A 132,164-nucleotide genomic window follows, 5' to 3' on the forward strand; every position below is an offset into this window, starting at 1 on the left:
GCCTGGCCTGGAGTTTGGGATCACAATGAGGCTACATGTGTTGTTGGCTCAATCCCCAAAAGACACTTTAGTTTTCCAATGCAGTTTATCTCTTGGTCTAAGGGCATAATATTGATTGTAGCCTTTGGAGGGGGTAGAAACAAGTGAAGCTTTCAGTTTTGTGTTTCTGACCATGTTTAGGCTTTCCTGGGGACAAAATATTCTTTAGGCTTTTTGACACCATTGACCAGGCACACAAAGCAGTCAATATATTTCCAGCATAAACACAGAATACTAGTTTTTGATACACAGTGTGTCTTGTATATATTTAACAGATAGATGGTTTGGAATACCTGGGAGCTATGAGGGTCAGTTTTGGTCAACATCAGGGGTGGTTAATCAAAAGGACTTCATGAGGGCCGTGAGAATTATGGTGAAATTTGATAGATGGAAGTAATGCAATTAGGTTATTAATTAGTTATGCTGGAGTTAATCAAAAGAGAGATAATCCTAGGTGAGCCTAACTTTTAGAAGATAACGTTTGGCCAGGCACGGTGGCTCACACCTGTAATCCCAGCACTTTAGGAGGCCAGGGCAGGAGGATTGCTTGAGCCCAGGAGCTCAAGACCAGCATGGGCAAAATAGAGAGACTCCATCTCTACAAAAAAATATTTAAAAATTAGCAGGGTGTGGCAGTGTGTGCCTCTAGTCCCAGCTACTAAGAGGCTGAGGTGGGAGGATTTCTTGAGCCTGGTAGGTCAAGGCAGCAGTGAGCTGTGATTGTACTACTGCACTCCAGCCTGGACAACAGAGTGAGACTCTGTCTCAAAAAAATAAAAATAAAAAAAGAAGAAGGTAACTTTCTTGAAGGTGAAGACTCAGAGAGACTCTGCTGGCATACAAGAAATCAGACAGTCCTTGAGAAGAGGTATGGGGAGCTGCAGGAGCCACTTGGTAAGAAGCTGAGGGTGACCTCTCAGAGTCGAAAGCAGTCCCTGACTGAGAGTTAGCAAGTGTTAGCAATGACCTTGGTCACTGTCTTAGTCTGAATGTGCTGCTATGACAAAATACCTTAGTCTGGGCAATCTATAAACAACAGAAATTTATTTCTCACAGTTCTGGAGGTTGTGACAGCGAAGATCAAGGTGCCTGCTGACTCAGTGTCTGCTGAGAGCCCACTCTTCATAGATGGCCCCTTCTCTTTGCAAAAGGGCAAAAAGGGCAAACAAGCTCTCTGTGGACTCTTTTATAAGGGCACTAATTCCTCCCTCATGACCTACTCACATCCGAAAGGCCCCGCCTTTTAATAACACGACTTTGGGAGTTAGAGTTTCAACATACACATTTGGGAGGGGGGAACACATAAATTTAGACAATAGCAATCAATGTACTGCAAGGAAATGAACTGTGCCAACTACCCGCGAACCTGGAAGAGGGCCCTGAGCCTCAGATGAGGTCATGGCCCCAGCTTGCAACTCCTTGTCTGAGCTGGTGAGACCCAGAGCAGAGGGCCCAGGTAACCCACCCCTGCACTCCTGACCCACAGAAACTGTGAGAGAACACATTCGTTTTAAGCCACTATGTTTGTAATAATCTGTCATGCAGCAATAGAAAAGCAATGTACTACACTTCAGCAAATTGTTGCAGTCAAACAGAAAAGTTTCCAAAGTTAGTTACCACTGTGCCCCCAAAACAGTGAATATTGAATAAGCCTTGACAGTAGGTGGAGGTTTGGATGACCATGTTTGAGAAAGGAGGGTGATGAGGGGCAAGCGTCCTGTTGAGAAAGAGGAAGTTATGTGCTGCTTTGTGAGAGGGCATGGTTAGTGATGTGCATGTGGCTGCATGAGAAAGGCCTCAAGCCCTGTGTTCTTTTAGGACCATTTAGGAATATTGGAGAGATGTTTCAAGACCCAGTGGTAGGAGATTGAGGCACCAGTGGTGGAAGCAGTCTCGGGTGAAGTGAAAACTGACGACCTCTGCAAGGCCACACTCATTGGGTCAGGAGGGTTTTTCTCCACTAAGGAAGATAAAATCTTGTCCACAGATCAACCATGGATCCTGACAATGCAGCAGTCAGTAAGAAGGGCTCCTGCACCCACTGAGTAACGAGGCAGTGTTTCTCCCTCAGACTCACCCGAGGTGCTGCCCTCCGAGCGGACGCCTCCTCCCTCAGACTCACCCGGGGCGCTGTCCTCCGAGCGGACGCCTCCTCCCTCAGACTCACCCGGGGCGCTGTCCTCCGAGCGGGCGCCTCCTCCCTCAGACTCACCCGGGGCGCTGTCCTCCGAGCGGGCGCCTCCTCCCTCAGACTCACCCGGGGCGCTGTCCTCCGAGCGGGCGCCTCCTCCCTCAGACTCACCCGGGGCGCTGTCCTCCGAGCGGGCGCCTCCTCCCTCAGACTCACCCGGGGCGCTGTCCTCCGAGCGGGCGCCTCCTCCCTCAGACTCACCCGGGGCGCTGTCCTCCGAGCGGGCGCCTCCTCCCTCAGACTCACCCGGGGCGCTGTCCTCCGAGCGGGCGCCTCCTCCCTCAGACTCACCCGGGGCGCTGTCCTCCGAGCGGGCGCCTCCTCCCTCAGACTCACCCGGGGCGCTGTCCTCCGAGCGGGCGCCTCCTCCCTCAGACTCACCCGGGGCGCTGTCCTCCGAGCGGGCGCCTCCTCCCTCAGACTCACCCGGGGCGCTGTCCTCCGAGCGGGCGCCTCCTCCCTCAGACTCACCCGGGGCGCTGTCCTCCGAGCGGGCGCCTCCTCCCTCAGACTCACCCGGGGCGCTGTCCTCCGAGCGGGCGCCTCCTCCCTCAGACTCACCCGGGGCGCTGTCCTCCGAGCGGGCGCCTCCTCCCTCAGACTCACCCGGGGCGCTGTCCTCCGAGCGGGCGCCTCCTCCCTCAGACTCACCCGGGGCGCTGTCCTCCGAGCGGGCGCCTCCTCCCTCAGACTCACCCGGGGCGCTGTCCTCCGAGCGGGCGCCTCCTCCCTCAGACTCACCCGGGGCGCTGTCCTCCGAGCGGGCGCCTCCTCCCTCAGACTCACCCGGGGCGCTGTCCTCCGAGCGGGCGCCTCCTCCCTCAGACTCACCCGGGGCGCTGTCCTCCGAGCGGGCGCCTCCTCCCTCAGACTCACCCGGGGCGCTGTCCTCCGAGCGGGCGCCTCCTCCCTCAGACTCACCCGGGGCGCTGTCCTCCGAGCGGGCGCCTCCTCCCTCAGACTCACCCGGGGCGCTGTCCTCCGAGCGGGCGCCTCCTCCCTCAGACTCACCCGGGGCGCTGTCCTCCGAGCGGGCGCCTCCTCCCTCAGACTCACCCGGGGCGCTGTCCTCCGAGCGGGCGCCTCCTCCCTCAGACTCACCCGGGGCGCTGTCCTCCGAGCGGGCGCCTCCTCCCTCAGACTCACCCGGGGCGCTGTCCTCCGAGCGGGCGCCTCCTCCCTCAGACTCACCCGGGGCGCTGTCCTCCGAGCGGGCGCCTCCTCCCTCAGACTCACCCGGGGCGCTGTCCTCCGAGCGGGCGCCTCCTCCCTCAGACTCACCCGGGGCGCTGTCCTCCGAGCGGGCGCCTCCTCCCTCAGACTCACCCGGGGCGCTGTCCTCCGAGCGGGCGCCTCCTCCCTCAGACTCACCCGGGGCGCTGTCCTCCGAGCGGGCGCCTCCTCCCTCAGACTCACCCGGGGCGCTGTCCTCCGAGCGGGCGCCTCCTCCCTCAGACTCACCCGGGGCGCTGTCCTCCGAGCGGGCGCCTCCTCCCTCAGACTCACCCGGGGCGCTGTCCTCCGAGCGGGCGCCTCCTCCCTCAGACTCACCCGGGGCGCTGTCCTCCGAGCGGGCGCCTCCTCCCTCAGACTCACCCGGGGCGCTGTCCTCCGAGCGGGCGCCTCCTCCCTCAGACTCACCCGGGGCGCTGTCCTCCGAGCGGGCGCCTCCTCCCTCAGACTCACCCGGGGCGCTGTCCTCCGAGCGGGCGCCTCCTCCCTCAGACTCACCCGGGGCGCTGTCCTCCGAGCGGGCGCCTCCTCCCTCAGACTCACCCGGGGCGCTGTCCTCCCAGCGGGCGCCTCCTCCCTCAGACTCACCCGGGGCGCTGTCCTCCCAGCGGGCGCCTCCTCCCTCAGACTCACCCGGGGCGCTGTCCTCCCAGCGGGCGCCTCCTCCCTCAGACTCACCCGGGGCGCTGTCCTCCCAGCGGGCGCCTCCTCCCTCAGACTCACCCGGGGCGCTGTCCTCCCAGCGGGCGCCTCCTCCCTCAGACTCACCCGGGGCGCTGTCCTCCCAGCGGGCGCCTCCTCCCTCAGACTCACCCGGGGCGCTGTCCTCCCAGCGGGCGCCTCCTCCCTCAGACTCACCCGGGGCGCTGTCCTCCCAGCGGGCGCCTCCTCCCTCAGACTCACCCGGGGCGCTGTCCTCCCAGCGGGCGCCTCCTCCCTCAGACTCACCCGGGGCGCTGTCCTCCCAGCGGGCGCCTCCTCCCTCAGACTCACCCGGGGCGCTGTCCTCCCAGCGGGCGCCTCCTCCCTCAGACTCACCCGGGGCGCTGTCCTCCCAGCGGGCGCCTCCTCCCTCAGACTCACCCGGGGCGCTGTCCTCCCAGCGGGCGCCTCCTCCCTCAGACTCACCCGGGGCGCTGTCCTCCCAGCGGGCGCCTCCTCCCTCAGACTCACCCGGGGCGCTGTCCTCCCAGCGGGCGCCTCCTCCCTCAGACTCACCCGGGGCGCTGTCCTCCCAGCGGGCGCCTCCTCCCTCAGACTCACCCGGGGCGCTGTCCTCCCAGCGGGCGCCTCCTCCCTCAGACTCACCCGGGGCGCTGTCCTCCCAGCGGGCGCCTCCTCCCTCAGACTCACCCGGGGCGCTGTCCTCCCAGCGGGCGCCTCCTCCCTCAGACTCACCCGGGGCGCTGTCCTCCCAGCGGGCGCCTCCTCCCTCAGACTCACCCGGGGCGCTGTCCTCCCAGCGGGCGCCTCCTCCCTCAGACTCACCCGGGGCGCTGTCCTCCCAGCGGGCGCCTCCTCCCTCAGACTCACCCGGGGCGCTGTCCTCCCAGCGGGCGCCTCCTCCCTCAGACTCACCCGGGGCGCTGTCCTCCCAGCGGGCGCCTCCTCCCTCAGACTCACCCGGGGCGCTGTCCTCCCAGCGGGCGCCTCCTCCCTCAGACTCACCCGGGGCGCTGTCCTCCCAGCGGGCGCCTCCTCCCTCAGACTCACCCGGGGCGCTGTCCTCCCAGCGGGCGCCTCCTCCCTCAGGCTCACCCGGGGCGCTGTCCTCCCAGCGGGCGCCTCCTCCCTCAGGCTCACCCGGGGCGCTGTCCTCCGAGCGGGCGCCTCCTCCCTCAGGCTCACCCGGGGCGCTGTCCTCCGAGCGGGCGCCTCCTCCCTCAGGCTCACCCGGGGCGCTGTCCTCCGAGCGGGCGCCTCCTCCCTCAGGCTCACCCGGGGCGCTGTCCTCCGAGCGGACGTTTCCTCCCTCAGGCTCACCCGGGGCGCTGTCCTCCGAGCGGACGCCTCCTCCCTCAGGCTCACCCGGGGCGCTGTCCTCCGAGCGGGCGCCTCCTCCCTCAGGCTCACCCGGGGCGCTGTCCTCCGAGCGGGCGCCTCCTCCCTCAGGCTCACCCGGGGCGCTGTCCTCCGAGCGGGCGCCTCCTCCCTCAGGCTCACCCGGGGCGCTGTCCTCCGAGCGGGCGCCTCCTCCCTCAGGCTCACCCGGGGCGCTGTCCTCCCAGCGGGCGCCTCCTCCCTCAGGCTCACCCGGGGCGCTGTCCTCCCAGCGGGCGCCTCCTCCCTCAGGCTCACCCGGGGCGCTGTCCTCCGAGCGGGCGCCTCCTCCCTCAGGCTCACCCGGGGCGCTGTCCTCCGAGCGGACGTTTCCTCCCTCAGGCTCACCCGGGGCGCTGTCCTCCGAGCGGGCGCCTCCTCCCTCAGGCTCACCCGGGGCGCTGTCCTCCGAGCGGGCGCCTCCTCCCTCAGGCTCACCCGGGGCGCTGTCCTCCGAGCGGGCGCCTCCTCCCTCAGGCTCACCCGGGGCGCTGTCCTCCGAGCGGGCGCCTCCTCCCTCAGGCTCACCCGGGGCGCTGTCCTCCGAGCGGGCGCCTCCTCCCTCAGGCTCACCCGGGGCGCTGTCCTCCGAGCGGGCGCCTCCTCCCTCAGGCTCACCCGGGGCGCTGTCCTCCGAGCGGACGTTTCCTCCCTCAGGCTCACCCGGGGCGCTGTCCTCCGAGCGGGCGCCTCCTCCCTCAGGCTCACCCGGGGCGCTGTCCTCCGAGCGGACGTTTCCTCCCTCAGGCTCACCCGGGGCGCTGTCCTCCGAGCGGGCGCCTCCTCCCTCAGGCTCACCCGGGGCGCTGTCCTCCGAGCGGGCGCCTCCTCCCTCAGGCTCACCCGGGGCGCTGTCCTCCGAGCGGACGTTTCCTCCCTCAGGCTCACCCGGGGCGCTGTCCTCCGAGCGGGCGCTTCCTCCCTCAGGCTCACCCGGGGCGCTGTCCTCCGAGCGGGCGCCTCCTCCCTCAGGCTCACCCGGGGCGCTGTCCTCCGAGCGGGCGCCTCCTCCCTCAGACTCACCCGGGGCGCTGTCCTCCGAGCGGACGTTTCCTCCCTCAGGCTCACCCGGGGCGCTGCCCTCCGAGCGGGCGCCTCCTCCCTCAGACTCACCCGGGGCGCTGTCCTCCGAGCGGGCGCCTCCTCCCTCAGACTCACCCGGGGCGCTGTCCTCCGAGCGGGCGCCTCCTCCCTCAGACTCACCCGGGGCGCTGTCCTCCGAGCGGGCGCCTCCTCCCTCAGACTCACCCGGGGCGCTGTCCTCCGAGCGGACGTTTCCTCCCTCAGGCTCACCCGGGGCGCTGTCCTCCGAGCGGGCGCCTCCTCCCTCAGGCTCACCCGGGGCGCTGTCCTCCGAGCGGGCGCTTCCTCCCTCAGGCTCACCCGGGGCGCTGTCCTCCGAGCGGGCGCTTCCTCCCTCAGACTCACCCGGGGCGCTGTCCTCCGAGCGGGCCCTTCCTCCCTCAGACTCACCCGGGGCGCTGTCCTCCCAGCGGGCGCTTCCTCCCTCAGACTCACCCGGGGCGCTGTCCTCCGAGCGGGCGCTTCCTCCCTCAGACTCACCCGGGGCGCTGTCCTCCCAGCGGGCGCTTCCTCCCTCAGACTCACCCGGGGCGCTGTCCTCCGAGCGGGCGCTTCCTCCCTCAGACTCACCCGGGGCGCTGTCCTCCCAGCGGGCGCCTCCTCCCTCAGACTCACCCGGGGCGCTGTCCTCCGAGCGGGCGCCTCCTCCCTCAGACTCACCCGGGGCGCTGTCCTCCGAGCGGGCGCCTCCTCCCTCAGGCTCACCCGGGGCGCTGTCCTCCGAGCGGACGTTTCCTCCCTCAGGCTCACCCGGGGCGCTGTCCTCCGAGCGGACGTTTCCTCCCTCAGGCTCACCCGGGGCGCTGTCCTCCGAGCGGACGTTTCCTCCCTCAGGCTCACCCGGGGCGCTGTCCTCCGAGCGGGCGCTTCCTCCCTCAGGCTCACCCGGGGCGCTGTCCTCCGAGCGGACGTTTCCTCCCTCAGGCTCACCCGGGGCGCTGTCCTCCGAGCGGGCGCCTCCTCCCTCAGGCTCACCCGGGGCGCTGTCCTCCGAGCGGGCGCCTCCTCCCTCAGACTCACCCGGGGCGCTGTCCTCCGAGCGGACGTTTCCTCCCTCAGGCTCACCCGGGGCGCTGTCCTCCGAGCGGGCGCCTCCTCCCTCAGACTCACCCGGGGCGCTGTCCTCCGAGCGGGCGCCTCCTCCCTCAGACTCACCCGGGGCGCTGTCCTCCGAGCGGGCGCTTCCTCCCTCAGACTCACCCGGGGCGCTGTCCTCCGAGCGGACGTTTCCTCCCTCAGGCTCACCCGGGGCGCTGTCCTCCGAGCGGGCGCTTCCTCCCTCAGACTCACCCGGGGCGCTGTCCTCCGAGCGGGCGCCTCCTCCCTCAGACTCACCCGGGGCGCTGTCCTCCGAGCGGGCGCCTCCTCCCTCAGACTCACCCGGGGCGCTGTCCTCCGAGCGGGCGCCTCCTCCCTCAGGCTCACCCGGGGCGCTGTCCTCCGAGCGGACGTTTCCTCCCTCAGGCTCACCCGGGGCGCTGTCCTCCGAGCGGACGTTTCCTCCCTCAGGCTCACCCGGGGCGCTGTCCTCCCAGCGGGCGCTTCCTCCCTCAGGCTCACCCGGGGCGCTGTCCTCCGAGCGGGCGCTTCCTCCCTCAGGCTCACCCGGGGCGCTGTCCTCCGAGCGGGCGCTTCCTCCCTCAGACTCACCCGGGGCGCTGTCCTCCGAGCGGGCGCTTCCTCCCTCAGACTCACCCGGGGCGCTGTCCTCCGAGCGGGCGCTTCCTCCCTCAGACTCACCCGGGGCGCTGTCCTCCGAGCGGGCGCCTCCTCCCTCAGGCTCACCCGGGGCGCTGTCCTCCGAGCGGGCGCCTCCTCCCTCAGACTCACCCGGGGCGCTGTCCTCCGAGCGGACGTTTCCTCCCTCAGGCTCACCCGGGGCGCTGTCCTCCGAGCGGACGTTTCCTCCCTCAGGCTCACCCGGGGCGCTGTCCTCCGAGCGGGCGCCTCCTCCCTCAGGCTCACCCGGGGCGCTGTCCTCCGAGCGGACGTTTCCTCCCTCAGGCTCACCCGGGGCGCTGTCCTCCGAGCGGGCGCCTCCTCCCTCAGGCTCACCCGGGGCGCTGTCCTCCGAGCGGGCGCCTCCTCCCTCAGACTCACCCGGGGCGCTGTCCTCCCAGCGGGCGCCTCCTCCCTCAGACTCACCCGGGGCGCTGTCCTCCGAGCGGGCGCCTCCTCCCTCAGACTCACCCGGGGCGCTGTCCTCCGAGCGGGCGCCTCCTCCCTCAGACTCACCCGGGGCGCTGTCCTCCGAGCGGGCGCCTCCTCCCTCAGACTCACCCGGGGCGCTGTCCTCCGAGCGGGCGCCTCCTCCCTCAGACTCACCCGGGGCGCTGTCCTCCGAGCGGGCGCCTCCTCCCTCAGACTCACCCGGGGCGCTGTCCTCCGAGCGGACGTTTCCTCCCTCAGGCTCACCCGGGGCGCTGTCCTCCGAGCGGGCGCCTCCTCCCTCAGGCTCACCCGGGGCGCTGTCCTCCGAGCGGACGTTTCCTCCCTCAGGCTCACCCGGGGCGCTGTCCTCCGAGCGGGCGCCTCCTCCCTCAGACTCACCCGGGGCGCTGTCCTCCGAGCGGGCGCCTCCTCCCTCAGACTCACCCGGGGCGCTGTCCTCCGAGCGGGCGCCTCCTCCCTCAGACTCACCCGGGGCGCTGTCCTCCGAGCGGGCGCCTCCTCCCTCAGGCTCACCCGGGGCGCTGTCCTCCGAGCGGGCGCCTCCTCCCTCAGGCTCACCCGGGGCGCTGTCCTCCGAGCGGGCGCCTCCTCCCTCAGACTCACCCGGGGCGCTGTCCTCCGAGCGGACGTTTCCTCCCTCAGACTCACCCGGGGCGCTGTCCTCCGAGCGGACGTTTCCTCCCTCAGGCTCACCCGGGGCGCTGTCCTCCGAGCGGGCGCCTCCTCCCTCAGGCTCACCCGGGGCGCTGTCCTCCGAGCGGGCGCTTCCTCCCTCAGACTCACCCGGGGCGCTGTCCTCCGAGCGGACGTTTCCTCCCTCAGGCTCACCCGGGGCGCTGTCCTCCGAGCGGACGTTTCCTCCCTCAGGCTCACCCGGGGCGCTGTCCTCCGAGCGGACGTTTCCTCCCTCAGGCTCACCCGGGGCGCTGTCCTCCGAGCGGGCGCCTCCTCCCTCAGGCTCACCCGGGGCGCTGTCCTCCGAGCGGACGTTTCCTCCCTCAGGCTCACCCGGGGCGCTGTCCTCCGAGCGGGCGCTTCCTCCCTCAGGCTCACCCGGGGCGCTGTCCTCCGAGCGGGCGCTTCCTCCCTCAGACTCACCCGGGGCGCTGTCCTCCGAGCGGACGTTTCCTCCCTCAGGCTCACCCGGGGCGCTGTCCTCTGAGCAGACGCTTCTTCCTCTGCCACAGACTTGAGTAGCATCTGCAGTGTCCCTCTGCCTGACTTGCAGCTCGGGTGTGTCCCGTGCTCAAAATTCCTCTTGCCAGCTGCATGGACTCCCTCACCTTCCCCCTGACCGTTGTCTTATTGAAAACCTCTTCCTGAACTGACCCCATCGAAGCCTTACCACTAATTTCTGCTGGTTTTGATCTAAATAGAGTCAACCTCAAACACTATCCACAACTGCTCTGATTTCACCAAACTGAATTCTTATTAATGTGACTGAATAGGACCCTTTTCAAAAGAACACGTTTTTTAGGAATTGACTGAAAACAATGAATGGGTGGACAGCTTTCATGTGGTTTGAACTTAGGAGAATCTGAAGTGGTAGAACATTGACTAAATTATTAAAATTACATACTGAGGACATACAACAAGCAAAGTGCTATATCACATACTATGGAGACTCAGAAAGTGGAAGGTGTGGTTCATCTTCATCTCATCTTATTTGGTAGATAAAATAGAACATAAGAAATTAACAACACAAACCACACATAATAATTTAATATGGCCAAACAGCAGGCTGATTACCAATGAATGATAAGAATAAAAACTTCGATACAAGTTCTACGAGGACCAAATCACTGTGAGCTCTTTGGATCAGGAAACTTCCTGGAGAAGAAGAAAAGAAATTCAAATAAAATTTTTTTTTAAAGAGACACAGTCTCACTATGTTGCTCAGGCTGAAGGTGAACTCCTAGGCTCAAGCAGTCCTCCTGCCTCAGCCTCCTAAGTAGCCTGGGGTGGTAGGTGTGTGCCTTTGTGCCTGGTAAGAAGTAAATTTTTGATCTGGATTTTAAAGGCAATGCTATGGGCTGAATATTGCCTCCACCCCCAAAGTTAGATGTTGAAGTCCTAACCCCTAGTATGCCAAATGTGACTGACTGTATTTTGTATATTTTAAGATAAAATCTGCTATGGTTTGAATTTGTCTCTTCAAAAATTTAAGTGTTGCCAATGTTATCGTATTAAGAGGTGGGGCTTTTAAGAGGTGATTAGGCCGTGAGGGCTCCTTCCTCATGAATGGAATGAGGTGCCTTCATAAAAGGGCTTGATGAAGGAAGCTTGTCCCTTTTTGTCCTGCTGCCTTCTGCCTGATGAAGGGAGTTTGTCCCTTTTTGTCCTTCTGCCTTCTGCCTGATGAAGGCAGTTTGTCCCTTTTTGTCCTTCTGCCTTCTGCCATGTGAGGACACAGCATTCCTCCCCTCTGGAGGTCATGGCATTCAAGGCACCATCTTGGAAGCAGAGATAGGACCCTTACCAGAAAATGAACCTGCCTGTGCCTTGATCTTGGCCCAGTGTCCAGACTGCTAAAAATAAGTTTCTGGTTTGTTTTTTTTTTTTAACAAATTATCCAGTCTGTGGTATTCTGTTATAGCAGCACAAACAAAGACAGGGTCTATAAAGGGATAATTAGGTTAAAATGAGGTCATTAGGGCGGGCCCTATCTAATATGACTGGTGTCCTCATGAAAAGCATAAATTAAGACAGACACACAGAGAGGAAAGACCCTATGAGGATACAGGGTGAAGATGGCCATGTACAAGCCAAAGAGAGGCCTCAAAAGAGATGAACCTTGTGGACACATCGGCCTTGGATTATAGCCCTCAGAATTGTGAGAACAACTTCTGTTGTGCCAGCCACACAGTCTGTGGTATACTCCATTATAGCAGCCCTAGCAAAGCAATATGGGAAATACCTGGTGACATTTACTCTTTTGAATATAGAGAATTAACTGATTCTATAAGGGAAAGAGGAGATAAAGGGAGCAACAGAAGAGACTGGATAAAAACAAGAAGATGAATTTCAGGAAATAGTGGAGATAGCAATAAGAGGATAAGAAAAAGTGCACCAGGGATCCCCAACATGAACTTTTGCTGAGGAAAGAAAATCAAGATTACTTACTCCAACAGGGATACCTTTGTCTTGAGACAGTGGAGAGAACTTCATGGGCTCAATGAGAAAAAGGCAAGGAAGAAGCAGGAGAGAACTTTAGGGAAGTGAATGGAATGAAACTAAAAGGAAGTGAGAAGCACTATGGAGATACCTCAGCTACTTAAGACAGAATACAGGAAGGGGAAGTAACATGAATCCCAAGACTAAAGAAAGTAAAACATGAAGAATGTGAGGGAGTAAAAGGAGTTTGAAGGAAAACTGGAGGAGCTAAAAACGAACCATACACATATGGGCCAAGTGTTATATAAGCGAGAAACAGGTCACTGAGATAGCATTAGATCATTCGAGCTTGGAGTCACAGTTTACAGGGATCAGAAAAAAAAAAAGGAAATAGGGTTTAATTTTAAGATAAGAAACAGGCTGGGCACGGTGGCTCACACCTGTAATCCCAGCACTTTGGGAGGCTGAGGTGGGCAGATCATGAGGTCAGGAGTTCGAGACCAGCCTGACCGACATGGTAAAACCCCATCTCTACTAAAAATACAAAAATTAGCTGGGCATGGTGGCATGTGCCTGTAATCCCAGCTACTCATAAGGCTGAGGCAGGAGAATCATTTGAACCCGGGAGGCGGAGGTTGCAGTGAGCCGAGATCATGCCACTGCACTCCAGCCTGGGTGACAGAGCAAGACTCCATCTCAAAAAATAAAAATAAAAATAAAATAAGAAACAAAGTTATATGGGAAGACTGGACTTGGACATCAACTTTTTAAACCTTTCCTGGATCCTGTGAGCCAATAAATTCCTCTTTTTGTCTAAGTTAGTTCAAGTTAGGTTACTGCCCTTTAAAATCAACCAACCAAAGTAATAAAAACTGTCAATGGAGGAGGAGTGAGACATTTCTTTTTGGCTATGTTGAATAGATGAGATATAATTTACCCAAAGTGTAGTTTACAGACAAGCCAGTCACCACACAGCCCATTTCTGGGGGTAACTGCAGAGCCTACAGGTCCTACTAAGAAGGTCGCCATGTTCTATGCCACGTTCTCTACCCGCTTCCAGAACCCCTCAGCCCCCAGCTCTCCCAGCTCAGCTGACTAGAATCAGGAATGTGCTCATGATCCAAAGGCCATCAATTTTTCTATGGGTTTATGGCCCACAAGGAGGTTTAGCATAGAATCTCTGTTTCAATAGGGATAATACTGAGTCAAACAGACATTATTGCCTAGAAATTTCATGTGGAACTGACAAATTGTGAATAAGCTGAAGTTATGAGTTATCAGAAAGGAGGAGTGAGCAGTTATGAACAAGCAGAAGCTATAGGTAAGCCAAAATCAAACGGTATTTATAGGAGAGTTGAAAAATTAGTAGAAATGGGAATGGTAGCAGTACAGTTGGAGGGATGCTGAGTCACTGCATTTATGGGATCCCTGAACTTGCCAAAGCGGCAAGAAGATGACTCAGATTGGTGACTCTTCCACTGGATGCTTCTAGTTCCTGAGTGACTTCCAGAGTCCAAGAGGCCCAGCTCGACGGCTTTTCTTGATATGCCAGAAGGTTCTTAAAGTCCTTATTTCCATAAATACCGTCACGATACCCCTGCTCCCATCACCCAGATGAACCGCTGTTCTTTGTAGTGAAATGGTCTTAACAAACATCTCAATAATAACATTGGCTAACACTTATTTAACATGTATTATGTGCTGAGCACTGAGATATTAATTTTACACATTGTACCTCACTTAATTTTCTCAACAATCCTATGAGGCAGGTACATATTATTCTTATCAATTTATGGATGGCGAAACCTAACTTAGAGAGGTTACCTTGCTTGTCCAAGTCACATCTTCTGTGGGGGAGCTAAGTCTGAAGCAGATCTGTGTAACTCTAGAGTCCAAACATGTAATTATATTTAACTTCTCTCAAGTTACTCAGTTCCCTTGGGATCATTTCGGGTGTAGATAGTGTAAGTAATTTAACTTTAAGTCATAAAACAAGAAATGTAGCAACCAGAACTAAAAGGGGAAAAAAGACTCATCATGAATATCACGTGTTATAAAATAATCATGTGTCTTGCTGAAACTTCATAAAAGAGAAGTTCTAGAAAGTTATCCCAAAGCAAGGAGTGGTGAATGGGAATTTATTACTAATTTTAGATACATAATATGTGCCAGATGTATTGTCCCATTTGAACAAATGGCTAAGGAAAATATGTATTCTTTGTAGTTTAATAGTGGCCTCAATTTTCCTAATTTGCTTCATAAAGTCTTACGCTCTTGACAGGGAATTCTCCTGCAAAGGGGTTTTTAGAAATCAACCATGGATGTAGAGAAGAGACTACTTTGCATAAAAAAAAGAGAAGTGAAACTGTAGAGTTTAAAAAAAAAAATGTGGCCAGGGACGGTGGCGCATGCCTATAATCCCAGCACTTTGGGAGGCTGAGACAGGCGGATCACCTGAGGTCAAGAGTTCAAGACTAGCCTGGCCAACATGGTGAAACCCGTTCTCTACGAAACATACAAAAATTAGCTGTGTGTGGTGGCGTGCGCCTGTAGTCCCAGCTACTCAGGAGGCTGAGGCAGGAGAATTGTTTGAACCCAGGAGGTGGAGGTTTCAGTGAGCTGAGATTGCACCACTGCACTCCAGCCTGAGCAACAGAGCGAGACTCATCTCAAAATAAATAAATAAAATAAAAAATGTATGTGTAAGAAAAATAAACTGTGAGATATGAAGTGTAAAATTTCAACTCTTCTAATTATGCTGAATTAATAACTAAAATTTATTTTTCAAAAACTGGAAAATTTAGCAGAGATGTAGCTATTTAAAAATGAATAATAATGTTGAATATGTGTTTGCTCCATGAGGGCATAGATTTTTGTATTTCCTTCACTACTGGATCCTTAGAAGCTGGAACAGACTCTGTTATATAGTAGATGTTCAATAAAAATCTGTTAAATAGAACAAATAAATGACTGAACTCAGAAAACTGAGATTATTCTCTGAATTGTATCTCTAAATGATATACGAGCAAGTCATTTAGCATATTTGGATGCAAGTTTTATTTATTTATTTGTGAGATTTTTGTGTTATAAAAGATACTGCAAGGAGATGGAATTTGTTCTACTAGACATAAAACCGAACAGCATGGTACTGGTTTAGGAACAGGCAATAAGTCAAAGGAACAGACTAGAAAATGTAGAGATAGACTTTGTATACACACACACACACACACACACACTCACACTTATTTAAACAACATCAGTATATAATATAAAATGAATTGTTTAGGACATCAGGCCATTGATTAAGATAAATAATATTAATTCCCTTTCAAGCCATATACAAAGCTAAATTCCAGATAGATCAAGGACTTGAACATGTTTTAATAAAAAAGCAAAGTATAGTCGGGCATGGTGGCTCATGTTTGTAATCCCAGCACCTTGGGAGGCCAAGGTGGGTGGATTTCTTGAGGTCAGGAGTTCGAGACCAGCCTGGCAAACAAGGCAAAACCCCATCTCTACTAAAAATACAAAAATTAGCCGGGCATGGTGGCACACACCTGTAATCCCAGCTACTACTCAGGAGGCTGAGGAATGAGAATCACTTGAACTTGGGAGGTGGAGGTTGCAGTGAGCTGAGATTGCACCACTGCACTGCAGCCTGGGTGACAGAGCGAGACTCTGTCTCAAAAAAAAAAGCAAAGTATAAAACTACTAGGAACAAAATTCACAAATTCATAGAAATGTTTTTTATAACCTTACCGTGGTGTATCCTTTGTAAGAGTAATGCCAGGCTAGGCCCAGTGGCACACACCTGTAATCCCAGCACTTTGGGAGGTTGAGGCAGGTAGATCGCTTGAGCCTAGGAGTTGGAGACCAGCCTGGGCAACATAGTGAGACCCTGTCTCTATGAAAAATAATAATAATAATAACTGGGTGTGGTGGTACATACCTGTGGTCCTAGCTACTTGGGAGGCTGAGGTAGGAGGATTCTTTGAGTCCAGGAGGCAGACGCTGCAGTGAGCCATGACTGCACCACTGCACTCTTATCTGGGTGACAAAAAGAGAACATGTCTCAAAACAATATTTTAAAAAAGAGTAACACCAAAGCCAAAACTAGAAATAAAACAGATTACAGTATGAACAATTATGTGCATTAGAGTGCAGGAGAAAATAAAAAGTGTTATGGAATTAAGAGGAAAACTTGGACGACTGAAGATGGTACCATACATCCAGGCTAATGATGTTACTTTAAAATATTTCTTATGCCTGTCACAGTGGCTCACGCCTGTAATCCCAGCATTTTGGGAGGCTGAGGTGGGACAATTGCTTGAGCCCAGGTGTTCAAGACCAGCCTGAGCAACACAGTGAGAACCTGTCTCTATGAAAAATAAAAAATTAACCAGGCGTGGTGCCATATGCACCTGTGGCCCCAGCTGCTCAGGAGGTTGAAGTGGGAGAGTCACTTGAACCCAGGAGGTTGAGGCTGCAGTGATCGCACCACTGTACTCCAGCATGGGCAACCGAGGGAGACCCTGTCTCAAAAATAAAATAAATAGAATATTTCTTAAATTATGAAACTTTTATCGCATTACCAAAACTTTAGGGAAATAGAAAATAGAAAAAACATCCCCTGAGTACAACACAATGACTATCATTTTTGTTTATTCCCTTGCAATATTTTTCATAGGCATTTTTTTGTTAAGATATTTCACATGCCATAAAATTCACTCCTTTAGAGTGTACACTTTAGTGGATTTTAGTATATTCACAAAGATGTGTAAGCATCACCACTCTTTTAATTCCAAAATGTTTTCATCCCCCACCCCAGAAAACATGACGGCAACCCATTAGCAGTTACTGTTCACCCCCACTCCCTCAGCCAAAATCTACTTTCTGTCTCTGTTTGTCATAGGCATGTTTTAAACCCATTTGAATTATAGAAGCCTTCTTTGTTTCATTTAAGTGTCTATCAGAAACAAGCTTTCCATAAGTGAACAGTCTTCAACCTTTTGCACAGAAAATCAACTCTAAAATGTTTGCAGAGGGCAAAATATAAAAGAAAGAAAAACAGAGAGAAAAAGGGTCATTCCAGGATACCTATTAAAAGATGAAAATGTACACAATTTATAAGCAAGTATACAACACAGGTCAAGAAGTGAATAGGGATTCTTTGATTCTTTCACTTTCTTAGTTTAAAAAAAAAAAAAAAAAAGAAGAAGTAAATAGGGCCAGGAGCGGTGGTTCACGCCTGTAATCCTAGCACTTTGGGAGCCAAGGCAGGTGGATCACCTGAGGTCAGGAGTTCAAGACCAGCCTGGCCAATACGGTGAAACCTCATCTCTACTAAAAATACAAAAAATTAGCCAGGCATGGTGGTGGGCGCCTGTAATCCCAGCTACTCGGGAGGCTGTGGCAGGAGAATCCCTTGAACCCAGGAGGTGGAGGTTGCAGTGAGCCAAGATCGTGCCATTGCACTCCAGCCTGGGCAACAAGAGCAAAACTCCATCTCCAAGAAAAAAAAAAAGTGAAACAGCACTAGGTCAGATTATTGAAGAAAGGAATCTTTTCTTGGGTCTGATGGTTTTACTATTGTGTTATCCTCAAAAAAAATTTTTTGACCAAGGCAGTACATGCACATATTTACAAAAAAGTCAACAATGCTGAAGAGCTTATTGTAAGAGGTAAGAAAGCTTTGCCAGTCCATCCCGCCCCCAACCCACCCCGTTGCCTTCCACTCAAGCCCTAGAACAAGTCTGACTTTTTAACGGCTACAGTTTTAAAAATTCTTCTGGGTGGTTACTTCCCTATCTCTAAATAATACAGTTATATCACCACTTCTTTATTTATCAGACAGACAGGCTTTATCTGTGGACTTCCTTCCTATTCTGATAGATGAGAACTTAGTTCACTTACACCCTCCTCCCTCCCAATATGGATGTCTCATTATTTTTAGTTCCTCTATTGTAATTTTAGGTAACTTATTTACTTGAATTCCTCTTTGTAATTTTCTTAATATATGAATATTTGCTTCCTGTTCTGCTAACTGTAACTTGTATCTCTCAAGTCCCCACTTTGTGTGGATCTTCTTCCCTTCTACTTCCAAAATTCTGTCTGCATGTTGTTTTCTATAAGATTTCAATAGACTAAGTGAAAAAGTTCAAAGGACCAGCACAATGGAATATGAAGTTTTAACAAATGACATTCAAAAAACTGTGAAGTGGTTCACGCACATAAGCAAGAAACTAATATAGGAACACACATCCATCCATCATTCAGCTTTTTCAAATCTTAACATTATCACATATTTGCTTCCCTTTAAAAAGAGAAAGCATTGTCAGTCCACTGAGACCCCATGTACTATTGATTGTACTTCTCTTTTACCTCAATGTTCATCATTATATCAAAATCGCTCTTATTAACTCAGCATTTACCATTCTACCACTTGATTTTTTACTTTTGACACATACTTTGGCATCCATAAACATTATATATTAGGCTGGGCATGATGGCTCACTCCTGTAATCCTAGCATTTTGGGAGGCTGAGGTGGGTGGATAGCTTGTGGTCAGGAGTTTGAGACCAGCCTGGGCAACATGGTGAGACCCTATCTCTACCAAAAATACAAAAACTAGCTGGACATGGTGGTGCACACCTGTAATCCCAGCTACTCGGGAGGCTGAGGCAGGAAAATCACTTGAACTCGGGAAGTGGAAGCTGCAGTGAGCCGAGATCGTGCCACTGCACTCAAGCCTGGGTGACAGAGCGCGACTCTGTCTCAAAAAAAAAAAAAAAAAAAAAAAATATATATATATATATATAATATACAATTTTGTATGTCACACTTAAAATTTAACATTTTTATTGACACAATTTCATTCATTAGACTTACCATTCCAAATATCATTTGATAGTGTGCCTATCATCCTAATTGCTTACTATTATAAATGATGCTGCTATAAGTACATTGGGTATTCTTAGCATAAATGGGGGAAGGGAATGCTAAGAAAAATTAGCAAATAAATTTTTAAAAGAAAAAAAGATAAATGTGGGATATTTAGAATTTACCTTTGGATTCAATGGAACTGGGTTCTGTCTCTTATACATTAATTATGTTTTAGCCTAACCTAATAGCTATGAAGTTCTGCTCACAGAATTAAAAAAAATCTGGAGACATTTATAAATGAGAAAAAGCATAGATGATAATAAAAAATATATGTGTACCTACAATTAATCAATGTTCATCACAGTTTTTTTTTTTTTTTTTTTTTTTTTAGAGGCAGGGTCTTGCTCTGTCACCCAGGCTGGAGTGCAGTGCTGCGATCATGGCTCACTGCAGCCTTGAACTCCTGGGCTCTGGCAATCCTCCTGCCTGAGCCTTCTGAGTAGCTGAGACTATAGATATGGGCCACCACACCTGGCTAATTTTTAATTTTTTTTAGTAGAGATGAAGTCTTGCTATGTTGACCAGGCTTGTGGGAGTTCAGTCAGGCTGGTGGAAAAAATTTTAAAGATAGTTATAAGAAACAGACACAAACCTTCTTGTAAGGCTGGAGAGGGTTTACATTGCTTCAGTAACAGATTTGGCTGAAAGCAGCCTAATCCTCTCTACCTTTAGCTGATAGGAAAAATGAAAATAACAAGGGAATGTGAGGAAGTTTATCTAAATAGCTTGCTTACTCATGTGGTCCTAAAACCAAACTTTGATCAACCTCAGGTGCATAATTGCTCTCTACTCAGGGGGTGAGCAATGTTAATTACCCTCTAGTGGTGTTTACTCGAGACCTTTGTCATTTAATCTGTATTAAATAAATGTGAACTTTGCTAGCTTATTGAGGTGATGCTCCAGATGCAGAGCAGAGCCCCTTAGCCAGACTGACAGGCAAAATATCTGTGTCAGTGTATGTCTCTCATCCATGACTGGTTCAGGGTCTGCGGGCTGGATTCCTGCACAGGCTGGTCTTGAACTCCTGGGCTCAAGCAATCCTCCCGCCTGAGCCTTCTGAGTAGCTGAGACTACAGATATGGGCCACCACACCTGGCTATTTTTAAAATTTTTTAGTAGAGATGAAGTCTTGCTGTGTTGCCCAGGCTGGTCTTAAACTCCTGGGCTCAAGAGCTCCTCCTGCCTTGGCCTCCCAAAGTGCTGGGAGTACAGGCATGAGTTATGGTGCCCAGATGGACATTTTTTTAAAAATAAAGGAATACTCCTGAAACGCTGAAGTCTTCTTTGTACCTCTCTGTGATAACATGAATAGCCTCTTAATGACACCAAGGAGCAAGACAAGTTAGTCCCAAAGTAGCTCACATAGATGGTGATAAAGGAATGAGGGGTGGGTGTGATCCATGCAAAAAACCCTTACTCTTTAATGGGTTGCTGTTTCCAACACAATTGCAACAGTACCCTACGTTGCTATAATGCATTATAGTTTTCAAAGTGCTTTTGTGGCCTCCATAATAGAGAGGTTGTGAGGTAAGCTTCAACCACGGCTGCCCCACTACCCAAGAGTGGACACACAATGATGAATAGGGCAATTTCTGCCTCTTAGTTTCTTAGCTAGGGAGGGGCACTTACTGGAACAGCACAGAAAACAGTCTTTGGCCCAGTTGGGGAATCTTTATCAGGTTATGCTACTGCAAGCTTTCCTCCCGTTAAATGTGAGAGGAATAAAACCCTGTTCCTTGGATCAGTGTGACTCTGAAACAGCTGGAGGAGAGACAGCTTTAGGCAGGTTGAAACAGAGAGCTCCAGCATATGTACTTTTTTTTTTTTTTTTTTTTGAGACGGAGTCTTGCTCTGTCACCCAGGCTGGAGTGCAGGCTCGATCTCGGCTCACTGCAAGCTCTGCCTCCCGGGTTCACGCCATTGTCCCGCCTCAGCCTCCCGAGTAGCTGGGACTACAGGCTCCTGCCACCACGCCCGGCTGATTTTTTTGTATTTTTAGTAGAGACGGGGTTTCACCATGTTAGCCGGGATGGTCTCGATCTCCTGACCTCATGATCCGCCCGCCTCGGCCTCCCAAAGTGCTGGGATTACAGGCGTGAGCCACTGCGCCCAGTCTTAGCATATGTACTATTAAGAGAAAAGACTCCTAAGGGCTAACAAGAGAGCAATGCTGGGCATGGAGCATCTCCTCCAACTAAAGAAAGCAGCACTTTCTAAAGCGCAAGCCGATTTGAAAGTTGCTGAATCAAATGGAGCTTTGAAAATAGAAACAGGGGCTACATATAATACGATAATACTGGGCTTGCTCAGCTCCCACTTTTCCAGGGATCCAGGTGCACATTGCCGGGTCCCAGGCTGGTTGATGCTGGCAAACTATAAGACAAGCATGGAGAAGAAAATACATGGTGAAAAGTAAAGATGGAAGTCTTAAAAAAGAAGAAAGAAAGATATTTTTGGAATTAAAGTCAAAGGAGTGTGTGTGTATGTATGCATATACATACATATATATAATAATAACTGTACAGTAAGGTGACCCCAGTTTCAGCTTATTCAGGGGAAATCACCAATTATATCTACAATGTATAACAGAAGAGGCATGGCTTCAAGCCCTTGAACATTTAAGCTAGAGAAGCAAGAATAGTCACAAAAGAAAGCCCAGTATTTCTTTTTATTTTATTTTATTTTAATTATTATTATACTTTAAGTTCTAGGGTACTTGTGCACCATGTGCAGATTTGTTACATAGGTATACATGTGCCATATTGGTGTGCTGCACTCATTAACATTTACATTAGGTATATCTCCCAATGCTGTCCCTCCCCCCTCCCCCCACCCCACAACAGGCCCGGGTGTGTGATGTTTCCCTTCCTGTGTCCAAGTGTTCTCATTGTTCAATTCCCACCTATGAGTGAGAACATGCAGTGTTTAGTTTTCTGTCCTTTCGATAGTTTGCTCAGAATGATGGTTTCCAGCTTCATCCATATCCCTACAAAGGACATGAATTCATCATTTTTTCTGGCTGCATAGTATTCCATGGTGTATATGCCACATTGTCTTAATCCAGTCTATCATTGATGGACATTTGGGTGGTTCGAAGTCTTTGCTATTGTGAATAGTGCCGCAATAAACATACGTGTGCATGTGTCTTTATAGCAGCATGATTTATAGTCATTTGGGTATATACCCAGTAATGGGATGGCTGGGCCAAATGGTATTTCTAGCTCTAGATCCTTGAGGAATCGCCACACTGTCTTCTACAATGGTTGAACTAGTTAACAGTCCCACCAACAGTGTAAAAGTGTTTGTATTTCTCCACATCCTCTCCAGCACCTGTTGTTTCCTGACTTTTTAATGATCGCCATTCTAACTGGTGTGAGATGGTATCTCATTGTGGTTTTGATTTGCATTTCTCTGATGGCCAGTGATGATGAGCATTTTTTCATGTGCCTGTTGGCTGCATAAATGTCTTCTTTTGAGAAGTGTCTGTTCATATCCTTTGCCCACTTTTTGATGGGGTTGTTCAATTTTTTCTTGTAAATTTAAGTTCTTTGTAGATTCTGGATATTAGCCCTTTGTCAGATGGGTAGATTGCAAAAATTTTCTCCCATTCTGTAGGTTGCGTGTTCACTCTGACGGTAGTTTCTTTTGCTGTGCAGAAGCTCTTTAGTTTAATTAGATCCCATTTGTCAATTTTGGCTTTTGTTGCCATTGCTTTTGGTGTTTTAGACATGAAGTCATTGCCCATGCCTATGGCCTCAATGGTATTGCCTAGGTTTTCTTCTTGGGTTTTTATGGTTTTAGGTCTAACATTTAAGTCTTTAATCCATCTTGAATTAATTTTTGTATAAGGTGTAAGGAAAGGATCCAGTTTCAGATTTCTACATATGGCTAGCCAATTTTCCCAGCATCATTTATTAAATAGGGAATCCTTTCTCCATTTCTTGTTTTTGTCAGGTTTGTCAAAGATCAGATGGTTGTAGATGTGTGGTGTTATTTCTGAGGGCTCTGTTCTGTTCCATTGGTCAATGTATCTGTTTTGGTACCAGTACCATGCTGTTTTGGTTACTGCAGCCTTGTAGTATAGTTTGAAGTCAGGTAGCATGATGCCTCCAGCTTTGTTCTTTTGAGAAAGCCCAGTATTTCTAATATATACATATCCCTGACACACATATGCATACATATATGTATGTATGCATACATTCACCCACATATATACACATATGTATACATATATATACACACATTTGTGAAATAAACATTTATGTTTAAACTGAAAAAATCAGCCAGGCACAGTGGCTCATGCCTGTAATCCCAACAATTTGAGAGGCTGAGGCAGGCAAACAGCTTGTTCTCAGTTCAAGACTAGCCTGGGCAACATGACAAAACCCCATCTCTACAAAAACTATAAAAAAATTAGCCAGGCATGGTGGCATGTGCTTGTAATCCCAGCTATTTGGGAGGCTGAGATGAGAGGATCACTTGAGCCCCGGAGGCAGAAGTTGCAGTGAGGCAACATCATGCCACTGTACTCCAGCCTGGGTGACAGAGCGAGACCCTGCCTCAAAAGAAAATAGAAGAATAAGGACAAACCCGAGCTTTCAGAAAACTCCATAACTTATTTCATTTTCACATAATAACTGCTGGCTAGATCCAACATGAAGACCCTAATTAGCATCTGTATTCCCCATTGTGTGACACTTTCTCTTTACCCCCTAGCTAGAACTGACCATACCCCCTCTGATAACCACAGAGGATTTTCATCTTGGCTGACATTTTAGCATGAACCACCATCATAATGTGTTAATATTTCATTTGTCCTTTCCCACTAGGCTTTGAAGTCTTTAGGATAAGAACCATGTTCTTACCTTCCCATCTCTGGCACCTGATGTGGTATTTGGCCAATGTAGGTACTCAGCACATCCTCACTGAGTCAGCACATCCACTGCCAGTCACAGAGAGATGGGTTGTGCTGTTGAAGCAACTTCTTCCTACCATCTCGTGCAGCCCTTGCAGCTTGTTCTCTTCTTTAAGCAGACAATCAACACTATGGTATCTAATTCACAGGGGTTTTCTTATATTTTCTCCCATGGGGGACTAACTAACATCCCTTTTCCTCCAAAGCTAAGATACAAATTCTTCCAATATGTTGTTAAAAAACAAAAAAGACTATTAGGGACCTAAGATTGTGACTGAAAGGAAAAGTTTTACTGCCAAGTGGGGAATCTGGCACAAATAGAGGCAACAGTCTAGGAGACCCTCAGGGATGAGGGTCTTTAAAACAGAAACACCGTAACTGTCTCTATCCCACATTATGAAAGTAAAATGTCTGGGTGATGTTGATTGGCCGGCGAGGTCTGGGTTTGTTGTTACATAATTCTGGGGCTCATTGGGCTGGTCACTTTGCACTATTGGGGCCATCTTGGGATTATGGTATCCAGGTGGACCTCAGGCAATCTGCCTGCCTCAGCCTCCCAAAGTGCTGGGGTTGCAGGCATGAGCCACCGCACCAGGCCTCACTTCTCTATTTCTATGGAGATCGCATCCTACCCTTGTCTCCTAAGCGGTGGGTGACTACTCTCTTTGGCAGTGCTCCTTTGATGAGACAAGGGAGAGAAATGAAACTCCTTCAATGCCTACTATATAGCAGGAACCCTACCGCACTCAGAAACTTACAAACAACATTAAGTGGATATCACCATTTACAGAGGACACCACAGAGCTATTAAATGGTAAATTTAGGGTTCAAAGCCAAGTCTAGTCTGGCTTTCAAACTTTGGGTGATAGCCCTGGATGACCTTCAACAGCCTCAATAGGCCACAGTGGCTCTCCCACTACCAATGAGTGACCGGGCAGCTGGCTATGACACAGGAGGCCAGATATGTATCCCAACCTAGACTTCTAGGTCTTACAAGTCCTGGTTAGTTCACTAAGTGAAGGACTAGCAATTTGCCAGAGTCAAGAGAACTGCCCAACAGCATAAAATGCTCTCTAGTCAGGAGAAAAGAGAAAGGAAACAATAAAGAGAAAACTGTGAAAGTTTGAAGTATTGAGGTTACAAGAAACTAATTAACTATGTTAACCAAATATTGGTTTTGATAGTGGAAAAAGCAGTATGTAAAAAACACATGGTATAGAAAATGCCTTTTATGCTAGACTGTACTGAAATTTAAATGAGGTAATGCACCTGAAAGTGCATTACTTTTTTTTTTTTGAGATGGAGTCTCACTCTGTTGTTCAGGCTGGAGTGCAATGGCACGATCTCGGCTTACTGCAACCTCTGCCTCCTGGGTTCAAGCGATTCTCCTGTCTCAGCTTCCCCAGTAGCTGGGATTACAGGCACACACCACCACACCCAGCTAATTTTTTGTATTTTTAGTAGAGACAGGGTTTCACCATGTTGGCCAGGCCAGTCTTGAACTCCTGACCTGAGGTGATCCACCTGCCTCGGTCTCCCAAAGTGCTGGGATTACAGGCGTGAGCCACTGAACTTGGCCAAGTGCACTACTTTTAAAAGTTAAAGTATTACGCAGCCATGAGGGAATATTTGTGCAAGAAGAAAGCTTTTACAAGAAAAACTTGAAACATTGGTATTTTTGCCTCCTTTTTAACAACTAGAGTCGTTTTGGGAGTTGTTTCTTGTCGAAGAAACAACCCATGTTTATTTTCCCAGTATGGCAGGACCATGTAGGAAAGCAAAATTACCCCTCAGGAGAGGAAATTCTCTGACACTCTATAAGGCTCCATAACCCTCCTCTGAACTGTGGCCAACAAGATTGGGTAGCACTTTTTAAGGTAGTTTAAGAAAAATAGGCTGTGCATGGTGGCTTATGCCTGTAATCCTAGCACTTTGGGAGGCCGAGGCGAGTGGATCACCTGAAGTCAGGAGTTTGAGACCAGCCTGACCAATATGGTGAAACCCCATCTCTACTGAAAATACAAAAATTAGCCGGGCATGGTGGCGGGCACCTGTAGTCCCAGCTACTCAGGAGGCTGAGGCAGGAGAATTGCTTGAACCTGGGAGGCGGAGGTTGCAGTGAGCCGAGACTGTGCCACTGCACTCCAGCCTGGGTGACAGAGCAGGAATCCATCTCAAAAAAAAAAAAAAAAAAAAAAAGAAAGAAAAATATATAGTGAGCACAATAAAGCTGTATAATCTAAATCAAACATGACTTGCATGCCTGGAGACTTTGCACTAGAAAAATATTTCTACCTAAAAAATCAAATTTTATTTTCTTTCTTACAAATATTCAATCTGCTTTCATCTCAGTTCTTCCTACCTTGTCAAACCTCTCCCCACATTTCCTATTCTTTTTCTCTCCAGCCTGATGTCTCTCATTATACTGCTTAAGAGAAATGTTATGTTACTATTCTTTTCTCCCAGAACTGTTTCTCTGGTTCTTTAAGGTGTCTGAGTACACACTGTGCCTTCTTCCTTTTAGCCCTCCCTTCTCCTTGTTCCCTGAGCCCTACCTTTACGACCTTAGAACTTCAAGTTCCCACTACAATTTTAAATATAGACTATTTTGCTTTTCCTCCTACTAGGGAGCTTAAATTGCCTCTAATTACACTGTTTTCCCGAGTCCTTCCTCTCCTTTGCAATTTAGATATAGCACAGAAGCACATTTTGCTTGACTGTCCTCTCAACTGTCATGCTGTTTTGATGTGGTTCTGTTGTCCAAGAGTCTTGGTTAAATAATAGCCCAGCACCCCACCTGTGTTTAAAAGAAACTGCTTCACAGGCAAATCAAAAAGCCCATGGATCTGAAGTCACAATGGGCGTTGCTATTCAAACAGCACCAGATTGCTATTCAACGCTTGGTTGAAAAATAAATTTCAGTTTCATTCACCTAATATATTTCCTTCTATTTTGTAGGATGATATGCTCTTACTTCAATTTGGACTTCTTCACAATTGAACGTTAACATAGCCTTATAGATTAGCCTGTTTTCATTGGTCCAGAGTATTCTCCAAATAAAGCAGGGTCTGTGCATTTTAAGCAACTCCCCTGAACAATTTCATGGGCATTCTCAAATTTGAGAACTACCTGAAAAGCTGTGTTGGAGAAAAGAACAACCAATGAATGTGGCAGGACAGAATATTGAACATCAACTTCCCTTTTCCTCTTCTCCCATCTGTTCTCTTCCATTATCCCTACCCGTCCGCTCAGTCTCGTTATTCAGGCAACAGTTATTTTGCCTTTATTTCCTCAAGAAAGGAACAAAAGTAAACAGAATTGCTTTCTGATTTTTTTTTTTTTTTGCATTTTAAAATGGACTTTGAAACCATAAGCAAAGAGGTGTTTAAGAGTCTTTCCAAAGCCAAAAATGAAGGTTTTGAAATTTCAAAGTCACTGCCTTGAAGAGACTCGAGGTTTGGAGTGTGTACAGTATGTCAGAGCTGGACTTTTCTCCTTCCTGAGACTAGATAACGGTCTGAATCCAAGACAGTTTTCATGATTTCAGAGGAAGTGGTCAAGTGGTCTGTGAGGTAGACCTTCTGCTTAAGAGCAGTCAGGAGGCCGGGTGCCGTGGCTCACGCCTGTAATCCCAGCACTTTGGGCGACCGAGGTGGGCGGATCACCTGAGGTCAGGAGTTCAAGACAAGCCTGACCAACATGCAGAAACCCTGTCTCTACTAAAAATACAAAAAATTAGCCGGGCACAGTGGCACATGCACTCCAGCCTGGGCAACAAGAGTGAAACTCCGTCTCAAAAAAAACAAAAAAAAGAGAAGAAAAGAAAAGAAAAGGAGCAGTCAGGATGTGTGCCTCCAAAGCTGAGGTAGACAGAAAGATACCAGAGTTCTAGAGGCCTGCCAGGCACAGCAGCAGCAGCAGAAGGAAGGTGTGGGGGAGAACAGGGCAGCCAGGCGTGTGCCACCTCCCAGACACAATTATTGGGAATGGAGGGCAAGTGGTGATGGGAGAAAATCTTGACTTAATTGATGTCAAGATTAAAGAAATGCCACCTGGTGGCATTTAAGTTCACACATAGGTAAAGAAAGTTATGCATTTACTGTGAAAGTCATCCCACTATTTAATAGAAACAGGAGATCTGGATTCTGATCAAGAGTCTCTTTTGCCAACTGTGGCACCACTGAGCAGTGGCTCAGCTTTTGTGAATCCTGGGTTCTTCATTATTAAAATGGGGACATTAGCGTTGGGTTGAGTATAAGAAATGGACATTTTTGCAGGTCAAAAATGGTTGAATATTTGCATTTTCATATGATTCAACCGAATACTTACTTCACAGGCATAAGGAAAAAAACAGAATAACATACTAACAACTGTCCCTGGAGTAAGTACGTAACAATACATGATTGATAAAGAAGACATGTGAAAGATATTTGTAAGTACATGATTTATAGAAAGATATGAAAGTATGTAAACGCTTGTGGTCTAATGGTCACAGAATAATCTGAGCTTAATATCCCTGCTCCCTACCATACAGAAGGCAAAATGCCTATTAGGGGTTTTCTCTCTTCACCCTCTCCTTCTTTTTCCTCCTCCTCTTGACTCCTCCTCATCCTCCTCTTTCTTCTTCCCCTTATTAATGTCTAAAAAGGGGCTGAGCATGGTGGCTCATGCCTGTAATCCTAGCACTCTGGGAGGCTGCGGCAGGTGGATCACCTGAGGCCAGGAGTTTGAAACCAGCCTGGTCAACATGGCAAAACTCCATCCCTACTAAAAATACAAAAATTACCCAGGTGTGGTGGCAGGCACCTGTAATTCCAACTACCCGGGAGGCTGAGGCAGGAGAATCGCTTGAACCCGGGAGGCAGAGGTTGCAGTGAGCCAAGATTGTGCCACTGTACTCCATCCTGGGTGACAGAGGGAGACTCTGTCTCAAGATAAATAATAATAATAATAATAATTTCTAAAAAGGTAATACAGTTTCATAGTTCAAAAACCAAAAGGTATAAAAGGAAATACAGTAAAAAATTTCCTATCATATCGCTGTCTAGAGTACTATTCCTTATATATTTTCCTGATTTTTGAGTATTTTAAAATGTGAGTGTTGGATATGAGTGTTGGATTTAAAAAGTTTTATGATAATTTGTGTATATTTGTGTGTGTGTGTGTGTGTGTGTGTGTATAGTAGTCCAAGACTATCAGTTTATGAATAATAAGAGGAGACCCATGGAAAACCAGTCCCTTTGACCGAGTTCACTCAGATAATCAGCAGCAGGGCTTGGACATTAATTACACTTATCCAACATCCTTTGAGGTCTCACATGACAAATTACAAATATGGAGTGTAAATGTAACCCACTTTGCTAGGCAAAAAAAGCCCTGTTTTTTTAAAAAATATATATTTTTGGCTTATGGGCAACAGAAGCCAGGGAGACGTACAGTCAAACCTCATTTCTCATGGCTTTCACATCTGCAAATTCTCCTGCTCATTAAAAGTTATTTGTAACCCCCGAATCAATACCCACAGCACTTTTGTGATCATTGGCAGACATGTGCAGAAAAGAAAAAAAAATCGAGTTGTTGATTGCACGCATTCCCAGCTGAATTTCAACAAAGCAACACTCTGCCTTCCCACTTCAGCTTTCTTACTATATGTGTGTCCTTTTTCTGTTTATTTAGTACCATGTTTTTCACACTTTTGTTCTTTTTGGTGGTGATTTTGCTGTTTAAAATGGCCAACAAGTGTAGTGCTAAGTGCTGCGTAGGGTTCTTAAGCACGAGAAGGCTATGAGGTACCTTATGGAGAAAATATGTGTGTTGGATCAGTTTCACTCAAGCATGAGTTATGGTGCTATTAGCTGTGAGTTCAATGTTAACAAATCAACAATATATGCTAAAGTGTCTTTAAACAGAAACACACATAAAACAAGGTTATATGTTTGGTTGGCAAAAATGTTATAACCAGAAGCTTGCAGAAACCTAACCCTGTACTTCCCTTAAGAGCAATGGTTCATTATTCACTAATTCAATGTTTACAGCAACTTTATAAACTATAACTACCATGAAAAATGAGAATTGACTATGTTTTAGATCATAATACCTGAAGTGAAGTTTTCCATCATGGTTTTTAGTTCTTAGAGTCCATTTAAGTTTTTTAAAAATATGATAGCTATCCTAACACATCCCACATTCTTGAGATTAAAAAATTAATCTTTTATTTGGTATAGAAAAGGCTCCTGCGTGCATTTTTGGAGGGGCTGGACCGCTGAGGAAGTCATGGTTGGCTCAAGTGGTTTAAATGTATTGCTAATTTCATAGCCTCTGAACCACTTATGAAACAATACTGATGATATGTCAGTAGCTATGTTTGCAGCTCCTTCAGGAATGCTTATATCTTTTACTGCTGGTAAAGAAGAAATTTATAGTAATAGATTTTTTTTTTTTTTTTAGATAGAGTCTCACTCTGTCGCCTGGGCTGGATTGCAGCGGCTTGATCACGGTTTACTGCAGCCTGGATCTCCCAGACTCTCCTACTGTAGCCTCCCCAGTAACTAGAGCCCCCACACAGGCATCACCACACCCAGCTCATTTTTTTATGTTTTATAGAGACAGGGTCTTACTATGTTTTCCAGGCTGGTCTCAAACTTCTGGGCTCAAGCAATCCTCCTACTTTGGCCTCCCAAAGTGCTGAAATTACAGGCATGAACCACTGCACCTGGTTTATGGTCATCTTAAGTAGAGACTTATGAGTGTGTATCATTGTATCACCAATCTGAGACTCAATTTTATCTTTCTGTTAATAGACAATGCAGTTTTTCTGTTAATTACAATGAAAATCAAGGGTTGCTTAGCAAGTTTTTACTCATAACTCCAAGTTTTGTGACTTACAGTGAGAAATGGGTATAATTCTTTGTGATTTGTTAAAATGCAGTATTTCGAGGAGGGATAACATATAAAATTTAACAGTTTCCTATCATTATTTTTATCCTTTTGAACCACTGTATACTACAGATAGACAAAGGCAGCTTTGGCCACTTACTCCTCAGTGTGACTAAGTTGACCAGATGTTTTCCAGACCACAGGTTCTGTCAAGAGACAGTGTGGAGAGAAATGGGTAGGCAGGTATGGAAAGAAGAGTCAGAAACAGATAGTGAGCTAATCTCTACAAATGGCTTGTTATGGGCTGAGCTGTGTTCCCCTCCCCGCAAAAAGATACGTTGGAGTCACAATCCCCAGTACCTCAGAATGTGGCCTTATTTGGAGATTCGATATTTACAGGGTAAGCAAGTTAAAATGAGATCACTATAGTGGGTCCTAATTCAGTACGACTGGTATCCTTACAAAAAAGGGGAAATTTAACCACAGATACAAACACACACATAGGGAGAGTGCTAGTGAAGGTGAAGTCAGAGATTGGAATGATGTAGCAGAAGCCTAGGAATGCCAAAGATTGCCAGCAAACCACCAGAAGCTGGGAGAGCCACATGGAACAGATTCTCCTTCACAGTCCCCTGAAAGAACCAACTCTCCTGACACCTCGATTTCAGACTTCTAGCCTCCAGAGCTGGGGTCAATGAGCTTCTCTCATTAAGCCATCATCCAGTGTGTGGTACTTTGTTACAGCAGTCTTAGCAAATGCATGGTTCCTCACTGGAACCATGCATTTCCATGCATTTATTTCATTTAAATAATAAAACGGATCCCCTTTGTGGCTTGTAGTTCTGTTCCATTTCAAAAATCCAGAAAAAAGATTTGTTCAGAAGCTAGACACGATGAACTGGATCTTGCCCAAGGTCATAAAATCACAAAACCCTTTACAGAGCACGAAAGTCTGATTTTTCAAAGCTTGTCTCAAAAGATGGGTCACTCCTTAGTCATTTAGGCCACTGACAACTGCCCTGGACTCTTTATTTATTTATTTATTTATTTAATTTTTTTGAGACAGAGTCTTGCTTTGTCGCCCAGGCTGGAGTGCAGTGGCGTCATCTGAGCTCACTGCAAGCCCTGCCTCCCGGGTTGACGCCATTCTCCTGCCTCAGCCTCCCAAGTAGCTGGGACTACAGGCACCCGCCACCACGCCCGGCTAATTTTTTGTATTTTGTTTAGTAGAGACGGGGTTTCACCATGTTAGCCAGGATGGTCTCGATGTCCTGACCTTGTGATCCACCCGCCTTGGCCTCCCAAAGTGCTGGGATTACAGGCGTGAGCCACCGCGCCTGGCCTGGACTCTTACATATAATAAGCTTGACTTATTATACAACTTATAATTGATGCTTTCACGTCATGGGAAGATCAAATTAATGCAGAGAGTGACTACATTTCTGGTGGGAGAGCAGCAGGGGTCTTGAGAGGAACAGCAGTGTTGACTGTTTCGCTACCTACTCTGGGTGCTGATTACATCTTTCTTTTGTGCAGGCAAATCCACTTGGAGCTATTTTGGGCTCACTGTGGGCATCATTCTTTGTATACTCTGCTCCTTTCCCCCGTAGTTTCTCTATTGATGGGGGATTACTAAAGAATGAAGAAAAGAACAAAATGAAAGTGGCTTTTGAAAAATTTTAAATGACTGTCACTATGTAACATATTCATTATTTCATGTCTCCACTGGACATTTTGGAGATGTGAGCCTTGCAATACCTACATGAATGCTTCTATGATTGTGATTATTGTTTTGCTCTTCGCCTAACAACTTGCCAAGTATTGTCAACCTCAGTGTGTGAGATGGGGTCCACTCAAACATCAGGGCCGAAGTCAGGTAGTTCAGTTAAGTGAATTTAATACCAGGAACTAGTTACGAAGGAGCTGGAAGGGCTGGAAAGCCAAACTGGAGAAGAAGGGGAACCCCAGAGTAACAATAGCAGGAAGCCTCTACCGTCTACCTCTAGAACTGGGGAGGAGCTGAGTTAACAGAGTCCTGGACCCATTGCTGGGGAAGAAGAACCCCAGTTGCAGAGGAAAAGTGGCCATTGTGAAGAAAGTGATGGTGGAGAAGTCGTCTGAATCAAAGGGGAGAGGATATGTTGGCTCCTTTATCTTTTTATCTTTCATTGTCCTAATTCCTTCTGGGCATGGTTAAATGAGCCCAGGAAATGCAGTTGGCAGGAATCAGCTTCCTGTGACATAGACAGAGTAAGAGAAGGACAAAAATAATGAATCTGAGAGCAAGCAGGCAAATGACCAGCACATTAAGCCTAGCATACAGTATGTTATACGGGATTTGGGGTAGCAAAAGATGAAGGCAGGTCAGAGAAGCCACAACTAGGGGATGGGCAAGGTCAGTGAGGTATTGTATACAGGAAGAGGGTCATAAACAGGAGTGGAGTCAATACAGGAGACTAACATAGACACATCATAAATATTAGTAGAGAAGCATAAAATAGTCTCCTGGAGATCAGGGAAACAGGAAATTATAGATTTTCAGGATAATTCAGCCATATCCAGGAAACACACACAGTGAAGTAACAAAGAGTCAAGAGGCTTAGAGTGGTACAATTCATTATGCACATGTAGGAATTCATTCCAAATAATAGGCTGAAATGTAGACATGAGAATCCAAAAAAGATGTTTTCTTAGTTTTTGCCAATATCTTAGCTACGTTTTTTTTTGTTCAACAAAGTAAGTTAACATTCATATCTGCTTGGAAATTGTATTTAGGCCAGGTGCAGTGTCTCACGCCTGTAATCCCAGCACTTGGGGTGGCTGAGGCAGGAGGATCCCTTGAGCCCAGGAGTTAGAGGCTGCAGTGAGCGACAACTACACCACTGCATTCCAGTCTGGGCGACAGAACAAAAACCTATTAAAAAAAGAAAAAAAAAAGGTTGGGCGCGGTGGCTCACGCCTGTAATCCCAGCACTTTGGGAGGTCGAGGTGGGCGGATCACGAGTCAAGAGATGGAGACCATCTTGGTCAACATGGTGAAACCCCATATCTACTAAAAATTCAAAAATTAGCTGGGCATGGTGGCATGCACCTGTAGTCCCACCTATTCAGGAGGCTGAGGCAGGAGAATCGCTTGAACCCGGGAAGCGGAGGTTGCAGTGAGCTGAGATCGCACCACTGCACTCCAGCGTGTGGAGACTCTGTCTCAAAAAGAAAAAAAAGGAAAAGAAACTATTGAAATAGCTGATATTAGTTTGCTTACTTGTCGTTACTCTTTTTCATGATGGATTATAAAGAAAAGTTATAACTATTTGAATTTTCTGCTGATTTGAAATCTCTATAAACAGTACATTCCTTTTTGGTACTCAGAGGGCACTTATCTGCAAGAAAGGCAAAGAAAATGGAAAAGTTAATGAAAGAGGAATCATCCAATCCACGAACAGAATGAAACCACATACACAGTGAAGAAACTTGTCTTACATTTTCTTCCTGATATTACTTATCATTCATGGTAGTGACTACTTTGGGGCTTGAGTAAAGCTTCTCTAATTTATTCCATGTAGCATCATATGTGAAAAAGACAAATAGATACTTTAGACATGATAATAACACTTTATTTTTTATTTATTTGTTTATTTTGAGACAGAGTTTTGCTTTTGTTGCCCAGGCTGGAGTGCAATGGTGCGATCTCGGCTCACTGCAACCTCTGCCTCCGGGGTTCAAGCGATTCTCCTGACTCAGCCTCCCAAGTAGCTGGGATTACAGGCACGCATCACCACACTCAGCTAATTTTTTGTAATTTTAGTAGAGACAGGGTTTCTCCGTGTTGGCCGGGCTGGCCTCAAACTCCTGACCTCAGGTGATCCACCCGCCTTGGTCTCCCAAAGTGCTGGGATTATAGGTGTGAGCCACCATGCCTGGCCCATAATACCTTATTTAAAAATAATCTGTCTGGATCCATACAACTTGTCTGAATAACTAAATTGAAAATTATTCCTTGTTTTAAAGTAATTCAACTGAAAATTTTTTAATTTTTTTGTTAATCAAGCACTTTTTGGTGGAATCTAAATTAACACATGTAGGAGATGGCTGTTTCACTAATTACACAGGCATCTTGCAGTAATTAATGTCTGGGAGGAAGGAATGTCTTTTGCTTACTCTCTTCTTCTTCACAAAAATGTGAATTTTGGAAAGTAATAATGGAAGCATGTAGAATTATAGAAATACAAATGTATATAATTATCACAAAAAAATGAGGCCAAAGGACTATTCAGATATAATTAGGCTATGGTAGCTGTAATTATCTAGGAAATTAATAAAATTCATTCACCTAGAAATTATTAGTGAGCATCAAATATGTGTCAGCACTAGGCTAGGGTCTGAGAACATACAGATAAATCATAGTTCTGGCTTCAGGGAGTTATATAGATTAGAGATAAAACCTAACTACAGGGGCTGGGCACGGTAGCTCACACCTGTAATCCCACCACTTTGGGAGGCCGAGGCGGGTGGATCGCCTGAGGTCAAGGAGTTTGAGACCAGCCTGGCCAACATGATAAAATCCTGTCACTACTAAAAATACAAAAGTTAGCCGGGAGGTAGTATGTGCACCTGTAATCCCAGCTACTCGGGAGGCTGAGGCAGGAGAATCTCTTGAGCCTGCGGTGGAGGTTGTGGTGAGCTGAGATCACGACACTGCACTCCAGTCTGGGCAAGAGAGTGAGACCCTGTCTCAAAACACAAAACAAAACAAACAAAAAAAAACCAAACCTAACTACAGGGCTATGAGAGATGACTACTGGCAAGGAGCCACAGGTAGAACAAAGGGGACGTGTCCCCAGGCAAAGGGTAGTCAGCAAGCCTGCAACCTCAGGGTTCCCGGATCTGAGCCTCTGGCTCTTGGCTAAGCAAGCCCCAAGCCTTGGCCTCCTGCCATGGCAAGCTCCAGCCTGGTCTCCCACCTTGAGCTAACATTCATATGTTGTATACACAGCCACGCTTCCTGCTTACCTGTCACTTCCAGTTCTCGAAGGCACCCTTTTCAAATTAAAATCCACCCCTTTTCACATCAAACAGCTCATCTGGTCCTGTAGATTACATTTCTCAGAAATGCCTCTGAACATTCGCCTCCTCTCCACCCCCACTGCCTCTGCTACAGTGCAGGTGCTCACCATTTCTGATTTGTTCTGTCACACACTCTCTTATCAGGTCTCCCCATCTCCTGTTTTGACATGCTGTAAAGCAATTTGCCACTGGAAAAAAGGGCTCTTTTTTTTTTTGAGACGGAGTCTCGCTCTGCTGCCCAGGCTGGAGTGCAATGGCATGATCTCGGCTCACTGCAACCTCTGCCTCCCAAGTTCAAGTGATTCTCCTGCCTCAGCCTCCCTAAAGTCTGGGATTACAGGTGCACGCCACCAAGCCCGGCTAATTTTTGTATTTTTAGTAGACGTGGGGTTTCACCATATTGGCCAAGCTGGTCTCGAACTCCTGACCTCAGGTGATCCACCCGCCTCGGCCTCCCAAAGTGCTGGGATTTCAGGTGTGAGGCATCGTGTCCGGCCTCTCTCTCCAAAGTATGTTATTATTTTTCCCAAGACCCTTTGATGGATCCTCATTTCCTACACACAGTGGTTCTCAAACTTGGATGTACTCCAGAATTACACAGGAAATTTTTCATTTTTTTAGACAAGGCCTTGCTATGTTTCTCAGGTTGGTCTCAAACTCTTGACCTCGTGTGATCCTCTGGCCGCAGTCTCCCAAGTAGCTGAGATTATAGGTGCGTGCCACTGAGCCCAGCTGGAAATTTTTTTAAAACACAGATTCCTCCGAATCAAAATTTCTAGAAGTGAGGTCTGAGCAATCTGTATTTTTAACAAGTTATCCAGATGGCTCTTTACTGTCAGTCTGGTTCCAGCTGAGGGAGTTTTAGAATTACAAGGCAAAGTCCAAACTTAGCACACAAAGTCATTCACATCAACTCTTCCCCTGTACACACCCTATGTCGTAGCCAGAGTTGTAACCCATTTCTTAAACACCCAGGGTTCTTTTAAGTCTCTGTGTCATTGCATGTTATTTTCTCTAGAATTGCCTTTAACCTCCTTTCCACCCTGGAAAGCATTCCCTAAGCCATCTTTGAAGCTTTCTTTGATCTCTAACTTAGAGTCCTCCTCTCCTTCTAAAGCCCTGTGTTAATCACTTGCCATGGTGTACTTTAATTTTTACTTGTCTGTTTCTCTTTACGGTACTTTGACTTCAAAGGGTGGGACTGCAAATTAGTCATCTCCTTAGAGTCCAGCCTTGTTCCTAGTTCCTAACTGGCACTTAATATAAACGAATGAATGAATGGACAAATGAAGAGAATGCTAGTTATGATAAAGAATTGGCTGTGTATGAGACTACTTCTCTTTATGAACTAAATAATTATATGCCTTTCAATAAAATACTATTACATGTAGCTAGCACAAGCTCATCAGCATTTGAGATGATATGGAAACCAAAATAAACAAATGCTACCACAAAAACATAATGACTGCTTTCCCCAGTGCAGGACTGATGGAATCACCAAACATTGAGATTAATGTAATGTTTGGCAGATGTCCAGTGTTTTTATTTTTCATTTGCCTTTGTGTTCATTTATGGACTAACAATATAATAAACACACACATACTCACAGTACATCTTTTTTTTTTTTTGCAAAGCCCAGTTTTCTTCATCGCATATCTTCGTTTTCTTCAAGTATCCCCTTACTTAATGTTGGTAGTATTTTTTTTAATGAAATATAAATCCCTAACCACTAAGCAAGAAATGAGACTCTTAATTGCATTAGTTTACAGTGCAATGTGAGTGTAAATAGTGTAAATTGAATTTTTAATGGACTTTTTTTTTCCCCCTGTTTTTGCTTGCCTTACATTCATTATCCCTCTCTGGGTAATAAACATTTATTTTTCCCTTTGTAACCACTCCTCCCCATCTGTCCATGTGGTTCTTTTTAGTGGAGCTGGTGGTAGGGATGTGGCATGAGATTCAAGCTTGGCCACCTGGAGTCACTGTGTTGTGCTCCAGAAGGACACCTGATCCAAGTCAGCCAATAAGAGTGAGCCCCAGGATTTTTGCTTGGACCACTGAGGAAAAGTGTACTCTGCCCTGTGGTGGATCAACCATTAGGATATAAGCCATTGTTGTCGCTGTGTGAGTCAAGCTACCTGAGAATGAGGACAACACAGTGGCAAGCAACACCAAGAGAGAAAAAGAGGCAGATTCTGATGACATTTTTGAGCCTTTGCATCCAGCTATGCCTGAATCCAATTTATCCCCTGGAATTTACACTTACTTGAGCTCCACCCACTTGAAAGAAAACATTTCTTTTTATTCTTAGCCTGATTTGAATTTGGCCTCTCTCATTTACTACCCAAAGTGTCTTGACCACTAGAATATTATGCCAGACTTTATAGCATCATTGAATTTGCCATTTTCCAGAAGAGTTGTGTGAATTTTCAATGTAGCTTTTACCTTCTATGAGTATCTAGAGATATATTTAAGTAGAAGTACTCCACTAGTTTGTTGTGAGATCTTAAGTCACTTAATTTCTCTGTACCCTAGTTCCCTCATTTGCTAGACTAGGGAGCTATAATATTCCTTCTGCAAAATTCTTATTTTGTGAAATATTCTAGAATGTCTAACTGATACACTGCTAGAAAAACTGACTGCTATTTAAGAACAGTTGACTGCTATTTAAGGATCATAATTCTCTAGGCATAAGTGCTGTGATGGCACAGCGTGTGCATCAGGGGCTGGGGGGTGGGGTGGAGCAGAAAGTAGGAGGAGAAAGTTTGATAAACTTCCTTTTGGATAAATTGAAAACAGTCAAATAATTTATAATTTATTATATTATCATTATTAGCTTCTTCTGTAATTAGGAGACTTGTTCCAAAATGTGAGAATTGTCACAAATTGTCAAATTCATCAAAGGAAGAAAATGGATGTCTCACAAAAAAAGTATTCTCGGTCCAATTTCTTCTCGTCACACTGGAACAAACTGAACAGTTTTACACTGAGATGAGAAGCCTGGACATTTTTCAAATATGTTTTGAAGAGAATGGCAATGCCTGAGACAGAAGTAGGAAAAAGCAATGAATATTTAAAAATCTGAGCTGGTGTAAAACTAGAAATAGTTTTAATAAGAACAATGTGATGTGCTACACTAAGTGAAATGTATACACTGGGCCACATTATAATCTAAAATAAGAATGTACTTTTATTCATCTTTTATTTAAACAATAATCAAGGTGGCGGGCGCGGTGGCTCATGCCTGTAATCCCAGCACTTTGGGAGGCCAAGGTGGGTGGATCATGAGGTCAGGAGTTCAAGACCAGCCTGGACAACGTGGTGAAACCCCGTCTCTACTAAAAATACAAAAATTAGCTGGGTGGGGTGGCATATGCCTGTAATACCAGCTGCTCGGGGGGCTGAGGCAGGAGAATCGCTTGAACTTGGGAAGTGGAGGTTGCAGTCAGCCAAGATTGTGCCATTGTGCTCCAGCCTGGGTGACAGAGCAAGAGACTCTGTCTCAAAAGGAAAAAAGAAAAAAAAAAAATCAAGGTACCATTTGTACCATTTCCTGGATTTTCTCCTAAGTGGCAAGGTCACATGTTTATACATTAGACTCCCAGTTTAACACACAGCAGACAATAACTTTTTTTTTTTTCTTTGAGATAGAGTCTCGCTCTGTCACCCAGGCTGGAGCGCAATGGCACAATCTTGGCTGACTGCAACCTCCGCTTCCTAAGTTCAAGCGATTCTCCTGCCTCAGCCTCCCGAGTAGCTGGGATTACAGGCATATGCCACCATGCCCAGCTAATTTTTGTATTTTTAGTGGAGATGGGGTTTCACCACATTGTCCAGGCTGGTCTCGAACTCCTGACCTCCTAATCCAGCCACCTCAGCCTCCCGAAGTGCTGGTCCACCCTTCCTTCTCTCCCTTCCATCCTTCTCCCTTTTATTCCATTTTTCTAAATATTAGACCATAGTACAAATCAAAAGTCACAAACTGATAGGCTGCAATGTAGATACAGCTGGGAAAATGTTTTGTTTGCAGAACACTGGGGAAATTTAACATGAAAAACTGGAAGATCTCAATCCACATGGCCACATGGTAATATTATTAATGTTGCAGGGGCTTTCCAATTCAACATGCCCTCTGCATCCCTACTATTTATACTGCCACTCATCCACCTTTCTATATTACTGGCCTATCACCTATACACGTTTGAGTTTATATTCTTCTGGCTTTGCTTAGCAACTTACCTTTTATATTTAACATTACAACATGGTATTATCAATTAGTATTCGATTCAGTTGCATATAACCAAAAATGCCAAATTATACTGGCTTAAACACTAAGGATTTATTTTTCTGTCATATAAAACAAGTCTGGAGGTGGGTAGTCCAGGGCTAATATGACACTCCAGTGTCACAGGGTACCTGGGCTCCTTCTATTTATCTTTTTTTTTTTTTTTTTTTTTGAGACGGAGTCTTGCTCTGTAGCCCAGGCTGGAGTGCAGTGGTGTGATCTGGGCTCACTGCAAGCTTCGCCTCCCGGGTTCACGCCATTCTCCTGCCTCAGCCTCCGGAGTAGCTGGGACTACAGGCGCCCGCCACCACGCCCGGCTAATTTTTTGTTATTTTTAGTAGAGACGAGGTTTACACCGTGTTAGCCAGGATGGTCTCGATCTCCTGACCTCGTGATCCACTCATCTCGGCCTCCCAAAGTGCTGGGATTAGAGGCGTGAGCCACTGCGCCTGGCCCTATTTATCTTTTATAGGACATGGCTTCCAGTCTCAAGTTCAGTTTGTCACCCATAATGGCCAAAGAGCAGTAGTCACCTTACCTGTTTCAGGCAGGAAGAAGGGTGGAGGGCAAGAAACAAAATGGTGCTCCTCCTGATTGAGTCAGCATTCTTTAAAGATGTTTTCCAGATGTTCCACCCAGCCACGTATTTTTTTTTTTTTTTTTTTTTTGAGAGAGACAGGGTCTTGCTCTTGTCACCCAGGCTGGAGTACAGTGGCATGATCACGGCTCACTGAGGCCTCAATCTCCCAGGCTCAAGCGATCCTTCCATTTTAGCCTCCCAAGTAGCTGGAAGTAGCTGGGACCACAGGCACATGCCACCATACCCTGCTAATTTTTTCATTTTGTGTAGAGACAAGGTGTCACTATGTTCTCCAGGCTGGTCTGCAGTTTCCAACTCCTGAGTGCAAGTGATCCTCCTGCTTTGGCCTCCCAAAGGGCTGGGATTACAGGTGTGAGCCGCTGTGCTTGGCCAAGCTACTTCTACTTATATCTCATTGGTCATAACTTGATCACACAGCCACATCCAGCTACAATGGAGATTGAGAAATGTAGTCTTTTGGCTGGGTACACAGCATCTGAATAAAATCCAGGCATTGTTACTAAGGAAGAAGGAGTAAGTGTCAATCTCTGCTCCATAACTCTCTAGGTTAATACACACAGATGGAAGAGATTGCTAGTTGCCCCTCAAGATCCAGCCTTGCCTTCTGGGCTAAGAAAGCCCCTGAGATTTACCTGGCCATAGTGGCACTGGGAACAAACAATGTATTTCTAAATCTTCTGATTTTAAAATCTTTCAGAATCACGATCTCTCCGACATCAGTATTTTTATGTCTTTAGAATTCAACAAAATGAAATTCCTAAGTCTAATATATGTGAATATTAAGTTTTAGCAGATACTGCTACATAACTTTCCAGAAGGGTGTGGCAATTCACATCTCCACCAGTGATCAGCATGTTCATTTTCCATACAGCTCTGGATATTTTGTCTATTTTAAAATATCTTCTTCTAATCTATAATTTAAAAATGTAACTTAGTAGGAATTTAATTGTTCATGTAACCAAATCTTCCCATTAACGGCTATGGGTTTCTTCTTTTACTTCAGAAAGTCCTCCCCACCTTGAGAGTATATAAACATTTTTTTCTAAATTCCCTTCTAATTTCTTATAATTTATAGTTTTATTTTTGTTATTTGATTCATTTATTCTCTCAACAGATATTTATTGAGCACTTATTATATGTCAGGCTCTCTTCAAACTCTGGTGGGAGTATTTTCTAACTGGGAGAGACAACCCTAGTTGATAAGAAACAAACAAACCAATAAGTAAATAAGACATTTCCCCCAGATAATTAATACTTGGTGACGGGGGAAGACAGTGAGACAGGCTACTTTACACTGGCAGGTCAGGAAAGGCTTCTCTGAGGAGGCAAGTGATTCAGGATTAATTGATGACTGGTGGAGAAGTCCGGGGAGTGGATGCAGGTGGGAACAGCCTGGTGGGTGTGAACAGCAACAAGAAGGTTAATGTGGCTTCATGGAACAGGGTGAAGATGAGACAAGCTGAACACTGAGGTGGGCACCAGAACATGGAGGGCTTTGTAGGTCCCAATAAGGAGTATGGATTTTATTGTATACTGGAGATTTGTCATCCATCTAAAATCTGTTTTTATATATAAGAGAAGGTGTATATGTTTGCGCAAGTGTGTGTGTGTGTGTGTGTGTGTGTGTTTGGGGGGGGCGGGGTGGGGGCAGACAGGGCGTAACTTTTCTTTAAATTAGAGTCAAAATTTAATTAAACTATTCATTCTTTACAGGCAGTGAGGGGATTAGGATCTTATTCCACAGAATCTCACCTCATTTCAAATGTTGTACAGATATTATCTGAGATATATTTTCAGGCCGGGTGCGGTGGCTCACGCCTGTAATCTCAGCACTTTGGGAAGCCGAGGCGGGTGGATCATTTGAGGTCAGGAGTTCAAGACCATCCTGGCCAACATGGTGAAACCCCATCTCTACTAAAAATACAAAAATTAGCCGGGTGTGGTGGTACATGTCTATAATCCCAGCTACTTGAGAGGCTGAGGCAGGAGAATCGCTTGAATCCAGGAGGTGGAGCTTGCAGTGAGCCGAGAACACGCCACTGCACTCCAGCCTGGGCGACAGGGCAAGACTCTGTCTCAAAAAAAAAAAAGAAAAAAGAAATATATTTTCAATGAAATCAAGCATATAATGACTATTTTTATCCCAGTATCTTGGCTTCTTCAGGCTGCTATAACAAAGCATCCCTAGTGGAGCATCCCTAATCTGAAAATCCAAAATCCAAAATGTTCCAAAATCTGAAACCTTCTGAACACTGACATGACACCACAAATGGAAAATTCTACATGTAAATACACGTAAATACAAACTTTGTTTCATGCACAAATTAAAAATATTGTATAAAATTACCTTCAGGCTATGTGTATAAGGCATATATGAAATATAAATGAATTTTGTGTTTACCCATGGGTCTCATCCCCAAGATGTTTCATTTTGTATATGTGCATATTCCCAAATCTGAAAAAATCCAAAATCTTAAATATCTGTAGTCCTAAGCATTTTAGATAAGGGATATTCAATCCCTTATCCATAAACAATTTATTTATAAACGACACAAATTTAGGCTTTGTAAAAAATAGAAATTTGGCCGGGTGTGGTGGCTCACGCTTGTAATCCCAGCACTTTGGGAGGCCGAGGCAGGCACATCACTTGAGCTCAGGAGTTTGAGACCAGCCTGGTCAACATGGTAAAACCTTGTCTCTACCAAAAATACAAAAATTAGCAGGGCTTCGTGGCATGCGCCTGTTGTCCCAGCTACTCGGGAGGCTGAGGCAGGAGAATTGCTTGAACCCGGAAGGCAGAGGTTGCAGTGAGCCAAGATTGAGCCACTGCATTCCAGCCTGGGCAACAAGTGAGACTCCACCTCAAAAAACAAACAATCAAACACAATATAAATTTATTTCTCATAGTTCTGCAAGCTGAGAAGTCCAAGATCAAGATGTGAGCAGATCCACCTTTGGTGAAGGGCTGCTTTCCATTTGATAGATGGCTGTCTTCTTGTGTCCTCACATGGTGGAAAGGGTGAGGCAGTTTTTTGAGGTCTCTTTTAAAAGAGAACTAATCCCATTCATGTGGGGGTCTGCCCTCATGACCTAATCACTTTCCAAAGGCCCCACTTCCTAATACCATCACCCTGGGGGTTAAACTTTCAACACACGAATTGGTTGGAGAGTGAGAGAACATAGACATTCAGTCTGTAGCCCCCAGGGATGTAGCCACTGAATAAAATAATCTAGAACTTCATCTAGAGGCAGTTTATAAGTCACATAAGAAAACCAGTTTTACTTATAGTCACATAAAACTTTTGATAAAAAACAACCCTAGTTGATAAGCCATTTGTTTACTGGACTTGGCTCTGAAGAAATGACTTTTGGCTAATCCTCAAAATGAAATCTACTTACAGAGGGCAAGATCTGCCACCAGTGAAGACGTTGAAAACAATGTGCTGTAGGCTTTGAAGGCAAGTCTAAAGAAGAGCTTCTAAAAGTATTTTGCACAACGGTAGCGTTAAAAGAGTAGGCACATGGGCCCCGAGATAACATCTGTGAAGAGGAGGACCAGGGTGTGTTTCCTTTTGTATGTTTAAGTAATAAGTCAGTGATTACTTTATAATTAAACCATATTCCTCTTGGTCTGTCCATAATAAGGTCACTCTGTAATTTATAATAGGCTTCTCACCAAATTCAAGCTTTACAACAACCCTATAGGTTAAATATTCCCGTGAATTTTATAGATGAAGAAACAGAGTAAGTGAAAGAGTTCATACTCAATTCAAGTCTCTTGAGTCTAAAATCAGTGCTCTCTCTACATAAGAAGTTAGTTGCTAAGATCACACAACTTGAGAAGGGAGAAGACAGTTTTCACAGTCCCTCCCCTCTGACCAGTAGGCTGCTTGGGGTACTTTTACAACTTACCTGCTCTGAATTAAGGCTCTCTGTGAATCTGATTCATCTGCCAATTTGCAAACAGTCAGCCCTGTAGTACGTACCTAAGTTGATTTTTAAAATACTATTTCTCATCTTAAAATAATGGAAATTGAGTGACATAAATTTCCTGGACACTTTTTAAGATCCAAAGACAATTTGCTAATTTGTCGTTACAATCAAAGAGCCCCCCAAAAGGCGTAAGAACTGGATTTTGATTTGGACTCTGTTCCTTAGTTTCTTTAACATATTGGGGGCCGGGAGTGGTGGCTCACACCTGTAATCCCAGCACTTTGGGAGGCCGAGGCGGGCAGATCACGAGGTCAGGAGATTGAGACCATCCTGGCTAACACAGTGAAACCCCGTCTCTACAAAAAAAAAAAAAAAAAAAAAAATTAGCCGGGTATGGTGGCGGGCGCCTGTAGTCCCAGCTACTCGGGAGGCTGAGGTAGGAGAATGGCATGAACCCAGGAGGCAGAGCTTGCAGTGAGCCGAGATCGCACTACACTGCACTCCAGCCTGGGCGACAGAGCAAGATTCCATCTCAAAAAAAAAAAGAAAAAGATATTGGGAAAACTCACTTAAACTCTATGGGCTTCTGTACCACTAAGGCTTCTCAAATTTGATGCAAGTAATGAGAACTTGCTGTGGCTAACTTAAGCCACAGGAGAAGGATACTGCAAGACTCACAAATGCTTGAAAGTTTCGGAACAGGTTTGGAAATGGGTAAGAACCAAGGACCGGGTTGACCTGAACTGAAAGGAAATTGAGGTGCTATTAGGGACAAATATGAAATGAAGGATGAACTGTCTCTGACATCCTTTGCTTCTGTGTTTGGAGATGAGTAAGCAGGGAGGGGGTGCATATGCAAACAGGGTGGTCAGAAATGCTTTGGCCGGATGTGTGACTGAAGGCTATGTGCAGCTGAAGAAGGCTGGGCCACCACAGTAGCAGAGAGGCTGACCAATTTGGCATGCAGCAAGCAGGAAGTAGAAGGGATCTTAAGCAAGCAAAGTGTTTGGGTAGACAAGATTATGAGGAATGAGCACCAATGACATTTCCAACAAGCACTGAAAGCTTCCAAATGCTTCTAACAGTTACTGCCTTTACAAACACAGGACAGTCTTGACTATGTGAGACTGTGACAGTTTCCTCATGCCTATGAAATGAGAGATAGTACTTAGCACTGACATGAGCTTCATATTTGAAGGCAGCAAACTACTGAACCACATGTAGCTTCCGAAACCAAAAGATGCAAACTGGCAGGCCACAGGTCAGATATGACATGAAGAAAAAAATTAGTTACTATCTTAGCCTAGTTTGTGCTGCTTACAGAATATCAGAGACTGGGTAATTTATAGAGAACACAAATTATTTTTCATAGTTTTAGAGGCTGGGAAGTCCAAGATCAAAGGGCCATCACCTGGTGAAGGCGTCCCTGCTGTGTCAAAACATGGTGGAAGGCATCACGTGGGCAAAAGAGAGAGAGGGAAGCGGGGGCAAACTCCTTTTTATCAGGCACCCCGTCCTGTGATTCCTTCATGAAGACAGTGTCCTCCTGGCCTAATCACCTCTTAAAGCTCCCACCTCTCAGCACTGTTGCACTGGAAATTATATTTCTCACACAGGAACTTTGGGGAACACATTCAAACCATTACAGTGACCAAAGATAAAAATGCAGATTTCAGATTTCTCTTGCGGAAGAAAAAAGGCTCTGGCAATACCAGGGCTGTATTTCCACATGGCAACAGTTGTCTGTTGCCCTCTGTTGGGTTGTGGGCTCTCACATTGCCATACCCTCCTCACGGCCCCCTTCACTCATGACAGTACCTGCCTAGACCTCGAAGCACTAGTTTCCAACCCTGCTTGAGTTAACTACTTCCATGACAACTGTGCAAGGCCAGAGTGTGGGCAGCTACCTTGAGGGCCACCGGCATGGGCTGCCCAAGTGACCGAGGGCACTAACCTCTGCTCTCGAAACTTCTTTGGTAGGATCTCTTCACTCCTGACTTACTACTTGTAACTGCTGGAAACAACCATTTATTCTACCCCTACTAAACCACATCTGTCTTTTCTGTCAGAGCCAATCTTCAAGCATATGCTTCCTCAAAAGACTTTAATTACCAGGTAGTAGAAGCGGCAGCAAAGAGTCCCCATCTAGCATCTTCTAAAATGTAGTGGAGAAACCAACGACAACGAATCCGAGACAACCAGTTGTTTGACTTCTCTGAAAACAACCTCTAAAAAAAGCCTTCTCTCGTGAATAGCTGCAGACATGCTGGGCACTAATTGATGATGATGCCCTTTAGTGAGTCTCCTCTGCACATACCTGATTCCATTTGGATGCTGGCCCTCACATACTTCTATCGGCGAACTCCGGAACACAGAATATCATACAATGTATGATTCAATCTGGACTCGCCGGAGCCATTCTCTACAAAGCAGACACAACTTTTTCTTGCCTAAATCCTTTCAAGTTGCTTTATTTTTATTTTTAAACTAATTACCATAAATCTAATTTATCAAGCTGCTTTTAAGATAAACTTTAAAATGCTTAGAGCAGTCTACAAATTCTTGCACTGTTTCACTCTTCCTTATCTCTCAGGCTTCATCTCCCATTGCATCTTCTCTGTCTCTTTCATATGGATCTTCTTTCAATTTGTGGAAGAAGCCAAGCTTGTTCCTGCCTCAGGTCCTTGACACTTGCTGTTCACTCTCCTGGGAGACTCTTCCCCCCATCTCAGCTTTTAAACACCAGCTGGTCAGACTCCTTACCCGCCTTCCACCTTCCTCTCATTCTCCCACTCCTTGCCTTCATTTCTCAGAGTCCTCCGCTCTCTTCTTTCTATTGCTCTTAACACAATTTGTCTGTTTTCCGCTAATCTGTAAACTCTACAAGAGAACTTAACTATTTTGCATCCCACCGAATATTCGGAGTCAGCACAGACCCCGTCATAATAGAGTAGGTAAGCAATGCTTACCTGTCAAATGAATGAATGAAACACCCGATTCATCCCCCAAGCCAGCTTAATACCACATTAGATGATCTTATGGACTGAATAAGACATCCTTCCTTTTAAAGAATATTTTTATTTTAGCTTCACATCAGCAAACCCCGAACGGTTCATCCTAAGATAAGCCTGGTAGAGAGGAAAGATATTAACCTTCTAGGGTCCTAAAGTGGAACTAGGAACTTATTAGATATGCAAATTCTCAGGCATTATTTCAGATAGCCCAGTCAGAGAATTCTGGGGGTGTGGCCGAGCAATCTGTTTTAACAAACCTTTCAGGTAATTCTGATACACACTAAAGTTTGAAAGGTTTCCTTAAGGCTTTCCAGTTTTCTTTTCTTTTTTGGAGGGATGGGGGGGGGGGGTCTCCCCATGTGGCCCAGGCTGGTCTCGAACTCCTAGCCTCAAGCTATCCTATCCTCCCACCTCGGCCTTCCAAAGCATTGAAATTACAGGCATGACCCACTGCGGCCCGCCTCCGTTTTTAACTTAAAAAATTTTTCTTTGGGGGGGAGCCTTAATCCTTTCTATTATCCTGCTAGTAGAATCTTACTACTCCTGAGGGTAATCTTTGTCATAATCCAAAAGCCTTGAATAAAGGCCTATTTGTATAGTTATGCAGAATATATTCCTGGGAGGTTTGCCTTCCTTAGGAGCACAGGTCGGCCCTGGGAGGTGGGGGTTGGGGGGCAGGGCTACATTCTAAAGTCCTGTAACAACGCACAAGTACAACTGAATAAAACTCGGAACAAAGGCATCAGGGCCACGGTGCAAGTCTTTGTTCATCCGTTCCCCGACTGCTCACCCTGTCTGATACCGCTCTTTTCCACCCAGAAAAGCAGCCACTCAAGTTTTAAGAATGGATGTATGCCGCGGACGTTTTCGATTAGGCCGTTTTCTCCCAGGCACTGGAGGATATTCGTGGCTGCAGGAGGCGCTTCCACCCTTTCCTCAACCTAGCAAAGAAGTAACTGAAACTAACCCAAGGGTTACAACCGAAAAGCCCCTTCCAGCTTCAGAAGCAGAACTGGAAGCTCGGATAGACTTCTCCGCCTCTACACTCCTGGAAAACCCGCAGTGGATTTCACTAACTTCAGGATCGGAGCCCAGGCAGGCGAACGTACCTTATTGCGCATGCTCGCTAGCCCCTCCCGCTCGGAGCGGAAGGGGGAGCGCTGAGGGCCTGGGCCTGGCCTGGCCGGGGCGTCGGCACCGGCGGCCATCTTGGCTTCCCGGGGAAAGGCGGCGTGAGGGGAAGAAGTTGTAGGGTGGGGGCAGGAGTGAGGAGGAGGGAAGAGAGAGGGGGAGGAGGCCGCGGCGGGGCAGGGCGGGGACTGCCTGCCTGCCTGGGTTGCGGAAGTGATAGCCGCTGACCGAGCCTGCTGCTTTCTTGCTACTGCTTCGGCTTCCCGGCTACCCCCCGGACGGTGAAGGCGGCCCAGCTGTGGATGGTCAGATAGCCCTTGTCTCCCGCCGCCAATCTCTGGCCCCTAGCAGCACGGAGCACACGGCGGCAGCAGCAGCAGCAGGCGAGGAGGAAGATGGCGGGACGGCTGCCGGCCTGTGTGGTGGACTGTGGCACGGGGTAAGGGGGCTTACGGGCGGGGGTGGGGAAACTGAGGCGGAGGAAGGAAAATGGCGGGGGAGGGAGGAGGCCGGGAAATGAATGGTGCGGCGAGGTGCCGCCGCCGGCTGTCAGTCCTAGACCCGCCGGCCAGCGAGGGGTGGGGCCCGGAGCCAGGGCCTCGCGGGTCCCCTCGTTTCTCCCTCCTAGGACTGGGGCGGGGGCGCGGGCCCGAGATTCAACCCCCAACCCTCCCAGCGGCTTTCTCCGCGCGACCCCTCCCGGCCCTTCCCCCACTACGGTGGGCAGTGCCGCCCAAAGAGCGCTGGGGACGGTCGTCTTGGGGGTGGTCCCCGGGCCCGACCCATCCGGCTTTCCTTTCCCTCCGCGCCCGTTTTTGCCAGTCGGTTTGGGGACCCAGGGGCCGAGCTCGGGGACTGGCCTGGCAGGGGAGCTAGAAAAGAGAAGCGCGCCTGGTAGGTTTTGCAAGATCGCTGTGACAACATTCTGCCCAGGGTGTGGGTGGGGAAAGGGAAGAATCGGACTCTGCAAATGGGAACCTACAGTGGGGCTTTCATTTGACCACCCACCTTCTCCTTTCGACTCCTGGTCATTTCCATCTCCCTCTGCGTTTTAACCGGTGAACCAAGTCACATTTTAATTCGAGGGAGAAACATGTCATGTGTTACTTCTGGAGCCTGAAAAAAGTCCCCCAGTGAGCAAGCGCGCTGCAACTTCCTTAGTTTTGTCAAAGCCGCTTCCTGCTTTCAGTCTTTTATACCCTTATAAGGTAGTTTTTAGTTTCCAACCTGAGCACATCTTACTAGAACTTTTAAAATTAAGCAGGTTTTAAAGAGACTGAATTACCGGTGCTTGGTGTCCATTTATATGACTTAAAAAAATGTACTTATGTTTCATGGAGTGGGGGAAAGGAAGCACCCTGGAAAATAAACTAATTTAAGTTGTATTCGTTCATTCTGTGATGGTATCTTGAAGGAAGCAGGAAGGTATAGAGGTATATAGGAATGTGTTTAAGTTGCAAATAGTTACTCGTAGATACGTAGGGTAGTTTGCGAAAACGTAGAATGGCTTTAAAGTGTGGTCGTTCATTTTGTATTAATAGACATTTTAGAGAGTTGTACCACACTCATAACTGCATAGAGAATAGACTACCCTTATTTTTATGTAGAATCACTGCTTCACGATGACATATAGGAAAGTGTTTTTTTTTTTCTGTGCTGATTACATCTCTCCAATTCCCAGAACACTCCCAGTTTTTTTTTTTTTTTTTTGAGGGGGAAGTCAGTGAGGGGTGGACTGTCAGGCTTTTTTTTTTATTATTAATTATAATTATTGATTTCATTATTGTTACTTAAAAGATTGTGTGTCCTTCACTCTTTATGTGAAATTTCTTTAATCTTCATTCTCATAACTAGCTAGTGTGGCAGTTTCTAAAATCCCAGTTAGGTAGAGAGAAACCACCAACTTCTTAATATTCTCCTAGGAAAACACTAGCCTTGGAACTTCTATGTATTTTTTTGATGAACACTTTATTTAAAAGTTTTTCCTTAATTCAGTCTCATTTCTCTGAACCAATAATTTTTTTTATTTCTCCCTTCTTAGTCTAATTGGTGAGTATTTTTATGTCTAGGTTCAGTTTTAAAATTAGATTTGGCCTGAGTCAGTAGGATAGGACTTTTCAAATGTGTTTTGTTAAAGTGACGAATATTGCTACATAATTAATGCTTTAGAAATTACTGAGTTTTCAAAAAAAAAATAGTGTAAATAATTGTGGCCCTGAGAAATAATATGGTAACATCTCAAGTAGTATGTTACTTTTCTAATCTCCATTTTCCCCCTTTTGAAATAGTTTCGAATTAGTATACAAGATGTCTCATTGAGGTAAACTGTCCTTAAGTGACCTCCTTTCCTAAAGGGCAACCTTGAATTTAAAACATGCTGAATGACCAGTAGGATCGGGAAGAGGGGTTCAATTTCACCTAGGCTATTTCTGTTTTAAAATTACGATTATCACAATAGTATATTTTTAAGTTATTACATTGGTTTCTCCAATAAGGAGAGGTTATTAACTGCACGTTGATGATTTGAATGGAACTGATTAGGAGTCCCCTTGCCACCTCACTCTCTTTTACCATTTGTCACAATCTGAAATTCCCCCTTTAGAGTTTCAGTTATTTTGGTTCTCAAAAGGCTTTTTGGTCTTACAAGTTTCCAGTGGTGCCTCCTGGGAAGTTACACCTTCAGCTTTATTTGCACATGGAGGATAAGTCCTTGAGGTTGAGGACCCTGAGATAAACATCTCTAAGTATGGCCTTAACAGGGAGCTTTTACATTTCAAAATTCTGTGGTCCCCGAATGCAAATTGTGCACCTCTAATTTGTCTAATTTTTTTTATGCTTTAGAGAATGCATTCAGCTCTTAGGTCTCTAAATTACAATTACTCACTTAGTTTAAGTAAAAAGTTATAACCTGAATCAGGTTGCTCGTTTCATTCATTATATAAATTAGGGGAAAGGTGGCTGAAAAAAAAGTGGCCATCTGTAAAACTTGATCGTCTTAGATAGGAAAGCTGTTAAGAGTTAGGAAACTTGAAACTTAATCCCAAAACTTTTAGGGATCGTCCAGCAAAACTCAACATATGAATCACCTAGATTCAGGTCATAAAAGAGAATACTTATTTTGAAAACAATTTGAAAAGAAATCATTCACATTGATACCCTTATCTACACACTTTTTTGGTCTGTATTGGAAAGCATGGTAAAATACAATTGGGGCACATAGATTCCCATTGGTGGCTTGAAAACTAAATAACAGAACTCAAACCTGCTGTTACTGGTGAGAAAAGCATTTTCTTTAAAAGGCATTCACAAACATTTTTTAAAAAAACATTGTAACACTTGTACGATCATCCTAAGGTTTTTTTTTTTTTCTGGGCGGTGGAAGGGATCGTTTTTTAAATGTGTTTTTTGCTTTTTTTGGTTTGTTTGTTTGTTTGTTTGTTTTGAGATGGAGTCTTGCCCTGTCGCCGGGCTGGAGTGCAGTGCCACGATCTCGGCTCACTGCAACCTCCACCTCCCAGGTTCAAGCTATTCTCCTGCCTCAGCCTCCCGAGTAGCTGGGACTACAGGCACATGCCACCACATCCAGTTAATTTTTCTATTTTTAGTAGAGATGGGGTTTCACCATGTTGACCAGGATGGTCTCCATCTCCTGACCTCGTGATCCACCCGCCTCAACCTCCCAAAGTGCTGGGATTACAGGTGTGAGCCACTGCGCCCAGCCTTAAATGTTTTTTTTTAAATGCATGTTTTTACTCAAGTTTCTCCATCATTCAAGCCAAATGAGGGCGCTCCTTATTAACTCCTTGTTATATCGTAGCTTGGTTACAGAGCTGCATTGTGAATTTCCTTTTCCCTTTTATGTCTTTTTTTTTCCCCTGGTAAATAAAATATTGGTAAATTAGTTCCACTGATTATGATAGCAGAGGTTAATATAGCCCTATGGTCAAAGTCTTGGATATATTCATATCTGGAGCGGATTAAGGAATTTTGCTAACTGACTTCAACTTCTTAGCAATCTTAAAATGTAAGCTTAAATATCTTGTAGGAGTCAGTGAAAGAGGAGCATGTTCATCTTGTGGCCACAATTCAGCAATTAGTGCAGATAAGAATGATCTTGTTTGAAGAGCCGTGGGGAAAAGCTGGGTAAATGAAGGAAGGTGTATGTGGGAAGTTCATGTTTCTTCCATGAATTCTGTGCGTATTGTTTAATAATAATGCTGTTTCTTTTTTTTTTTTTTTTGAGATGGAGTTTTGTTCTCATCGCCCAGGCTGGAGTGCAGTGGCATGATCTTGGCTCACTGCAACCTCTTTCTGCCTCCTGGGTTCAGGTGATTTTCTGCCTCAGCCTCCCAAGTAGCTGGGATTATAGGCGCCCACTACCACGCCCAGCTAAATTTTGTATTTTTAGTAGAGACAGAGTTTCACCATGTTGGCCAGGCTGTTGAACTCCTGACCTCAGGTGATCCACCCACCTCATCCTCCCAGAGTGCTGGGATTACAGACGTGAGCCACTGCACCGGCTTAATAATGCTATTTCTTTAGCCATCTCCAAAGGCAGAAATATTCACAATAGCTTCTTAACCAAAAAGCACTCATTGAAATTCTTATTCCTTGATGAGTCATGCTTTGCATGCTGTTTGAAGTAAGTACAACAGACATGCTCCTAGTGAGAAGTCAGACTCTTACTTAGACTTAGCGGAAAACTCTCCCTCCTTTCCTGCCTGCCAATTTTGTGTTGAAATATTGACTTTGGATTGCAAATACTATATTGCGGTGAACGAACTTTCAGGCTTATTGTAAAACACAGTTCAGAATTTTAGGCACAGAACGGAAAGGTCCTGTGGAGGACCTGCTGGCCATGCTTTCTGTGACAGCTATTTTTTAACCTAATTTTATAAGTGAAAAAACAGAATGAGAGAATTTAAATTACCTTTTTGATGCCGTCTACCTGGCAGGTGGTTCGATCTGCTATTTGGACCTGAGTTCTTCTTTATTTAAGTCCTGTGTTCTTTCTGTTAACACTCCGGGGACTCCTGACTGCCTTTTCAGAACTTTATGTGTTGCTTCATTGTTGTTAGTAAAGTTAACTGTATTTCTGTTTAAAGAACTCTTACAAAAAAAAATCTCAGCCTTATGAATTTGATTCACCTGATTAGAGAAAACCCTCTGTGTAATCTTTACTTGGTTTAGGTCCCCCCCCCCACCCCCCCGCCGATATGTGAATGCCTAGACTATTTCCTTGTTACTTTGCTTAAATTTAATCTCTAGAAAAAAATTACTCTGTAGGTTGTGTTTCTCAGGAAATAATAATAGCTAGCATTTATCGAGAATTGTATGTCAGCCCCTGTGCTAAATGCTTTATATTATCTCATTAACTTTCACAACAACCTGGAAAGTATTATCTTTGTTTTATAGGCTAGAAAATTTAGTCTTAAGAGAGGTTAAGCTACTTACCCAAGATACTGTAGCAAGTAAGTATGGCAGAGCCACTACACTAGATCTTCCTTCCGTAGAAGATGAACGTTTGACATGGCTTGGTGCATAGTAGGAATTCAAATCTTTGTTGTATGAATGAATGAACAAGAATTAGGAGTATGGTTTTTAAAAAAACTATGCATCAGAAGCACCCCATACCCAGTGACTCAGAATCTCAAGGGTTGGACTATGAATATTCATTTACATAGGCTTCCTAGATGATTCTTCAGCAGCCCATTCAAGGGCTAACTTTGCAGAAATTCTGAAACCTGGTATTGGTGGTGGAGTTGGAGCAGAAGAGATAAGTTAGGAAAAGATTGTTTTTTTCCTTTCTTTTTACGTTTCTTCTGGCAGTTATATTTTGTGTTATTTTATTTACGGGTAGCAAAGGCTTTGTAGTTATCTGTTGTTGAGTTCAAGCTCTATCACTTAATAGCTATATGACTTTATACACTTCAACCTCTGCAGGTCTTATTTCTTCCCACCTGTAATTTGGAGATGATAGTGTATACCTTATAGGTTTTTTTTGTTTGTTTTTGAGACTGGGTCTCTGTTGCCCAAACTGGAGTTCAATGGCAAGATCATGGCTCACTGCATCCTCAAACTCCTATGTTCAAGCTGTCTTCCTGCCTCAGTCCCCCGAGTAGCTGGGACTACAGGCACATGCCACCATGTGTGGCTACTTTTAAAAATTTTTTGTAGAGATGGGGTCTCACCGTGTTGCCTCAGGCTGGTCTCAAACTTCTAGCACAAGTAATCCTCTTGCCCTGACCTCTTAAAGTGTTGAGATTACAGGAGTGAGCGACCATGCCCAGTTTTGTTTTGTTTTGTTCTGTTTTTTGATAATGCTTGAAAATGGTTCAGCACAGTGCCTGGCACACAGTAAGGGCACAATATATTTTAAATATAATAATTGGTTGGCTTTCTTTTTTTTTTTGAGTTTAAGTTCTTAAAGAAAGGAATACAGTGTGTTATGCTTATTTTCTTATCTCCTGCAGGCCTTGGCCTGCCTACCACACACAGTTCTCTGCACAGTCAAAATGTTTTTGCTGATTTGAGAGATTGAAGGAGGTATAGCTGGGACTTGGCAGTTGATTCCAGTGGATTGTAAATAGGCATCAATGAATAGTTTAAGATTGTAAGCCTGAGTGATTGGGACAATAAGGGAGTTAGTTTTAAGAAACTGAGTAAAATTGGAATTTGTTGTTGAATTTGGAATGATGATTTATAATTGGAAACATTCTAGAGGAAATTAGAAATACAGGACCTTTGGGAATGAAGGTGGATATTTGGGAATCATAATTTGTTAACTGAAGCTAATAAGATGAGAGCATTCAGAGAGAAAAGAACGGAAAGATTGACTATCAGTTTCCCTTCTTTAAAAAAATTGTGGATATGTGATCTAGCTTCTTGAGCATCACAGTGACTGATTGGCTCGTGGTAATTGATTGCTATGCTGACAATCTTATCTCCACCTATGTCATTCAGTTTTCTAAGAGGCAAAATCCTTAATCAGGAGGAGAGTTTAGCTCTAGCTAAATTTCCCTTGTCCAGCATGCTCCTGCTCCCCCAACTTGTGGAAACAGCTAAAGGATTGGACTAGGAGCAGAAGTTTGGAATGGTTAAAATGTAGCAACATGTGTTTCCTGAAACAAAATTCCACTATAATAAAAAAGCATTTGAATGCTCCCCTGTAATTCTGTTGGAGCTTGTCGCCTTTTTTATGACACAACCATAATCAGTGATAGACAGTAGCATAAAGAAGCAAGAGCAAAGCAATTAAGTAATAATAGCACTACAAAAATGTGTGCTGTAGCTTACCAAGCACAACATTTATGAATTATTAGGAGATAAGGTGCTGTTATTGGATTGTTTTAAATTTAGTTCTTTGAAATAGGATAGTGACTAATATTAGTTTGTGTGCTGATTTTATAACTTTATATGGGCCTTTATATCAGGAAACAACGTAACCTACATAATTGACTAATACCAGAGCAAAAAAAAGAAAAAAAATTCTAGTTTTTTTAAAGGACGATTTTGCAGAATTTTAATAATAATTTTGTTTCAGAATTTTCAAAATTCTTTCCAAACTGTCGATTTAAACTCAAGCCATTCTTACATACTCCTTGGAACCAGGAAAGGAATAGCTTGAATTTGTGTGGCCAGATGTATTTTTTTTTTGTTTTTTGAGGCAGAGTGTTGCTCTGTCACCCAGGCTAGAGTGCAGTGGCGTGATCTTGGCTCGCTGAAACCTCTGTCTCCAGGGTTCAAGCTATTCTTCTGCCTCAGCCTCCCGAGTAGCTGGAATTATAGGCACCTGCCACGACGCCTGGCTAATTTTTGTGTTTTTAGTAGAGACCGGGTTTCACCATATTGGCCAGGGTGATATTGAACTCCTGAGCTCAAGTGATCCACCCGTCTCGGCCAGATGTATTCTTTCAGCTTTCCTTCTGCTCCCCAACCCTAATACATACCTGAGAAGAATATTCATCTGTTCGGATACTCAACATGCCATCTTTTCCTCCTGCCGAAGGACACTGCCGAAACGTTTTATTTTTAAACATTTTGTCCTTGCTTTAAGACTTTGTGTCATTTGTGAAAATGCAATGCTCTTGGGAAGGGTTTCTGTGCTTTTCAGTATTTAGTGTAAAGGAGAGGTTACAATGAGGAGGAGAATTAGGGTGCAGAAGACCTTGTAGTTTAGGGTTGGCTTAATCTACTGTAAACATGTAAACCATGTTTTTAGTATTAGTGTATGACAGGACACAAGTGTTTGCCTAGTTATAGAGATTATTTTAGTTAAATCTAGTGTGCTTCTGCTATAAGCATTTTTAAAATTCAGTTACTCAAGGGTACAAATATAGCATTTAATGTGTATTTGTGAAACTTGCTTTAGTGAATTAAGGGAAATGCCTAATGACTCACACAGAATTATAGAGCTGAAAAGGGATTTTGAGAGATAATTTAATCCAGTCTTCATTTACAAATGAAACAGAGGCTCAGAGTTGAGAAATGTCTTTTGGGAGTGTTCCTAATTATTAATTGATAGTATTGTTGAGTTCTCTTAAATTTTCTTGTTGAGTTCACATTTATGAGTTAATAGTTGAAATTAAGTAATTGGAATAACATAATGTATTTTATTTATAGTTAAAGTAGTTTTGGTTGAGGCCTGCATCAGAATTCTTCAGTGTTTCGTTGTAATGCAGAGGCATACTGTATGGCACACATGAGAAACTAATTTTATGGTTCCCAATAATAATGTTTTAAACCAAGTTTAGAGATATTTTAAAAGTTGTGCTCTGTAGGTGCCAGGACAGATGACTTTCATAAAATGAATGCTCTTTTTAAAAAAATTTTTCTTTATGGTTTCAGAGATTTATATCTTTGGATTTTAATTATTAAAGATGTATTAAATGGGATGTGTACCAATCAGCCATTTCAAGGCCCTTTGCACGTTTTGTTTTGGATGTTATTACCTTTTCAGAAGCCCTGTGAGGTAGTTACTATTATAAATAATCCCATTTTAAAGATAAGTAGTAGATTTAGAATTTTAGTCCTGGGGTAGTCTCATTCCAGAGCTCACTGCTCTACTGTTCCCTAATTGAGATACATCCAAGGAGAGTGGTCAAATTATTAGTCCAGTTTTTAAGTGTCCATTTTATACATACTTAAACCCAAAGCTACTAATTTTTAGTACAAATATGAAACATATAGGGAGGTCTTAGTGACCAGTTCACTGATTTGATTAACCTGTAACACATTAAAGTGAAATATGGATTTGCTTACTGCTTATTTGAGTATTGCAAGGACTGATAATTGCTGATAAATTCAGGGCAGCTCAAGGAAATGATGCTAATTACATATATCTTCAAAAGGAAGGCATACATATTTCTGAAGCTGCAATTTGAAAATGAATAATCTCCACTGATGCATTACTTACTGTAATTATTTTACTCACTATGTATTATGTGCTCATTAATGACTGCACAAAACACATATGAAAGTAAAAAAATAGAAGAACTTAAAGTAATCAAGTATTTATTTCAGTCTCAGTTCTGTGCTGAACACTATGGTATATACAAGAAAACTAAGGCATGATTTTATACTTGAGGTTTACAGTTTAGTTTCAAAGATGAAACTAATATGTGTGAAATAATTATGGATGGCTTACTAGCATTTAATTGTTTGGGCAGATTAATAAGGGCTGTCGTATTTGGAGGATGATTTATGAAGAAGCTGAACTTGATCAGATCCTTGGAAAAGCATAAATAGGATGTGATAGATATATGGGAAGAAGGACTTCAAATCTAGGATGTGAGCTAAATTGAAAGCTCCGTAGTGGCAGGGATTATTTCTTTTTTGTTCATTCTCTATTCAAGTGATAGCGTCCTGCATAGTATTTAATAATGCCCAGCAAATATTTTACTGATAAAGGGAAGTCATGAAGGAGTTTCAAAGTATTTGGGGGATGGATCAGTTAGGAAATTGCCCTGCCTGGAATTCAGATATTTCTGTTGGAAGCTGCGGGACAGCAAGTAGTTTATTTACTCATCTTGCCTTATTTCAGAAGGATTTTAAATGGGGCAGAATGGTTTGCGATTTATTTGATAGACAGTAGTGGATTGTGTAGATCATTAAGCAAAAGAGTGATAAAAGGTAAATTTATGCCCTATTAGTCTGGGTCTAGTATTTTATTTTATACAGCTTTATTGAGTTATAATTCACATACTGTAAAGTTTACTCTTTTAAAGTGTGTAATTGAGTAGTTTTTAGTATAGTCACAAGGTTGTGCAACTATTTCCAGTCAATTTCATTTTTTTTTAATGCCTGGATGCCACTTATTGGAATCCAGTCAATTTTAGAACATTTTCATGACCCCAAAAAACCCCACACCCAGTAGCAGTCACTCTCCGTTACCTGTACCCTCAACCCTTAGCAAACACTAATTTACTTTCTGTCTTTATGGATTTGCCTATTTTGGCCATTTCATGTAATTGGAATCATACAATTTGTGGCTTTTTGTGACTGATTTCTTTCATGGGGCAAGTGCTGACTGCTGTAGTCGTTGTCTTCAGTGGTGATGGATGTATAGCAAAGGGACTGGGAAAACGTTGAGAATCTTTGAAAGCAAAATTAAAGGAATGGGTAGAGGGATAAAGGAAGGCCTATGGATAAAGGAAAATCATCTTGGGAAGGAAATGTTTACCAAATACTTAGTGAGTTTTATTCACTGTTAGGTCCTTTAATCCTTACGACAACCTCATGAATTTAGTTTTATTCCCGATGCATTAGGGCTAGTCTATGATCACAGGATCACAGGCTAGTAAATAGTGGAACAAGCATTCACTCATGTCTTTTTTATTTCAAGGTTCATGTTCTCCCCACTAGTGAAAAGGAGTTAAGATTTTAAGGTTTAGGCTTGAAGGGACCAGGAGAATGTTTCTGTTGACACACAGAGTAGGCGTCCAGGTTCTTCACTCAACAGTCCATCAGTATTTTTGTGTCAGGTTAAACATTGACTTGCATGTCGTGAGAAAAATGTTGGAGGGAATTGGAAAAGTTTTTTAAACCATTGCTGTTTATCTTTATAGCTAATATTGTCTTACTCTACTTGACAAATTTCCCTGTGAATCAGCCACTGCATTCTTGTTTTAAAAGTTTCTGGCTGGGCACGGTGGCTCATGCCTGTAATCCCAGCACTTTGGGAGGCCGAGGCCGCAGATCACCTGAGGTCGGGAGTTTGAGACCAGCCTGACCAACATGGAGAAACCCCATCTCTACTAAAAACACAAAATTAGCTGGGCGTGGTGGCACATGCCTGTAATCCCTGCTACTTGGGAGGCTGAGGCAGGAGAATTGCTTGAATCCAGCTACTCGGGAGGCTGAGTCAGGAGAATCGCTTGAACCTGGGAGGCAGAGGTTGTGGTGGGCCAAGATCGCGCTGTCGCACTTCAGCCTGGGCAATAAGAGCGAAACTCTGTTTCAGCAACAACAAAGTTTCTAACACCAAATTACCTTTTTGGGCTTTGGTATTGTATGACGAAAACTGGGTAAGCTGAGAATTAAGATATTATGGGAGTAGGCATTGGGATCAATTAGTAAACTCTATTTTCATTTGGGATTTATTTGGTAATCATATCTTACATAAAATTATATAAGATGTACTTTATTTTTATGATATGGTAAGAGTATAAGCAAGTCATTCATATTAGGATAGAATTATTTGAACTTTAGTGGTTGTCAGTGTTAAGGTTTTGGAAAGAGTTGTGCTAGATCATTAAAGTCTCTTCTATCCTTAAGCTCTGGGGTCTTATATTTATTTTGTTATATCATTTCATTTGTTGAACTATTGAAAGTTAAAACTTGTTCCGTATGTAGAGGCACAGGCAGAGTAGATTTAGCATCATTCTTAAGGGCCCTGTAATTTTCAGAATTGTAATGGAACATTGGCTTCAAAGTCACCACTGTATTAGCCCCTAGCAAGAGAGTGTAATTATACATGTTTTAATGTACAAGCATTTGCAATTTGTAAAATTAAAAATAATATCCAAGGCAAAGGATGTTAATGCTTTTACAATACAGGCATAAGTTGTTTTACTACTGAAAAAGATTCTATTAATGGATTTCTTTTAGGTAAGTACAATCAATAATATAACAGATAACTGCATTTGTTAGAATTATGACCCATCAACATTTAATTATACTTAATCTTTCTTGTTTTAAGGAACAAAAGAGCATTATTGATGACTGTCCCCAAATCCACTTCCCCTTTCCTCAGAGGCAGTTACTGTTGTGACAGACTCGCCTTTTTTTTTTGTATAAAACTCATCTTTCTTTTGCTGTTGATTTCTGCCAGTCCAGCCTCCTCTCTCACCTAGCCTTCTTATATTTCTACTATTATTCTTCTAGTCACCAAGGCTTTGATAGCTTCAAAAGTGCTTTTGAATTCTTTTCTCTATATTCCTTTCTCTAAGCAAGTTGTTTTTCTTTTTTTTTTTATGTAAAATGATGTATTATATATTTTATACAAGCAAATTGAGTACAGCTAAACCTCAGCTACAGGATTTTAGAGTACAATAGCAAGTTGTTTTTTAAGTCCCTTACCATCTCCCTTTCCCAGCCAAAATCAGCATTGTAGATTTTTTTCATTACTGCCATAGTAAGAGCTTTTCTATATATTTAACTTGTTTCTCTAGATCACAAAGAAACATTTTTGGTTTAGTTTTTTTTTTTCTTTTTGGAGACAGAGTCTCGCTCTGTCACTCAGGCTGGAGTGCAGTGACGTGATTTTGGCTCCCTGCAACCTCTTTCTCCCGGATTCAAGCGATTCTCCTGCCTCAGCCTCCTGAGTAGCTGAAATTACAGGTGCCCGTCACCACGCCTGGCTAGTTTTTGTATTTTTAGTAGAGTTGGGGTTTCGCCATGTTGGCCAGGGTGGCCTCAAACTCCTGACCTCAGGTGATTGCCCGCCTGGGCCTCCCAAAGCGCTGGGATTACAGGGATGAGCCACTGCTTCTGGCCACAACATGGTGTTTTGATATAAGTAAACCTTGTGTCAGGAGTCTTACAATCAAGCTAATTAATGTATTTGTTACCTGACATAGTTACCTTTTTTGTGTGATGACACTTAAGATCGCCTTTAGGCAAATTTCAACTGTAAAATACTGTATATTATTAACTGTGGTTACTATGCTATAGCTTAGATCACTAGTGTACTTATTCAGCTTATAACTGGAAACTTGTACACATTGATCAACAGCTCTCCAATTCCTCCATTTCCCAATACCTGGCAACTCCCATGCTACTTATTTATCAGGTTCTATTTTAGATCCCCATATATGAGTACATTGTTTTCCTTATCTTTGATTTTCAGTGGTTTGTGCCTAAGTGTGGTTTTCTTTATATTTATTCTGCTTGGGTGTTCTTGAGCCTCTTAAATCTCTAAATTTCTGTCTTTCCCTAAATTGGGAAAATTTTTAGCTACTATTCCTTTTTATTTGTTTGTTTCTGAGACTGAGTCTTGCTCTGTTGCCCAGGCTGGAGTGCAGTGGTGCAATCTTGGCCCACTGCAACCTCTGTCTCCCAGGTTCAGCGATTCTTGTGCCTCAGCTTCCTGAGTAGCTGGGATTACAGGCTTACACCACCATGCTCGGCTAATTGTCTTTTTTGTTTTTGAGACGGAGTCTCGCTCCGTTGCTGGGCTAGAGCGCAGTAGCGCGATCTCGGCTCACTGAAACCTCTGCCTCCTGGGTTAAAGCAATTCTCCTGCCTCAGCCTCCCATAATTTATTTTTAGTAGAGATGGAGTCTCGCCGTGTTGGCCATGCTGGTCTTGAACTCCTGGCCTCAAGTGATCTACCCACTTCGGCCTCCCTAAGTGCTGGGATTACAGGCGTGAGCCACCCCGTCTGGCCTGTCACTATTCCTTTTTAAAAATATTTTTACTACACTCTCTTCTCCTTCTGGGACCTAAGTGTGTCACTTTTTTTTTTTTTTTTTTTTTTTTTTGAGACAGAGTCTTACTCTGTTGCCAAGGCTGGAGTGCAGTGGTTTGATCTCAGCTCACTGCAAGTTCCGCCTCCTGGGTTCACGCCATTCTCCCGCCTCAGCCTCCTGAGTAGCTGGGACCACAGGTACCTGGCACTGCACCCGGCTAATTTTATTATTGTGTTTTTAGTAGAGACGGGGTTTCTCCTTGTTAGCCAGGATGGTCTCGATCTCCTGACCTCGTGATCTGCCCACCTCGGCCTCCCAGAGTGCTGGGATTACAGGTGTGAGCCACTGCGCCTGGCCGCGTGTGTCACCTTTTTGATATTGTCCTTGATGAGTCCCTGAAGCTCTTTCCTTTTTCTTTGTTTTCTTTCCCCCCGATTTCAGAATGAATAATTTCTACTGCTTGGCCTTTATTTTCATTTATCTGGTGATATTTCCTTTATTATCAATTACAGGTCTATGTTAATACTCATTGTTGATTGGAAGTCTTTATCTGATAATTCCAGCATTTGGGTCATGTTAGAATTGCCTTCTGTTGAGTGTCTTCTCCCAGGAGAATGGGTTATGTTTTCCTGGTTCTTCCTATGTGAAGTAATTTTGGTTTGTATGACTATAACACTCTTGTTTATTCATTCTCATGTTAAACATTTGTTTTTCTTCCAGTTTTGGGTCTTTATGAACTATTCTGTTGTGAACACACATGTACACAATTGTGTGGACAACTGTTTTTATTTTTCTTGTTTCTAGTAGATTCTAACTAGAGGTAGAATTCCTGGGTCAGATGGTAAGTGATAGTGAAATTGTTTTCGTAAGTGGCTGTATCATTTTGCATTCTAACTAGTAATGTTTTTTCTTTTGTTGTTGTTGTTATACAACCCTCCCTCCAACTAGTAATGTTTGAAAGCACCTCAGTGCACTTTTAATTTGCATTTTAAAAATCCCATGGAGTTGAGTCTCTTTTCATTTAATAACCATTTCTGTTGTTCTGGGAATGGTTAGTGTCTTTTTGCCTTTCCTTCTTTTGTTTCCTCCCTTCCTGTCCTTCCCTCCCTTGTCATTAACATCTAGGTACCCTTTATATGTTAAAGAGATTATATCTGTCTAGATAATTTGTGTAGATAATTTTTCTCTGTTACTCATTTTTCTTTTGGCTACTTTGGGTGTGTTTTTGTAAAGAAGTTTTTAATTTTTACATAGTTGAAATAACCTTTTATAGTGTATGGGTTTTAAGTTATAGTTAGAAAGTCTCCTGCACTCCAGGGTTATAAACTATATCACATTTTCTTTTAAACTTTATATTTGATACATTTAGATTTATCCTGCTTTAACATGTGCAGTAGGTATCCAGTATTATTTTCTTGGTGGTAACTGCTGAGGCTGGCAGGTCACGAGGTCAGGAGTTCAAGGCCAGCCTGGCCAACATGGTGAAACCCTGTCTCTACTAAAAATACAAAAATTAGCTGGGCATGGTGGTGGATGCCTGTAGTCTTAGCTACTTGGGAGGCTGAGGCAGGAGAATCGCTTGAACCCAGGAGGCAGAGGTTGCAGTGAGCCGAGATGGCGCCACGGGACTCCAGCCTAGGCGACAGAACAAGACTCCGTCTCAAAAAAAAAAAAAATTTTTTTTTTTGTGGTATAATACTCATAAAGTTTACTGTTTAACTATTTCTAAGTGTGCAGTTTAGTGGCATAAAGTACATTCACATTATTGTCTAACCATCACCATCCTCCATGATCCATAACTTTTTTATCTTCCCAAACTGAAACTCTGCCCATTAAACAGTAACTTCCCGTTCTCTCCTCACATGCGAAGTCCCAGGCAAATACCATTCCACTTTCTGTCTTTATGAATTTGACTTTTCTAGGTACCTTCTATAAGTGGAATTGTACAATAGTTGTCCTTTTGTGATTGGCTTATTTTACTTATAATGTATTCAAGGTTCATCCATGTTGTAAGCATGTATCATGTGTTTCCTTTTTGAGGCTGAATAATATTCCATTGGAAGTATATATCATATTTTGTTTATCCATTCACATGTTGATGGATGCTTGGGTTGCTTCCACCTTTTAGCTATTGCAGATATTGCTGCTATGAACATGCATGTACAAGTACCTGTTCAAGTTCCTGCTTTCAGTTCTTTTGGGTATATACCCAGAAGTGGAATTGTTGGGTCGTGTAATTACTGTATTTAATTTTTGGAGGAACTATTTTATAGTTTTCCACAGCATTGCACCATTTTAAACTCTCACCAGCATTGCACAAGGGTTTCAGTTTCTTTACATCTTCCCCAACATTTGTTATTTTCTTGATAATAGCCATCCTAATGGGTGTAATGGGGTATTTCATTCTGGTTTTGATTTGCATTTTCTTTATTATTAGTAAGGTTGAACATCTTTTCTTGTGTTTATTGGCCATTTGTATATTTTCTTTGGAGAAATGTCATTACAGGTTGATTGCTGATTTTTCAGTTGGGCTTTTTTTGGTTGTTGTGTTGTTCTTTATTCTGGATATTAATCCCTTACAGATAGTGATTTGCAAATATTTTCTCCCATTCTGTGGATTGCCTTTCCACTGTTGATAGTGTCCTTTGATACACAAGTTTTTAATTTTGATGAAGTTTTTCTCTTTTTTTCTTTTGTTGCTTGTGCTTTTGGTGTCATAGCCAAGAGATCATAGCCAAATTTAGTATCATGAAGCTTTTCACCTTATGTTTTTTTTCTAAGAGTTTTATAGTTTTAGCTCTTGTGTTTAGGTCTGTGATCAACTTTGAGTTAACTTTTGTGTATGGTGTAAGGTAAAGGTACAACTTCATTCTTTTGCATGTGGATATCCAGTTTTCCAGCACCATTTGTTCAAAAGACTGTCCTTTCTTCATCTTAGTAGTTATGGCATCCTTGTTAAAAATCATTTAATTATATATGTGAGAGTTTATTTCTGGGCTCCTGATTCTGTTAGTTCTTATGCCAGTACCATACTGTTTTGGTCACTATAGCTTTGTAGTAACTTTTAAAATGAGGAAGTGTGAGATCTCCAACTTGGTTCTTTTTCAGGATTATTTTGGCTATTCAGGATCCTTTGAGATCCATATGAATGTTAGGATGGATTTTTCTATTTCTGCAAAAATGTTATTAGGATTTTGATGGGAAATGCTGGAATCTGTGGATCGATTTGGGTAAATAGCTTTCAGATATGAAAGTTTGTCCCACGTCTGAATTCTGTACTAAATGCAATTATCCAGATGGCAAATTTAAGAAAAAATGAAGCCATTTAAACTTATTTTTAAAGCTTATTAGGAGGGAATGAGATCAGGTTGTTTACTAGCTGTCCAAAAGAGAGTTTTTGCTAAATGTAACTTAGAGCAGGGGAGAAGCTGCTTTTATGAATTACTTTTTTGTTTATTTTTTATTGTAATTTTATAATAATTTTTTAAAGACGGGGTCTTGCTCTGTTGCCCAACTGAAGTGCAGTGGGGCAGTCATAGCTCCTCCATGGCTCAAGTCATCCTCCCTGCCTCCCAAGTAGCTAGGACTACAGGTGTGAGCTGCTATGTCCAGCTGATTTTTAAATTTTTTGTAGAGATTTGGATCTTGATTTGTTGCCCAGGCTGGTGTTCACCTCTTGTCCTCAAGTGACCTTCCTGCTTTGGCCTCCCAAAGTGCTGGGACTACAGGCGTGAGCCGTCACACCCAGCTCATAAATGACCTTTTTGAATATCCAGGAAATCTTTACAGAAAATTGCAAGGGCTGTAGAAAAATAAATTATACTGATAGGATTTATAAATTCAAAGCAAAAATTTATTTTGGAAAAGTAAGGTTAAAAGTGGGTTGTTGGCCACGCACGGTGGCTCACAGCTGTAATCCCAGCACTTTGAGAGGCTGAGGCTGGCTGATCACCTGAGATCAGGAGTTGGAGACCAGCCTGACCAACATGGAGAAACCCTGTCTCTACTGAAAATACAAAATTGGCCAGGCATGGTGGCGCATGCCTGTAATCCCAGCTACTTGGGAGGCTAAGGCAGGAAAATCGCTTCAACCCAGGAGGTGCAGAGGTTGTGGTGAGCCGAGATCTCGCCATTGCACTCCAGCCTGGGCAACAAGAGCAAAACTCTGTCCCAAAAAAAAAAAAAAAAAAAAAAAAAAAGTGGGTTGCTGTGATACACTTGGTCAGTATCCTGAAGAACATCATTATTCTTTAGAGAGCAACAAACATGTGTATATGCTTAGAGAAATGCTTAATAGGAAAGTCATTTGAAACCTATTTGTATTATTACAAAAATATTTGAACTTTGTGTCACTGAAAAACAAGAGCCTTGAATTTAAAGATAGTGATTACATCCTTAAATTACAATTTAAAAAGTTCATATGTCAAATGCCAATTAGCTGTTAGCAGTTTTTTTTTTTTTTTGTCAAAGAAAAAGCGAGAGAAACTTCTACCATCTACTTGTACAAAACTTCTTCTTTATGGTGACTATCGATTTTTTAGAGTTCATAAAAATATCTTAAGGATAATATGTAGGTATTTCATGTGTAAAACTCAATAGAATTGGTAGGTTAATGGAGGCTAGTTTACATTTGAAAAGCTTTTATTTTGGAGTTTTAAATAAATTTAATATTTAATATACTTTCTAATTTTTTTCTTTTTCTAATAACAATTTTCAAACCTCTTCCTCTCCTTAAATATTTCTCATCTCACATATAAGCATTAAAGTAGTTTTATATGAGCATTAAAAAGTATTTTTTTAGTCTGAGATTTCTACGGTTGTGTTCTTATTTTTAAAATTATTGCAATGTATTTTCTGTACGCTTATTCTCTGAACTTTGACTTGTGTTTTTTTAAATTTTCAAATCTTAATTTTTAAAGTTTGCTAGTAGTATAAAGCGAGTGGTTTTAAAGAGTGATTTTTTTTGTCATTCAGCACTTTACTCCCTGCTGGAGAAAATGTGACTTTTTGAAGGTTGAGCCTTCAAAACCTTTTTTAAAGTTTAGGAGATAACTTTATTTTTTTAGATTGTGTCCTGTACCACATTTTTTTTGAGCCAGGAACCAAATTAGCTTTTAGAGTCTAAGCAACTTATGAAGTTAAGTAAACTGTGATATTTCCCCTCATATTTTTTAAGAATTGGTGAAAATATTGTTGTCTATGATTATTATCAAATGCTGTAATTTAGCAGTCTGCCTAACTAATGTAGACAGACTTTACATGATTTAGTTCTTTTGGGATATTTAAAATTTAAATCTAAGGTAGTAGAACATTAGTTACTGCTCCCCAAAATGTAGTAGATTATTTTGCTGTGGCATTTAAAATACATTAGAAGTGATTAAATAAATTATGGTATATCCATACAATTGGATACTGTATGCATTTATTCTTGTGTTTTGAGAAGAGCATTTTTGTTTTGATTACATATTGACTGTTTTGTATTAGGTTCATTTGATCCTTTTGGTGTTTATTTTGAAAGTAATTCATTGATGAATATACTCAGCCTAGGAAATTTGATTTTGGCCAAGAATGGGGTCTTGATCAGTCTGGTAAGCTGGTTAAATGAATGTTTCTTAAGGGAATTTCTACTGTAATGTGGTCTGTACTTCAAATATTACTGTAATATTTAGGAGATGATATTTACACACATAAAAATATGTGTGGCTTATGGTTGAAATGAAGAGTAGTCGAAAGAAAGGATGCCTGATAGTTAAAATGATCAGGAAAGACTTCCTGGAGAAGTTTTAAGTTGTGATAAAAGTTTTTTTTTTGTTGTTGTTGTTGTTTTTTGGGAGGGTGCAGTGTAAGCGTAGATAATATGTGAGGGGGGAATAGGGAATAGACAAGATATAAGGGAAAAAAGAGTAGCAGGTGTAGTATGCTTAGAGCTGGGTTTATGTAAGCAAGTGATAGCAGATGCTTATAAAAATTGGAAATGATTATGGAGAACTTTCATATTCAGCTGAAGGAATCAGAGAATGATATAATTGTTCATGTGGATGGGCCTTTAGGAACAGTTTTACAATGAACAATTTTACAGAAATGGAAACAAGCTTGTACTTAATCTTGTAGGCAGTAGAGCATCATTTGAAGATTTTTGAGTTAGGCCGTTTGAAATTGGGAAATATGTATTTGGTCTTCAACTCCATTTTCGGACATACAACTCCTATAATTCTTAGAAACTCCAAAGTGATGTCTGTTTGAGTGCTAATGGGATGACTGTTGGCTGGCAGCCCCTAGGTAACTTCAAGATGGGGCTGGTCACTTGAAAGACCAAGGCATGATTAGTGAGTTGGGACTTCCAGCCCCACCCTCCAGCCACTGGGGCTGAAGGTTAAGTTGATCACCAGTGGCCAATGGTTTAATCAATCCTGTCTATGCACTGAAGCCTCTATAAAAACCCAAAGGACAGAGTTTGGAGAGCTTTCAGATAGCTGAACACATGGAGGTTCTGGGAGGGTGGTACGCTCGAGAGGGTGTGGAACGTCTACGTCTCTTCCTACACACCTCACCCTGTGTGTGTCTTTATCTGTATGCTTTGCAATATTATTTATAATAAACCAGCTAATGTGTTTCTCTGAGTTTTGTGAGCCACTTTAGCAAATTAATTGAACTCAAGGAGGGAGTATGGGAAACTCATCTTCAAGCAGGTGAGTCAGAAGTTCCAGAGGCTGGGGCTTGTGACTGGTGTCTGAAGAAGGGGGGCAGTCTTGGGGACTGAGCCTTCAACCTGTGGATTCTGATGTTATCTCCAGGTAGATAGTATTGGAATTGGGTTACAGAACACCCAGCTAGTGTCCACTGCAGAATTGATTGCTTGTTTGTTGTTGGGAGAAACCCTCCACACATTTGGTCCCAGAAGTCTTCTGTGTTGATTGCTGTGGTGGTGGTGTGAAAGCAGAGGAAAAAACAATTTGAGCATTGTTTTTTAGGTATATTATTCTCTTGTCCTTTGTAGGAGTTCTAGAATTGAAAATACTGTTTTGTCCTGTTTTAGGGTATTGTTGGGTATAGCAGCTTGAATTGTGGTGGTGGCAAATAAGAATAAAAGTAGAGAGATTAATATGTGGGATCAGACCAAGGAATAGTTAGGTATTAATAATTCACTATTGGTTAGATAGTAGTAGGCTTTTAGGTAGAGTGTTTTGGTTCAACAGTTTCAGACTGCTTTGTATTAAACAAGTTTTTATTTTGATATAGTAGACTAGTCATTTCCATTTGTCCACTGGTAAGGTATTAAACTATACTGGATGGGAAGGACAGCATCTAATGTAGTAGGAGCAGTGTTAATAGTGGCTTGGTGGCATGAAATGAGTTGGAGTATTGAGAAATTGTCAGCTGTTTTTATGGTTAGGGAGTTTAATGTGGTGTCAGGGCAGCTGGGAGAGGTCAGAGGCCAAATAATAAAGGGACTTTTTTGTATACATTACAAGGAAATTTTTTGTTTTTCGTTTTTTTTTTTTAAACATGAACAGTGGGGAACTGTTGAAGAGGTTAGTCAGTAGACCAATATCACTTTTTTCAACAGTTTATGGTTTCCCCTTATTTTTAATGATTTACTCTTATTTGGCACACTTTTTTTTTTTTTTTTTTTTGAGACGAAGTCTTGCTTTATCACCCAGGCTGGAATACAGTGGCATGATATTGCCTCACTGCAACCTCTGTCTCACGGGTTCAGGCAATTCTCCTGCCTCACTCTCCTGAGTAGCTGGGATTACAGGCGCCCGCCACCACACCCTGCTAATTTTTGTGTTTTAATAGAGATGGGGTTTCACCATGTTGGTCAGGCTGGTCTGGAACTCCTCACCTCAAGTGATCCTCTCTCCTCGGCCTTGGCACGCTCAATTCTTGAACTTAATTTGGAGGCTAAAACATTCCCCAAAGATATTGTTTATTTATTTGTTTATTTTTTGAGACAGAGTCTCACTCTGTCTCCCAGGCTGGAGTGCAGTGGTGTGATCTCGGCTCGCTGCAACCTCCGCCTCCTAAGTTCAAGCGATTCTCTTGCCTCAGCCTCCCAAGTAGCTGGTATTACAGGTGCCCACCACCATGCCTGGCTAATTTTGTATTTTTAGTAGAGTTGGGGGTTTCACCATGTTGGTCAGGCTGGTCTCGAACTCCTGTCCTGGTCCAGTAATCCACCTGCCTCAGCCTCCCAAAGTGCTGGGATTACAGGCATGAGCCACTGCTCCCAGCCTAATTTCTATAGTTTTAGTAGCGAGGGTGTTTCACCGTGTTGGTCAGGCTGGTCTTGAACTCCTGACCTCAGGTGATCCACCCACCTCAGCCTCCCAAAGTGCTAGTATTACAGGTGTGAGCCACCACGTCAGGCCCCCAGTAGATTTTTTTTTTTTCATTTTATCTTAGAAAAAAGATTCTTCAGATATTAGAGTCCAAGAATGTCACAGCAATTACCTGTCTGCTATTTATCAGTGAGTTTGAATATGGAATAATATAAAATGTTACATTCTCTTTAAAGCCTGCTTATAGTTAATAGCTTTTCCCACATAGCTAAAAAATGCCCCACTATCTCCTAAGTAGCCCCCACATACTGCTTGTCAGAGCTCAGCTTTTATAATTTCTAATCCTTATTTATGTTGTTATTTTGTTAGAAGAATGTAGGCCAAATCTACTGTGACAAAACATTAAATCTTATATTTATTTTTGAATAGTAATTAATTTGAATGGTATGAAACAATGTACAATGAAAACAAATCTCCTTCTCATTTCTGTTCATCACGCCCCAGTTCCCTTTTTTGGAGACAACCAAAATTATTCTTGTGTAGTCTTCCAGAGATACGTTGTGCCTATACAAAATATTTCATATGTTTTTACTCCTCCCCATTACTTTTATACAGATATACCATACTTGATACATTGTTCTGTATCTTTGTTCAATAAGTAATATATTTTGGGAATTGTTTCCTATCACTATACTAAGAGCTTCCTCATTCTATTTTTTGTAGCTGCATAATATTCCATAGTATAAACTTAGCATATTTCAATAGTTTCCAGTTTGATTGATATTTAGGTTATTTCCAGTCTTTTGCTGTTAGAAGCAAGATTGTAGCTAATGACCTTGATTGTGTATTATTTCACATATATTCCTGAAGGATCAATTTCTTGAAGTGGAATTTCTTTTCAGAAGCTCTGTGCATTTATAATTTTGATAGAATTGTGAAAGTAGGGGTTAAATGAAGTGAAACTATGGAATTTGGTATATTATTTACCTACGATGGAATCTCACTTCATAACAAATGAAATTCTAAGAAAGAAATGTATAATTGCTAAAATATTAGTGAAATCTTTATAAATTATTTTGTTTTGCAGGTATACAAAACTAGGATATGCTGGAAATACAGAACCACAGTTTATCATCCCTTCCTGTAAGTATTTCTTTTAAGCCACAAATGAGCTGATTTAAAAGATCTCCTTCCCTAATAATTTAAGTAAAAGAAGTAATCAGTTCTGAAATCCTAAAAGAGTTAGTCCTTTTAAAAACATGATTTGCCAGGTTCTAAGTGTGGCCTCATTTTTGTGCGTCTGACTATTCATTTCAGCTTTATGTTTAGCTCCCCATTTGCCATGTCTACTAAATACCTCTTTTTAAAGAAAAAAAGAAATTAGCTGATAATGAAACAGTACCCCAATTTTTAGGGTGATATTGCAGTTAACAGTATGGGGGTATAACTAATTATCAAGTAGTCCATTCCCCATCATATACCTATGAAGACTGTCCTTTGGTTTGTGGATATGACTACTGTTTGTAGGGCCCGTATCTGTTGACGTCCTCACTAAGTGCCCATGTTTCAAAATATGGATGGAAGGACAATATCTCACTATCTCACCTTTAGAGATGTTGACCTCAGCTGTTTTCTAATATCCCATAACCATACTGTTGTATGTCTTTAGAGTATTTTTGTTTTATCCTATTTTTGTTAATCTTGCTTAAGCTTACCATTAACTTTCAGTAGTTTTTAAAAAATATTCTGACATTGGTTTGTTAGTGCTCGTTTGTTAGCACAGGTCTGTTCCTTGATTAACGTACTTTTACACTTTTGACTTGCAAACAGTTCACGTTTTTTGTACATAATATAGTAACACTTCTGATCTATTTGTCTTACAGCCAAATTAAAACTTTTGCATACCAAGTGACAAACCTTTTGAGCCGTTGCTTAGTGGTTCTCACTCCTAGACATTTTAATTTTGAGAGTGTCACTGATTTTTCACAATCTTATTTATGTGACTGAATTTTTTATATTTCATTGTTATTCATTTATGAAAATAAGAAAATGGAAAAATGAATATGTAGAGAGTAATGAAAGCAGTGTATGTTTCAGAATCAATGAAGTTGAGAATAAGATAGGAATTGTTAGGCTTTGCCAAAAACTGGATCTTTAGTATCACTTGAGCACTCATTGGACACAAGAGGTCAACTGTTTTGTCATTTGTGTAGTAAGAACAAAATTAAGTGTGTGGCATTAAAGAAACAACACTGTCTGGCCGGGATCGGTGGCTCACGCCTGTAATCCCAGCACTTTGGGAGGCCGAGGCGGGCAGATCACGAGGTCAGGAGTTCGAGACCAGCCTGACCAACATGATGAAACCCCGTCTCTACTAAAAATACAAAAATTAGCCAGGCATGGTGGTGCACACCTGTAGTCCCAGCTGCTCAGGAGGCTGAGGCAGGAGAATCGCTCGAACCCGGGAGGTGGAGGTTGCAGTGAGCTGAGATGGCGCCACTGCATTCCAGGCCTGGGGGGTGACAGAGCAAGACTCAGTCTCAAAAAAAAAAAAAAAAAAAGAAAGAAAAAGAAAAGAAATACACTTTCAAAATTGCACCTAAAAGGGGAAATGGTTTTAGGGTTTTTATCTACTCCTCACTTTCTAGAAACAAACTTATTTGACTTGTGTGTTTCTCCTATTTTGATATACTTTTCTAGGAATCGATTATGTAAGAACTTAGGCTACTGCCTAAATCTAATAACTTTTTTAAAACCCAGAATGGATTTTAGTTGATATTGATGAAACAGCTCATTCGTGTGTCTAGTGGCCTTTATTATTACCTTTTAAATATTTTATTCATGCATGTTTGTTATCTACTGAACATGAAGAATAGGTTTGCTTTTCTTTGTAGTTTTTCTCACATTTATATGTCAATACGTTGATTGTTTTTTGTCTGTTTTTAAGAATTCGGTGATACATGTTGGCTTTATTGCTGACTAATGTAGAGGTACTTTTTTGGGCTAGTACTTGACTTTAGTCGTATTTCAGTTTAGTGTTAGACCATCGTGTATGTACTTACTGGTTTCTTTAAGCTACCGTACGTAACACAGTACCAAAAATTGGGTGGCTGAAAACAACAGACACTTACAATTCTGGAGTCCAGAAGTACAAAATCAATGCGTCAGCAGGGTCATGCTCTTGCTGGTGTCTTCTGGCTTCTGATGTTTCCTCAGGATCCTTGGCTGATAGGTGCGTCACTCCAGTCACATGGCTGTCTTCTTGCTGTGCGTCTTTACATCATCATCCTTCTGTGTCTGTGTTCAAATTTTCCCTTTCTATGAGGACACTAGTCATATTGGATTAGGGGCCACCTTGATAACTTCGTTTTAACTGTGAAGACCCTATTTCCAAACACAGTTACATTCTGAGGTACTGGCGGTTAGGACTTCATATCTTTTTGGTGGTACACAATTCAACCTGTAACAATGCTGATGACTTTTAATCTTTTGTGTATAATCTTTTGTTATGATTGTATATTTCAGGAGACTACTAAAGTTATTTCTGCCATCTTAGCAAAATTGGTTTTGGTTATGTTCGTAAATGGCTGTGTTAACTTTTTGTCGGAGGCCTATATAATCTTGATTTTTTGAACCATTGGATCTCATCACTATTGAATCCATTTTTTATCTTATCTCTCTGCCAAAATATGAAGTCTCTGCCATGACTAGTTGCAGTATGTTAAAAATTCATTTGCCTGCTGTAAGAAGGTTTTTGATTTTTGAGTGTTTTTTCTCACCTACCCAGTTTTAATGCTGCAGGTACAGTGTTTATAATTAGCAGATAGAGACATTGCCACTGTCTTTTACTAATGAGTATTGATATTTGATCTGGAAAGCCTGTGCAAGTGGTTCAAGGTTTTTTTTATATACATGCATATTTATTTTTAGGAAATTTATAGTGAGCCACCTGGATGTCTATGTACACTGTAAGTAAATTGCTGGAGAGAATTTCTAGCATTTAGAAGGACTAGATGGTGGATTAAAAATTTTTTTCTTCCAGTTATTTTCTGCCCACTTTCTTAAGGATATAGCTGTTACTAAATGAAAGTAACAGTTGAATGCCAGATCAGTTTAAGTGCATTCAGACAATTATTTTGAATGAAGAACTGAACTTGATGGATTCGTACATTTATAACTTAATCTAAAAATACATAACAAGTTTTAGCTTTCAAACTGTATGCTGGATTTCTGCAGTTATTTAAGGATATTGTTGTGGGTTTCACCTAAATGAACTGAGATTTCCTTTTATATATGTAGTTTAACAGATCTGTATTACATTTAAATTACTAGACCACAATAGTAATTACTGTTACTAGACCCAATCACTATTACTAGACCCAGTAGTGATAGGGTAGAGATGTAAAGAAAGTTTAAAAAATTATTCTTGAAGTTTTTTTCTCATTCGTGTTTTTCAGTTTTTTTCTTTCCAGTTGTTCATCAAGCATATGTGGATTTGGTGGGATTACAGTTTTACTGAGAATCAAAGGAGGATTTATATAATTTAAAAAATATATATTTGAAACTTTCCCACAAATGTTGTTTTTCTGGCTTTTTGCATTTGAGGTCTTGTCTCCGAGTGGAAGTTGAGGTTTCGTTGTGTGAAATGAATTTTGTCACTGGTTTCTTATGACTTTTGTGAATTAGTTTGACAATTTAAATAGGCTAGGTCATGTTTTACTTTGTAGCACTTTGTAATGGGAGAAGTGTAAGGTAAAAGTCTCTCTCATTTGAAGAAAATGAATTCTTTGACATGTCTAACTTATTTTAAAGGTATTGCTATTAAGGAGTCAGCAAAAGTGGGTGATCAAGCTCAAAGGAGGGTGATGAAGGGTGTTGATGACCTAGACTTCTTCATTGGTGATGAAGCAATAGAAAAACCTACATATGCAACAAAGGTATGTTTTTATGACTTGTATAAATAACATTTTCAAAAAATAGTTTGTTCAATGCTTGTGCCCTCTGGAATTCACTCTATAATAGACTTTATTAATATCCTCAAACCTCTTCTCAGTAGAAATTTCTTTTTCCCTGTGGCATCCTTCCCTGTTGCTTTAACTTTTTTTTTTCTTTTTTTTAATAACCCCTAAGAGGAAAATTTTAGCCCTTTCAAATGAGCAGTATTTATTTTTCCACACCCACTGGATCTCAGGGCCCTCAATAAAATTAGCTTTACTTCCACATTGCTACTTCTGCAAACGTTTTTTCCCCATCTTTATTCAAACTGACACCATTTTTCTCTTTTTTGAAGTTTATGCCATCTGTAAGTGCTGTTCTCTTTCTCCCTCTTTTTCTTTTTCCCTTTTTCTTTTCTACCCTTTTCCCTCCCTCCTTTAATTGAGGTGTAAGTATGTAAGTGTTAATTATACAGTTCGAAGAATTTTTATGACTGTAATCATAACAGGTAAAGAAACAGAACAAATCTGGTAACCCTGAAGCTTTCCTTGTGCTTGTTCACACAGCCACTACTCCATTCCCACCAAAAAATAAATGCTATTCTGACCTTTATCATCTTATTTTTTGACATTGACTTTGTCTGATTTGCAAATATCCTCCTTTGTACTTCTTCCCTTCTCATAATTTATTCATTAATGAACAACTACCATGTGTAAAATACTTTGCCATGTATCGTGAGTAAAATGGTGTATAAAAAAATTTCCCCGACTGCAAGGCTATTATAATGTGGTGGAAAGGAAGACATTGAAGAAATAATTACAAGTGTGTTGGGGGTTAGAAGAAGGGAAACACACACACAGTGCTCTGTGCATGTATCACAGGAGTAGCTAACCTAGTGTGGGGAATCAGGAATGTCCTCGAGGAGTAAATCTTTAAGCTGAGGCTTGAAGAATAAAATAGGAGTTAGCTGCTGAGGTGGGCAGGCTGAGTTGTTTTAGGTAGAGAAACCAATATATGAAAAGGCTTTACAGTATGAGACGGACTAGAAGTGCATGACCAATATGCCTGAAGCATGGAGAACGAGGTGGAAAGAAGTGAGGAGGCTGTATAGGTAGGCAGGAAAGAGCACTGAAGATGTTGTTAGACCATGTTAAAGAATTTGAACCCTGTCCTATAGGCAACATTAATGAGTATACCTAGAGGAATAATTTTTGCGCTTAAAGTGCAAATATTGGAATCTGCCTGTTTGAACTTGAATCCTGTCTATGCTCATTTCTAACTTTGTGATATCATTCAGTGACTTAACCTTTCTGAATTTTGATTTCTTCGTCTGTAAAATGGAGATATTATTAGTACTTGAAGATTTTTTTCTTTTCTTTCTTTTTTTTTTTTTTTTTAAGACAGAGCCTCACTTTGTTACCCAGGATAGAGTTCAGTGGCATGAACATGACTCACTGCAGCCTTGATATCCCAGGCTCAAGTGATCCTCCTACCTCAGCCTCCCAAGTAGCTTGGAATACAGATGCATGCCACTATGCCCAGCTAATTTTTTGTATTTTTGGTAGAGACGGAGTTTCATCATGTTTCCCAGGCTGGTCTTGAACTCCTGGGCTCAAGCAATTTGTCCCCTTGGCCTGCCAAAGTGCTGGGGTTATAGATGTGAGTTACCACGCCTGGGCCAGGATTGTTATAAGGCTTAAGGAGATATGTATAAAGAAATTGTTATACTCTAGTGCTTTGAACATAATGGTTACTCAATATATGTTGGCTTATTTTACTTAGAAAAGATTACTCAGGCCACATAGACAATGAAGAGAAATTATTTGGGTAAGGTAAGCATGATTCTGGGAAAACCAGATAATTGACTATTGCTATAGTCTAAGCAAGAGATATTAGTGACGCCAGTGGGGATAGAAATGGAAATTGTGTATGTGCAATCACACACACAGACATTTAACTTTTATTGTGGAAAACTTCACATGTCAAAGAACAGAAAATAATATAATGAACCCCCATGTGCCTATCATACAACTTTGGTGGTTATAATCTATGGACAATCTCATTTTGTCTATAATCTTTCCACCCTCAACCTCCAATTATTTTAAAGTAAATTGTACATACTGTTTCACTTAACAAATACTTAACTCTTAAATATGAAGGCTTTTAAAAAAGGTAAATATGACACCTTAATTTAGTATGCAGTTTCTTTATCTGATATCTAGTCATTGCTTACATTTCTTTGATTATTTACTATATTGGTTATTCTGTTTGAATCAACATTAAAATGTGGTCTACTCATTGGATTTACTTGATAAATCTCTTAAGTCTCTTTTTATCTATAGGTTATTTTCCCTGTGTGTTATGTTTCTTTTCTTTTTTGTTCTTGCCATTTATTTATGGAAAAAAACTTGAGATGTCTTGTAAAATTTCCTATATTCTAGGGATTCTGATTATTACATACTCATTGGGTCATTTAACATGGTACCCTACTTCCTATATTTACTTTTTTTTGTTGTAAATGGTAGTTAAATATAAGTCTGATTAGATTTATGGGAGGTTTTTGTTTGTTTGTTTTGACAAGGAAAAAGTGGATAATTAAAGAGTAACAGGGCGTGATGAATGGGATATTGGTGATAAGCTAGATGTATCAATTGAGGGTAATTCCCAGCTCCGAGATAGTCTTATTTATCCCTTATCTGCTGAAATTGAGAATGTTAAAGGAAAAACATCTAAAAATTATTTTATTTTATTTTTTAAGACAAGGTCTCAACTTTGTCACCTAGGTTGCAGTGCAGTGGCACAATCACAGCTCACTGCAGCCTCAAACTTCTGGACTCGAGATTTTCACACTTCAGTCTCCTGAGTAGCTGGAACCACAGGCGTGTGCCACCATGCTTCGCTAATTTATTTTTATTTTTATTTTTATTTTTGAGATGGAGTCTTGCTCTGTCTCCCAGGCTGGAGTGCAGTGGCGTGATCTCACCTCACTGCATCCTCCACCTCCTGGGTTCAAGCGATTCTCCTGCTTCAGCCTCCTGAGTAGCTGGGATTACAGGCATGTGCCGCCACGCCCGACTAATTTTTGTGTTTTTAGTAGAGATGGGGTTTCACCATTTGGCCAGGCTGGCCTTGAACTCCTGACTTCAGGTGATCTGCCCACCTTGGCCTCCCAAAGTGCTGGGATTACAGGTGTGAGCCACTGCGTCTGGCCTTTTATTTTATTTTTTATAGAGACAAGGTCTCCTTCTGTTGCCCATGCTCGTCTCAAACTCCTGGGCTCAAGTGACCCTCCCACGTTGGCCTCTCTCAAAGTGTGGGATTACAGGCATGAGCCACTGTGCCAGGCTTTTAAAAAAATTTTACTTGACATATAATAATTGTACATATTTATGGAGTATGTAGTGATATTTTGATATGTACAGTGTGTGGTGATCAAGTCAATGTAAGTAGCATATTCACCTCAAACACTTATTTTTTTGTGTTGAGAATATTCAGAATTCTCTGTTCTAACTATCTGAAAATATATAATAATTAACTGTAGTCATCATATAGTGCTATAGAACACTAGAACTTATTCTTGCTATCCAGCTGTAATTTTGTATCCTTTATTCAAGCTCTCCCTATTCCCTTCTTTCCCCTACCCTTTCCCGCCTCTAGTAACCACTTTTCTACTCTCTACTTACATGAAGTCAATTTTTTTAGCTTTTGCACATGAATGAGAACATGCAATTTTTTATCTTTTAGTCCCTGGCTTATTTCACTTAATGTCCTTTGGGTTCATCTGTGTTGCCAGGAATGACAGGATTTCACTCTTTTTTTATGGTTGAATAGTATTGTGCATATATACTACACATATCCGTATGGACACTTAGGTTAATTTCATATTTTGGCTGTTGTGAAGAGTACTGCAATAAACATGAGGGTGCAGGTATCTTTGATATAGTAATTTATTTTCCTTTGGGTATATACCCAATAGTAGGATGGCTGGATCATATGGTAGTTCTATTTGTGGTTTTTTGAGGAGCCTCTGTACTATGCTTTATAGTGGCTTTACCTATTAACATTCCCTCCACAGTATATATGAGTTCCCTTTTCTGCACATCCTTGCCAGCATTTGTGATTTTTTGTCTTTTGGGTAATAGCCATTCTAACTATGATGAGACGATATTTCTTTCTGGTTTTGATTTGCATTTTCCTGATGATTAGTCATGTTGGACGTTTTTTTCATGTATTTGTTGGCCGTTGATGTGACTTCTTTTGAGAAATGTCCATTTAGATTATTTGCCCTTTTAAAAAAATCAGTGTTTTTTTTTTTTTTCTTGCTGTTGAATTGAATTCCTTATATATTCTGGATGTTAATCCTCTGTCAGATGTACAGTTTGCGGGCATTTTGACCCATTCCATAACTTGTATTTTCCCTCTGTTGATGGTTTTCCTCACAGAAGCATTTTAATTTAATATAATCCCATTTGTCTATTTTTGCTTTTGTTGCCTGTGCTTCTGAGGTCTTATTTGTAAAATCTTTTCCCGTACCAATGTTGTGAGAGGTTTCCCCTAAGTTTTCTTCTAGTACTTTTATAGTTTTGGGTCTTAGATTTAAATCTTTAATTCATTTTGAGTTGATTTTTGTATAAGGTGAGAGCTAGAGGTCTTGTTTCATAAGGAGAAACAGTTTTGACTGGGTAGTGTAGAGAGGAGAAAATAAGTTTAATTTTGAACACATTGTGTTTGAGGTACTTGTGAGACATCTGAGATTTTGTTAGAGTCAAATATGTGGATTTTGGAGGTAAGAAACAAGGCAGAGCTGGAGACAGAGATTCAGAAGGTGTCAATTACCTTAGAGGGGTTGACATTACCTAGGGGAACATATCACAGGGGAAGAGAACTAAGACAGAGCAGTGTGCCAGTTAGGTTTGAGTAGAGGAGGAAAAGTCTGCGAAAGAGACTGAGAATGCATGGGTTGATATGTAGAGGTAAGCACTGTAGAATGGTGCTGAGATGAGCTAGAGCCCATAGATAATTTGCTGTCTTTCGCTACAAGGTGGTGATTTGTAACCTGAATGAGAATAGTTTTAGAAGAGTAGTTGGGCTAGATGAAAGTAGGCTTTTGAGTGATAGGCCAGGAAAAAAGTAACAGTAAGAGTACTGTTCATTGAGTTTCAATTGTGATTGGGAGGGAGAGAGAGATGAAGAGACACATTTCAACGTTAAGATGGAAGACATGTCTGAATGCTAATATGAAAGAACTATTAGAGATTAAAGTAACAGGAAAGATAAGGTATAATCAAGGTCTCTGAAAAAGCTGGAGGGATGAGATCCAGAACACAGATGACTGAATTGACATGAGGAATATCTTACATTATAATGGAAGTAAATGAGAAAAAAGGCTAAGTATGGAATCCATTTTACAGATTTGGAATCCATTTTACAGATTTGAATTCCTGACTGTTGGCTTCTGCTGCTTCTGCGAAATATGTAGTGGCATCATCTGCTGGTCATGGATGTGGGGAGAAGGTGGAATCTTAGTGGTAGGGGCGGCGTTGAAAATCATCATTGTGAAGAGTAAAGATGAACAGAGTAGAAGAGCAAAGGCTTGCCAGGCAAGGTTAGGTCCATTTGAGAATAATGATTATGAATTCTTAGTTTTAGCACCCTAGTACAAATGTTTCTGCAGTATAATCAGCATTCTGGATATAGGCAAGTTTATGTTAGGGATATATGCTGGGTTGGATTTTGGTAGACAGGATGAAAAAAGCATATGTGAAATAAAGGTGATGGGTCAAAATCTAGACTGTGTATATTGATGGCTAGGGAATAATTAAAGCAACCAGTGGACCAAAAGTCTTAATTGGTGTTCAGAAGAGATCTCTTGAGGTGGTTGAGTATGCTAGAATAATAAGAGGTTGTGATCAGAGAAGGGTATACCTGCATTTCAGCGATTGAGAGGTGATAGTGATGATGATATAAGATCTACACTGTGGCCAAAATGGAAAAGAGATACCATTGAAAGTGATGAAGTCAGTCAGTCGAGAGGCCAGAGTTCCTTTCCACTGATTCGGTCCACTCATTTTAAACGCATTTTTAAGTCTTCTAAGTGCTACTAACAAACCAGAACAAAACTTCTCTCAATCTTTATTCCTACCTTCTGTGCTCAGCAATTTAGCTATTTTTCTCTTTCCTTTTAAAACGACACTTCTTAGTGAGTCTCAAGATATTTGATATGCTCTTTGTTAAATCCAATTATATGTAACAGTTTTCATCCTTCTTGATTTGTCTTTCTCTTGCAGGATTACTCTAATGGTTATCTTCCTAACATGGAATATTTGTTTGTTTGTTTGTTTGTTTGTTTTTTGAGACGGAGCCTGGCTCTGTCACCCAGGCTAGAGTGCACTGGCGCGATCTCAGCTCACTGCAGCCTCGACTTCCGGGTTCACGCCATTCTCCTGCCTCAGCCTCCCAAGTAGTTGGGACTATAGGCGCCCACCACTGTGCCCGGCTAATTTTTTATATTTTTACTAGAGATGGGGTTTCACCGTGTTAGCCAGGATGGTCTCAATCTCCTGACCTCGTGATCTGCCCGCCTCGGCCTCCCAAAGTGCTGGGATTACAGGCGTGAGCCACTGCGCCCGGCCTGTTTTGTTTGTTTTTATTTGTTGTTTCTATTGTCACTGATTTCTCCTTTACCCACTACTCAAACGTTGGTTTCTCCAGGCACTGCTTTCAGTTCTCTTTTTTTTTTTTTCTCTTCTCATAAAATGGGGTGACTCAATCTTTTATTCTTTCATTAAAGACTTTCTCTAGGTGATCTCCTCCATTCCTTTGTCTGCAACCACAGACCAGATCTCTACTTTCAGTTCCTTGGCTACATCTTCACCTACCTATTTCCTGGCTCTTGAGTTTTAGTATATCTAAAACAAAACGTGTTATATATACTCCACTCTTGTTTATTCCAAGATCAGACAAAACACAATTTTTATGTTTTGATTAATGGATCTGGTCCATCCTAACTTCAAAGCTGGAAACCTGTTGGCATCTTCTGACTTTTTTCTCTTTTTTTTTTTTTTTTTGAGACAGGTGTCTTGCCCTGTTGCCCATGTTGGAATGCAGTGGTGAGATCTTGGCTCACTGCAAGACCCTCCACAATCACTTTGACCCTCTGGGCTCAAGTGATTCTTCCACCTCAGCCTCCTGAGTAGCGGGGACTACAGGTGTGTGCCACCACACCTGGCTAATTAAAAAAATTTTTTTTTTGTAGAGACAGGGTCTCACTACGTTGCCTAGGCTGGTCTCAAACTCCTGGGCTCAAGCCATCCTCTCACCTTGGCCTCCCAAAGTGCTGGGATTATAGGTATGAGCCACCATGCCCAGCCCTTTCTTATTCTTATTGACTGAGAAATCTTCAGTGTGGCCCCTTGTCGTCCATACCACTATTGGTACTCTTGTTCTCACTTGGTTCTGTTAAGCTTCATTTGAGCTTTCCCAATGCTGCTATAATAGTCTTCCTAAAAATTAAAGCTGTTCTTATTCCCCTGCTTAAAAATTTCTCTGCTGTTTTATTTCTTATAGAATAAAACCTAAATAAAAGGAAAATTTTTGAGAATCTAGTCCCTTTGATCTAGAACTGGTATATCTCTCTACGCACCTTACTTCAAATCTTTTGGCACATAAATTTCTCATTGATAACTTCAGTTTTGTTTTTGTATACCATGCAGTGTTTGTCTTTCTATACATCTTTTTCTGTTCTCCACAAGTTCCTCCATACCTCTCATTCCCCTGCCAAAAAAAAAGCCAGAAAGCAGAACTGAGTTAAGACCCGGCTTAGATATGACCTCCTCAGCGAAACCTTTTCTCTCACAAAACAAGGTGGTCATCTTATTCAAGGAACTATTTATTTATTTATTTATTTATTTATTTGACAGAGTGTTACTCTGTTGCCCAGGCTGGAGTGGAGTGATGTGATCTTGGCCTGCTGAAACCTCTGACTCCTGGGTTCAAGAGATTCTCCTGCCTCAGCCTCCCCAATAGCTGGGATTATAGGTGCCTGCCACCATGCCTGACTGATTTTTGTATTTTCAGTGGAGATGGGGCTTCACCTTATTGGCCAGGCTGGTCTTGAACTCCTGACCTCAAATGATCCACCCACCTCAACCTCCCAAAGTGCTGGGATTACAGGCGTGAGCCATCGTGCGACTTTTTTTTTTTTTTTGGAGACAGAGTCTTACTCTGTCGCCCAGGCTGGAGTGCAATGGAGTGATCTTGGCTCACTGCAACCTCCGCCTCCTGGGTTCAAGTGATTCTCTTGTCTCAGCCTCCCGAGTAGCTGGGATTATAGGCATGCACCACCACGCCTGGCTAATTTTTGTATTTTTAGTGGAGATGGGGTTTCACCATGTTGGCCAGGCTGGTCTCAAACTCCTGACCTCAGGTGATCTGCCTGCCTTGGCCTCCCAAAGTGCTGGGATTACAGGCATGAGCCACCACGCCCAGTCGGAACTTTATTTTTTTTAAAAACCTGTAGTGTAATATTTGTTCGTATATATTTCTTTTACTAGACTGAGTTTTTTGTATGCTGGATGTCTGCATCCTTACCATTTGTGCCAGTGGCTTACAGTAGGTACACAGTAATAATTGATGAATAAATAATACTTAAAACATTTGAATTTGTAAACTTCTAATAATGTTAAAAATTGAATGATAAAGTAAACTGCAATTTTTTCCTTCCTTAAAGCAAACTGGGGAGTAGAAGTCCTTTTATAAGTATAATGCCTTAAAAAGTAGTGTGGAAACTAGAGTAAGAAGTAGATGTTAGGGATTGATACTGCAAGGTATTTATTTCTTTGTTCATTAATTTGTTTAACTTTAGGTATTGAATGTGTATTATGTTCATGGAATTATATTCTGTTGCAGAGGTTCACAAACTTTCTCAGTGCCGTTAGTGTCTCAGTAACATTTTTCACTGTGCCACCTAGATCAAAAGAAATGTCTGATTGTTCTGTTTATTAAATACCTAGGTCCAGGCAACTTAGTAGCCGCTTGAAAAAAAATAAGACACTTAAATTGGAGAGATTATTTCACTGCTGAGTAATCACATTTCTGTTAGGATGCTTAGGCATTGCTCAGCTTCTCAAACCTGGAATCAGATGGGACATTGCCACCCTGATTTCTTGTTTTATATCGATGTTATTTTATGTGATAACTTGGTTTTTATGCCAGCAACTGCTGACAAACCAACTTCTCTAAGAAATAATGTCATTGAAAGGAATATATAATAGTTTGATTTATTGTTGAAACTGAATTACTGTGACTTGTAGATCATGCAGTGTCCAACTGATGTTGAGTAACACTATATTTCCCTGGAAAATTTAAAATAACTTTGCGGCGCCCTTGTGAATTTATGGTAGTACACTGGGGTGCTGTCTCAGTTCATTTTCTGTTGCTATAATGAATACTTGAGACTGAGTAATTTATAAAGAAAAGAGGTTTATTTTGGCTCGTGGTTCTGGAGGTGAGGAAGTCCAAGATGAGTTGGCCACATCTGATCGACCTCTGGTAAGGACCTCATGCTGCTTCATAACATGTTGGGGAATGGAAGAGGAAAGGGACAAAATACAAGGGACAACCTCACTTTGTAACAGCCTGCCTTCAACTCTCTGGAGAATTAACTCAGTCCTGCTGAGAACTGCATTAATTCCTCTAATGACCTGATGACCTCTTAAAGGCCCTACCACCTCTCGATACTACAACACTGGGAATTAAATTTTAACATGAGTTTTGGTGGGAACACACCACATCCAAATCATAGTAGGTATCTTAGCACACAGTTTTGGAAGCATGACTCTTAAACATTTATAAAACTTTTCTTATAACATTTTATGTGCTTGATTCTTACAATTATTCTAGGTATGTACTTACCAGGTGCACTTTTTATATTCGGCATACAACAAATACTTGTTAATGACCTAATGCATTAAAAATTAAGGAAATTGTGATAAAGTATAGTTTTTTAGGCTTAATTTTTGTAGGCTAACTTATCCTTTTATTACAAAACTTTTAAAATCTAGAAAGACTAGTACAATGGTCTTCCATGTAGATTTAACAGTTTTTAACATTTTGACATATTCACTTTGTTTTTATTGAACCATCCATCTGACAATGCGTTGTTGAACTAATTTATCTTTAAATCCTTAAGTACACATCTTTTAAGGATGTTCTATAGTATCACACCTATGAATATATCCTCATCTAATATCCACTAATGATCTGATATTTCCTTTTTTGTATTTTTATTTGTTTTTTGTATTAATAAGATTTAATTTGTATTTCCCTTTTTGTTTTAATAGTGGCCAATCCGCCATGGTATAGTTGAAGATTGGGACTTAATGGAAAGGTTTATGGAGCAAGTGATCTTTAAATATTTAAGGGCAGAACCTGAAGACCATTATTTTCTTTTGGTAAGTTACAAGTTATAATTTCACTGAGGAAATTTTTGAATACACTTAATGAGAACATTTTCATCACACTTCTTTGGTATACTTTCGTTATTAAATTGTCATATGTCTAAATGACTTTGTAATAAAGCTGTATCATCTTTAAGACCATCTAGTTATGGCTACAGGAGAATAGTAGTATGTCAAAGCACCACATTTTAAACACTTAAGAAGTGCTTTTGGTAGTTAATGTCTAATCTTTATGATAGGAACAGTAAGTAATGTTCAGAAAAATGTTGGAAACCTGTGGCACTTACTTTTTTGCTTAAAAAACAATAGTCTGATTATTATATCATTGGTATTTCTTCATAACAAAAGTACAATATAATCTAACTTTTTATTAAACATTTTTATTAAAGCAATGCATGTTCATAACTTAAAAAATCAAATGACTTTATAAGATTTAAAACAACAAAATAACACTTTCCTTTCTTACCTCTCCCAACCTTTGGTTCATATTCCCCGGAGGCAAACATTTTCAATTTTAACAAAGTTTGCCCTGCTAGTAATCTTTTAACATGTTTCTTTTATTTAACATTTTTTTTTATTTTTTATGTCTTTAAGAATATTATACATTATTTACCAACTTCCTAATAGGAAAAATGAGAATTTCCCTTTTTACCTTTTCTCTCCCTCAACACAAAATACCTATCCTTTCCCACTCCTCGCATTGTAGTTATATCACAATTTTTGGTTAAATCAATATTCTGTGTCTTTCGGTGATTGTGATGGACTGTAAAGTTGAAAGAACCATACTATGGACACTCATACACCCACAATCTGGATTCGATGATTAACCTTAACATTTGGCTATAATTGCTTCATGACGTCTATCCATCTTTCACTTCATTTTAGTTTTTAAATCACTTCAAAGTGAGTTGCAAATGGGAGTCATTTGACCCCTAAATACTTCAGCACGTATTTCATCAACTAGAGCTATCATTTGTGTATGGTTATTCTTTTCATATAAAATTTACATATCATAAAATCACCGGTCTGCACCATTCAGTGGATTTTGGCCAGGGTTTGGCAAACTTTCTAAAGGAGCAGATAGCAAATATTTTTGGCTTTGCAGGGGTTATAGTCCCTGAGGAAACTTAATGAGAACTTTTTATACGATGGTCCCTGTCACAGCTACTCAGCCGTGCTGTTGTAGCATGTTAGCAGCCATAGACAATACTTAAATTCATAGGTATGTCTGTGTTCCAATAAATTTTTTTTTTTTACCAAAACAGGTGGTGGGCTGTATTTGACCTGCAGGATGCATGATGTGATTTGTCCAATCTTTGTCAGTTACATACATCTGTGTAACCTAAACTCTTACCAAGATATAGAGAAATTACTATCAGCGTGGAAAGTTTTCTCATGCCCTTTTGTAATTAATCTCTGCCCCCGTGCCCTAGTGACAACCACTGTTTCTTTTTCATCTGAGATTAGCTTTGCCCATGTTTGAGTGTCAAATAATGGAATCATGCAATATGTGCATTTTGGTGAAACACTTTTACTTAGCATAATCTGGAGATTGAATTATGTTGCATATACCGGTGATTTGTTGCTTTTTGTTGCTGGGTAGTATTCCATTGTATAAATTTGCCTCACTTTATCCATTTTCCTGTTGATGAATACCTGGGCTATTTTTAGTTTTTTTTTTGTTTTTGTTTTTGTTTTTTTAAGACAGGGTTTTGCTCTGTTGCTCAGGCTGGAATGCAGTGGATCAATCATGGCTCATTGCAGTGTTGACCTCCCAGCTCAAACAGTTCTCCCAGCTCAGATTCCTGAGTAGCTAGGACACACAGGCCTGGGCCACCACACCTGGGTAATGTGTTCTGGTTTAGAGATGGAGTCTCACTTTGTCACCCAGGCTGGTCTTGAACTCCTGGGCTCCAAGTGATCCTCCCGCCATGGCCTCTCAAAGTGCTGCCACCATGCCTGGCTTAGTTCTAGTTTTTGGTTATAATAAAATAATTTGACCATTGTGAACCTTCTTCTACAAGACTTTTTGTGGACATATGTTTTCATTTCTCTTGTCTAAATACGTAAGTATGGAATTGCAGCGTCATAGGATAGGTACCTGATTGGTTTTTTAGGGAAACTCGTGGAAACTTTTCCCAAGATGTTGAACCTTTTTGCACACCCCCCAGTGATGCATTAGTAATCTGGTTGCTCTATTCAAGATTTGGCTTATCAATCTTTTATACTTTTTTTTTGAGACAGTCTTGCTCTGTCACCCAGGCTGGAGTGCAGTGGTGTGATCTTGGCTCACTGAAACCTCCCCGCCTCCCAGGTTTAAGGGATTCTTGTGCCTCAGCCTCCTGAGTAGCTGGGATTACAGGCATGCACCACCACACCTGGCTAACTTTTGTAATTTTAGTAGAGACAGGATTTTGCCATGTTGGCCAGGCTGGTCTTGAACTTCTAGTCTCAAGTAATCTGCCCACCTCGGCCTCCCAAAGTGCTGGGATTATAGATGTGAGCCATTGCGCTGCTAGCTTGTCAGTCTTTAAAATTTTAGCCATTCTGGTGGGTGTGTAAGATTTTTCATTTGCTTTTAATTTTAATTTTAATTTTCTGATAATTATGTTGAGCAGTCTTTCATGTACGATTGTTATTATTAGCTATTTGTATATTTTCCTTTGTGGGGTCCTCTGATTATCTTTTATGTAGATTTTTTTTCTTGGAGCTTATGATTTCACTGCCTTGGTTTTTAGTTTACTTAATTTTGTATGTATTCATCAGTAAATTATCTCCAGACTTTTCAACATAGCTCCAGAACTCTTCTAAAGAAGTTGAAACACCGCAGGGAGTTTAGCTTATAAAGGTTTTATGTAAGGTAACAGTATACTTAGTTGTTTTGCTTTATATTTCTTTTGAAATAATAATTTTAAAAATATTTAATTTTTAATGGATTCAAGTTTTATCACTTTTTCCCTTTGTGATTTGTACTTCAGAAATTTAAGGAGTTATTCCTACCTTAAGGTCAAAAAGAGAATTCTGTGTCTTTTAAATTTAAAAATTTTTCTTTTACATTTAAGTATTTGAGATACCTATTAGATTGCCAGTCAGACTCATAAGAATCAGAGGTCTTACCCAGTGTTAATCTTTAAAAATTGAAACAGTTTAAGTGATCATGAGGCATAGGTGAAATATGAAGTCCAAGACTGCCAGATCTCTGAGTCCTTCCTTGCCTCTTTAGAGTGTGTTCTGTCCCAGACTTAACCTATGAGGTTTCTAAGTGATGTATGCAGTCACATAAACAGAAGAGTGCTCTGCAAACATCTTGATTCTATGCTCTTAACAGGTAAATTAATATAACATTTTTCAGAAAGCTGTACCATTAGATCTGTAGAATCTTGGCTTGTTTACTGTAATCCTATATAGTTCGGGGACATTCATCTAAAAGCATTACTTAGATGAGGGCTCTCCCACTGGCAAATACCATTGATGTTTTTTCTGGAGGTTTGTCATTACCATATTTAAAGGATGATTTGACTGGACCACCTTTTCCCTACCTCCAACCCTCTCTCTCCCTGCTTCATTTCTTTTTAATGTTTAATCTGTATGAGTGGTATGATATAGGCATTCAGGGTATTTTTTTTTTAAATGTGAATTACCATACTGTTTTCATATATGTATGGATGTTTGAATTCTCTATAGTTTTCCTTTGATCTCTGTGTCTGTCTTTCTACTTGTAAATTTAATGCATTTTAAATAAAATGTTTGAAATAAATTACTTCTCATTTAAAAATTGTCAAGAAAGTTATCAAAATAATCTGATGTTATCTATTTAAAATGTTATTTATTTCAATAGACTGAACCTCCATTGAATACTCCAGAAAACAGGGAATATACTGCTGAGATAATGTTTGAGTCCTTCAATGTTCCAGGCTTGTACATTGCTGTGCAGGTAAGCAAGTTCATACTTTCTAAGTTTGATTCTTACATTTTAACCTAGTTTAATTTGCTGCCTAAAATACGTACTTTTTTTTTTTTTTCTGCAAATGTTTAAACATAATGTCAAAGCATGTTATACTTCTCTCCTGAATTGTTAATTTAGAAGTAATATTATGGGAAGTGGAGATATTTAGTCAGGAAAAGAGAAGTGTTAAAAAAGTAAGTTAGTGGTGTTTGGGTATTTCAAGGGCTTTCATAGGACAGAAATAAAGGAACTAATATTTATGGAGTGCTTTCTCCATGACAAGAACATTGTATATATATTTATCCTTGTAAATAATCGTTTATCATTTATCCTTATAAATCTTTTTGTCCTTTATTGTAGTCTTTTTTGATTGACTTATCTTTAGGTATATTTGACACCCTAATATTTCACTTCTCTTAATTTGTACGTTTATCTGTATGGAACAGCTTCTCTCCCACCCCTCAGGATCAGAGCTTACCTCATTTTTTTTTTCCTTTGTAGCAGAGGCAATCCCTGACATAACACAAATGCTTTATATGTGTATTAATTCATTATTTCTATTAAATGTAGATATTTTTGTTTCTGTTTTTTGTGGAGGAAGAAAACTAAAGCTGGAAGACACCTTATTCATAATTAAATGGTTAGCTGTGATACCAGGCAGCTGAGGTCTGTCTGACTTTGCTCTTTCTTGGGATCACACTGGTTTTTGTAACTCCACGGTACACAGAATCAATAAGTGATAATTATGGATGAATATTTTAACTTGGATAGCAAAGAACTTTTTAATGTTTAATGCAATCCATAAATTTAATGAACTGCCTTTTAAATTCTCTGCTGCTAAAAATATTTAAGGAGTCACTTAAACCTGTCATGAACTTTATAGAAGAATTCAGTCTTGAGTGGGAGCACCTTTTTTAGTTCTTAGATTATGAATAAAATGAGGAGTTGGGAAAATTCATCTTTCACTTGGGAGTTTTTGCTTCTCATCTTATAAACATGTTTAACCATACTGTCAGGTAAAGCTTACTTTAAAACACTGGCATCATGAGCTTTGTTTCATTCCTCTGGAGTCGTAATTTGGTGTTTCAGTGATTTCCTTAGTGGCCTCTGAGTGCTCTTAATTTCATTCTTTAATCTCTGTTCTGTTTTGTTGATGTTCAGTAGTCAATAACATTTCTGTAACATGATGTGCTGATACATATCTATTCTAGTTTGGGACCATAACTGTTTACAAAAGACTTGTAAAAGTGATCAGAGATAATTCTTGGTTGTAGATGATAGTTTTGAACTTACTTATAGAGGAAGGATATCTCATAATGAAGTCTAAACAGTATATATATATATATATATATATATATATAAAACTAGTATTAGGATGGAATTTTTCATTGTAAGATTGTCAAAAAATAATGTATAGTTCTGTTAGCCTATAGTGATTATGTGGTGATTGTGTTAATATGATCTTGTGTTCAGATAGGAGGGTGACCTAGATAGCTTTCTAGGTCCTTTTTAGCTATTACAGTCCAGGTAGGTAAAATAAGTCCAGTATAAGTTTACTTGTTTTTAATTACTAGTCATATACTTTGTTTGAGGCTTGGATTGTAAGAAATTTAGTTTTTTAAAAAATGAACTATGTTAATTTCTTAATTCTCACACTTAAAAAAGAATTGTGTTGTATTGTCTGTACCACGGTTTTTCATAGAAAAATTTTATCAACATTGCTCCATAATTAAATCATAGTAGTATTTGGAGGTGTGTGATGGCGTTTTCTGTATGTCATATAGTCCTAAACACATGTTACCTTAAAAAAATTTGAAGGTAGGCCTGGCACAGTGGCTCATGCCTATAATCCCAGCACTTTGGCAGGCTGAGGCAGGTAAATCACAAGGTCAGGAGTTCAAGATCAGCCTGGCTGAGATGGTGAAACCCCGTCTCTACTGAAAACACAAAAATTAGCTGGGTGTGGTGGTGGGCACCTGTAATCCCAGCTACTCCGGAGGCTGAGGCAGAGAATTGCTTGAACCCAAGAGGCGGAGATTGCGGTGAGCCGAGATCGCGCCACTGCATTCCAGCCTGGGTGACAGAAAGAAACTCTGTCTCAAAGAAAAAAAGAAAAAGAAGGTAATCTTTTAGTAATAGTTGTTTATAGCCATATATGTATTGAATAACTGGAGGTAGGGTGGTTGTGTACTTTTTGCCTTACATTGCAGTTTGTAATAGGCCAGCCCACGTGGACATAGTTTAAGTTTTGGCAAGTTAGTTCTATACAATTTTTTTTTTTTTTTTTTTTTTTTTTGAGATGGAGTCTTGCTCTGTCGCTCAGTCTGGAGTACAGTGGCATGATCTCGGCTCATTGCAAGCTCCGCCTCCCGGGTTCACGCCATTCTCCTGCCTCAGCCTCCTGAGTAGCTGGGACTGCAGGCGCCCGCCACCGCACCTGGCTAAGTTTTTGTATTTTTTAGTAGAGACGGGGTTTCCCCGTGTTAGCCAGGAAGGTCTCGATCTCCTGACCTCGTGATCTGCCCGCCTCGGCCTCCCAAAGTGCTGGGATTACAGGCAGTTAGTTCTATACTATTTAATGCAATCTTCCACATTTTTAGCTTTAGGACAGAAATAGCCTTTATAAAATATGTAAATCTTACAAATCATGCTCCTAAAAGCAAATGCAAACCTCTAAGTTTGTCTTAATAAAATGTAGGGAGTGAGCTATTTTATTGCATAATACAAAATTAATTTTATGTATTTTCTTTCCACAGATACTACATTTAAAATTGAATAAAGTACTCCAGGAAACTAGTTTTTTTTTTTTTCGATTAACTCTTTGTTTTTTTGTTTTTTTTTTTGTTTTTTTGCCTTTCTTCTGTCTTTGTGCTCAAGGCTGTTCTTGCCTTAGCTGCATCTTGGACCTCAAGACAAGTAGGAGAACGGACGTTGACCGGTACGGTAATAGACAGTGGAGATGGTGTCACTCATGTCATTCCTGTGGTAAGGCTATTTTACAGTTACTGAACAGAACATGAAATAACACATCTGGCAAAGTTAAATTATACGAATTAATGTTACTTTTAAAAAACTTTAAATGCTGCACTTTAAAATTTTGCTATAGTTTGGCCATTTGTTCAGTTATAGCTATGTTTTGCTCACCATTTAAAACTTTTATAAACAATTCAAAATGTTTCTTTTACTGTAGGTTTGTACTGCAATTAAGAAAATTACAAATTGCAATATCTGGAATGGAAGTATATTAATGGCTTTCATTCTGTTTTCCAGTTGGATGTGTGTTAGCCATTTGATGACCTCTTTTATTCATAATTAACAGATTTCAGACTGGTGTACAGGGTAACTGTATAACAGTTAGTTGTAAGTACATGAACTTTAGTAGATGCTTTATGATTTGTATTTAATAAAGCATATTAAGAAAAATGCATCAAATTAGATTGTCAGAAATAACATTTTTCTTCCAAGGAAGGCCGTTGTGCTTCAGTTCTTAATGATACATCAAGTTTTAAAAAAATTATGCCTAATGAATTCAAAATGACTACTAGAATTCATACTGTTTATTATTAAATGGGTATATAGAGAAAGGTTTATCTTTTAAAGTAATTTTTATATTATAATGAATATCACTTAAGGATTTACATTATTTTGAACTTTTTTTTTTTTTTTAATTCTCACGCCAGTGTTTAATGTATCAGGCAATGTCTGTTAAAGATTACATCCTCAGGGTGACTACCTTTGGATTAGACTCCTGGTCCTCCACCACTTTCACCCTCATGATATGTCATAATGGTTTTAGTAATAACTGCCATTGTTTAACGATAGCTTAAGATAGAATTCATATACCATACAATTCACTTCTTTAGAGTGTACAGTTCATTGATTTTTAGTATATTCACAAAGTCCATCCGTCCCCACAATTTTAGAACATTTTCATCACCCTACAAAGGAACCCTGTATCTATTAACAGTCACCACCCATTTCCCCTTGATTCCTTCAGCCCCTGGCAACCACGAATCTACTTTTTGTCTGTGTTAGATTTGCCTGTCCTGGCCATTTTATGTAAATGGAGTTAAACACTGTGGTCTTTTGTAACTGGGTGCTTTCACTTAGCCGAACATTTTCAAGATTCATCCATATTTTAGCACGTATAGTATTTCATTTCTTTTTATTGCCAAATAATATTTCATTATGTGGATATATGAGATTTTATGTAGCCTTTGGGAGGATTTTAGTAAGCTTGGAAATTAGGATGTGTCCAGCATTTGATAGCTTTTTTTAGTTTACTTGGCAGTTTATTTTTCTTTCTTAGTGGTACATAAAATAATTGTTCATCTTAAAATTATTGTTTAAATTTGAAAATCAGTCTGTGATAAATATTATATTTTTCTTTGAGTACCTCAGTTTACTCATTAATAAAATGCAAATAATTGACTTGCCTAAGGTCACCAAATAATAGGTAGTGAGGCTAGGATTTGACCTGGTTCTGCCTTTCTTCAGTCTTTTCTTAACACCTGCACATCTGAGCAGTACTATCAGCATGTTGATAATTAGAATAGGTAATTTGCAGAATAGAAGTTATCAATATGTAAAAGAATGAGTTTTAGTAAGGACGTTAAGAGTGGGTATTCTGGCTGGTATGGTGGCTCATGCCTGTAATCCCAGCACTTTGGGAGGCCAAGGTGGGCAGACTGCTTGAGCCTAGGAGTTCAAGACCAACAGGGCAACATGGTGAAACCCTGTCTCTACAAAAAATGCAAAAATTAATTGAACGTGGTGGTTCATGACTGTAGTCCCAGCTACTCCAGAGGCTGAGGAGGGAAGATAACCTGACCCTGGAGAGGCTGAGGCTGCAGTGAGCCATGATTTCACCACTGCACTCTCGCTTCTCGAGCTTGAGCAACAGAGTGAGACCCTGTCTCCAAAAAAATAAAAATAAAAAAGGTTGGGTGGGGGCTATTCCTGTTTATTGTTTACTTTCCCCGCCTTCTTTAGAATTAGTGGAGTATTTTTTATTATTCTGTTTTCTCTTTATTGACTTATTAGCTATGCTATATCTGTTGTCATTTGTTTGTTTTTGGTGGTGGTTGTTGTATGGGTTGTAGTAAACATCTTTAACTTACCACTGTCTAATTACAAATAACATTCTACTACTTCATAAATGATAATTATACAACAGCTTTGACCTTCTAGTCTTTGTTCTTATATTGTCATTCATTTTACTTTTATATGTTGTGAACTCAATAATACATTGTTAACTTGTTTCATTTTGAGTGGTGTATTAGTTTGCTAGAACTACCGTAATAAAGTACTACAGACTGGGTACCTAAAGAATAATGTACTTCCTCACAGGTCTGGAGGTTAGAACCAAAAATTGTGATATAACTACAATGTGAGGAGTGGGAAAGGATAGGTATCAGGATTTTGGCAGGGTTGGTTTCTTCTGAAGACTTTCTTCTTGGCTTCTAGATGTCCATCTTCTTTATACGTCTTCACATAGTCCTCCCCATACATGTCTGTGTCTTAATCTCCTCTTCTTAAGGACACCACTTATATTGGATTAGAGAAAGCAACCCTAATGAATTCATTTTAACTAGATACCACTTTGAATACCCTATCTCCAAAAAACAGTCACGTTCTGAGATAGAGATTAGGACTTTAGCATGGGAATTTGGTGGGGAGGAAAAACACAATTTACCCAGTAGCAAAAAGTTATCTTTAAAAGATAACTTTTTTGGAGACAGAGTCTTGCTCTGTCGCCGAGGCTGGAGTGCAGTGGTGTGATCTCAGCTCGCTTCAACCTCTGCCTCCTGGGTTTAAGCGATTCTTGTGTCTCAGCCTCCCGAGTAGCTGGGATTACAGATGTGCGCCACCACACCCGGCTAATTTTTTTGTATTTTTAGTAGAGACGGGGTTTCACCACGTTGCTCAGGCTGGTCTTGAACTCCTGCCCTCAAGTGATCCACCTGCCTTGGCCTCCCAAAGTCCTGGGATTACAGGCATGAGCCACTGTGCCCGGCCTTGAAATTGAGTTCTTTTATTCACGTACCATATCTAGTGCTCTCTATTCCTTTATGAAGGTCCAGATTTCCACCTAGTATCATTTTCCTTCTGTCAAAATGACATCCTCCAACATTTCTTATAGTGCTGATCTGCTGGCTTTGAATTCTTTCAACTTTTGTACATCCTTTGAAAAAGTCTTTATTCTCCTTTAGTTTTGAAAGATGATTTTTGCTTGGTATAGAAGGCTGACAGTTTTCCCCTGTAGATGTCACTCCACTGTCTTCTGGCTTACCTTGTTTCTGAAAATAAGTCAGCTGTTATTCTTGTGTGTGTTTCTTTGAATGTAATGTTTATTTGGGTGGCTATCTTCAAGATTTTCTTTTTATTCCTGATTCATTGGTTTTTAGCAATTTGATTGTGATGTACCTAAGTAAAGTTTTCTTTATGTCTCTTCTCCTTGGGGTTCGAGCTTCTTGTATATATAGTTTGTAATTTTCATCATATTTGGAAAGTTTTTGTCTGTTACTTATTACATATTTTTTCTCTTCCTCTTTTCTCTCCTTTAGGTACTCTAATCACATGTATATTAGACTGCTTCACAGTGTCTCAAAGATCATGATGCTCTGTACATTTTTTTTTAATAATCTTTTTCTTTTTTTTGGATAGTTTTTATTGCTCTGTCTTCAAATTCACTATTTTTTCTTCACTGTGTAGTCCACTGTAATCTCATCTAGTGTTTTTCTTTTCATCTGGTAGATTTTTAAATTTTAGATACTGTATTTTTTTCTTCAGAAGTTCCATTTGGGTCTTTTTATATCTTCCATTTCTCTCTTCCTCATCCTTATTGTTGACCTTCTTCATTATATGGAGTATATAGTTGCTGTTTTATTGTCCTTGTCATTCCTCTGTATTGTTTGGTTTTTCTCCTCGTTAAGTGTTGTGTTTTTCCGCTTCCTTGCATGCTTATAATTTTTGATTTGGCACTCTATACATTGTTGTGTACTGTATTTTTGGAGTTCTTTAAAAGTATTTAGGATTTTTTCCTGGGACATAGGTAAGATACCAGGAACTAGTTTGATCCTCTCAGGGGCTCCTTTTAAATGTTATTAAGCAGGTCCGTAACAGGTTTTTGTCCAGGGCTGGTTTGTCCCCATTCTTGAGGCAATATTCTTCTGAGGACTCTACTTCATGTCTTGTGTTTGAAAACATCTTTCAACTTTGGCTAGTGGGATCAGGAACTATTTCTGGCTATGTGTGAGCTCTGGTGGTGGTTCTGTCTACTTTTTTCTAGAGGTCCTTTCTCTCACCTTGATGGTTTCCTCACAGGAGTGTGCTGATCAGTATTCAGTTAAGGAGGTACTCTCTTCACATCTTCCCAGCTCTCTGTTGGTTCAACTCCTCCCCCTCCAATAATTTGGCCTACAAACTTCAGCCACTTTGGCCTTTCTGACCTTTAAATTCTATATCCCTAACTTAATGAGACCAGTTTGAGTTCTCTTTCCTATTGTTGTGGCCTAGTAACTCTCCCTAGGCAGTAGGATAGAGTGTAACATTCACGTTATTTGTTTCCCTTTTCTTAGAAAGTATCTCTGCCCTACTCTGCCGATTGTCAAATGTCTGAAAACCTTTATTTCTTATAAATTGTCCTGTTTTCTCTTTAAGTTGAGAGGGTAAGGTAAGTTCAATCCCTAATATTCTGTCATGCCAGATGAAGGCATCCTTAATATTCTTTCCTAATGAAATTTAATTTTGCCACACTATTTGTTATACTTCTGACACATCAGTAAATTTGTGAATCAGTTCTACAGAATTTAGTTATTTGGCATTATGATGGTGTGTGGAAAGCTTCAGGTTTGGGAAATGGATACATACTTGATTAGGAAAATGATAAGCACTTTGTCAAATTTCTTATGACACAATCTAAATTTTTTACTGAAATTATAAATGATTTAAAAATAGTACCATCTGATATAAAGTCTGCTATCTAAACCATTTGATATTTATATTTTGAAATTTATTATTTCTATATTGTTGAGTTATTTTAGTCATAGTTATAAACTGTCAATGGGAAAATAAATCTAAGTTGCTGGCCATTCTTAGTTATAGTTTCTGAGGAATAAAGGTAAATTCTGAGATAAAGCAGTACTTGAGACTATAAATACACTAACTTAATAAATTGGTCTTTATTGGTTCATATTTTTAGGTTATATTAATTTTCAAAACATTGAAAGTAAATTTGATATCTTTTTTCCCCTCTCTAGGCTGAAGGGTATGTGATTGGCAGCTGTATTAAACACATTCCAATCGCAGGACGAGATATAACATATTTTATTCAGCAACTGCTGAGAGACCGAGAAGTAGGAATCCCTCCAGAACAATCCTTGGAAACTGCTAAGGCAGTAAAGGTAAAAAGTGTGATAGAAGTGTAATTTAGTTAAAAATTAAAATCACATTTATAACATTAACGTGAGAAATTTTTAATAGAAGAAGAGTACTTGAAATAATCTTGTTAACCAGTTATAAATTGTTACCCTTAAATATATTTACATTTTCTTTGTGTTTCTTAAAAGAAAATTATTACAGCAGTTTGTCTGTTTTCTTCATATTTTATATTTGAGAGGAGTAATATAAGAACATTTTACCAAATGACATTAACATAAATTTTTGTGATTATTCTCTTTATTAAAAATAATTATTTCACTATAAAGTCCTTGCATCTCAGTTTCTTCACTGAATTCTTTATTTTAATTCTAAAAGCTTTTGTCATAAAAATTATTTTGATACTATTGATTCATTGTGCTATAGTATAGAAGCAGTGCTTGGCTCAAGTGATAGGGCACATAGAAGAAAAACATGAAGGCTATCTAAAGTATTTTATTAATTTTTTTCTGCCATGTAAGTATTATATCAGTGCTTCATGCAAACTATCAAAATACTTTAGCATCGTCTTTCAAACTTATTATTTGCCGCATAACCAAAAAATTTCATTGGGTTTCACGTGTTTTGAAAAGCAGAACTGCCATGGCAAAAGTAACTTACTTGTCTCTGTTTCCATGGTTTTTTTTTTTTTTTAATTACCTGTAAATTTTTAAAATTTTTAATTTCTTATTTTTATTGATTTTTTTTTTTTTTTATAGAGATGGGATCTTGTTCTGCTACCCAAGCTGGAGCGCAGTGGCACAGTCGTGGCTCACTGCAGCCTCAAACTCCTGGGCTCACGTGATCCTCCCGCGTCAGCCTCCTGAGTAGCTAGGACTGCAGATGCATATCACCATGTCTGGCTAAGTTTTTGTAGAGATGGAGGTCTTGCTATATTGCCCAGGCTGGTCTTGAACTCCTGGCCTTAAGCAATCCTCCTGCTTCGGAATCTCAAAGTGCTGGATGTGAGTCACCATGCCTGGGCCTCTTTGCTTGTTTATGGGATTTTCCTTGCTCGTCAGAGCTTAAGAATGAAAATTTATCAACTACTTCCTAGGTAGTAAATTAGTAAATGACTACCAAAAGTTACCCCAAGTTGGTGGCATAAGAATTAAATATATAAAAAGTTAATGTGAATACTACTGATTCAACATCTTTGGGAAATCTGTGAAATTAAAGCAAAACGAGAAAACACCAGAGATTTAAATCTATTCCAGAGAAGATTGATGGTCATTCTGAATGTCTTTAAAGGAATATCATTTCTTTGTCATTCTCACTTCCAAGGTTTGGAGAAGACCTCAAATAGTGTAATCAAATGTCTTTGGATTCCAGTATTTTTTCTCTTTGTGTATTTTGATTATTACTGGTAATATTTGCATCTATCTTGGATGGTGCCTGTGATGTGTAAAAATACTGGAAAAGGAAGTTTTTTTAAAAAAATAAAACAAATATTGGTTGGCAGTTGGGAGTTTATAAATTACAAATATGATGTTATAATCTATAATATATTTTTCAGTGTTTTTGATGAAAACTTTTACTTAGGTCATATAACCAAATATGGAACAAAATAGAGTAATTTATATTTTTAGCCTTTTTTCTTTGCTCTTTTATTTACTCAGACCGTAATCAGTTTTGTTTCAGATAGATATTAAGGATCTATATTAATTTGTGTGGTTATCACAATTATTACTTATTCTTCAGTTCTATATTTTATTTAGTCTCCTTACCTACAGCACAAGATTCATTATTACTGAGACAGAAAATGTTGAATGACATTAATGAACATTTTCAGGAAATAACATTGAAATAGTAGAAATCAGCTCTCCAGTCTCTCAAATACTGTTTATATTTAAAGTCAGAAAATATGTGTAGGAGATGAGTATGTTTATTTGTACTACACATATGATAATATCCTAACAAATTTTTCTTCCAGCTTAATTTCCTAATTTTATTTTCTGAAGAGTTTTTTTTTTTTTTTATTGGATTATAGTTTACTGAAAAGATGCCATTCTTTTTTACTGTTCCTATAATAAGCAAAAAAAGTTACTTTTGTTTCTTTGTTTTTCAGGAGCGCTATAGTTATGTCTGCCCAGATTTAGTAAAAGAATTTAACAAGTATGATACAGATGGGTCAAAATGGATTAAACAGTATACTGGAATCAATGCTATCTCAAAGAAAGAATTTTCTATCGATGTTGGTTATGAAAGATTTTTGGGACCTGAAATCTTTTTTCATCCAGAGGTAATTTTTTTTAACGGAATTGTTTAAAAGTATTCAGCAGCAAATATGAATTAATAGATATTCAGAGAGAATTAATCTCAGAAACTTTTATTAGTACACTAAAAGTTTGAGTTTTTATGAAAAGTTTATAAAACATTTTATGAACTTTTTAAAGAAAAAATTTGCTTTTGTTAAAATAAGCAAAATTGTTGCTATTTTTTGCAGATTTAGAAAAAACTTTTTAAAAAATATGTGTGGCTTATGGGGGGGTCATGAAAAGAGGGGAGCCCTTAAATTTTTTTTTTCTTCCCTCCATCATGGACTCAGGTAAAGTTTTGTAATTTAAATAAAATATTTTGGGAAAGGTTCTAGAAAGCTCCCCCCCTCCCTTTTTGTGTAAAATGACCATTATACAAAGAACCTTCAATTAACCATTAAAATATATAACTAGTAGCAAAATAGTCTTCTGTCTATGAAGTTTTAGCAACTTAAAGGCTTTATTAAATTAAGAAATACATACTTTTAATAATGGAAAATTCTTCTGGTAACTTAGTATCAGAATTGTAACTTTATTAATAGAATTACTAATATTACGTACTTACTCTGCTTATTTAATGTTAAGAATAGTTATTTTTAAAATTTTGTTTATTCACTCAGCAAATGTTAAATGGTTTGAATTTTCATGATCTCAGCTTAAGCACTGGGTATTCAAAGATGAAAAATTATTTTATCTTGCTCTTATTGAGCTCAAAGAATAAAAGAGATGAGTATTTAAACACGTAAGGTTATAGTTGCTTTAATGAGTGTATGTATCTGCTGAGGGCACAGGAACAAAGAGCATGTAAGTCTGCTTGGGAGAACATCTCAGGGGAGATAATGGTTGAACTGAGACTTAAAGGATGAATGGGTGTTTGTCAGTCATGTGTGGTAGGGGAGTATATGTATTTCTGTCAGAAGGTTAGCTAGGCAGAGGTCTTAGACAGGAGAGTGCTGGATAAGAAAAGTACAGAGGACAGATTGGTAGGAGAGGGATCCAGATAGGTATTCATGGACCCAGTCTTGAAGGGCAGATATGCTATGCAAGGGAGTTAGCTAGATTCTGTAGTCATGCAAAAATTTTAAGCATAGAAGATAATTGTGTACCATATTAGAAAGGTTACTCTCGCAGCATTGGTTTGGACGGGTTGGAACAGAGGTGTGAATTGTGTTGGAAATAGGTGGTTTTACTATAGTATTTTAGATATGAAAGATGAATAGTATTTGTGGGTCAGTGAGAATGAGGAAGGAGGTGAGAGAAAAATAGAATCAACATAATCAGTAATTGCTTAGATATGAGGGGAGTAAGAATATGAGGAATCTGTGATAATTCACAGGTTTGTAACTTGGGCAACCCAGTGTGCCATCCACTGAAATTTATAATACTGAAGGGGAGGAGTAGGTGAAATAGACAAAGATGAGTGTATTATATGCATCTTTTAAAAGGTTCAAAAACAAACACTTGGGTGTTGTAAAGTCATCACCCTTTGTGGGGCACAAAGGAAGAGGTTGGCTGAGAAGGGGCTGTGGAGTAGAAAGGTGAAGAATAGGGCCTTCGTGAACACAGACACGTGGACAGGCCGAGTAAGTAGAACCTGCAAAGAATACTGAAGATGACAGAGAGGTAGAAAGAAGCCAAGCTAAAGGATTATGGTCATAAAATTGAGAGAAGTGAATGTTTCAAGAAGTGAGGGTAAATAGTGCCAGTTGCTGCAGTGAAGTAACATTAGAGGAAACCTTAGAAGTACTTGGAGTTTTTCAGCATCTAGGTTATTGATGATCATAGGGGAGGCGTTTCAATGGAGTGATATGTTAGAGCAGCTTGTTACTTACCTCAGTGAGAGGTGAAGGTTTGCAAATCAGCAGTCTGGACGTTCTGAGAGATGGCTATGAAAGAAAAAGACAGTGGACGAGTAAGAATTCAGTTGCAAGAATAAGGCTCAAGATAGTTTTAAATTTTTAAGAGGGCTTACTCCAGTTACAGGAGGGAAGGAATTAAGTATAGGTACAGGAAAATGAACTAGGAAGGGCAGAAGCACAGGTAGGTAGTTGAAGAAGTTCATCATCATAGTTCATAGTTTTAATTTTTTTATGAGGTGGAATCAAGCTTATGTTTTGGGAGAAGGGACTGGACTAAAATTGAGGCCGAGGTGGGCAGATCACGAGGTCAGGAGATCGAGACCATCCTGGCTAATATGGTGAAACCCCGTCTCTACTAAAAAAAAAAAAAAAAAAAAAAAAAAAAATTAGCTGGGCGTGGTGGTGGGTGCCTGTAGTCCCAGCTACTCGCGAGGCTGAGGCAGGAGAATGGCGTGAACCCAGGAGGTGGAGCTTGCAGTGAGCCAAGATCACGCCACTGCACTCCAGCCTGGGCGACAGAGCGAGACTTCTTCTGGAAAAAAAAAAAAAAAAAAATTGAGGGCTTGTGAAGAATAATGACTTTCATATTTACTGTTGAGGGGAATTGAGAGGGTGACTAGTGAGTACATATTAATAGTATGGGGCATCCATTCTTTACTCAAGGTAGCAGGTTACATACCCAAAAACTTTTAGTTGTACAATAGTGTCCCCTCGCCTCCCCCAGACAGTTGTGGGAAAGGAGGAAAAGGTTTTGATAAAGCAGAGATTAAAGTATTACAGCATAGAGGAGAGAGCAAGTCCTGAAAGCTGAATTACCTAGGGATAGTGAGGGTACAGGGATTGGAGATCATGATGAAATGACACATAATAATTGTGAATTGGTAGCAGAGGAGTGAGCATGAGAAGGATAAGGAATTGTGGTCAGACTAGTATACTGGAGTGTGAAGGTTTTTGGTGGTACATTTTCTTTGCACTTTCTCAAAACATAAAGATTAAGAGGATGTATACACACAGTTTTAAAGGTCAAATAACACTGACAGACTTAAAATTAGCAGCTCTTCACCCTCCTGCTGCCATTGTGTTCTATAGAGCATCCACTAGCTTTTAGTTATTGCTCTTGGTAGTAACCCCCAGATTTCTAAATACTGTGATGGTATTGCAGGAACATGGATGGAGCTGTTTCTTGATATGTCACTGTTAGTGGTTTAAATGCTAGCCTCCTTTCAGATTAGTTCTTTCTAGACTCTCTTTTCTTCCAGCCTGCCAACATGTTAGGTTATTGTTATTAGGTAAATCAATAGTATTGTAATATTTATAGTATTATACCTGAGGCTGTTGTTCACTTTGGAGGCAAGTAGTGTAATGTGATTCTTTTCCCTTAAAATTCAGCTTTTCCTACACTTTCACCTTGTTTATTCATTTGCTTCATTTTCTTTTTTTTTAACTTTTAAGTTCAGGGGTACATGTACAGGTTTTTATATAGGTAAACTTTTGTCATGGAGGTTGTACAGATTGTTTTGTCCACAGGTATTATTAAGTCTAGTATCCGTTAGCTGTGTTTCCTGATCCTCTCCCTCTTCCCACTCTCCACCCTCCGATAGGCCCCAGTGTCTGTTGTTTCCCTCCGTATGTACATTTTTACTTATCATTTAGCTTCCACTTAAAAGTGAGAACATGCAGTAATTGGTTTTCTGTCCTTGCACTGGTTTGCTGAGGATAATGGCCCCCAGCTCCATGCATGTTCCTGCAAAGAACATGACCTCATTCTTTTTTATAGCTGCATAGTATTCCATGGTGTATATGTACCACATTTTCTTTATCCAGTCTACCATTGATGGGCATTTAGGTTGATTCCATGTCTTTATTTTTGTGAAGTGCTGCAGTGAACATACATATGCATGTGCCTTTATGATAGAACAATTTATACTCCTTTGGGTATGTGGGATTGCTGGGATGAATATTTATGTTTTAGGTTCTTGAGGAATTGCCACACTGTTTTCCACAATGGTTGAACTAATTTACACCTAATATACACCAAGAGAGTATAAGCGTTTCTTTTTCTTTCCAGCTTTGCCAGCACCTTTTTTTTTCTTCTTAAATTGTATTTATTTTTTAAAAATATTTTCTCTTTCCTTCATTTTTTAGGAGGGATGTTGTGAGAATATTTTTTGAGTTTTTAATAATAGCCATTCTGACTGGTATGAGATGGTATCTCATTGTGGTTTTGATTTACGTTTCTCTAATGATCAGTGATGTTGAGCTTTTTTTCTTAAGATTGTTGGCCACATATATGTCTTCTTTTGCAAATTGTTCACGTCCTTTGCCCACTTTTTAATGGAGTTGTTTTTTCCTTGTAAATTTATTTAAGTTCCTTATAGATGCTGCATATTAGACCTTTTGTCAGATGTGTAATTTGCAAAGATTTTCTCCCATTCTGTAGGTTGTCTGTTTACTCTGCTGATAGTTTCTTTTGCTGTGCAGAAGCTCTTTAATTAGATCCCATTTGTCATTTTTTGCTTTTGCCATCTTCATCATGGAATCTTTGCCCATACCCGTGTCCAGAATGGTATAATTTGCTTCATTTTGTTTGTACAGTCATTTATTCATTCATTTATTTATTGGGGTTTGAATTAACTTTCTTGTTATACAAGATCTGGAAGGGAACCGAGGAGGGTGGGTCTCATTCTATATAGAGGATTTTAACAGTTTCTTTTCCAAACAGGATTGAAATATTGTATTCATTGTTTTTTTGCCCCCTGATTCATCCTTGGTCATTTACCTTTCCTTTTAATTCTCTTGCTGTCATTTTAGCGGAGAGTCAAGAGACGGGAGAGATAACCACATGTAGCTGGAAGTTAGGACAGATTTTTGTATGGGCCATTTATATGTGAGTAGATTGATAGAAGTGTGTCAGACCTCATTTCATTTAAGGCACATCAATTAATTTGAAATTGAAATCTTAGAGAAGAATATTAAAGCTTCAAGTTGGGGACAGGAATTAGAAAATTGCAGAAGATCCTGAGCAAATGTCCTGCATGAATAGGATCATGACCACAAGATGGATAATAGCATGGGATATAGGAGATGAGCATTTGAATGGAATATGCTTGACAAATGAGCTTAGCTGATGCCTTGGCTTTCTTAAAAACCTTGAAGTAGGCTGGTTGTGGTGGCTCACGCCTGTAATCCCAGCACTTTGGGAAGCCAAGGTGGGCGAATCACTCAAGCCCAGGAGTTTAAGACCAGCTTGGGCAACATGGGAAGAGCCCGTCTCTACCAAAAAAATACAGAAAATTAGCTAGGCATGTGGCGTGTGCCTGTAGTTCCAGCTACTTGGGAGGCTGAGGTGAGAGTATTGCTTGAGCCCAGGAGGTCCAGGCTGCAACGAGCTGGCATTGCACCATTGTACTCCAGTGTGAGCAACAGAGCAAGAGCCTGTCTCATAAATAAATAACCCGAAGCTTTAGATATGTAAATAAAATGTGTTTCATATTGCTTAGGAAAGGTATAGTTGGCTGGATGAAAATGTGTCTTGCTGCTAATGTTTCATATATCATTTTTTCTATTAATTTGAATAACCTTTATTGTTTCATACACCAATTTTTCTTTATTTTTTAACTTTAAAACATTTTCTGTTGTCTATAGCTTTATGTTCCTTATAAGTAATTTCTTCTATGAGAAACCTGTTTCTCTTTTTAAAAAACATGTTTTGTTTTCTTTTTTTTAAAGGCTGTTTTTAAAAATCGGTTATATATATGCACATGGTTTAAAAGTCTTGGTCTACGTATCCTAACAAAAACTAGGGGTGCCCTGCATGTTTCTTTCTCTTGTTTTGTATTTCTAGAGGTAAGCACTTCAAACTCTTCTTAGTTGCTTCTTTTGCTGATTACCTCCTTAGCTATGAATTGCTTGGTTATATTGCAACTTCAAATTTTTTTTCAGTGTTAGGCTTTTTTTGTTTTCTTTTGGAAACAGGGTCTTGCTCTGTCACCCAGTGCAGTGGCTGAGTCATGGCTCACTGCAGTCTCCCCAGGCTCAGGTGATCCTCTCACCTCAGACTCCCAAGTAGCTGGGACTACAGGTATGTGCCACCACTTCCAGCTAATTTTTGTATTTTTCGTAGAAACAGGGTTTTGCCATGTTGCCCAGGCTGGTCTTGAACTCCTGGGCTCGAGCAATTCACCCATCTTGCCCTCCCAAAGCGCTGGGATTATAGGAATGAGCCACTGTGCCCAGCCCTGTGTTAGGCATTGTCTATCGAATTCCAACTATGGAAGAGGAAGATTGTCTTTTTTATCCTTCTTCTGTCATCACAGACAGGACCTTTCTATTCCCTTTTCATCTCATTTGTTACATTATAATTTCAAGTAGGTTGAAATTCAGTGCTTATGTTTTTGTGACCACCAATTTTGTTCATATCTGAGCCATGTAGTTAACCATGAAATCTTTTCCCTTCCTATAAGTAACTTTGTTTTCCAAGAAGTCATTAATAAACTGTTTGCTTAGTGCTAAAATAATTACCATTCATTCACCTCCAAACTCTCTTCAGTAGTTATATAAATCTCTTCTCAGGATATTCAGATGTATAGGGTTTATTCATCAGTTTAATTTTCTGAAGTGTCTTTTACATCCCAATCTGAACTTGCTTCTGTCTGTTCCCAGTATAGAGTTGCCATATTCCTTTACTATCATTCTAGGGATTCCCTTTCCCTCTCTCTTGTGTTGGATCTCTTTTTCGTATATCCTATGTCTTTTTCACTCCTACTGTCCGATTCTTTATTTTGGTGATCATCTTCCAATAGAGTTCCTTTTAGGGTGCATGAGAGAGGAAAATGTCTGAAGTGTATTCATTTTATCTTCACACTTGTTGATAGTTTGGGTATAGAATTCTAGATTGGAAATAATTTTCCTTCAGCATTTTGAAACCATTGCTTAATTGCTTTCCATTATAACTTGAAGTTAATAAAAGCTGATTTATATGTATAGGACCTGTTTTGTTTTGTTTTTCCCCTGTACAAATGCTTTTAGGATCTTCCCTTTGTCCCCTAGCATCTGTGTGTGTGTGTTTGTGTGTGTGTGTGTGTTTTGTCTTTTTGTTTTAATCTGTAGGTTATTTCTTCAACTTTACCTACTGAGTTTTCTATTGGATTTTTAAAATTTCTGGCAACATTTTTAATTCTCAAGAGCTTCCCCCACCCCTGCTTTTGAATATTCTTTTTTAAATGCTACCTTGTTCCTATTTCATTGTTGCCTATCTTCTGGCTCTTTAAGGATGTTAATCATAGGGTTGTTTTTTGTTTTAAGTTTTCTTCTTTCTATAGTCTCTTTCGAGTTGCTTTTTCTCTGTTTCGATTCCTATGTTTTTCCTGCTAGAGACTTTTGCAGGCCAGTCATTTAAGAAGGGGACACTAGGCTGGGTGCAGTGGCTCACGCCTGTAATCCCAGCACTTTGGGATGCCAAGGCGGGCAAATCACCTGAGGTCAGGAGTTAGAGACCAGCCTGGCCAATATGGCAAAACCCCGTGTCTACTAAAAATACAAAAAATTAGCCGGGCGTGGTGGCGGGTGCCTGTAATTCCAGCTACTCGGGAGGCTGAGGCAGAAGAATCGCTTGAACCTGGGAGGCAGAGGTTGCAGTGAGCTGAGATCGCACCATTGCACTCCAGCCTGGGCGACAGAGCAAAACTCTTTCTCCAAAAAAAAAAAAAAAAAAAAAAAAAAAAAAAAAAAAGACACTAAAAACCTGATTGGATGGCTGAGTTTTGTGGGTGGGGCTTGTTGACTGTTGCCTTTTCTTTGGGGGAATGCCATATATGTGTTACTTTAGGTCTTTTTAGGTAGTCTAGTTCCCAGAGAAGACTCCTGGCTGCTAGGTAAAGGCTGGCAGCCAGCGGGAAGAGACTTTGCAGGTTGCCTACCTTCATGTAAAACTCCCCTTTTAGTACTTTCTGCTGTGTATTAGAGTCCTAGAAACTCTTTTCTTCAGTTAAGAGAATAGGGTTAACCACTTTTCTCTTTGGATAAGGAGGCAGCATTTGATGCTTCTTTGGAGAGGATCTAGACCTTTAATAGCTTCTCAGAGAGACTTTCAACCCATCCTTCTTCCTGCCCTCCTTCCACCTCAATTCAAAGCTACCTGGGGCAGCCAGTTATTTGGGGGATGTGGAGAGGGAATTTGTGGTATAAAATAGCTTGGTTCTTAACTTGTTTTTACTGATGACTTATTAAGTGTTTTGGAGTGTTTGCAAAGTCTTGTCCATCTGCTTTCCAGCTTACCAAATTTGTTGCTGGTTTTGTTTTGCTCTCAATACTTTTATTTTGCCTTTAAAAAAAATTCTCAGGCTGGGCGCGGTAGCTCACGCCTGTAATTCTAGCGGTTTGGGAGGCTGAGGCGAGTGGATCATGAGCTCAGGAGTTTGAGACCAACCTGACCAACATGGTGAAACCCTGTCTCTACTAAAAATACAAAAAAAAAAAAAAATTAGCTGGGTGTGGTGGCGTGTGCCTGTAATCCCAGCTACTCAGGAGGCTGAGGCAGGAGAATTGCTTGGATCTGGGAGGCGGAGGTTGCAGTGAGTGGAGATGGTGCCACTGCACTCCAGCCTGGTGACAGAATGAGACTCTGTCCCAAAAAAGAGAAAAGAAAAAGAAAAAACAATTCTCTTTACTGGTATTTTTTCAATAGTGTTTTGGAAGAGAACAAAATTAGATACATATGTTTACTTCACCATGTTTTCTCAAAATAGACCTGATTTTTGTATTTTTTAAAGTGTGTCATACACACACCTTTTTATTTTATTTTTTGTCATTTTAAATGGATACTTCTGTGTCCTAGTTCTGTCATTTGAAGGATTCACTTGGTTTTTTGTTTCGGCTAAATGAAAGTGTAGGCATCTGAACTGTCCAATACTTCAGTGCTGAACATAAAATGTATGAAAGAATAAGGAAATTTATTTTTGTACTTCTATAAGTTCATCACAAATACTAGAAAGAACTGTTTTTAGAAAGAGTGGGTTTGAAATGTGGATTTTGTTTTTGAAAGGGAAATTTTTTGTTTTTTTTAACAAAATCATCCTAAGTTCTTAAAACTTGTGTAATGAGTTTCCAGGTACAGGAAAGATTTGGACTACTGTGTTTACTTGGGTATATTTGCTACTCCCTGTATTTTTTGGAGGAGAGAAAAGATACTCTTTCCTTGACAGTCTCTTCTAATGTTCTCAACATCAGGAGTCTTAAGACTTGACCAGGGAGCAGTTAGAGGCAGAACTGACTCTTTTGCTGACAGTGAAAGAAAAGGCCTGAAAAATTTTATGAGAGACCCTAGGTTGAATCTGTTAGTATTAAAGTATTGAATACTGTTAACAATTTATTGTCACTTTTTAAAATTGTTAATTCTTTTTCTTCTTCATTTATGTAAGTAAATAGTCATTGCTTGCTGCTTTACTCAATATTTTACCAGTTCTCACTTGGGGTTCTGTAGTCCAGTAGTCCCTATACATTTTTCAAATATATACCCAAGTCAGACTTCATTTTTTAAAATAAGTCAGCATTTCTGTGTGTGGATCTAGGGGATGTTAATATTTAAAAGTTCTGTATTTTTTTTTCTTCTGTGCATTCTTTTTTTTTTTTTTTTTTTTTTTTTTTTCTGTGACGGTGTCTTGCTCTGTCACCCAGCTGGAGTGCAGTGGCGTGATCTCGGCTCACTGCAACCTCCACCTCCTGGGTTCAATCGATTCTCCTGCCTAAGCCTCCCGAGTAGCTGGGATTATGGTGCCTGGCCTCTTCTGTGCATTCTTGGTTAAAAACTACTATAAAAAGGGTACAGGGCCTGGCGCGGTGGCTCATGCCTGTAATCCCAGCACTTTGGGAGGCCGAGGTGGGTGCATCACGAGGTCAGGAGATCGAGATCAGCCTGGCCAAAATGGTGAAACTCCATCTCTACTAAAAATACAAAAATTAGTCAGGCATGGTGGCGGGTGCCTGTAATCCCAGGTACTCGGGTGGCTGAGGCAGGAGAATCGCTTGAACCTGGGAGGCGGAGGTTGCAGTGAGCCTAGGTGGCGCCGCTGCACTCCAGACTGGGCGACAGAGCGAGACTTTAATCTAAAAAAAAAAAAAAAAAAAAGACACAGAGATACAGCACAGTACTGAATAACCCTATTCGTTACTTTTGCTTGAGCATGGTATAGCAGATAAACTATCTTATAGGTAGGAAAAGGACTATGGGAAGGTTCATGTGCGTGTGTGTTATTGTTTTGGGCAAATACTGAAGAGTATAGCCAACCAAGGACGACGTAAAGAATTTACAAGTTCTGTGTTAGCAATTTGATACAGTTTTAAAAATGAGTATTATGGAACACATTTTTGTCAGGTTAATATTCTCTGTACAGATTTTGGAGAAGTAAATTTTTTATAGTTAAAGTAAATGATAGGTTCTCAGGTTAAAGTGTCACTATGGGATCATAAAAATACAGTGGTTTGAGAACTGAAGGCTCTTTAGAAGATTTCACAGTCTGAAGCTGAAAATGATTGTCGAAGATCATGGATGTGTTCATGGGAAATAAAATTTTTAGGATTCTGATTCTGCTGCTCACTCCACTTAATCAGTAACTAAGTCATTTTCTGCCAGCACGTGAGCTTGTCTTTAAATTAGTTATAGAGCCAGCTGAGTTGAGCTCTATTCTGTTTTCCCTGACAGATAAAATTTACCCTAGTCTGTAGGTTGGGTTCTAAAGGCTCAGTATGAGCCACATTTTCATACCTAGTGTATATTCCTCTTAGAATTCCGTATGTACACTCCTCAGCATGCTTCAAAAAGAGATTTTGGCTGCCAGGTTCTTTTCTTTTATTATGATAATAAAGGTCAGTAGAATCTTTCTTAGTGATGTTTTTACATGATCTAAATGAAAAGATTTTGTATTAGTATGTGTCACTTTGATAACATTAAATCTCTTTTCATTGTATGCACAGCCTGTAAATAATTTAGAACTAATCTTAAAAACTGGAAAAAGGCAGGGCGTGGTGGCTCACACCTATAATCCCAGCACTTTGGGAGGCTGAGGCAGGCGGATCACCTGAGGTCAGGAGTTCGAGATCAGCCTGGCCAACATGGTGAAACCCCGTCTCTAGTAAAAACACAAAAATTAGCCAGGTGTGGTGGCGGACGCTTGTAATCCCAGCTACTCGGGAGGCTGAGGTAGGAGAATTGCTTGAACCCAGGAGGCAGAGGTTGCAGTGAGCCAAGATGGCGCCACTGCACTCCAGCCTGGGTGTCAGATCGAGACTCGGTCTCGAAAAAAAAAAAAAAAAGAAAAAATTGACACATGCCTAATAATTATCAATACAGTTATAGACTCAGTTTAATAAATAAAGGAATATTGTCTCTCAATTAGGACAACCTAATGATAAAAATGAATGGCTGAGGAGATATACAATATTTGTTTGTTTTTGACTAATTAGAGCTAGATTTTGATTATTTATTTAGAGACAGAGTCTCTCTCTGTCACCCAGGCTGGAGTGCAGTGGTGTGATCATAACTCAGTGTAACCTCGAATTCCTAGGGTCAAGCAATCCTTTTTCCTCAGCCCTCTCAAGTAGCTGGAACTACAGGTGTGTGCCACCATGCCTAGCTAGTTTTTAAATTTTTTGTAGAGACAGGGTCTCGCTATGTTGCCCAGGCTGGTGTCAAACTCTGGGTCTCAAGCAATGGTCCTGCCTTGGCCTCCCAAAGCACTGGGATTATAGGTGTGAGCCACCATGCCCAGCATCAAGTTGTTTTTTGTTTTTGTTTAAGTTAGTTTTTTAAAAAGTATGTTTTTCTTGAGTGCCAGCTGTTTGGAAATAGTAAGTTTATTTTGACTATGGTATATCATCGTTTGAATATATAGCTGATGTTTGTTATTCAAAGTAGATGTGCCAAAAAGTTCTTGAGAGCGCTGAATTAGTGAACACTGAGCTAGCTATTGCTCCTAGGGGAAATACAGTATTAGGTTTCTTTGAGCCTCTGGTAACATTTTTGTTATCCCATTAACGTATACCCTTGTTTCATGTGTGTTTCTTTTTAAAGGCACTGCATTTAGTATATCATTTTAGTATATTCATTTATATTCAATAGCACTAGAACACATGTCTGAACAAAGCTATCTAACTTGCTTTTTCTCTGTAAGACACATCACAGCCTCCTTGTGTTTACTAGCCAGCACTTGAGCAGTATGCTTGGGGGCCATTTTAAATAATGAAATCACTAACAAAAATATGAAAACCGTGCCACTAAATAGAACTGTGAAAAGGACACTTGTTTATAGTATGAGAGCTGAAACTAGATAGCAGAGTATCATCTTGTTCAACCTCAATGGGGAATGTGCACATCAGTGGACTCAAATTTTTGTTGCTCTACACATGTGCATGTCCATGAATAACCATATTTTGATTTGGGGAGTTATAAATATGTTTTAGCGATTAGGTAAATTCACAAATATGGAATCATGAATAATGAGATTAGACTACATTTATTTATTTCATCCCCTATTGATGGACTTAACGGGTTTTTCCTCTTAGAAACAAGGCTATAGTAAATATGCATATGTAATAGCATACATGTTTGGGGAGTTTCTTCAGGGTTTGTTCTAAGAAGTGGAGTTACTGGTATGTGCATTTAAAATTTTATTAGCTATTTGTATTAGTCCGTTTTCATACTGCTAATAAAGACATACCTGAGACTGGGCAATTTATAAAAGAAAGAGGTTTAATTGGACTTATGGTTCCACATGGCTGGGGAAGCCTCACAATCATGGCAGAAGGCAAGGAGGAGCAAGTCCTGTCTTACATGATGGCAGCAGGCAAAGAGAGAATGAGGAAGACGCAAAAGCAGAAATCCCTGATAAAACCATCAGACCCTGTGCAACTTATTCACTCCATGAGAACAGTATGGGGGAAACCACCCTCATGATTCAGTTCTCTCTCACCAGGTCCCTCCCACAACACGTGGAAATTATGGGAGTACAATTCAAGATGAGATTTGGGTGGGGACACAGAGCCAGACCATGTCACTATGTTATTATTGCCAAATTATTCTCCATAGTGGTTACATCAGTGTATACTCTCACAGCGTTATATGAAAGTTTCCATTTACCCAGATTTTTGCCAGCTCGTAGTATATGTATGACTTTACATGTTTGCTATTCTGATAGTTATAAAATGGTATATATCATCATAATTTTGAGTTTTCTCTGATTTCAGTGTCTTCAATCTGAATCTGTTAGAGACCAGTATTAGTGGTTTCTAAAAGGCCTTTTGTTTTTGAACTGAAAACTTTGTTTAACCTTTTATTGTGATATTTGTCAGTAGTGATATGATCTCTATTATATATCCAACTTATTTTTCAGTTTGCTAATCCAGACTTTACACAACCTATCTCAGAAGTTGTAGATGAAGTAATTCAGAATTGTCCTATTGATGTCAGACGTCCTCTCTACAAGGTATTTATAGCAAAATTGTTATTCAAGGTCTTACTTTAAAAAAACTTAAACACCTCTCATAAAAAGGATATAATAGCATTTCAGTACTATATATTATATCTTTAAACTTTTCTCTTTTTAAATATTATATTTATTTTCTCTCCACTAGAATATTGTCCTCTCTGGAGGTTCAACCATGTTCAGGGACTTTGGACGTCGCTTGCAAAGAGATTTGAAAAGAACTGTAGATGCCCGGCTGAAATTAAGTGAGGAATTGAGTGGTGGTAGATTGAAGGTTGGTTTTCCCAATTATTGGTGAGAAGGTTGAGGGTGCCTTCCTTGATTAGGATGAGAAATATTTGCCAGCATTCACTCTGATTTAGAAAAATAAGAGGAACCTGTCAGGTATTCTAATGGAAATGGTTAATGTTATAGATTTATGTCTGTGATACTCTGGATCATTTGATTCTTCTAGGATATTGTCTGTATTTCTGGAAAATAATTCTTAGTAATACCTGTGGAAAGACTTTTTTTTTTTAATACCTCTCTCATAGATAATTAATACAGTAGATTTCTTTGCATACACCAACAATCAAATTAATTATGGATCCACAAAATGTTTTATACTATAGAAGGACAGCAAAGCTGAGTTGAGATTGATGCCATTGTTGAGTAGTCTAGCCTGCTCTCAAAAACTGACTTTAGCTCCCACATAGCAACCTCAAAGTGTGCAGTCAAATCGGTGGTTTAATAAAGTAACCTTTGTATTACATGTCCTGGACCTTTAGGCTTGAGGTTAAAAAAACTCAAAATTAATTTAAAATTCTTAGATGTCTACTTTCTATATTTAGAGATAGATTCTTCATTTTTTTCATCCTTGTTAAATATTGAAGCAGAACGTTGATTTAGAGGAATGATATGGCTTTTTTCAAAGCTGTTTGAAAAAAGGTATTTTGAAAAAAGGTATTTCATGTGAATAAAATACCTTCTGCTTGGAAGATTACCAAGAATGAGGACTTTATCTGAGACTTCCACAATCATTCAGAATTACTTAAAAGTAAAGCACAACACTCTAGGGTTTGCTGATTGTTGAGAAATTGCATGATGGCTGACTGTTGTCAGTGCCTGTATTTTGATTATCTTGAGTAAACCTATCCCTAGGAATGCAGTAAAAAGTATATGTTTTGGGTGGAAGGCAAAATATTGAACTCTGTCCCTATAATGTCATGACTTCACACTTCAGGAAGTCTACTCAATAGACTTTTAAAATGTTGCGTTTGCTTTTGCATCCCCTTCCCAACCAACCAAACCACCAGCCCACCCCCATTCATCCATTCATTTGCACATCCATCTACTCCCCTTACCCACATATCTATCTACCCTACCTCCTACCTAAAAAAGAAGTCATTGGGTTTTGCAAGTATAAATTCTCTGTACTGAGAATCCTACTAACCACATTGATTATGTGAATGAACATAGTGCATGTTCTGGTTTTTTTGTTAGAATACTTAAAAGATTGAAGTTGATTGTCCTAATGGTATGGTTATGGATGTATTAAAGTAGCTGTTTAGTTTTTAATAACTCATTACAGATATATAAGTACAAAACAATGCTGTATGTTTCTGAGTATAGTATTTTAATAAAGTGAGATTGTTTAACATTTTTAAGCTCTTTTTACACTTGTAAATAAGAAATAAATTTACCTAGTGATCAGTACCGTATCGACATATTGAAAGAAACAGATTGGGTGTCCCTTTTTTGAATTGCTTCATACCAGAAGTGTTGCAGGTTTTGAGTTTTTCTGGATTTTGGAGTATTTGCATTATATACTGGTTCAACATCCTTAATCCAAAAATCTGAAATTGTGAGCATTTCCTTTGAACATCATGTTGGTGCTCAAAAAGTTTTTGGATCTTGGAGCATTTTGGATTTTCAGACTTGGGATGCTCATCATGTATAGGAAAAACCTTGTGTTTTGGAGGACTCTGCCTTCTTCACCTTAGTTTTACTTGCTAGTAACTTTTATAGATCTTAATAGCATGCCTTTATCTATCTATCTCTGGCTTTATTCTCCTTCAGTCTGTAATTTTTAATGGCAACCAAACAGTTTTGAAAAAAGCCATATCATTCTGTTTCTATAAATAGGTGTGTGTACACACACACACACACTAAATTGTAGATATGATGGTTCATTATCCCCAAACATTTTAGTATATTTCTAAAATCAAGAACATATTACAATTATCAAAATCATGAAATTAACCTTGATCCAGTGTTATCTAGTTATAGAACTGATTCTAATTTTACCGGTTGTTTCACTAATGTCCCTTATAACAAAAGGAAAACAAAATACCTTTTTCCCCCTTATCCAGGATCCAATCAAGGATTGCATGTTTCATTTACTTATTGTGTTGCTTCAGTCTGTTACATACTCAATGTTTTTTGTCTTTCATGAATGAATGTGACATTTTTGAAGAGTATAGCCATTTATTTTGTAGCATATCCTTCAGCTTGGGTTTGTTTAATATTTCTGCTTGAGTAGGTTCAGATTATGTACTTTTGGCAGTGATGCCACAGAATTGATATTGTATCATTTTTAGTGCATTGTATCAGTAGACACATGATAGAATTTGTCCTGTGTGTGAATTTTGAGCTTTTGGTTGAAGTTGTGCCTGCCAGGTTTTTTCACTATAAAGTTATTATGTTTTCCTTTATATTTAATAAGAATCTTATGAGGAGACACTTTCAGACTATCCTGTTTCTCTTTTAAGTTTCAGTCACTAGTTTTTAGCATCCATTGTGATTCTTCCCTAAAACAGTTATTACTGTGGTAGTTGCTAAATGGCGTTTTGCAATTTCTATCATTCCTTCTATGTTTTTAAGTCTTGTTTTACTATAAGCAAGAGTTTTCCCTTCTCCCACATTCATTTATTCTTTTAGTAATATCTATATGAACTCCTGATGTCTCATTTTGTGGTCTGTATCTTTAATATCACTGTAATATCATAATAGTAATACCACTCATCATTAATTTTAATCCCACATTTTTTTTTTTTTCAGATTTGACCAGTGGGAGTTATTCAAATGGCTCTTAGATTTTTTTTTTTTGATGCAGCCACATCTTTTTTTTGCCTACTTCTGTACTTCCCGGCACAGCAAGGTGTTTCAGGCTGATCTTGTACTTTCTCTTTTCTGGCCCTGGAATCAGCCCTTTTTTTTCTCCTTTTCTTTCTTCAAGACACCCTTGTCTTGTTCCTGTTAGTGGAGAACGTTGCTAAGAAACCAAGCTTTGTGCTCATTGCTGCTGGGGTATCACTGAGTCTAGGCCTTCTCAGTGATTAGAGCTAGGGGTGTGTGTGTGTCTATACATCTATATCTAATTCTCTACATAAATTAAAACCATGAATTTTTACAGATGTCTCCAGTTATAGAAGGTTCACTCTAGTTTTCTGCCCTTCCATATTGTAATGCCCTTCTCTGACAGTGAGAAACCTGGCTCCTATTATCTATAATATATTTATGTTTTTGCTTAATCCTGGAATATGTATATGATAGTTTCAGAATTGTTAATCCACACCACTGTGAAAAATAGACCCAAAATTAGAATTCAGTATTTGCTTATATTTTATCTTCAGCCTGAAGGCTTATAAGATTCAAAATACTATGCTCACAAGTTGCTTGTGTTAGTCCCTTTCCTCACCTTAGTGTGCTTATGTTTGAAAAAAGTACAATTAGTTTAATTTGTTTTTGTTGTACTTTGTTTTGCCCCAACCTCCCCTTCTTTTAAGGTGTTACTTTTTAGTATGTAAAACACTAACATTTAGATTCTTAAAGTCAGAACTGTATAAAACGTGTGCTCATTGCTATTTCCCTTCCATTTATTCTGCTCTGTTCCCTCCCTGTCTCTTCCACAGTGTTCCCAAACCCTTTCCTCTGAGACAGCCAATCTCAATTGTTTCTGGTTTGTAAGATACCATCTGAATTTAGTACAGATATTATTTTTGTATATGTACATTTAAGGTTAAATGACACAGAAGTTGTTATTTGAATTTACTATGAAGATGATCATACTATGTCTTTCTTTAGCCAAAACCTATTGATGTACAAGTCATTACACACCACATGCAGCGATATGCAGTTTGGTTTGGAGGATCAATGCTGGCTTCCACGGTGAGTGTGATGAAGCTTACTTTTATTTTATTTTATCATTATTATTTTATTTATTTATTTTTGAGGTGGACTTTCGCTCTTGTCACCCAGGCTGGAGTGCAATGGCATGATCTTGGCTCACTGCAACCTCCACCTCCTGGGTTAAAGTGATTCTCCTGCCTCAGCCTCCCAAGTAGCTGGGACTACAGGCATGCGTCACCACACCTGGCTAATTTTGCATTTTTAGCAGAGACTGGGTTTCATCATGTTGGCTAGGTTACTCTTGAACTCCTGACCTTGGGATCTGCCCACCTTGGCCTCCCAAAGCAAAGTGTTGGGTTTACAGGTGTGAGCCACTGCTCCTGGCCTTTATTATTATTATTTTTTTTTATTGAGATGATGTCTTACTATGTTGCCAGGCTGGTCTCAAACTCCTGGGCTCAAGTGATCCTTCCACCTCAGCCTCCCAAAGAGCGCTGAGTTTACAGGTGTGAGCTGCTGTGCCTGGCTGAAGCTTATGTTTAAATTTATATATATATATTTAAGATAGGAGAGTCCATCAATACTTGGAAAAGAACAAAGCAAATTCCTTTAAATTGTATCTCAAAATAATAGGAAACTTTGTATATATGTGTTTGTAGTATTTTAAAAATTGGAAGTAATTTAAATTTAATTGGAAGTCATTTGAATTTAATTTTTGTTTTTAGCTTGCTAGACATTATTTTAGAGTGACCATTTTATACTATGTTTTAAAGTTTATCTGTAGGGAAAGTTCTGTTAAAACTGGTAATTCAGTCATCAGAAGGTCCTTGTTTGTTCTGTTTAAGTATTTAAAAACATTAAGGTAAAAGTTAAGCTTCATTGCATAGAAAGTATGATGTTTTACACTGAATAAAGGGAATTATTCTAAGAATCCTGTCCCCAAATTAAAATGTCTTTAAAGCCCCCTTAAAAGGTGTTCTAGTGTTCTAATACCATGAACCTAGGAAGTATTGGTGCTTTGTTCTGGTAGTGCATGCAATATTAAAATGAAGGAGCTTTTATCTGAATTATTGAATAACTGTACAACTTTGGATTTAAAACCATTTCCAACATAAGAGGTGAAAGTTATTTTCTTCCTCAATTTTAGTCTTCTTCAATTGGGCCATATAACCTAGTTGAGTTTGTGACTTTGCCTTGAGAAATGAGGTAACACAGCATGGAACAGTCTATCTTTTCCAGACCTTGAATGAGGAAGGCAAATGATCTAGACATTTCTTAGAACTAGACGAAAAATAGTCATAGCATGACTAGGAGTAGTTTTATCTGTAGTTAGGCGAATGCCGCTTCTTTACATTATTGGTGCAATGAAAGTATGGGAAAGTCTCAACAGAACAGACTGGACATTTGAGAACCTTCCATTTTTCAAAATTTCAGAATCCTCGCAGCAGGTGTGTGAGACAAGGATTGGGGACAGGAGTTAATTCCTCTTTTGGAGTTCCGATAAAGATTTATAGCTGATTTTAAGTCATGGCTGCTAGAATTTCTAAGCTTTCATGCCATGAATGGACTAATAATAAACATTTTAGACTTAACATCTATTTTAAAGCATCACTCTTAAAGTTTATTTCAATATACCTTCAAGATGGTAGATTTTTGACCCTTATAAAAATATATATTTTTTGTTTTCAGCCTGAGTTCTACCAAGTATGCCACACCAAAAAGGATTATGAAGAAATTGGACCTAGCATTTGTCGTCACAATCCAGTGTTTGGAGTCATGTCGTAAAATTGGCTTCATAGTTATTGGGGTTAGGGAGGTGGGGAAGAGATAATCTTTCTGATTACCTGTTTTGTCTGGATGGCTGGTTTTGAGGTTTTAAACCTGACTTGAAATAGTAACACCAAACATGATTATACAGGAATATTTTAATAAGTGTATCACCATGCAGATGTAGAAGAGAGCGAAAGTGATTGTGTTTTTCTTTAGATTGAATATTTGAATCTTTATGTGTAACAAAAAGAAGTGGGTTTTAGTTCTTTCTGTGCCCTGATATTTTGTATATTAATGAATTATCCAAGATTCGATGGGATTTATCAGTGTGTAGATAGCTCTATAATGCTTGAATTGTACACTTCTAAGTGTGCAGTGCAAGAGCTTGTTTATATTTCATACTTTTTATACTTTGAGGAAAAAAAGTCAAAGAAAAATTGTATTTGAGGGAAAAAACCATGACCAAGTAAAGGATAAATTCAAAAAATAGCCTCATGAGACTTGGCATACACACTCGTGGGATTCCAGTTATTATGGAGTGCTTCCATCCCTCTCCACCCCTTCCCCCCAAAAGGTTTTCTTTGCAAGTGCTTTTGGAACTAAGAGCTAGTATCTTGGATTAACTGATGCCTGCTAGTGCTTTCTGATTACTCGCATTCTGTTTCTTGCTTCAAAAGAAGAGTAAAGACAAGAGTGTTGGACCAGTATTGCAGTTCTGTAGTGTCATTTCTTATAAAAAACAAAACAACAACAATAATTTATCAAAATTGGCATATTTAAAGCCTAACATTCTAATAAAGGCACAAATTTCTTTTTAATACTTGTTTCAGGCTCTTTAATCTCTTTATAAGTTAACTAATAAATCTATTTTCTTCAGACTTCTGCAATAGTTCTTTAAAATCACAACAGTTAGCAAGCTGACTTTTGTAATGTGCTCAATACAAATACCTGTGAACTTTTAATATGTTGAGTGCTTTCATTTTGATAACTGGATCTCCATTTGATATTTTCATTTGTATAACTCATTTGCAGTCTGAAAATTTTTTTTAGTGCCAGTCCCTGAACATATCATTGAAAGTTAATTTTCTTTGCATTTTAAAATATCTGGATTATGAAGAAAAAGTGATGAAAATAAATTAAAACTGAATTACCTTTTCTAATGTTTTTTTTTTTTTTTAAGTAATGTAATTCTATTTTGTTTTTATGTATGTGATATCTGTTTCTGTTGAGATTTGGGAGTTATTGAAATCTCTGTAATGTGTATGGTAGAAAATTTCTTGTGACCTTAAAATTTTACCAGTTATTTATAGAAAGAGAAAATGGGAAATGTTTTATAGGCTTTTTACTAGCAATATCAGTGAACACTTGAACTCCATTATTCATGAAAATAACACGTTAGGATTAGAATACGTCTATTCAAAAGTGAAAGAATATAAAGTGTTTAGTTTTTTGTTTTTACTCTAAAGATAGAATTGGGGAGTAAACTTCAGTTTTTGTTTAGAGTGGATCTGAATATTTAAAATCCTATAATAATTTTTGTGAATCCTCATTCTTTGAGTATGGGATTGTAAAAGACAAACTATATCCTACAGTAGTATCATCATCAGTATCAAAGGTCTCCTTTTTTTACTTGGAAAAGTAATTCACAAACATTATAAAAATACTATTCAAACAGTACCAAAGAGTAGATTAGCAAAAGTAAGTTTTTTTCCCTAGCCTGTCTCATTTTTCCACCATTACACAGACTACTTGGAGTGTCTTAGATGTCCTTGTATTGTAATTTTCTGTGTAGGTAGAAATAAACGTAGCTTTCTTATTTTACACAAATAGGAACTTACTGTATATACTGTTCTGCACTTTGCTTTTATTAAAGATCTTTTGATAAAGAACTATATTGATAAGCAGTAAAGATGTCATGCTCCTGGCCCAATAAAATATTGTTAGCATTGTCATAAATATGTCTTTTCCACCGGCGATGGTTGGGTAGTAAGTGAATAAGCTAGAAAGACATGTTTATAAAGCTATTTGATGACAATCTCAGGCATATTTATACAGAGATGTTCTTAACTGTTTGCTACAAAAACATGAAGATCAAAAACTTTCTTGAAGCTTACGCTTAACTTATTTGGGGAAACAAAACTCCAGCCCTTCTTGTGTATTTTCTGATATCCCTTTGCTCTACTTTTAGAGGAGTGAACCCTAATAGGATGGTAGCAGCATTCTTGTTTCTTTATATCTCTCCCCTGTGATTGTATACCGTTTTTTCAACTTAAAGCAACTTCAGTTGGAAATATGTAGAGGTTGGCCAAGGTGAACTAAATAGTCTGTAACACTGATTAGATATCAAGCAACGTGAGCGTGGTAGCAAAAGCACTAACTGAAGCCAGTGATTTAATTTTTAATTCTGATTCTGATAATTGATGATATAGCTCCTCGAACTTTGTCTTTTGTTAAAACTTGGAAAATATATTTGTATTATTTTGGACAAATTATTGGAACTCTCTGGACCTTGATTCAATTTATATATAAGGTAAAGGCATTATACTGGATTATCCTGCAATTTCTTTGAGTTGTTAGAATATAATGTAGCTTAATAATAGCAATATTAGCAGTGTAGTAGATTCTGACGGCAAAACCTAGCCTTTTCTATTGATTCATTAGTAGTAGTAAAGGTATTATCTGATTTATCCTTTTTAATAAGCAGTGCTTTGATCAAGTGGGAAATAGTAATGGACAAATAAAATCAATGATCATTATCTAACTTGATGCCTGCTTTTCAAAAAGTGAGCAAATTTCACATCTTCACCCTTAGACATTAATTCATGGCACCTACTATAAGTACTCACTCTCTTCTTACCTATCTTCTTTTCTATAGGAGATAAAGTGGTTATTCAGACCCCCCAATACAATTTTTTGGTTTGTTTTCACAGCTACTTAAAAGATTAAAATAACTATTCTTGCAGATATTTCTAGGAATATTTTTAGAAATAATATGAAATACAGGGATAATAGGCCAATTATGATCTTTATTTTAATTTCTACAGAAAAGTACTAGAGAATATATCTATAGAAACTTCTTTCAGATAACCCTAAAGATGATACTAGAATGTTTATAAAATTATTGAGAAGATTATTTGTGTTATAAAAGCTTATTTGTACCATAGTAAAGGATGTTTTTGTTCCTCTTCATTCTGGGCTAATCTGTCAATACTGAAGTCCAGTCTTTTCCCCCTTTTCTTACCAGCTCAACCTTGATTCCTGTGACCCATTCTTTCTGATCTTTCGTAGTTCATAGTCACCAGGCATGCGTACCTTGGATAGCCCTCTGAAGTCTGTTAGCACCCAGATTTCCAACTCGGGTTAATTGGTACTAATTCCATTAGCTGGTATAAATAATCCAAAATCTGTGCAGACTCTGGGAGCAAAATGTTCTACTCAGTTTGGAATACTGTGCCTTAAAATATATTTCATTGTAACAGCACCTCGTATATATAGTTGGCCAAGGACAGAGTTGTTACAAGTTATGTGGAACTTTCATAGCAAATCTTGACAGTAAATACTTTGTTCTTGTATTAGGTCTATATCCTGAATTGACCTTTAGCAAGAATCTTTAGATCTGCTGGAGGGCTGGGATGGCTTTTGGACTTCAGTGAAAAAGAATTTCTGCTACTCATTGTTGATAACGCTTCAGTACTGTATAAGTGTTTATCCTTTTCCACGTAATTTGTTTTCTATGATATGAGAACTTTTATTATAATTTGCCTCGGTCTTGATAGAATCTTAACAAAAATAAAATCTGTGGTCGTCTGAGGTATTCTCCATGCTGTAACCCAGTTTAGCGGATGCATGTGGAGCTTGGGTGCTGAAATTAAATGTAACCTATTTGGGTTGAGGATTTATGACTAGTGCTCCAGTGGTCACAGGAGCAATAAAAAAGGAACAACGATAGAAATACGTGATCTAGGAAAGGAGGCAGCTGAAAAGCCTGAAAGAAAAAAATGAAAGATTAAAAGTAGACGATATTCTATTTTGATTTAGCAATTACTTGTTTTCTAGTGTTCTGTCAATTTTTGGTGACTTTTATAATTACATTAAAACTAAGATGCTGAATTAAAATAAAGTTTCTCTTTTATTCAAGCACCAACATTCACTTATATTACCTATATATTGCATCAAGTTTTGAGCCTTCAATCCCAGAAGCATTGATTGACTGTCTCCTGTGGTTCAAGTACTGTGCATAAAGATGAATAAATATTCTGTCCTTGGCTTAGTCTAATAGTAAAGGCACTCTTAGAGGAGGGACAAATATTTTGCCAGATAAGATTTGAGAGATAGTAAGTGCGGAATTTCTCTTCATAAAAATGGTAGTGTTAGTTGTTTAGAGGGAGAAGTCCAGCTATGTAAGGTGAAAGTGGGGCTTATAAAAGTGGATCTATGGTTTAAAAATTAGTACTTTGCTCCTAAAATTTTTACCTAAATGTTACATCCAACAACAGATGAAAGTAATTCGACAGTAGCATCTGCTTTATTCATTTCATATTTCCAGTGCCTGACATATTGCTTGGCATATAGTAGTTTAGTGGATGTGTTTGATGAATGAATGAATAAAAATTATTTTTCATGTTAAAATAAAACTTTGAATTACATGAGTATACAACTTTTGCTCCTTCAAAATACCCATATTTGTCAAATATGACCGAATTACGACTTTTTTTCTGTTCCACTAGTTTCTACCTTAGAAGTGACATTCTGCGTAAGGTAGTGGGGGATTACTAAGTGATCATGACTTTTCTGAAGCAGGTCTTAAATAATTATCGAAGTCTTCAGTCATTTCAAAATCTCTGTAGTGTAAATGATCATAGGCCCTAAATCAGATTGTTGTACAAGGTAATTGACATGTCCTGAAATGTAACATTCAACATTAGCAGTAGAAACAGGCCTCATTTCTCCCTCTGGCTTTTATTGATCAATTTTGATATTGTCCAGATCCCATGTTAAACCACTTGATTTAGAGATGACTTAATTCTAAACTTCCTCCATTTTTGATTAATAAGATTCAAGGTTGCAGTAAATTGTCAATCTTATTTGGAATTATATTAGAAAGTCGATATCGGAATTGGAACCACACATCTTTTTCTTATTGTGGGTACATGGGATCTTTCCCAAATAAATTCCTGAGCAACAAGAAAATCTGAGACTTGTTTTAAATGCTATAATGATTAGTTGGAATAATGTATACATTCATGAGATGACTAAAGCACTAGTGGGGTAGTTTCTACTGCAGTAGACTGATTTTTCTTAGCCCAAACCTTGAAAGATGAATGTTTTAGTAGATGGAGAGTAGGTGGGGATGATATTTTAGATATGGCAGAAGCAACTTGAGTTAACAGCAATTGGGGAAGGGATTAGAATATTGTGATTAGGAGAAGTGAGGAGAAGAGTGGGAGAGAAGACTGAAGGGTATCTGACACCTTCAAACACACCCTCAAACACAAACATTGGCTAAAAAAGTTGATGCAGTTCAGGGTGAAATCACACACATGATTGACATAAATAACATTGTGGAAAAGTGACTTTGCAAAGACCACACAGGTAGTTGCAGAATAGAACTTATCGGTTATAATTTTTTTTGATATTTTACTGAATAGCATATGGTTTATTAAATTTTTTTTTCAAAATTAATTTGGCAACATTTCTTAGCTTCTCTGACTCATTCTATTGGGAAAGCTGATAGCAAGATTCCTGTGCTAGACTGCTAGAGGGAGGTATCAGATGACCAAGTCATGTCTGATACTATAGTTACCAGATAGTTACCAGGCTAATGTGCTGAACTAATGAAGGAGCCTAAAACTCAGCAGTCTTTTTGAGATTGGATTGGACTTTATGAATAGGCAATGAGCTCTTAAAAACGACATTCCATATACAGAAAAACTATGGGGATTTCAGACTGCCTAATTTAGCTTCTCCACGGGGCATACTTGAGGTCTTTCACATTTTGGCTATGTACCTCCACATTGGTGCTAAGTTTGTGTACCTCGTTTCTGATTTCACTAATGCTGAAAGTTCAACTTGCCAGTGACGTAAGTGGATCTTTTATGAATTAAAAAGTACCTCACTGGGCTTTTGAAGACTGGTAAAACATTTTTAGGCTACAAATAAAAGGGAAGTTTGTAATGATGTTATAAAATACAATGCTTGGCATGTGGCAGATGCTTAAACATTTGTTGAATAAAGTTATCTTCCTTTTAAGATGGTCCATTGAAAAAATGGAGCAGCCGTTATATGTCTATATATGTTTTAATGACCTCAAGCTCAGAAATCTGCTAGTGATCTCAGCTTTAGATAACATCTGAGTTGAATGTCTGTGGAGTCCCCTGCCACTGGTATATCTCAAAAGAGATAGCATTATTTGGTCTGGGCAGTACTGTCTTTGTCTATCTATCTTCACCTCTATAAAGTGGGAGGTTGCAACTCTGTGGGCAGTATTCCTCAGGGCACTAGAACAATGAATGAAATGGTGTTACGTATTTTCCCCTCAAGGAGAAATGACTTCTTAAACCCCAAGTGGAAGATTTTTCATTCAGTCATTAGTATTCTAGTATTCTTTTTGAAATTGAAGTAGCAACATGCCTTTGACCTGTTTCACAAAGTTGACGACTTTTTGAGACATTTAGCCAAGAGATGGAAGGAGTGGCAGATGTGGCTTCTGAGCTTACTCCTTCCGTCCACCCACTAGATGTCTCTCTTTTCTGCCCTTATCTGTAAGTGAATATATTTAAATGAGGCTTGCTATTAAAATCCAATTGAATCTGGACGATGGAAATGATGCATTTCATTTTCCTATTTAAAGCCATTTTCAGTGATACACCCATGACTTCAGTAAAACCAAAGATGTTCTTTAGGGTGTGACAGTAATTTGCAGTGGGATTTATTTATCAGCAGTATTGATTTGGAGCTTTATATATGCTAAGCACTCTTCAAGATGCTGGGGATAGTGGTGAATGAAATACGTGATTTTTTGCATTCTGGAACTTTAAAAGTATATTCAAGCTACAGCAGAGTAATGTTAAAATTTCAAAATCAGAAATAAGATTGTTTACATTCTTGCATTAATGAAATCCAGGAGAGGTAAAGGATTGAGTAACATTCTAAGATTTATTTATTTTTTTGCCCTTGAAATTCTTTTTACAGTACTTGCTAGTGTTCTCTACATTTTTTTAAGGTTAGACTTCGTACAGTTTCTCCAGTTGAAAAGATGCGAAGTTAATTGCATAATTACTGAAACGTAAGACATGTTCATCCCTTAATATTACATTACACATACATGATAACTGGCTTTAATTCATCGTGCAGATTTGAGGCACTCATAAACTGGCCCTACATTTGTCCATTGAAAATATATGTACTATAAATGAAGGTTTCTTCCCTGGAAGAGAAAGTTCAGAAACTGTTTCCATATTTGCAACATGTGATATAGAACTACATAAGTGGTACGTTTTTCATGTTTCAGTCTGAATCCTAAGTGATAGCATGGATTGGTTTAACCAGTTGCTGTTTATTATTTTAGCATAGAACTGACCATTGGCATCCCGCTCCCAAGATAATTTTCCTAAGGTGAGCTTTACCATGGAAGAAGGTGGTGATTTTGATTTTATATCCCAAAATATATTTACTCAAAGTATGCTTTCCTCTGTATCCTAATAATTTAAGTTGGCTATTTTCCACAGAAAATTTCAATAACTTAAAAATGCTCAAAGTTATAAAATTACGTTAAGAACTAACTCAAAATGTATGGTGTTCTGAGGTTCAGGCGTTTTGTGCTCGGGGTCCCTTACATCCTTGGCTGGATCATTACCCTTTCCAAAGCAGCTGGCCTCCTTGGGCTTATTATGAACTTACAAATGAGCAACTATAGAAGGAAGTAAAGTTCCTTAAGAAAGTGGATGTGGGCCATTTTAGCTTAAGTAGTAAGCAAACGAGCTGAAGCTACACTTATCAAGAAAGCAAGCAGCTTTCTTCCATGTGCTGCCAAATTCTTTGAGTATCCGTATAAAACCTGCAAAATGGACTCAAAATTGATAGCTTAAAGCTAACACTTATAAAGAAGATCCTCATCCCAGGTTGTGAGTTTTGGGGATAGCACTTCAGAATGAGATAAAAGCTGCCTGAGGTTAGATACCTATGAAGGCTTGTAAATATTTTGAAAAATGGAATAAATATGTGTTCTGACAGCACAAAAGTCTTTTAGGTAGCCTTGAGTTATTTTAGAGTGAGGGAGCTTTCCCTTCACATCTCATTGTGCCAAGTAGGACTCCTGCTCCTTTAAGATGTCTTACACACCTGGCTCTAAGCAGCAGCTGTAGTAATGCATATGTGATGTCGCTGCTGACCTCAAGAGGGGGCCCCACACATTGAGTAAAAACAAAGCAATCTTACATGGAGAGGCCTTCCTGACACTTGTCATCACTGCTGCCTTTGAATGTGTACTTTAGTGTCATCTCTGAGATAAGGGCCAGTTCTAATACATGTGGCTGATCAACAGGACATGGTTGAATACTTGGTAAGGACTTCTCTTTAGGAATGGTTTTCATGTATTAATCTAGTTTTAATTAAGTCATCTAAACATTGATGAACTTGATTATATTTTGGTGCAGAGCTGAACTGCTTTATCAGATGGGAAGTTTTGTCTCATGCTCACTAAATCCCAGTAAGTTTACCCTAGAATTATTAAAAACATAGAGAAGTTCTAGTTTCATGTCTTTCACGCTTCTGAACAACAACTTTCTGTGCTATCTGTTCTCTGATTTACACCCACCAGACTAATTTACAAACAAGTCCTTGCAGCGTATTAACATTTCATGATGAGATGAAGTGGAAAGTGTTCTGACACAAAAGCCCTTTACTCAAGGGGTACCGCAGGGTTGAGAACAGCTTTCCACTCCAAATGGTGTCATTATGTTCTCTATAATGGGTGCGATTGTTTCATAATGACATATTTGAGCTGAGATGATTGAGCATACATTATTTGAGTAATAAAAACTCAATAGGCTATGCCTTTTTAAGCAGTTAATGTGTGCCTAGGGTAAGATAAGACAGAAAAGGCTCGTTGTCATCCTCCATAAAAAGAGCAAAATCTTAAAGGTGCAGGTTTGAAAGTATATTTCTGTAAACGGGATTTACACAGAAGGCTATCCTGTGTGCATAGCTGTTTCCTTTGAAAAGTTCCCTTTGTAGGAGCAACTTTGTTGAATAGATTCCTATTGAAATCCTATTAAAATAATGTTTGTTTCCAGCTGAGGAGGAGTGGCTTGCCTTCAGTTTTGCAGGTGGGAAGCTCTTCTAATTTTAGGAGAGCTCCCTAACCTGCCACTTGACCTAACCTCTTTAGGTTGATGAACTTGAAATACTGCTGCTTCTTGGTAATCAGGTTCAGTCCAGAATTTTTTTCTAAGTATGTACCATATGAGAGACACTGTGCCAGACCTTGGCGGGAATACAGTGCACTTTGTATTTACAGTCTTGCATGGAGACAGCCCTGAATGTTACTAACCAAAATGCAGGACAGTGTGTGTTTAGTGTTGTAACGGAAGTGAGTGAGTAAAAATTAACTCAGACTGAGGAAGTATAAATCTGTCTTGTCCTTCATCACACACAGATAAAGCCAGGAGACAGTATTTCTCCCAAGGACCTGCTACAGCTATAACCTGCCATAACTCCCTTCGAGTGACTATTTCCCTTCTTACTCACTGAGAAACTTTCTTCTCTAAAATCATAGACTATCAGAAAATCTACTGTTGAAAGTTCTCCCAGTAAGAATGAAACATCCCACTTTTACATAATTCACTTTGACACAGAGAAGCAGCCTTGATTCCCAAAGGAAATGCAGAACTTCAGATAAGGATTCTTGGACACACATTCCACATCCATCTTAACTATAGTTTCCATGGATACAGGATCCTGGGCCACTTGCACACCTGATCCCTTTAGACACAGCCGTGCTTTGTTCTGAGCCTATGGAAATGCTGATTCATTTGAATTTTACCCTACCCTTAAATCTTAATTTCTGTGGTTCCTCTGTGTATAGTTTCCTTCATGACAATGGGTCATCTTTGTCAGACTATAGGTTTGTTAACAGTATTTGATACTGCAGACATGAGACCACGAAAACTGTATAGATTTTTTTATTTCAGTAATTCTCAATTTAGCATTATATATGTGTGTGTATTTACGTAATATGTAACATATATCCCTTTATCCTGTTTTTTCCACTTTTAATGGTTTTGCCTTTTTTTTTTCCTTTCTTTTTTTCTTTTTTTCTTTTTTTGAGACAGAGTCTTGCTCTATCATCCAGGCTTGAGTGCAGTGGCATGATCTCGCCCCACTGCAACCTCTGCCTCCTGGGTTCAAGAGATTCTTGTGCCTCAGTCTCCTGAGTAGCTGGAATTACAGGCATGCACCACCACACCCAGCTAATTTTTGTACTTTAGAGACGGGGTTTCAACATACTGGCCAGGCTTGTCTCGAACTCCTGACCTTAAGGGATCTGCCCAACTCTGCCTCCCAAAGTGCAGGGATTACAAGCGTGAGCCCCCGTGCCCAGCCAGTTCCACCTGATTTTTAAAATTGCGTTGGCCAGCATTGGACACACAGTAAATGTTTAATAAATACTTTCCACGTTGAGTCAAAGAAGTTTCCTATCTTAGCTATTTCCTTGAAACTTTCCTGAAGTTTGAAACCTAACAGATCATCAGTGACGTCCTCATCACAGTTTCACCTCTGCCTAATAAAGCACAAATTACTCTTAAGCAATGAGGCGCTGTGCAATTGAAGCCTTTTATAGCTCCATTTGTCTGCAGTCACCTAAATGTCAGTGGACAGATGTGTTTGTCATAGTGTGTGATAAGCGCAAATAACCGTTGTTAGTAGTGTCATTAGAGATGAAATAGATGCATAGGAACTAAGAGGTCATAAGCTGTGAGGTTTTACTCTAAGGAAATATAGAATGTCATTTGCACCTGAAAATGTGCAGAAGTAAATGGACAATTCTTCACCCCAATCTGTTTTTCAAAGCTTTGCATGTTTACATTTGTTCATCCACTACCTTAGTCACGGCATAGTGAAATAAACCATAAATTAAAAATAGCTCAGCGTACCACTGAAGAATCAATAGATCTGAATATAGTAGCGTAGAAAAAGCTTCGGTTTACTGGATGCACCTTCAAGGTGGACCATACCCTTTAGGTAGAGGATTAGTGGAGAACAGAAATCTCTGCCTCTCTATGGCTAGAAGTGGATCTATGTCATTGACCTACCTACAGTGGCACGTTTCCTTACTTGAAAGTTGGGTATACAGTGACCTCACCTACTCATAGAACCTGCAAAAGTGGGAATTAATAGAAAAAGGCTTTTGAGTAGCCAACAAGGATTTGATAAAGTTAATATTCTGAGTTAGCCTGTTCTCTTACCACATAGTATGTCTCCTCAGTTCTTGTTTGCTTGATGCAAAGTTCTGAAGCTTTGTTCTCTGGTATTTGTTCCCTAACAAGTGCCACTATATTATATTTTGAGCTAGTGACAAGGGACTTACCTTTGTCCCTGTTCCTACATCCTTCTAGGCTCTAACTGGGTTTGATGAAGCATGAGTAGCTCAGAGATTATACATGCCAGGAACGGCCTGGAACAGTTTTATTGCCCCTCCCCTGCCCAACTCATTGAAGGAAACAGGAGGGAGTGAACCCGTCTCTTCTGCTGAATCCATTGCAGTCCACTTTTTTGTGTTCTAATAAGTATATTAAAATTGCAGTCTGAAGTCATTTCAGAGCTCCTATCGTTTACTACAAGCTGACTTAGGTGGGACTGCTCCAGCAACTTGGGGCTAAGAGGCACAGGGTCTGACTTCTCTCCCTGCTTCCCTACTCCTGCTCCATTAAGGGTGAGAGGTTGGGGAGTTTGCTGTCCTCTCTGTGATGACTTGTTGCTGCCAATCTGATTCCTAATGCTATAGATTTATTAAGGCTAGATGGTGGAAGATTGGGCCCTGATGACAACGGAGCCATCCTGGGTTCCTCTGACCGTGATGAACCTCCTGGGAGAGGCAGCCACAGCTGAA

The 132,164-nt window shown here is 40.7% G+C and overlaps 1 protein-coding gene and 1 long non-coding RNA gene across 4 annotated transcripts; one reads left to right on the plus strand and one right to left on the minus strand.

The window, feature by feature from the left end:
• Nucleotides 1–10,464: 10,464 nt before the first annotated feature.
• LOC107973745 (uncharacterized) lies at nt 10,465–49,798 on the minus strand. Of its 2 annotated transcripts, none has more exons than XR_678332.4 (3): nt 49,642–49,741; nt 15,822–15,919; nt 10,465–10,588 (listed from the first exon to the last, which is right to left on the minus strand). It is a non-coding gene; the product is annotated as an uncharacterized LOC107973745 (long non-coding RNA). The 2 variants fall into 2 exon arrangements; XR_010149690.1 differs by lacking the exons at nt 10,465–10,588; nt 15,822–15,919 and adding exons at nt 38,464–38,710; nt 40,493–41,054 and having other exon boundaries at nt 49,642–49,798.
• On the plus strand, nt 48,628–121,210 carry ACTR3 (actin related protein 3). Of its 2 annotated transcripts, none has more exons than XM_024354634.3 (12): nt 48,628–49,072; nt 71,913–71,968; nt 75,638–75,762; nt 86,101–86,211; nt 90,056–90,151; nt 93,041–93,148; nt 98,425–98,568; nt 100,650–100,823; nt 114,083–114,175; nt 114,324–114,449; nt 118,241–118,324; nt 119,975–121,210. In XM_024354634.3, the coding sequence occupies exons 1-12, from the start codon at nt 49,029–49,031 to the stop codon at nt 120,068–120,070; spliced, it is 1,257 nt and encodes a 418-aa protein (XP_024210402.1). In that variant the 5' UTR covers nt 48,628–49,028; the 3' UTR covers nt 120,071–121,210.
• The last annotated feature ends 10,954 nt before the right edge of the window (nt 121,211–132,164 follow it).

This window comes from Pan troglodytes, chromosome 13 (assembly GCF_028858775.2).
Source record: "Pan troglodytes isolate AG18354 chromosome 13, NHGRI_mPanTro3-v2.0_pri, whole genome shotgun sequence".
Lineage (NCBI taxonomy): Eukaryota > Metazoa > Chordata > Mammalia > Primates > Hominidae > Pan > Pan troglodytes.

Bases quoted from the DNA above. Each gene is read 5' to 3' on its own strand.
- ACTR3 (XM_024354634.3), top strand. From the start codon at position 49,029: ATGGCGGGACGGCTGCCGGCCTGTGTGGTGGACTGTGGCACGGG. The intron at 49,073-71,912 runs GTAAGGGGGCTT...TTTGTTTTGCAG, and splicing joins GTGGTGGACTGTGGCACGGG to GTATACAAAACTAGGATATG. The intron at 75,763-86,100 runs GTATGTTTTTAT...TTGTTTTAATAG, and splicing joins AACCTACATATGCAACAAAG to TGGCCAATCCGCCATGGTAT.